The 140,516-nt window shown below is 43.3% G+C and overlaps 11 protein-coding genes across 20 annotated transcripts in view; 8 read left to right on the forward strand and 3 right to left on the reverse strand.

The window, feature by feature from the left end:
* The first annotated feature begins 1,921 nt into the window (after positions 1-1,921).
* On the forward strand, positions 1,922-10,305 carry drd4b (dopamine receptor D4b). Its single transcript, XM_044030404.1, has 4 exons — positions 1,922-2,570; positions 5,026-5,138; positions 5,946-6,553; positions 8,687-10,305. The coding sequence occupies exons 1-4, from the start codon at positions 2,325-2,327 to the stop codon at positions 8,893-8,895; spliced, it is 1,176 nt and encodes a 391-aa protein (XP_043886339.1). The 5' UTR covers positions 1,922-2,324; the 3' UTR covers positions 8,896-10,305.
* sirt3 (sirtuin 3) lies at positions 6,961-16,792 on the reverse strand. Of its 5 annotated transcripts, none has more exons than XM_044030407.1 (10): positions 16,407-16,792; positions 15,726-15,777; positions 15,011-15,202; positions 14,373-14,605; positions 14,191-14,291; positions 13,602-13,763; positions 13,153-13,365; positions 11,545-11,712; positions 10,454-10,520; positions 6,961-8,077 (listed from the first exon to the last, which is right to left on the reverse strand). In XM_044030407.1, the coding sequence occupies exons 1-8, from the start codon at positions 16,465-16,467 to the stop codon at positions 11,689-11,691; spliced, it is 1,038 nt and encodes a 345-aa protein (XP_043886342.1). In that variant the 5' UTR covers positions 16,468-16,792; the 3' UTR covers positions 6,961-8,077; positions 10,454-10,520; positions 11,545-11,688. The 5 variants fall into 5 exon arrangements, with proteins under 5 accessions (XP_043886342.1, XP_043886341.1, XP_043886340.1 ...); XM_044030406.1 differs by having other exon boundaries at positions 6,961-9,205; XM_044030405.1 differs by lacking the exon at positions 6,961-8,077 and having other exon boundaries at positions 10,440-10,520.
* An 81-nt stretch (positions 16,793-16,873) lies between these two features.
* Positions 16,874-22,496, forward strand: psmd13 (proteasome 26S subunit, non-ATPase 13). Its single transcript, XM_044029508.1, has 13 exons — positions 16,874-17,317; positions 18,138-18,216; positions 18,815-18,849; positions 18,946-19,001; positions 19,399-19,442; positions 19,535-19,621; positions 20,024-20,195; positions 20,286-20,365; positions 20,446-20,571; positions 21,077-21,139; positions 21,710-21,790; positions 21,902-22,018; positions 22,248-22,496. Exons 1-13 carry the CDS (start codon positions 17,217-17,219, stop codon positions 22,341-22,343), a joined length of 1,137 nt encoding a protein of 378 aa, XP_043885443.1. The 5' UTR covers positions 16,874-17,216; the 3' UTR covers positions 22,344-22,496.
* A 2,895-nt stretch (positions 22,497-25,391) lies between these two features.
* On the forward strand, positions 25,392-36,078 carry jph3a (junctophilin 3a). Of its 2 annotated transcripts, none has more exons than XM_044030471.1 (5): positions 25,392-26,887; positions 30,335-31,115; positions 31,692-31,843; positions 33,050-34,302; positions 35,754-36,078. In XM_044030471.1, exons 1-5 carry the CDS (start codon positions 26,506-26,508, stop codon positions 35,832-35,834), a joined length of 2,649 nt encoding a protein of 882 aa, XP_043886406.1. In that variant the 5' UTR covers positions 25,392-26,505; the 3' UTR covers positions 35,835-36,078. The 2 variants fall into 2 exon arrangements, with proteins under 2 accessions (XP_043886406.1, XP_043886407.1); XM_044030472.1 differs by having other exon boundaries at positions 25,393-26,887; positions 31,692-31,816.
* Positions 36,079-42,076: 5,998 nt separating this feature from the next.
* Positions 42,077-48,718, forward strand: LOC122772745 (zinc finger protein 319). Its single transcript, XM_044030991.1, has 2 exons — positions 42,077-42,406; positions 45,498-48,718. The coding sequence occupies exon 2, from the start codon at positions 45,623-45,625 to the stop codon at positions 47,396-47,398; it is 1,776 nt and encodes a 591-aa protein (XP_043886926.1). The 5' UTR covers positions 42,077-42,406; positions 45,498-45,622; the 3' UTR covers positions 47,399-48,718.
* Positions 48,719-50,055: 1,337 nt separating this feature from the next.
* On the forward strand, positions 50,056-57,474 carry LOC122772039 (casein kinase II subunit alpha'-like). Of its 2 annotated transcripts, none has more exons than XM_044029674.1 (13): positions 50,056-50,295; positions 52,425-52,789; positions 53,101-53,212; positions 53,516-53,617; positions 53,803-53,853; positions 54,011-54,070; positions 54,352-54,435; positions 54,538-54,648; positions 54,753-54,854; positions 55,620-55,720; positions 55,800-55,948; positions 56,385-56,472; positions 56,935-57,474. In XM_044029674.1, the coding sequence occupies exons 2-12, from the start codon at positions 52,683-52,685 to the stop codon at positions 56,456-56,458; spliced, it is 1,053 nt and encodes a 350-aa protein (XP_043885609.1). In that variant the 5' UTR covers positions 50,056-50,295; positions 52,425-52,682; the 3' UTR covers positions 56,459-56,472; positions 56,935-57,474. The 2 variants fall into 2 exon arrangements, with proteins under 2 accessions (XP_043885609.1, XP_043885608.1); XM_044029673.1 differs by having other exon boundaries at positions 57,088-57,474.
* Positions 57,475-57,529: 55 nt separating this feature from the next.
* LOC122772037 (uncharacterized protein KIAA0895-like) lies at positions 57,530-68,454 on the reverse strand. Of its 4 annotated transcripts, none has more exons than XM_044029669.1 (9): positions 68,254-68,454; positions 66,098-66,283; positions 64,040-64,224; positions 62,516-63,243; positions 62,287-62,430; positions 61,970-62,102; positions 61,403-61,708; positions 60,988-61,085; positions 57,530-59,968 (listed from the first exon to the last, which is right to left on the reverse strand). In XM_044029669.1, the coding sequence occupies exons 4-9, from the start codon at positions 63,230-63,232 to the stop codon at positions 59,741-59,743; spliced, it is 1,626 nt and encodes a 541-aa protein (XP_043885604.1). In that variant the 5' UTR covers positions 63,233-63,243; positions 64,040-64,224; positions 66,098-66,283; positions 68,254-68,454; the 3' UTR covers positions 57,530-59,740. The 4 variants fall into 4 exon arrangements, 3 of the variants coding, with proteins under 3 accessions (XP_043885604.1, XP_043885606.1, XP_043885605.1); XM_044029671.1 differs by having other exon boundaries at positions 57,530-60,853; XR_006360731.1 differs by having other exon boundaries at positions 59,907-59,968; positions 60,776-61,085.
* Positions 68,455-68,475: 21 nt separating this feature from the next.
* Positions 68,476-70,653, forward strand: LOC122772038 (beta-1,3-galactosyltransferase 1-like). The gene is made up of 3 exons (XM_044029672.1): positions 68,476-68,509; positions 68,631-68,710; positions 68,820-70,653. Exons 2-3 carry the CDS (start codon positions 68,631-68,633, stop codon positions 70,117-70,119), a joined length of 1,380 nt encoding a protein of 459 aa, XP_043885607.1. The 5' UTR covers positions 68,476-68,509; the 3' UTR covers positions 70,120-70,653.
* A 1,852-nt stretch (positions 70,654-72,505) lies between these two features.
* ctsd (cathepsin D) lies at positions 72,506-79,070 on the reverse strand. The gene is made up of 9 exons (XM_044030685.1): positions 78,876-79,070; positions 77,636-77,792; positions 76,374-76,497; positions 76,172-76,290; positions 75,887-76,086; positions 74,638-74,760; positions 74,397-74,541; positions 73,657-73,755; positions 72,506-73,072 (listed from the first exon to the last, which is right to left on the reverse strand). The coding sequence occupies exons 1-9, from the start codon at positions 78,938-78,940 to the stop codon at positions 72,911-72,913; spliced, it is 1,194 nt and encodes a 397-aa protein (XP_043886620.1). The 5' UTR covers positions 78,941-79,070; the 3' UTR covers positions 72,506-72,910.
* A 451-nt stretch (positions 79,071-79,521) lies between these two features.
* On the forward strand, positions 79,522-83,447 carry LOC122772540 (MORN repeat-containing protein 3-like). The gene has a single exon (XM_044030686.1). The coding sequence runs from the start codon at positions 81,011-81,013 to the stop codon at positions 81,851-81,853; it is 843 nt and encodes a 280-aa protein (XP_043886621.1). The 5' UTR covers positions 79,522-81,010; the 3' UTR covers positions 81,854-83,447.
* A 7,889-nt stretch (positions 83,448-91,336) lies between these two features.
* Positions 91,337-140,516, forward strand: part of efl1 (elongation factor like GTPase 1) — a 49,935-nt gene continuing 755 nt past the window's right edge. The window contains exons 1-21 of the mRNA XM_044030911.1: positions 91,337-91,759; positions 92,435-92,502; positions 92,580-92,664; positions 92,935-93,068; positions 93,265-93,402; positions 93,747-93,967; positions 95,650-95,773; positions 95,891-95,970; positions 96,223-96,359; positions 96,450-96,572; positions 98,401-98,500; positions 106,102-106,235; positions 106,374-106,537; positions 108,192-108,327; positions 125,790-125,921; positions 126,766-126,913; positions 128,822-128,951; positions 129,715-129,841; positions 130,055-130,259; positions 130,836-131,335; positions 133,985-134,169. Of these exons, the coding sequence (XP_043886846.1) occupies positions 91,669-91,759; positions 92,435-92,502; positions 92,580-92,664; positions 92,935-93,068; positions 93,265-93,402; positions 93,747-93,967; positions 95,650-95,773; positions 95,891-95,970; positions 96,223-96,359; positions 96,450-96,572; positions 98,401-98,500; positions 106,102-106,235; positions 106,374-106,537; positions 108,192-108,327; positions 125,790-125,921; positions 126,766-126,913; positions 128,822-128,951; positions 129,715-129,841; positions 130,055-130,259; positions 130,836-131,335; positions 133,985-134,169 (3,162 nt within the window). The 5' untranslated portion in view covers positions 91,337-91,668. The remainder of the gene's footprint in view (positions 91,760-92,434; positions 92,503-92,579; positions 92,665-92,934; positions 93,069-93,264; positions 93,403-93,746; positions 93,968-95,649; positions 95,774-95,890; positions 95,971-96,222; positions 96,360-96,449; positions 96,573-98,400; positions 98,501-106,101; positions 106,236-106,373; positions 106,538-108,191; positions 108,328-125,789; positions 125,922-126,765; positions 126,914-128,821; positions 128,952-129,714; positions 129,842-130,054; positions 130,260-130,835; positions 131,336-133,984; positions 134,170-140,516) is intronic.

Here is a 140,516-nt window from a genome sequence, read left to right on the forward strand (position 1 = left end):
CGTGGCCGCACCGTTTTGAATCCGTAAAACCTTTTAAAAACCTCTGTTTTAACCTTGGGGAGTGCTGTAGAGCCCTTGAGCACCGCACGGGTCCGGGAACTATGCAAATATCAAATCTTTTTGCCAGACCTGACCTCCATGCAAAGTTTCAAGAGTTTTTATGCACGTTTTGATAATAATCTGAAGGATAACTAATAATAGTTGCATGTTTCAACTGTCAACAAAAGAGATACATAGTGTCCCAGAGAGAGCGAGATTATTGTCTCAGCGACAGATTACTGACCGGAGCTTTAACGTTAACATGTTAGAACATGTTTACACACACTGTGTTGAAGTGTCACACACACACACACACAGCTGCAGCACTGACGCCGACGTCTAAACTGTCCGGCGTCCGCCTCGCCTGCTTCTCGTCTCGCCTCAGTGAGTTTGACGTGGACTTCTCGCTGACCCTCTTCATGTAATCATACATGAAGTGCTGCTGATATAAGTGGCTCGGGGGTTGGTGGGGGTTTAGCAGAGAAGCTAATCTCATTAGCGACCGACTCAGTGGCATTCCTGTGTGGCCTGCTTGTGCAAAAACGTGGATTTTCTGAACTATTTACAATCGTAAAATAAGTTTGAAGGTAGAATAATAAAGTTATATACATATATATATATATATATATATATATATATATATATATATGTATGTATAATGTTGGAGGTGGGCTTGTTCTCTTCTTAACTCACATGTTAAGTTCTCTTTCCACCTCGAGAGAAGGTGTGAAAAGCTAATTGCTGCTAAGTTTACTATAATGATATTCATGCCACTTATGCCACCAGAGCACAAACACTTTCACAGCCAGAGTCCAAAAGTGAGTTTCGCAGGAAAACTTTGCCGTCAAATCTGTGAAGATCACAAGACCTCAGCTGAGAGTGAGAGAGACAGCGCGAGCTAAGATTAGCTTCTGTAAAGAGAATCTAACGTCATTATCACTGGATTCTAATCGCTTTATACAAAAATAATTGTATTAATCCAGTGTCAGACTGCTGAGAATCTGAGAGTCAAACCATTTCATTTGTTTTGTCAACATGCAACTAGCAGTGGGGACATTTTTGTCCCCCTGGGGCTGCAGAGTGAGTGGGTTTGAACCCAAAAATCAAAACAAATGAATATGTCATTAGCGTGGATCAAGGGATCGTTCAAGGTTCACGAAGTACTGCCCCCTGCTGCTCATCCATGCCAAGAAATGAGTCTGATTGTGCATTCCAGTTGTCACCAGAACTCTGAATATCACAGTTAAGACGTTTCAACAGAACGCCCATAGTTCAGACAATCTGTTTGCTGTTGTTTCTTAGCTGCTGGTCCATGTGAATCTTCTGCCTTTTGCCTGCTCTCCATCTTCTTTGAAAACCACAAAACGATAGTCTGTTGCCGAGTTATTTTCGTGAAGGGACATCGCAGCCGACCAAGCAAAAGGTTCTTCCCATGACTAAAACTACCTGGTGTGTTATTATCGTTAGGTCGCTCTCTGCGCAGCTTCTTGGGCATTTGGGACGGCTGCGGTGACGTCACATTGCCAAGCTCTTTAACAGGGAGAGCATCGTTATCTTCTGCTAACGCTAACAAGGGCTCACAGCGGCTAGATACTGGATACAGGGTGAACTCGGGGGTGACGTCACTCACAGTTTCACAGCATGACAGATCACATTAACGATGACTCTGTTCACTTCATGAAAGTTTTTTAAATACCGGCACTCTCATTTGCATACCAGCACCTCCCACAAGAGACCGGTACTTTATAGTTACATTTGTATCAATAATAGTCAAGCACCAGTTACTTCCAGGTGGTGGAAGGGGGGGCCCTAAATTGCATTCAGCTCTGGGCCCCATAAAGGCATGGGCCGGCACTGCTGAGGAAGCTAAATGGAACTCAGCCTTCATTCATTTGATCACTTACACCTGTGAGTTGTCAAAGAGCTGAGCTCACTGGTGAGTTCCTTCCTCCCCGCGGAGTCTGTTCACACTCAGTCTCCGTTAAGCAGATTTCAGCGGATGGATTTAAGCCGTTGCTCTCTGATTCGTGCACTTTCCGAACTTCTTCCTCCTCCGTCATCGCCGCACCTGACTCAGACTCGCTCCACAGACTGGGTCTGCAGGCGCGTGCTGGACGGGATGACACGGGTGAAGCGGGAACGGGTCACCGCGAGCGGCGCGGCTGTGCGTTTGGAGCGCGGAGCGCACGGCGCACAGCGCGGACACCGTCGCTGCTGAGCCCGCGGCTCGTAGATGAGAAGCGCAGCGGGCACGGTCGTTCTCTGCCCGCCAGTCTCCGGAGACCATGCCGGACAACTTCACTCATCCGACCGCCGTCGCACCGGCCGCTGTGGCCACTCACTATAATTTCTCTGCGCTCGTGTTCGGGATTCTGCTGATTGTGGTCGTGATCGGCGGGAACGTGCTGGTGTGTGTGAGCGTGTACCTGGAGAAGGCTTTAAAAACCACCACCAACTACTTCATAGTCAGCCTGGCGTTTGCAGACCTGCTGCTGGCGCTACTGGTGCTGCCGCTCTTCGTTTACGCAGAGGTAAACAAGATGTCCGAGGGGTCAGAGGTCATGGCTGGGTTCGTGTTTGTTTGCACAGTATGGTTTAGTGTTGTCTGATCTTTACACTGAATATGCAGCAGGATGTTGTGTGAGGGAGACACAAAAATCCACAAGGGACACAAAACAGCTGCAAAATGAACTGAAAAACAAGCGGAAAGGGACAAAAAACAACAACAATAAGAGACAAAACAACCAGAAAGAGACAAAATAACCATTAAGCAAGGCAGAACAACTTACACCATACACAGGACCACAATGAGAGACAACCACCAAATGATGGTAAGATAAAACTACATGCAACGAGAGCTGCAACTACCGATTATTTTCATACATGACTATCGATTATTATATCGATCAATTACATTAAGTCTGCTCCAGAAAGTGTGAGATCGGTGTTTGTCAAGCCTGGAAATGCTGACGTTCTCAAATGTCTCATTTTGGTCAACAAACCAAAACGATTTTGTTTGTTTAGAAATTATTCACAGTAAAGAAGCTGAAAAATCAGAAAACTTCTGTACTGCGATTAATTGATCATCAGAATAGTTTGATCGATATCCCATAGTCCCGAGAGTCACACAGACTCGGGTTCTTTGTCATAGATGGGATCCACATTTTAAAATTAAATCCACGTGAAACACCTCAGACGGACACAAAACAGAGGACAGATGTGCTGCAGTGAGCCGTCTGTCTCTCTCTCTCTTTCTCTCCCACCTCTTCATTCAGAATAAATTATATATGAGAGGGCCGTGACTCATTTGATCGTTCGATGATGATGATGATGATGTTAATAATAATAATAATAAAATAACTGTCTTTAATTACAGGCAAATCTTTACAAATTAAAGTACTGAAAAAATAAAATATGTACGTAAACACATGGGTCAAAGGTCACAAATGCTTTAACTTCCTCACTCACTAAGGGACCTTAATTAACGCCAATTCACCTGTCCTCGTCATTTACTCACCTGTCATCATCATTAACTCAACTTTCCTCGTCATTCACTTGTCGTCATCATTCATTCACCTGTCCTCATCATTCACCTGTCCTCGTCATTCCCATGTCATCATCATTAACTCACCTGTCCTCGCCATTTACCTGTCGTCATCATTAACTCAACTGTCGTCATCATTAACTCACCTGTCTTCGCCATTTACTCACCTGTCGTCATCATCATTAACTCAACTTTCCTCGTCATTCACTTGTGGTCATCGTTCATCATCATTCACCTGTCCTCATCATTCCCATGTTATCATCATTAACTCACCTGTCCTCGTCATTCACCTGTCGTCATCTTTCACTCACCTGTCGTCATCTTTCACTCACCTGTCCTCATCGTTCACTCACCTGTCCTCATCATTAACTCTCATGTCCTCGTCATTCACATGTCCTCGTCATTCGCTGCCAAAGTTACCAGTGCAGTGAATAATTATTCTTTTAGATTAATTCAGACCAACATTTCTTGTTACTCAGTAACGGATGTGACATATTTATATGTTTAGGTTCTTTGTCATAAATAGGATCCACATTTTAAATGAGATCCATGAGAGACACTTCAGATGGACAAAAAACAGAGGACGAATGTGCAGCAGTGAGCTGGAGCCGTCTCTCGCTCTCTCTCTCCCCCACCTCTTCATTCAGAATTAATTAAAGATGAGAGGCCTGTGACTCATTTGATGACAATAGTTCCATTCAATAATAATGATAAAAAAAAGGTTTAAAGGCTATAATCTCAGCCTTATTAAAGAGCTCTCTGTGAGCTCAAAGACGCCCCGCAGAGGCTTCCCCTCATGTCCTCCTTCATTAGCGGCGTTTGTGACCTCGTTACCTGGAGCAGCAGCCAGTTAATCTGGGGACTGTCACACGGGTGGTTTGTCCTCGTATGCTCACTGGATTAAAAAAACTGAGAGTTAAAAACCTTAACACCCCCTAAAGAAAAGAGGAGAGAATTGAGGGTTTTCTTTGGTTTTAGGAGGAATGTTTTGTAACAGTTGCAGTGGTGCAAACACAAGAGGATTACACATATTTACACTTTGGGCAGCTAATGAGGTATTTCTGTGTGTTTGTGTGTGTCAAAACAACCAGAAAGAGACAAACTAACCATTAAGCAAGGCAGAACAACTTACACCATACACAGGACCACAATGAGAGACAACCACCAAAACATGCAAAGATGAAACGTGTGTGTGTAGACATACAAACCTATCTTTGAGGGGACAATTTGTCTGGGCCCCACAACTTTAAAGGGCTTTTTCAGGGTTAAGACCTGGTTTTAGGATTTGGGTTAGAATTGGGTTTAGGTCAGGGTAAGGTTAAAGGTTACGGCTAGGCACTTAGTTGTGATGGTTAAGGTAAGGGGCTAGGGAATGCATTACGCCAATGGTGTGTCCTCACTAAGATGAAATAACAAGTTTCTGTGTGTGTTTGTGTGTGCAGTTTCAGGGAGGAATTTGGTCCTTGAACATGCTGTTATGTGACGGCCTGATGACCATGGACGTGATGCTGTGCACTGCGTCCATATTCAACCTGTGCGCCATCAGTGTAGACAGGTATGTGTGCGTTCCAGTACAGCAGCAAAAAAACGTGAATCTAGTAGGGCATTAACAGGAAAAGCAGATTCAATTGAGTCTTGTACCCAGTTGCCGCGTGGAGGGCAATATAATGTAACTGTGGGCCCACATGCTGTAGGTTTAGGCCCGGAGTTACATTCTTTGATTTTCGTCATGCTTTAATGTTTTTAAATGTATGTACTGGATAGAGTTAACCTACTTAGCCTTACAGTTATTAAATCAACAGTTAATATACCATTAATGTAGCTGGTCATGGCAAAAATCGAGCAGTGTTTTCACTGGACAACTTTATACTATTGATGGGCTAACAGTGTTTTGCAGGGACGCAAGCTAACGTTAACATTTATGCTAATGTTAGCTCAAGTTTCCATTGACAAGATGGACAGTAAAACCATTATTTAGATATCTAACTACATATTGAGGGGTTCTGTGTGGACGGAGATATTTCCTGAAACAATGTCGATTGTTTACGTTTCGTGCCGTTTACGTCTGTACGTACGTGGCCTAAGACTGGGTTGGCTTCATGCTAACTGTAGCGTTAGGGTTTGCACATATTATTTAGGTGGCTACCTAAACCGGCTAACTCATGTCTCGTTTATGTGTGGTTATTGATTTTATGAACAGTTCAGGCGACCCCTGGAGGCTCGGTTACACTGGCATGATTAGAGCACCGTAGCTACGAGTACGGTATTGACACTGACGCGCAAATTTGAGTGTGTTGCGCTAAAATGCGCTAGCTAGAACCCTGGTCTGCAATGTTAACTCGACGTACTTTTGTTTTCGCAGGTTTATTGCCGTCTCCATTCCTCTCAATTATAACCGTAAGCACGTGGACCGTCGCCAGCTCGTCCTGCTGTCGGCGACCTGGCTGCTGGCGCTCGCCGTGGCCTCGCCGGTTATTTTTGGCATCAACGCCGTGCCCCACCGCGACCCCAGCGAGTGCAAACTGGAGGACAACAACTACGTCGTCTATTCCTCGGTCTGCTCTTTCTTCATCCCCTGCCCCATCATGGTCTTGCTGTACTTCGGTGTCTTCCGCGGCCTGCAGCGCTGGGAGGAGACTCGACGAGCCAAGCTACGCAGCAGCATCGAGGCCTGCCGGAAGCTGCAGCACGCCGCCGTCGCCACAGCTCTCCCCCCGCTGGCGGGCACCATCCCCGGGCCTCTGCCCATGCCTCTGCCCAGGATCATCGAGAGGGACTTGGCCCAGTCTCGGATGGACAACGATGACGACGACGACGACGACTGCGTGAGGCAGGAGATGCCGTACCCTCGGCAGTACAGAGAGAACTCTGTGCCCACGGTGATGTTCAGTAAACAGCCACAGATGAGGAAGAGAGCCAAGATCAACAGCAGGGAGAGGAAAGCTATGAGGGTGTTACCTGTCGTCGTAGGTGAGTCCTTCCTCTCTTCACAGCTCAGAATTTCTACAGCAGCAGCAACACCAACCTTATTTTCTCAATTAATCCAGTACTTGTTTGGTTCATAAAATATCCAGAAAAGCTTGAAATGATGATGTTCTCAAAATGTTTCAGTTTCATTGATTTATTTGTTGAATGGAGCAATGAATGAAACCAGAAAAGATTCACATTTCACCCTCAAAAACTCCACAGAAACATTTTGTATCAACGGATTTTTTACTTTCATGATTGCCGTCATCAACTTCACTCCTTAATATATACATAATGAATATTAATGCATTTTCAGAATATGGTGATTTTTTTTTATAATCTCTCTCTCTCTCTCTCTCAATTTTGAAAGGTTGTATTTTCATTCATAACAATGTTTTCAATTTGTTTTTGTTTACAATGTGGGACATAAATAAGGTTATTCAAGTTAAACATAACATTTGTTACGTTGTTTCCTCTCACACTAACTGCGTACGACCTCAGCGTGATGATGCACATTTTGCACTTTAGGTTAATTTCTTGTAGACTGTTATATTTTATGACACAATACTTATCATGACCTCTTTGCACCTGGCAAATAATCCATATTACACATTCCACTACATTGCCTGCTAATGTTACATGTTATACATGTGTACTTGTATATGTAGCTAGATCATTTGCTTTACACTTCAGTTTATTACAGTTTACTAAAACTAACACTAAACTAAGCATCTGCAAAACAACATCTAATTAAAACAAACTCATTTTAAAAACAAAAAGTCAAAAATCCCAAACTATTAGAAAATATTAGAAACTGTTGTAGTACAGACGTCACTGTGACGGTGTTTTTGCACTCGCGTCACATACAGTTGCTGCAGTTGCCTGTTGTAGCTCAGGAGGCTGTGACACCCTGCTGACCCCCGCTGACCCCTGCTGACCGGCTGCCTCTCAACGAGAGCTTAAAAACTTCAATCCAATTATTGAGCGGCACGTGATCTTACAGACACGCCCATTGTCTCCCATTCACAGACTTAATTCTGCTCTGATGTCCTTACGGCGACTAGGTTATGGGACTATGTGAAAATGTCAGGTGTTTAAAAATCTGCTTAAAACTCTTAAAATGGCTCTAAAACACAGTGAAATCAAGTTGTGTGTCAGTGTGTGTGTGTGTGTGTGTGTTAGGGCTGTTGTGTTGCGGAAAATAAAAATTGCAAAACATAAAAACGGTGTATGTTCAGTTCCACCTTGACACTTTTTTCTGAATGACATTATTTTGTTTTTTTTTCTTTAGACCAGCCCCCTCTTGATCAGACTAGCTGCTCATTGACCCCAGGTCATTTGAGTTTGACACTCCTGGTCTATATCGTGATATGAATACAAGATGTGGTCTTAGGATCTTTAGGTCTTTGGATAATGGGATATTTGTGTTGAATTTGACCATATTTCCAGTCCATTTTGTTGTTTCCAACACGCGTAAAATTTCCTTAAACTAACGTTAAGAAGCCAAAGAAATGAAGCAGGTAGGCTCTGAAATGAAAGGTAATTATATGTGTATTTTAAAAACAACAACAGATATTTTATTTTACAGTATATCTTCACTCTAACTCTTTGAGAAGCTTGTGCGTGGCACATACTGTATATCAGGATATAGACTGAAAAATTGTGTGTAAAGAAATCTGTTAACGTGTGAGCCTGTGAGGGATGAAGGAGTAAAAGACTGCAGGTGAACTTTATTTTAGGAAAGTTAATTAACAGCTACTTCACAGTTTGGTGTGTGTGATGCATGATGCACTTTGTTTCACAGTGAAGAAGCACCCAGAGACAATTCATGAATCCACTGTCAAGTTTCACCATGTACTTTTTGTTTTTTCTATAAGTTTTGTTATAGATTTTTCTTTGGGGGGAAAAAAAAAAAAAAGATTTTTAATTTTCCAGACATTTTGTTAGAATCCAAATGTGAAAAAGTTTTTGGTGTTTTTGTTTTTTGTTTTTTTAGAGTTATATGACTTAATGAGCATGGATTAAACTCAGCTTCGGTTTAGCTGCTAGCCCGTTTCTTGGCATTTTTCATAATTGGGCATTAGGCAGAGTTGGCGTCAGAGTTGAACGTCTCTCTCTCCTCCTGTCTTCACACAGGCTGCTTCCTGTTCTGCTGGACGCCGTTTTTCGTCGTCCACACGACGCGAGCCATGTGTTTGAGCTGCAGCATCCCCGCCGGCCTGGTGAGCACCGTCACCTGGCTGGGCTACGTCAACAGCGCTCTCAACCCCATCATCTACACCATCTTCAACACGGAGTTCAAGAAGTTCTTCAAGAAATGCTTCCGCCGCTGCTGCTGCTGCTGACGACCACAGGCCTTTTTTTCCCCCCGGGGACAGGATGGTGGTTTAACCCGGAAAAACTGACGCTTTCAGTTGAAGCGACGGTTCAGGTCGTATGAGGCACTCACACGTTGGCAGCAGTGAGACATGCACGACAACATGGCTGCCAGCAAGGATTTTAACCACTTATCACGTGAGAGATTCTGCAGCTGCTTCTACTGCCACCATGTTTCCAGTCAGCTGACGTCCGTGTCTCGGGGTGGTTCTCCACGTGCGTAAACCTGAACTCTCCCTTTAGCCTCTTTACCGCTTGCATCCAAGCTTCCAGGCCAATCTATGAGGGAGGCGAATGAGTGACGGGAGCACAAACCCTGTTCTTTGCTGCCGTTTTACTCATGACATCGGTTTAATTTCCTGGTCTGGATTTTATCATTTGGTGGCAAACATTTCTGATTCCTGAGGATCACTGCCTCCTGGAAAATGGATGATGTTTTCGAGAAAGAGCTGCAAGGACTACACTACAGCCTTGTTTTATAGACAGTCATGAGCCCCACCGCTACTGCTACATAGGCTGAATTAAATCTGGAGCTCAGTTGTGAAGTTAATCTTTGAGAATAACTTTTAAGGCGAGGCAAAAATTGTTCAAATTGTCCAGTACTGGTTGATGTACAACTTGTACACTTGGCCGTACATGATTGAACTAAAAGCTGCAAATCACAAATAATCTACAACTGCAGTAAAACAGTAGATTTCATTTTGATTATCAGATACTATTTGTTTTAAACATGAATGACGTTGAATGCAGTGAAGCATTACTGTCTTTCACTCCGTGGAAAAAAGCTGTTGTGTTTTTTTTTTTATGTTCACGTGCAAGTATGGCTTAAATTTGAGCAGCGCTGCCCTTTAAAGTGATGATAATTCATAATAGTGGTTTTATGAGGTGATCGAACATAGTCAGCTGGGATGTGTGGATGTGAGCTCACGTGAAACATGGCCTACGGTGGGGAACGGAGATTTTTAGCAACAGTACGGAAGCCTTAAAGGGTCATACATACATACCTGCATACATTTTATTTCCCCCGTTTTCCCGTCATAACGAGATAATTAAATGGGGAGAAAATAAAATGTATGTATGTATGTATGACCCTTTAGAGCTTCCGTACAAAAGTGAACACTGAACGTGTCCTGAAGTATTTAATTAGGTGGCTAAAAGAAAAGGGTTTTCCACTCGCAGCTGTGTTTTAGTGACCTCGCAGCCTCCTGCTACGACATGTCGCCGTGTGAAGTACCTCATTTAACCACCTGACCTATCCTTTAAGTCTTAAGTGGCAGTCACCAGCGTGTGTTCGGTCACTGCATGTGCCTACCATGTGCCATGATACGTCCACGTTTTATGTGGAAACATTTATAATAAATGAAGTCGTCTTCCTTAAATATTTACCCTAATATTTCTCTTCTTCTACTTTATCTCACACAGACACAAGATCTACGATAAAAATCTACACTACAACAGGAAAATACACTGTTCTTTTCCCTCCGATTGCCGAGATGTATTTAGAACAAAAAGGTTAATTTCTCTCACGGTTTATTGTTGGTGAAATCTTCCCCTATGTTGAGTTACTGTCGTCCATCCACCGGAGTCGTCCAGTCTAAAATGTGCACAAAAAAAAAACAACAGTCAGAATATAACAAGTGCAGTGATTTCAGGTTCAGGCATCAGCGGTCAAAATGTGGGATGATTTGTGTGGCTTCAGATCCAGGTCTGTTAAATCAGTCTCTTCTTATTACGGAGACTCCAGCGTCACTCGTGCAGTAGATGTAACACATTTCTGCCAGGAGTGAAGATAAAATGAAGAAGTGAAAATTGGAGCGAGGTGCAGAAGCTGGTTTAAAAAAAAAAAACCCAAAAAAAACACAAACTGCTGTGAAGCTGTGAATTCAATCAGATTTACAACATGAGGAGCAGTAAACTGCGAGCTCTCAGATGAGCTAAGATGAGCTCAGTGTCACAGATGACCTCAACTTCACAAAGTCACGGTGACTACAGGTCACACTCTGTGTGAGCTGTGAATCACCTAATGATCCTCATTACCCAGAACCTCTTGACTTAACCATCTTCATATAATCCACATTAAAACTCACAGTAGCACAAAGGTCTTCTATATTTATATACCGGCTCAGCTGGACACAGTTAAGTTGCGCTCCCACTATAGCGAGCTGAGGCAATACTATGCGCCGCCCACTGATTGGTCAGAGTGCCGCCACAGGAAGAGACGAGAATCGAGCTGGACAATGATCAACTGTAGATCAGTTAGAAAGACTTAATAATCCTAATCTCCAGGGTTAATCGCCAACAATTACCAGGGAAATGTCTAAAATCTCAATATTTAACGACGAGGAGGTACAATTTTTGGAGTGGAAAACCAACCTAAACCGTGCCGTGGCGAGCTGGGACCATAGGTGGAAAAGGGGCTTAACATCTGGGCACACAACAGCAGTACAGCAAATAAATAATATTTTGGTCTTCAGTTAAAGAATCTCACAGATTATCCACCTTCCACGAGCCAAATGTGTGTTTATCAGGAATATGGTTGATATTACACAACGTAAACATCGTTATTTGACCGAGGGCCCCGTCACGTGCATTAGTGCTGAATACGTAACTGTACACACCTGTTTTCCACTTATTTGCCATGTCGGCGCGTTCCCTTCACATTATGACGTCCCCTGTGTTTCTGCCGGATCCTCAAATGTGCAGGTCGTGTGTGTGTGTGTGTGTGTGTGAGAGAGTGTGTATGTTGATGCGGTGCGATGACATCATTCCTCCGTCTTTGTCACAGCCTGCAGGTAAGAGAAAGAAACAGACAAAAAACACGGAGGTTTTCAGCATAACCATGACAACCATTCATCGACATCACCTGGCAGATGTGGGGGAAGCTGTTGGCGAAATGACATCGCTTTTCAATCTTCTTCTTTTAGCATAATATCCTTTCTTAACGGATGTTACAGAACTACTGACATTTCAGTCCACCAGATGGCGCCAGAAGTGCTCACTCTCACTACAGCTGTTGTGCGAGTATATTGCATTATATTGGTGCTTTTCCATTATGCAGTTCTAGCACTACCCGACTCAACTCTGGAAGAGTCACTAGAGCGACGTCCGACACAAGAATCAAATTGACAACAATTGCCGAACTCTAGATCAATGGAAAAATCCTGAAAACGTGCATTAGTCTCCAATTTCTGGTGTATTTAGCGAAAGCCAAGAAGTACTGTGAACAAATCTTTTGAACTGATTCTAATGATTCAGTTAGACCGGAAACAACAAGTCACTCGTATGTGTGTTTGTGTCGCGTAGAAAACCTCGTCACGGCGGCTCAGCGCAGACGTGCTATGTTGACCCCGCCAACGCCAAGGAGGTCCTATAGTAATGTAAAACGACTGACACGGAACCGAGTCGAATAAGAGGCGAATGGTGCCCGAACGGAATGGAAAAGTGCAATATGATTTTGCAAATACTCAGTTTATCACAATATTGTGATAAACTGAGTGATTCCCACCCCGACAAAAAACGTCATCCCCAGCCATACAATAGTGACAGCAGGAAAATCAAACAAAATCTACCGTTACGACTTTATTGACGATCCTTTTGTATCAATTCGTCAACTGAAGATTTCAGTATCGAAAAGGAGTGTTGGTTTTCACATCTGATAATTCATCTCAAACCGCCTCCAGATCAAACTAAAGAAGTGGTGGTGGATGTTTTTCCCTCTCCTCCAGCACCAGTGAACATCCAGGGAAATGGACACTGAGATGGTGACATCTCATCAGTACCTGGGCGTTCACATAAGGTCATTTGGAGTGCGGGCAGCACTCACTTAAGGCCTTCTGCTGCTGGGGCAGTAGCATCTCAGCTGTGGACAGGAAGAGGCTGAAGCCAGCTCTGTCCTTGGACGCCCCCTTGTGACCCAGTGGAGGTGGTGGGAGAGAGGAGAATGACTGCAGAGCTAACATCTCTGATTGACAATCTGTCCCACACCATCACAGCACTATAATGTACATGCTATTTTAACATATCTTGAACGTTCACACATGTGGAAATGCATGTTTATAATTTATTACCTTTATCTTTACTGTCTTTGCTGCTGTGACAATGTAAATTAATAATAAAGGACTATCTTATCTTATGTCATCTTCTCTCTGATGATGGCTGAAAGACCAATCATTTATTTTGTTCACTACAAAGTGGATTTCTGTGTGAATAGGAAATCACACACTGACTTCCTCCTCCGCAGCTGCAGCCATCAGAGCTTCCAGCTCCTGCGTCCAGCCGAGGGCGTCGACCAAGGCCCGCACGCCGCTGACCACGTCGCCCAGCTGCACGACGTCCTGGCGCCGCCGTCTCCGGGCAAAAGGCCCCACCAAGTCCCTGTTGATGAGCAGACGGGGAACGGAGCTGCGCACTGCCCCTGCCAGACTGGCGAACGGCTCCACCTGCAGAGCGAAGAGTGGACAGCAACCACTTCAGAAAATCAGAGTGCGAGGAGGCCCATCGGCTGAAATCCGATCCAATCCAACTTTGTTTGCAAAACAATTTAAAACAAACAACCAGAGTGGACCACAGTGCTGTACAGAATATTAGTATATAAAAGGCATAGGAGCTCAGACAAGGTGATAAGATGCATCAAAAACAACTCAAATAAATCAAAAGAGTACATGGTGGCGCTCACCTCCAGTGAAGTGCCCATGACGATGAGCAGGTCAGCGAGCGGGAGGTCGGTCAGGTACTTCATGAAATGCCGCGGAAGCTCCTCCCCGAAAAACACAATGTCAGGCTTCACCACGCCCTTACAGACGGGACATTTGGGGACCGTCCCACTCATGACGTCTGCCTGAGCAAACAGAGAAACACGAGATTTATCAACTTTTAAATATAAAACATTGCAAGTAAATAAATAAATATTACTATGGAATGTTCACACAAGACTGTAAATGTCTGCCTGCCTTGACCAGTCAAGTGAAAAGAAGTCCAACTTTCACAGGAAAAAAACAACAACTGTTCAGTCTGGGTGAAGACTATATCACAATACTCCATTATGATCTCAAACTAATGACCTTTATAACCAAATGTCACAGAATAAGGCATGTGTTTTGATATAGAATGATATAAAGTGCACAATGAAATCAGATTTACGATGCAAAATGGATCTAAAAATATGAAAACCGACAGAAATAACTCATTTGAACTTGATTTTAAGTGGCTGGGCCGCAAGAGACCAATTGGGGCCGTGAATTTGTGACACCTGTGTCATCACTCACTCGTAGGTCATTGTCCTTGTAGTTTCTGAGGCAGACGGTGCAGGTGGCCGTGGCAAACGTGCCGTGGGCCTCAACTAGCATCTCTGGAGGAATTCCTGCTACTACCAACACACACACACACAGAGGAAATGAATGATGAGCTCAAAGTCAGCATTGACGACGTGTAGCGACGTCATACATACGTCTTTCCAGCCCGTCGATGTTCTGCGTGTACATGCGGAGGAGTTGACCCTTCTGGTGAAGCAGACGTACAAAGTAGTGGGCCAGGTTGGGCCGGTAGTTTCCCGGGTACAGCTCTTTGGCAAGGGTAAAGAACGGTTTTGGGTTTTGATGGAAGAAGCCAATCTCGAATATGGCCTCAGCGTAGGGGAGATTGTACTGCTGCAGGTTGTCATAGAGACCGCTGCCAGGAGACCTGAGAGCCAATAATGTCATATTTAGAGAAGACAGAGGCCATTTCCCAATGTCCAACCAACTTTGAGGTATGTTCATGGGAAGTCAGCGCCCTCTAATGGCAATTTTGAGCTCTTTATGGCCACTTTTTCACCTATTTCCTCCCAGCTATTCTAGATCCTTTGTTTGTCACAGTAGCCTAAACAGGTGACATCATATAGATGGATAAACTTCCGCACCATCTTGCCATTTTTAAAAGTGTGTATATAGGCTCTTCTTTGTCATTTTCCTAACTGATTGGACTGCTGACTCAATATTACTCATCTAGGTGTTTTGCATTGAGTGAAAGTGGCCCTTTAGAAGGGACTCTGGGGACGGGGCCTTATAGAACGAAGTAGGAACAGGAAATTATATCGTTCCGTTGTACCTGAAATCCGGAATGCCACTCGGTGTACTGATCCCAGCTCCGGCCATCACCACCACCCTCTTGTGCTGTCGCTCTCTAATGCGTTTGGCGACGTCTTCCAAGGTCATCTGCTTGACCTCTGAACCGCCGCCACGGGAGAAAAGTCCTCGAGCTCCATCCTGCCAGGGAGAGTCTGATTTTCTAGGAAGAGGCCTGCAGAAAGAGCAAAAGTTTAAGTTAGAAGAAGCGAATGGTGTGTTCGGACTGGCTCGCTTTGCCCTTGTTGAACCCATTTTTTGGCTTCTTGTGCTATCATGGGGTTGCATTTGTTTCAAAAATGCGTACTCTACACAACACTACGCAAATTGGGTGCATGTGCCAGTCACAGCTGCTGCTATTCCTCCAAGTTTCCTGGATGCAGTCTGGACGAGTAAAGCTACTAACTTACTATCCATGTACAATTAAAAACAAAAACCTTATGTCTTGCACAACAGTAGGGGAGATCTTTCTCAGTTAAATACTCAGAAGTCCACAGGGGTCAGTAAAAGCTTGTCACTGGATTGTGGAAATCTACAAAACCCCTAAAGTCACAGAAAGTGTTTTGTTTTTTTAATCTTAATATAACCTTCTGAGATTTAACTGGCTATGGTTGACATTTTATGTCATTACATTCACCCCATCTTGTTTTTAATATCCATCACGATGCTGAATGTGGACCTGAACGGAACAAAAGTACCTTGATGAAGCTGCTGCACCTTCAGCTGCAAACAAACGCCTCAGACCGAAGCCTGCAAACAGACAGAGAGAGCAGAAAATGACTTCTTTTTTTTTTTAAATAATATTACTTAAAAGCCTTAAAGTATATGGCATTTACTGTACTTAAGTATCAAAAGTAATTTTCTCATATAAAATGTAACTAAGTTTTAGAAGTACCGAGGACCGAGCCATACCGGCTGAGTGGTAGGGCAAATTGTCTCTCATCTGGAAGGTTGTGGGTTAAATTCCTATTATGTGTCCTTGGGCAAGACATTTCACCCCATGCTGCAGCGTGTGAATGGGTATTAAAGAGGTGTGAGTGGCAAAAGCAGCTCATACAGACCATTATTAACTCATCTTCTTCTGCTTTCATGGAAATGTAGTGGAGTAATTCTTCATTACATTACACCACAGAGAGAGTGTGTGTCACATTCATCAACCATGGAACTGTCAACCTGACCCTAATGAGGAAGAACCTCATTTCTGTTTAAGTCTATGGGTAATCTTTGAATTGTGGGTAGGATATGATAAGGGTTCAGTATCAACTGTTTATGGTTAAGGTTAGAGATAATGGTTTGTTTGTGCTTTCCAAATGAATGGAAGTCAATGCAGTGTCAATAACGTTACCTGTGTGTATGTGTGTGTGTGCGTGCGTACTGACCGTGTGCACAGAGCCTCCTGCTCGTTACTGAGATTAACAATGAGCTCAATAGTGACGTCATAATGAGTCTCGCGCTTTTATGTCTGTTGGAGCCGTGTCTGCCTGGAGCTGTTAAAACGTTTTCTTCATTTTTTAATGAAAATGCGCTCACAAGTGTAGTAGCTGTAGTTCTTCGACCTCTGTGTTGCTAGCGAAACAGCCTGATTTCAGCTACGTTACAACGACCCGGTCGTTCGCCGAATTACAATAGCACATCCTTTTATAGACTACCCGTATTTAGTTGGTCATTAAAACACAATTGACTGGTTTAAATAAAGTCAACAGTGGCTTAAAACTAAACAGTACCCAGCAAAGGTCCAGCTAGCGCCTCCTACATTTCCCGTCAGCCCCCAAAACGTAAAGACGTATTCTTCTTCTGTTTTTTGATAACGGTTGGCTGACAACGTTTGTGCGCATTACTGTCACCTACTGGGAAGGAACAGTATGTCCAGGAAGAAGAGGAACGAAGCGTGTTTTTACATTATAACAAGCATTTACGAACTTTCCGGGAGCACGTGTGCGGATTAACTGACAGAAAACTGCAGCAATGCAGCTTTGCGAATGAAAACCGCCGTTAAACCTAGAGAAAGGAAAATAGTAATTGTTGGTTGTGTTTTGTTTTTTCCTAAAGCGACGGTGGTACGTGAACGCAGCACTGCCCGCCTTCATTTCCCATCATTCTTCGCGGTCAGCGGCAGCAGCAGCAACTCGGTTAGCTAAAATATCCAACATCACTTTTCTAGTCCTGATTAAAAACTATCCTTCGCGGCCATGAAAGATGTCAGCGGTTACCTCAAGCAGCAGCAGAGCAACAGCTCCACTCCGGAGATGGCGGCCGAGTGGCACGGTCTGGAAGAATTGTACAACAAAAGGTAAAGATTTAAAAAGAAAATAAATAAATAATGTACGAGTCACAGAGCTAACGTGCTCTGCTAGTGCTAAGCTAAGCTAAGGGTAGCTCCCTCATTCATTGTCAACGCTCGCTGAGTCATCCGCGGAGCTAGCACTGGAGCTAAACCTGGAGCCAAAGCTTATTCAGAAACATTTTTGTTCTTAGATATTTAATGTGGAAGCTCGGAGGCATTTTTTATCAAGATATTTACAACAGAATAAGCCAAACTTAATCTGCCTGACATCAGTCTTTAGCACCTTGTTAGCCTCTTTACAGGAGTTCACACACTGTACACTGCTGCTCAATTCTGTTTTAATCAGTGTTGCAATGTAACTTAGTACAAATACTGTACTCAAGTACTACATTCACGTATCTGTATTTGACTTTATTTGTTTTTCTAGCTACTTTTCTCATTACATTAAGGTTGGTTACATTAACCAAAACGATCTTTCTTACTCGTTACTGTCAAATACTATCACATGAAAAAGAGTTGGTATTATGGTCTTTTTATATGGAGCTTTTATTGTCTTGATGAGCTGCTTTACACTACAGTTTTGACATTCACATATTTCATACCCACACATTCACATGCTTCAACATGAAGTTAAGTGTTTGAGAAACACTGATCAACACTTTTCAACATTTTCTGACATTTTACCGATCAAACGTGTACTCGATGAAACGAGAATATAATCGCCAGGTTAATCAATTGTGAAAATAACCGTTAGTTGTAGCCCTAAACGTGATGACTGTGGTGATGCAGTGAAGACATCATCACTGACACTTGTCTTTTCCAACAGACTGTGGCATCAGCTGACTCTGAAGCTGACAGACTTTGTTAAAGACCCTTGCTTCAAAACAGGAGATGGCCTCATACAGGTAAATGCACTGTGGTCTCACTGTACTTTAAAATGTTTAGTTGTTTTTTTTCTAAGTGTGTGTGTGTTTATTGATGTGGGCCCTGAGTTTGCAACGAGGGCTGGGCGACATGGCTGAAAAGCATTTACATCTTAGTAACAGTTTGGTTTTTTTGGTGGTCATCTTGCATATTTTGCAGACAACATTGGTCTGAATTATGTATTGCGATATACGTTATTGTATTATCGCCCTGTGTAAACTATCTTAAGAATATGTTTGTGGATTTAATGTCCCGTGCTGGCAGTTGTGTTTTATGTCTCAAGTGGTTGGTAATACAGTATGTGTCACTACCTTTTCCAAATAATCTGACCTACAGTTTTAAATGTGAATACATGTAGAACTCATTTTGTAACAATATGTAAACGCAAAAAAGTTGATTTATCTGGCTGTATAGGTAGATATTGTAATTGTGTAAAACTGAAGGTTAATTTAGTCAGAATGTTTTATGAAGCCCAATACTGGTTAGAAGGATGATCTCCTAAATCAGATATTTATAACAAAAATTTGTTATAGTCTGAAGATTGTTAGCCTAATCTGACTGTTTGTTTTCCTTTCACAGCTCTATGAAAATTTCCTCTGTGACTTCGAACACCGGTGACGTAACATGACTTAACTCGCATTAAGAAATGTCAGTAATTCAGTGTTTTCTGTTGGTTTGATGCTAATTTCTTGTTTATGCTCCTTTAATAGAATCAACCCCTTGTCCCTTGTGGAGATTATCCTGTATGTTGCCAGACAGATGACAGGTAATGACAATTTTTAAATGTATTTTTCTTCTTCCTCCTTTTTTCTTTGCACATCAAAAATGGCACGGAATTGTGGATACCATGGATGGGAATTTTGGTGCTCCCTTAATTTTTCATGTTGCATGATGCGATGACCTGAATCTTGCCATTAAACATAATCTAATATAAACCAGGACTGCAATGATTAATCGGTGACTCAATTGTTCATCAACTATTTTGATAATTGATTAATTGGGTTTAATGTCATGTCATCAAACAAAAACAAAATTTTTTACCTGTTGTAAGCAAAGCTGGGGGGAAAAAAAAGGATTGATAAAAGCGGCCTTGGATGGAAACCAGATTGGATACATGTTTTTAGAAAGGCCTTCAGTGAAGTTTTTTCCTCCTTTGTTTCCAGATCCTAAAGATGCCATCACTTTTCTTGAAAAGACAAAAGAAAAGGTAAGTTGACACGTTCCACTGCGGCCATTAAGAAATATAAATGATGGATTTTCGAAACAGTTTAATGGCAATGCATTTGCATCTGATCCAAGGTGAAAAGCAGCGACGAAGCCGTCATTCTCTGCAAGACGTCGATCGGGAGTCTGAAGCTGGAGATCAACGATCTTCCTGCCACAAAGGTCAGAGCATGTTTCCCCCCCTTTGTACGTATGTGACGCAAATTGCCGCCTCCATCCAGTCTGACTCAGTTTGAGCTGTTTTGCAAAGAAGAATGGCCGAGAGGTTCAGTCTTAAGATGTGCAAAGCTGTTCTGCACTGTTTTGTGTTGGGTCTGCTACATAAAACCCCATTAAAATTGCGTGGTTGTACCGTGACAAATTGTGGAAAAGTTATATTTTAAATACTATTGTGAACACTAATGCAAGTCACTGTACATATTGGGAACAGAGCGTTCCACTGTTATTTGTTGTGTTTCCCGCTTCCAATGCCGTGATTTTGTGACACGTCTGTCTCTGATGTGTTTATGACATCAAACATGACCCACTAGTGAAGTGGATGACCGTGTTCATTTCCCCCCACAGAAACTCATCGAAGATGTTGAAGAGATGTTGAATAACTTGCCCGGTGTGACGTCAGTCCACGGTCGCTTTTACGACCTCTCCAGTAAGTACTATCGTATTATCGGAAACCACGCCTCCTACTACAAAGATGCTCTGCGCTACCTCGGCTGTGTGGATATCAAAGACCTTCCAGGTGAGCAGAGATGAGTTTTTCCTAAATTCGACGTATCATAATGTTGTGTCTTATCAGCAGCTGAACAATTCCATTGTTGTCGCCTCACAGAAACAGAGAAGCAAGAGAGGGCGTTCACTCTCGGACTGGCTGGACTCTTAGGAGAAGGAGTTTACAACTTTGGAGAGCTGGTGGGGTTTTCACTAAAAACACTCCCCTCCACAGCTTTTTCTTCAGCTCAGTTTGATAACATTGACCATTTCCTTTGCAGCTGATGCATCCTGTGCTGGAGACGCTGAGAAACACAGACAAACAGTGGCTCATTGATACACTTTATGCCTTCAATGGTGGCAACGTGGAGAAATTCCAGAGCTTCAAGTCTGCCTGGGGCCAACAGGTAAATAACAAACATTTTCAAATACTCTAGTACTTAATACAGAAGTGAGTTCTAAATAATGTGTCACTTAAAGCAGAAGCTTGAGTAAACCAAACAAGGTCTGAATGAAGCCCTGAAACCATTGAGGTTGTGTTTCAAGATGTGAATTTTACATTGAAAGTCACAGGGTTGGGCTTTTGTGTGGATAAACAGAAACTGAGAATCTTAAATTGTCAAAGACGTCCTCGTGGTGAATCAAAGCGCCGCTAACACCTTCCGTCAGTAACAATGTCACCTTGTCGACTCGTTACTCACACAAAACAAGTCGCTGCTCTCTGTCTTCATTCACCAGATTTCTTTGTTACTAGGCAACCAACGGCCTTTTCTGTTTCTGAAGAACGATTTAAGGTCGTGTTGTCTGAGGTTATTTAGGATCAGTCGGATGTTATGTTTAAGCAAGTTAACCTCACTGTGTTGTATGAATTGATAATTGATGTATTCTTTTTTTTGTCCCCTTTGGTTTTAGCCGGACCTGGCAGCACATGAACCTAAACTGATGCAGAAGATCCAGCTCCTGTGTGTCATGGAGGTGAGACCAGTGACCCACTGTTATTAGAGCTGCCACTATCATGATCGATGAATCTATTGATTATCTTCTCGATGGTCCCTAATATGCAGAAAATGGTGGAAAGAATGAAAGAACAGTTCTATTTTCTATAATGAAGTTTGAAAGACTTCGCCACAGTCATGTTTTCACCCGCTGTGCATGCGGAAGAGGATGATGAGAGACTAAATCTGCCTAGTCTGTAGCTGACTTTGCTCAAGATCAATATTGCGAGCTGGTACTTGGCATAAAAAGAACCACTGGTCTACATGAACGACACCCGTTTTCTCACTTCAACAGCAGACGAGTTTTAAGGAACGTGGTGCGGCTCATTTTTGTTTTTTGCCACAGAAGCAGGACTAATAATAGCATATTTTAAAATGATAGACTAATACAGTGGTTCCCAACCTTTTTTTTCCCCCCTTACTTGTGTCCAGGACAAACCAGGCACCCCCCCCCATGTGATCTCTGGTGCCCCCCTGGTTGGGAACCACTGGTCTAATATGTTTTGTGTGTCCCAGTGTCATTATCTGTTATCTGTTATCCTCCCTCCAGATGACCTTCACTCGCCCTGCGAACCACAGACAGCTGACGTTCACAGAGATCGCTCAGAGCACAAAAATCCCCGTCAATGAGGTCAGTTCAATGACGAGTGTAATAAAAAAAAAAAAACATCAATAAATCCCAGTGACACGTCGTGACGAGTGTTGTGGACTCCGATAACCCGTGACTGTTTGCGTCCTGCAGGTGGAGCTGCTGGTGATGAAGGCTCTGTCTGTGGGTCTGGTCAAAGGCAACATTGATGAGGTGGATCAGAAGGTGCAGATGACCTGGGTGCAGCCCCGAGTCCTGGACCTGCAGCAGGTTGGCGCCACTACTGTTCATAGAATATGTAACTGGAGAATCGGCTCCCTCTACTGTTTGAATCAATGAGCGACTAATAGTTCTCCCATGTTCAGGCCTTATTTTGAAAAGTTGGCTTGGATTTTTGTGTGAATTTAGAGGACGGAAACCAACAGATTTAGTGCCAACGCTGAGTGAAAAAGTGTCCACCTGCGACTCTAACTTTAACTCTCACCTGTGCTGCTTTCAGATCAAAGGTATGAAGGAGCGACTGGACTTCTGGTGCGGTGACGTCAAGAACATGGCAATGTTGGTGGAGCAGCAGGCGCACGACATCCTCACCTAAACAGGTGTACAGGTCCCCGGGGGGAGGAGCCTCCACCCCCGCTATAGATTTCTGTTTTCTGTTATTTCTGCTACTGGATATTTGTTCTTCTGTTGTTGTCGGCGGCGGCAACCTGTAAATTACACATTTTACAAATAAACAACATCCTCACCACACGGAGTGAAAACATCATTCATGCGTAATTATCATCAGTGCCAATTAATAACTGAATATGTGTGATTATTTAACTTCTTTTGAGAGGTGCCATAGATGTTCTGCTATTGCCTTTTGTCTATAGATTTATTATTTTTTATATTAGCAGAATTCTCCCTTGTGATGATGTACTGACACATTGAATGTTGGCGGTGGGAACCGCCCTGTGGTGCGTGCATGAAACACAGCTGCACGGCAGGGATACATGGACAAGTAGATGACTTAGAATAGTTGTTTCAATGTTCTAAAGCGTTTTCTGACTTCAAACTGAAGGTGATAAACATTGTCTTTCCCTGCACAAAGCTACAGCTACAGGAGTTGTTGACCCACAACCACTTCCATCAGTGAGTTCAAATATGTTATTTTGTGAGTTAGGTGTTTGAAATCTTTGCTTGGATTTACCTCAGTGACACAAACCTGCCAAACAAGGCAAGGAGACCAGCAGCTGTCTATGGACGTCAGTGCAGAAGACACACATTTCAGTTTTCTTTCAGAAAATGCTGCCTAATGGTGAGCTGTGCATTTTATTAGCTATTTCCTGATGGCAGCTGTTTTTAGTGAGAGCAAGAAACCTGTGTTCTCGAATGTCCAACAGGGGGCGACGCCACTGCTTTCAAGGTAAATCTGTGAGAAGATGAGGCGCCGCCTTGATTCATGTGAAGCGCCAGTAAACCTACATCAAGTAAGAGATGTTTTGGGGGGTGCGGCTACGTTGTGATTGACAGCTGGTACTGTCCAACAGGTGTTTGATTGCAGGTGGACTTTCTCATTTTCAAATAAACAAAATGGCGCTGGAGCAACGGACCGACGGTGACGCTGCTGTGTACAGGTAGAGCGATTCACCTCCCTTTTCATAGGTAAAAAAGTTTAATATTTCTTGTCTTATTGAATCTCTGATAATTAGAACTATATGTAAACAAGAGCTTCTTTTTTTTTTTTTACGTTTTGAGCCCCTTATAGAACTTAACCTGCTCATCTTATGTTAGACAGAATTTAGTGCTCTGTATTGCATGCAAAATAGAGCTCACATTCGATGTGTTTTGATATATGCAATTGTTTTTTTACACTTGCAGTATGCCCCTTAGAGATGGGGCTTTTATGAAAATGTCATCATTTTGTCACAAAAAATATATGGGCGTATCTGTCAAAGAGAAAGGGGACAAACTTGTGGATTTATGGTAACAGTATGATGAGAGTCCGCCTCTGTGTACAATTAATTGAATAACTGAGAATATCGGCAACAAAATCAAAATTAGAAAGGTTAAAAAGCAACAAACAACATAACACTTATTTTAAATTCTGTTAATTTAAATAATATTCCCTAATTATTTTTGGGCTTTTTCCCAAACATAACATACATTTTAAGACTTTTCCCAAACATAACTGAGAGCTACACAATTTCAACTCATCTCTGAGCCCGTTCCAAAGTTTGACTCCCAACACTGAAGCTCACAATTATCAATTACCCTCTTAAATCACAAGTTCCCTCTCTTAATTTAAATTTATTTTGAATACAGACTGGAAGGTTTCTGTTCACACCTGGGAATGACGTCCCCTGCATTACAGTGGAGAAGCCTGAAACGCAAATGTAACGCGGGTTAGCCATTGTCATCAATACCAGTCGGTAACAACACTACATGACAATAATGGTAGTGGTGAAGTAGTGGTCTTTGGATGAAGGCAGCCATCTTGAAATCGTTCCGAGTGTAAATTGGAAATTCTCAGTACCGACTACAAACACGACACAACATATATTGTGACTTGAGTGTTTGAAATCCTTTGTTCCTACTTACCTAATGACACATGGTACCAGCACAATACCGAACTGTAGATCACTTAAAAACACTTTGAAATCCTATAATTGTGTTAATCGGTGTCGATGTATTTAGCAACAGCACTGCTGAAAGCCTGCGATCACAACCCCAATACCGCTGTATTTCAGCTCAATTACTGTGTCAGACGGAGTCTGTGCTTTGGTCATCGTTTTCTATTTTCGTGCCGAGTCTGACAACTCCCACGACTTGCTCCTGGAGATTGACCAATAGGAGAACAGAGTTCTCTGACACAGTGTAAGATACAGACATAAACACGGTGCTGTTGCTGCAGTTAGGCGCAACAGTGACACCAAAGAACGTTTTGTTGTGCTTTGGCAACAGTAGCCCTGCCTCTTTGACGTCTCCTCAAGGGACGACCGCAACAGAGTCACCCACGACACTTTCGGTAGCCATGATTGACAGCTCCTTGCCTCGCCTCCCAAGATGACCTATGAATTTGCGCAGTGTCGGGAACGATGACTGGTCGGGGTCATGCTTGTGGTGTCGCCAGGTCCTGAACAAGACACGGCAAGAATCTGTGCTACTGTGATTGATAATCTGACATGGTGATCATCACCGTTTGTGATATCTAGAAAATTCAGAGCGTGACCCCGCCTTTTGCCCAATGTCAGCTGAGATTGGCACAGCATCCTGCGACCCTCATGTGGAGAAGGTGGATGAATGGATACCAGAAAGCAGAGAAATTATTTTTATTTTATTTATGTACTTGTCATTACGGTAGTCCCTCAAGACTTCCGCGAGAATGACCGCCCAATCACAGACGAGATTCACCAGCGTGTCCCAAGTCTGTGACGTCAGCTTCTCAGTACTGTCATTCCTAAACGGTTGAATAACTGCCAGATATGAAAATTGAAAGTTATCTTGGGAAAAAGGAGCAGAAGAACTCACTCCGTGAACTTTTTCGGACAATTCTACAGCCATGAAATCAAAATGAATCCAGGCGGGTGACTGCTGCTGATTTTCAGCTTTTTATTTTCTTCCACAAATGAAACAAGTGTGAAAAAGATGAAGAGAGAGAGGGGGAGAGTGGCAGGGGATCAATAACCCCACAGACCTCCAGTTATCAAGAGAAGGGACTGCTGAGTCGAGGAGGAGTGAGGGAGTGGAACGAGGCAGGATAATGAGGAAGAGCAGGTCGAATCTCTGGAGAGAGCGAGAGAGGGCTCTGTGCATGCAGCATCCCTCAGTCTCTATCTCTTTAAGAGCTCAGAAGGAGTGTGTTCACTGTACGTGTGTGTGTGTGTACGTGTGGGGGAAGGGTATTGGCTGGGGTGGAACAGTCCTGTAATGAGCAGATTTTAGAGAGAGAGAGAGAGAGGCAGAAAAACAGGAGAGGGCAGATGACTTGGTGGAATCCGGATACAACAACAATCCACATTACAGCGATCGCAGAAAGGGAAGACGGAGAGAGAGAGAGAAAAAAAAAGAGGAATAATTTATTTTTCATCTTGGCTCGTCCGTAGGTTGCAGAGAGATTTAGAGTGAGCGATTGACAGTGTGTTATGTCTGCTGAGGTGTGTGTGTTTGTGTGTCTCTGAGCGTTAGCCTGATTCCAGGCCATGCTTCTCTGCTCCTCTGATTTTTATTAATGGCGTTGGGGGGTGAAGCAGCAGCAGCAGCAGTGACGGCGGTGTCTGTGTGCCGCTTCCCTCTGTGAGCTGCAGGTGCAGCAGCGATGTTGGAGATGCTGTAATGTCTGACTGAGCTGCTACTGCTGCTGCTCTGAGGGCCTCTGGGACTGCTGCTGGAAAAGCCTAGGCCTCGCTTGTCTGAAGCCAGCACCGGGCTGAGCTCAGCTCCCCGGCTGAGAGTGAGGCAGGAAGGTGGAGGAGGACGAGAGTCGCTCTGCCCATGGGGAGCAGCAAGCGCGGCTGCTGCCACTGTCACTCCAGAGCCGTCACTGAGGCTGGGATTGCTTCTCCATCACGAGGTGATGCTCTTTGTTTTCACAGCGAGGAGCGAGTGTTTTACACCCTGAGCTAACAGCAGAGGGAGAGTCGAGGCCGCGCTCCTCCTCCATGCTGCCTGATTCAGGCGAGGCCTCCTCCCTCCTCCCTCCCTCTGACTGAACCAGGCCCTTGTTTTTTTTCCCTTTTTCTTGACATTCTAAGGATTTGCCTAAACCTGTTTCATGCATGTCCACTGGAGGCAGGTTTGACTTTGATGATGGGGGGTCGTACTGCGGGGGGTGGGAGCAGGGGAAAGCCCACGGCCGGGGCGTCTGCACTGGGCCCCAGGGTCAGGGCGAGTATGCCGGGGCCTGGAGCCACGGCTTCGAGGTCCTGGGCGTATACACATGGCCCAGCGGAAACAGCTACCAGGGCACCTGGGCACAGGGCAAGCGACATGGCATTGGAGTGGAGAGCAAGGGCCGCTGGGAGTACAGAGGAGAGTGGACGCAGGGGTTCAAAGGCCGCTACGGGCAGCTGGAGAGCACGGCCAGTGGGGCCCGGTACGAGGGGACCTGGAGCAACGGGCTGCAGGACGGATATGGCACTGAAACCTATTCTGATGGAGGTAAATCTCACTAGCACCACCAACACACCCCTGTCAGTGCTTTAAGCCAACTAGAGGATAATTGGCCAGATTCTGCTCCCATTGTGACCCTTCCGTCAATGGTGGGTTCCAAATTATCCTGGTGTGAGGAGTTAACAGACACAAGTATTTTCGCAAGTAATAAACATGTTAGATATTTACGACTGAATAACGATTGGGGGGCGTGAGCAGAACCCTACCTAATAACCAATGAGAGCAAGTTGACCGGGAAACGGATGTCGCGTACTTGTTTAGAGCCGTAACTTCTTCAAGCCAAGTCAATTCGGTCTTCTCAACCAAGACTTCATTCACGGGTTTCTGCGTTTCTCAGCATAAAATATTGCGCGCACACAACAGCTATTAACTGACGACGCAGACAGTCCGCCTCCATTTCTGTTGGTATTCTGAAGTCACTTTAAATCACACAAGTGTCTGTGAGATCCCAAATCCCTGGAATCTCCTCCCTGAGATCGATTAAACACCAAGCGTGTGCTCCTGCATCCTGTCTGGATCATCTAGTCTGTGCTTTCTCAGGATTAAAATATTGAAAATCAGTTAAAAAGTTTGTTGTGTCTGTGGTCTCCCACATTTTTAAAATCAAGACAGATTTGAAAATCCTCTGGCTCGGGGCAAACGTAAGGGTTTCCTGAATAAAATAATAAAATAAAATAAAAAAAATCCCCTCCTTGCTTTGCAAACTGATTTCAGGCCTGAAGAAGAAGCGATGTCTTCTGTCACATGACCTGAATGACATGTAGGCCACTTCCACACCACAGACTGTTTATAAAAATGAATGGACACAGTTTTCTGTTTGCAAAAGGGACTCCTGCTCTGAAGCCTCAAGGGTCACGATTTGATCTGTACTATCTGTACTAAGTTTGTAGACGTCACCCGCTGTCAATCACACTGGTGTCCACTCATATGTGTCACATTTTATGATCTATTTTCCTCTAAATGGGAAATTGACATCATGTTCTATCAAGGAAGAGCCGAAACCCGTGAATGAGACCATTAACTCCTCAGGAAAGTGTTTCTCTGACGTTATAAATCAAGTAAGAAGTAGAATTGAAGTTCTGTGTGGTCACCGCTGCTTTTGTCCAACTTTCTGGAAGATTATATTTCCATGCACAGTTGCCGTTTAGTTGGATGACTTGGGTTTTTCAGCTTGTTAGCATAAGTAGGTTTCCAGATTATTTTTTTGCATGTCGAGTGCCATTCCGTGTCTTATTAATTGGGCCAGTATTTCACAATTTCTTGTCACTTTTCTCTTCTACTGTGTATTGGCTTTTATTTCCAGGTATGAGTCGCTGGTACTGTGGCACATGTGCCCAGGCCAGCTTGCCAGCAGTCTTGTCTGACTGAACGTGTCCCACTTTAGTACCATTGCAGCTGGACTAACATGTTAACATGTCTTTCTAAAAGTCCAGTTTTAGTTGGAGTCACTCAATAATTGTGTTTCTAAGGTCAGGTGAAAAGCAGTGTGCGGTCCACAGTCATGGACTGGGGTTGCAGAGGGGTCACAGGGTCACTCGATGTCTTGTCTGAGGAGTGTGGATGTGGGGACCTCCATCATTATTAGATGATTAGAAAACTACAGAATCAGGCCATGAATGTCAAAGGTGAACGCATGTGTGTCCAAAATTAGAAATTAAACCGCTGTCTCATCGTCTGCTGTTTGGAGACACACACACACAGGTTTTCACAGCTACTTTACGGAACACTGCATCGAAACTATCACTAACTATCACCATAACTTTATAACCATAAGACAGTTCAAATCTTTGCCTTAACCTGTTCCTCAAAAATTAGGTTCTACCTCACTAGGACCAGGTTTTGTCTCCATGAGGACTACTGGTCCTGACAAGGTCAGTGTTTATGCCAGAAATAGATCCTTAAGAGGTAACAAATACAAGTACACACACACACACACACAAGTTAATAAAAAATGCCACACACCCCCCACTTCTGCATCCCTCTGTGCTGTCGGGTCTCCATGGTAACAGGAGACAGCAGGTCAGCATGTCGCTGGAGACCTCTCCTGCTCTCTGATTGGCTCTCTGCTTCTGTCACTTTACATTTTTTCCTCCTTAATGACTTTGGGGGTTTGTTATCTAGGCCGTTTGATCACGGACGCCCGAGCTGCGCGTGTGGAGCCCGGATGATGGAGACAGAGAGCAGGTCAATAAGTGATGCAGGTGGAGCGAACATACAGAGTGTGTGTGTGTGTGTTTGTTTGTCTGTTTGTTTGTATGTATGTTTGTGCTGCACTGAAGGTGGAGAAGGAGCGAGAGAGAGAGAGAGAAACATAAAAAAGAGTGCGTCACGCGACAGCTCTGCTCCGCTCCACTCTTCCGCTCACGTGGAGGATCGCCAACAGATGAATATAGCACGCACGAGCTGACACATTTTCCCCAACCCAATAAATGTGCTGTTGTCTCACACACACACACACAGTAATTATAGGCCACGCAAAGCCTCCTGCACATAGGCTGAGTTTCAGCACCACGGACAGCTCCTGTCCCACAGTCAAATCAATATAGAAATGAAAGTAGAAATATTCTGCCATTTTGTCACATGAAAAGTAAAGACAGTTGTACCTAAAGAAATGTTTTTATATTGTTCTTTTTTGGTATTTTTTAAGTATTCATTTTTTTTATTATAATTTGCATAATCTTGCTATTTTGCACCAGCAAAGGTATCCATACCTCGCTATGGATGCCTATTATAGTCTATTATAATAATATATATCGTTTATTATTTATTGACGCAAATACTGAGAAATGAAAACATGCATCTGAGTTTTCTTTTGCAGTGAAGGGGTTGTGAAAATATGAATATGTCCAATATGAAACACGAAAACTTTTTAAAGCCTTTGTAATGAGAAACAAGTTTAATCCATTCAACTGGAACGTTACAACTGCATTGTAAAGAAGTGACATCTTGAAACACATATTTAAGACAAAAGGTAAACTGAATCATGCTTTTACGTGAAATATGTTTAATCAGCACCCGTGTGGCTCTCATTCATTGCTCTTGTTTGGAGCACATGTGACATTAGTGCGCAGTTACGGTGACGTACGATATGGTGGCAACAGACGTCCAAGCATCACATGTCATTCCAATCCCTGTGAGGCTGTGACTTCTGTTTTGGTTTCGCTGTTGAGTGTCGCGATCATCGCTGTGTTGGTGAAATAGTGCCACTGTATCAAGAAAAGCACACACGCCATTCCACACTTGTGCACAAATAATAATGATAAGAGTATCGACTGAATACCTTAACACATAACATAACCAGTGTTATGTGGCTTCAGGGCTGCGTAACATAGTAGCGAGGATGTCGGGATAGTCGTGCAGAGGCTTGGGCTTCAGGGCGTTCAGTAAATCATCCTTGCGGTTCCTCCTCTAACTTGGGTTTTGTCTGTCCTCCAGGAACCTATCAAGGCCAGTGGCTGGGCGGGATGCGTCATGGCTATGGTGTGCGGCAGAGCGTGCCGTACGGCATGGCGGCCGTCATCCTCTTCCCCCTGCGAACATCCATAAACTCTCTGCGCTCCGAGCACAGCCACGGCCCTCCGGCTGTGCTACAGGACAGTGCTGCCACCACACCGACGGACGGGGTCGTGGCCGGACTGGCCGGGAGCCCGGTGGGCAGGGGCGGGTTCGCTCTGACGGCTCCAAGTGAAGCCGAACGCCAGAGGAAGCGAAAAGGCCGTTTCCGGCAGTCCATCCTGAGCGGCCTGAAGCTGCGACGCTCCGAGTCTAAAAGCTCCCTGGCGAGTCAGCTCAGCAAGCAGAGCTCCTTCTGCAGTGAGGCCGGCATGAGCACGGTTAGCTCTGCTGCGTCTGACATCCACTCCAACGCAAGTGAGAGTGAGCAGGGCGCCCCTGTGGATGCCACTGTCACCGAAATGTACGCCGGGGAGTGGCGCAGCGACCAGAGGGCAGGCTGGGGCATGAGTCGGCGCTCAGACGGCCTTCATTACGCAGGTGAATGGGCAGCGAACAAGAGGCATGGGTACGGCTGCACCACCTTCCCCGACGGCACCAAGGAGGAAGGAAAGTACAAACAGAATGTGTTGGTGAGCGGGAAACGCAAGAACCTGATTCCACTGAGGGCCAGTAAGATCAGAGAGAAGGTGGACCGAGCTGTCGAAGCCGCGGAGAAGGCCACAGACTTCGCCAAACAGAAGGCGGAGATCGCCATGTCCAGGTGAGGTTGCTGACTTCCTTTCTTCTGTCAGATGGACACACACAGAGACCCTCCATGTACTCAGCACTTTATTGATGACGTCACAACAGCTGTGGTTTTAGCTCATGAAGGTGTTTTGCAGTCACTGCATCAGGAAAAGTTCTGTTGAAATTCACCTGCGACTTCATTGCAACCACGAGAGCCATGCTCCGTGTAATTGTACCACGATTAACGTGTACAGCAGATACGAAACATACAGAACCACAGCACGATCCATCTCAACGACCATTTGTTTTTCTGTGACGCAAAGGTCAACAGGATCCAATACACACTCGCTTATAGAGAGGTGCAGTGCCCCCTATGGAGGCGGAGTCAAACGTACACAGCCAATAAATAGATTTTCTCCTTCGTATGCATACTTATGCACACTATCTTAGTCAGACTACGGCCTTCGTTCGATTAAACTAGGCATGTAAACGTACTTTACCCTTTAAATGTGACGAATAAATAAAACACTCATTTACTGCTGATGATACGATGAAAATCCCACATGTGGCTCCTGTTTCACCGCAGTATTTCTCCCCATCTCCTGTTCAGGATGAGCCACGCTCGTGGGAAGGCGGAGGCGGCTGAAGGAGTGGCACAGAAGGCCATGGAGGAGTGTCGACTGGCCCGCATCGCTGCAAAAGAGCTCTCCCCCTCCTTTCACATCTACGGCAATGGTGACTCAACACCAGACCACACGAGGGGTCAGAGTTCAGAGCGGAAGACACAGAGAACGTTCCTTTGTCTTTACATAATTTAGTTTGTTTGTTACTTTGTTTCTTATAATTCTTCTTCTAATACTATTGTCATTTAAGTGTTCTGATTATTACAATTAACTGACAATTAACGATTTCTTTCTGGATTAATTAAGCATTTCTCTGGTCCATACAATGTCAGGAAATGTTGAAAAATGTTTTAACTCAAACCAAGAAACGATGAAGATTGCGAATGTCTTGTTTTGTCCACAAACCAAAATTCACATTGAAGAAGCTGAAAAACACCCAATCGATTACTTGATTAGTTCACGGTTAATTTAGTTATGAATTAATAATTGTTGCAGCCCTATTTTAACCATCTAATAGCTGGCAAATCATTTAGTCATGGAATAATCAATTTGTTATTGTAGCCCTGGTTCTTTTAATGATTAAAAAGCTTTTAAAACTTTTTAAAAGATTTTTAAGAGATTTTAGTAAAGTGGCCAAGTTTCCTTATTTTTCCCCTTGTGTTCTTGCAAGCGTGTCCATATCTCAAGTGGTGGGTTGAAGCTCGTACAACCACAATTCTTGCATTAAAGTTGATTTAAGGTCTGGGCTATAATCACCAGGTTCCGTGTGCGCGGAAAGCCGTTTCTCAGTTCTGTTTTTCTTATACAGTAGAACCAGAATCAAAGGCGGACCAGTGCAGACATTCTGCATGCTATTTAAATAGACTGCATAACACAGCTGTGGATTCACAGTGTTTATTCTATGAGATCAGAATGTGTAACACAACGGCGTTGTCAAAATAATCTCTAAACTACTCCGGATTAGCCCGAGAATTCACAATAAATCAAGTGTATTCACTTCCATAATCCGCTCTGAGCCGCAGTGTTTCAGAGTGTGTGCAGCTTCCCTCTCCTCTGTGTGACTCCACATGCTAATAACTCACACACACACACACAAACTTGATTTTATACCGTGGTGAGGACACGACATAGACACAATGCATTCCTTAGCCCCTTACACAAACCTTAACCATCACTACTACTAAGTGCCTTCACCAAATACTAACCATAACCCAACTCTAACCCTAAAACCAGGTCTTAACCTCGAAAATGTCCTCACAAAGATATGAATACAGACACACACGCACACGCACACTCGCTCTGGTGCCAAGTCATTTCATCGGTGTTTGTCTCACACTGTTTTCAGGTCTTGAATGTCAGCGGCCCAAGCAGCAGGACGCCAAGGACAAAGACCACGAGGTCATCTCCACGGAAACGGACAGTCCGGAGCTGTGCACGCCTGACACCACGCCGCCTGTGATCACGCCTGACCTGAGCCCCGTGCTGAGTGTACTCACGTCGCCCCCCCACAGTCCACCAAAGCACGCCCACCGCCCCAGAAATGCTTGCTTCATGCGCCAGAGTGCCGTGGATGATCAGGGTGGCGCCGAGATCCAGGTGCTGGTGGAGGGGCGGGGGTTGGATCTGCCGAAGGGAGGGGCTAACAACTGGAATGACGAAAAGTACTTGGAGCAGGGGGGCAGCAGCCGCTCCACCACGCCGTCCCTCCTGGAGGAGCAGGAGGGCCAAGTCAACGGGCACGAGCAGGCGCCAGTGTCCAACCACAAACCGCCTGAGAAATCCTTCTCCAATCACAAGACCCGGGACCACGCCTCCTCCTACCGAGCGTGGGAGCACTCCTCATCCAACCAAAAGCCCTCCAAGCATGTCTCGTCCAATCACAAGTCAAGGGAGTACTCGTCCTCCAATCACAAAACATGGGATCATTCCTCCACCAATCACAAGCCCTGTGATCACGCCTCTTCCAACTACAAGCCGCAGGTGCACATTTTATCCAATCACAAGGCCTTGGAACATAACATGTCCAATCACAAGACTTCTGAGCATGCTTCCTCCAATCACAAGTCCCAAGATTATATCTACTCCAATCATAATGCAAAGGACCACGTCTCTTCCTCCGCGTATAACCCTCGAGAGCATGTCTACTCCAACCACCATCCAAAGCAGCACAACCCGTCCAACCACAAGCTTTCCAAGCATGCTGTAATCGACCAAAGGCTGGACGGCCTCACCGTGGGCTGGACTGCCGACAGCGCCCTCAGGTGGAGCCCCGCCCATTCGCGCCTCACAGAGCAGGACGAGGAGAGGATGAACGACTACACGGTGGACATGCGGCTTCAGTGTGCGGACTCTCAAACTCCCCGAGGGGGGCCGGGCCCAGAGTCCCCGGCCCAGAAAAACAACAGGCTGCGGTCCCGCGGCCTCCGGCCGGTCCGAGAGGGATCCATGGACTCTGTACAGATGCTGGACAACCTGAATGTGGGGGCGGAGCTGGAGGAGTGGCCACTGCACAGGGACCTCACCCTCTCCCCGCCCCTAAAGTCCCAACCCATCACTCTGGAGCAGGAAGGAGAGCATCTCACCCTCAAATCAAACTCAGTGAGTCCTCATACTCGTGATTTTACAGATTTATTTACACATGTGCACGTTTTCTGTCATTTCTGAGACTGACTAAAGTATCTGTGATGACGTTTCCTGGTTTTACTGATGGAAATCCACAAATTTATATTTACTTAATAGCACTAATAGCAATTTTTAAGCCTAATTATTTGTGTTACAGCAGCAGAATTTGACCATGTTTATAAGAAATAAGATAAGAAAATCAGAAGTGTCTTTTAAAATCATCCTGTGGGAATCAATATTAGATTATAATAATAGATTAAGAATATAATAGATTATTTTCCCGTATCGCCCAGCCTGCAACTCCTGCAGTGTGCAACGTTTGTTGATTCTTGTTGTTGTTGTTATTCAATCAAACTTTATTTATATAGATAGCACTTCCATGCAAGGCAATGCAACTCAAAGTGCTTCCCAGGATAAAAACATAATCAAAGATCTCCTCTCTGGTGACAGAGACACTGATTTGCTGATTTGCTGATTCGCTGGCTTCCTTCAACAGCGCGCGTGAAATTACCGTAATTTTCTAAACTTCTCAGCTCACTGTTGGAATTTTTCCGATAGCGGAAATGTTGCATAATTACGGTAAAGTGAATTTTTGTATCTCCATGTTGACATGAAAACAGTAATGTGTATATGTATACGTGTGTATTTATAAACATATATATATACACACATATATATATATATATATATATATATATATATATATATATATATATATATACACACATATATATGCCCATGTCATCAGGGAAGCAAAAGTGCATTGATGGAATAATCTGGTCATTCATTATATTCAGGTAGTCAGCTGACCTCATTCTTTGGGCACATAATGTTGCTGAACCTTGACCTGACCAACAGATGTTTGGAGTGGGCGTGGTTAATGTGGGAAAAAGCAGAAATGCCACAGTGTTGCCAACTTTCCCGAGGTTCTACCGTAATGACAAGTATATGGGCGCAATTAAAGCTCTATTTCTCTGCTTTCCGGTGTCCGTCCATCCATCTTTTACCACTTTATCCTCCACACGAGGGTCGCGGGTGGCCAATCTAACATAGAGTGAAAGACGGGGGTCACGCAGCCCTGGACAGATCACCAGTCCATAGTTTTTTGAATTTTCTAGACATCACAATTGGTCGAGGAGTCACGGTATTGAGACGTATACATGCCAAACCCTGTCAGTGACGACAGGATGGTAACATTTTACTACTTTTATTTCTAAAGTACAGTAAATGTCAAATACTAAATAAAGAGATTTTTACTCAAGTCATACTTCAACTTCTGCCAAAGTCATTTCCTGCTAAGATACTTGTACTTTTACTGAAGTATCCCTGTGAGGTGCTTTATACAAGGCTGATTACTGTGATGTAATGTGTATCTGTTGCTGCTGTTTGAGGACTAACGGTGTTCTTTCTCTCCTCTTGTCTCTTAGGGCTCCAGCTCTATTCTGGTGGTTATGGTCATTTTACTCAATATTGGAGTAGCCATTCTTTTCATTCACTTCTTTATTTAAGCTTATACAGGTATGATCTTAACGAAGACTTATTGATAACTACGGTATATTATATTATTACTTAACTGGGACGGACATTCTGTCTACTGACCGGAGCCCGCGGCCTGAGTGACGGACACAGCAGAGCCTTTCTACTGTTGCTGCTGCTGTTTCCAGGTTATTCTGTCAACAAAGCCCATTTCAGTTTGAGCAGCGTTTCCTTTTTCATGTGCTTGTTTTCAGCTTGCAACCACAGACAAAAGAAGAAAAAAAAGAGAGAACAAAAACAAAGGCGATCGGTGAGGAGAGTGCAGCGTTAAACTAAATGTGGTGAACCAGGACCACATGCATGGGTATCCAGTGGGCTGGAGATGGCACAGGCACTTGTTTCCTGGTTTGTGTGTGAGAGAGACATGCTTACCAAGAGCATGACACACACACACACACTCACACACTTGCACTCAAACCTCAACTCCACTCACACACACACACACACAAAAACCCTCATTTTGCCTTTTAACCCTTTGCCCTCTCAGTCCAGTCCACCGGTCTCTTACTGACCCTCTTCGCACTATGCTACAAACAGAACTATGCTGCAGAGTAGATCCATTTAAAAGGGCTCCGTCATGATTCTTTTCTTCTGTTTTTTTGTTGGTTCTTTTGTTTTTTTAACCCCCACTATGAACATATACACGCAACCATTGCATGAGGCTGTGTGGGGTTTTTCTATCCCTTTAACATCACCGCTCTGTCTCCATCCTGATCATCACCACCTCACACGCCCGACCACACATCGCCAGAATCTGACCAGATTCACGTTTGATCCTCCGAATCAAACGTCCGCAACTCGCAACTCACACTTCAGGAAACCCCCCGAATCCATCGTGAAGTGAGGTTTTCCGCCGACCCACAGAAACACTCCGCACGCGAAACAAACCTCCACATGAAGACCACATGTAACCGCTGACATACTGACGATTCAGCCTTGCCCCCTTTGTACAGCCTGGAGACTGTTATGTTATAACCACTAATTCTACTATATATGTGTATGTGTCATTATTATTCAAGTTTGTTACTTTTGCAGTTTGCAAGACAGAGAGAATGCCGAGTGCCTCGTATTTAGTCCTTTTTTTTTCTTTTCCTTTTTTAACGTTGCAGATTTATTTAAGACCCTCGATGAAAAGCGCCACGCGATCAGACGAAGGCTACTTTCGGATTACCAGGCGAATCTGATATTTTTCACGGAAATCTGACCAACAGATTGGTGTCACTTCAGAATGGGGTCCTAGATCGGATATTTTTCCAATGTACACTATATGGATTAAAGTATTGGGACGCCTGAACTTCATTCAAACGTGTATCAAGTCCTTTAATATGTCGGGTCCCCCTTTTGCACAGCTTCCACGATAGGTTGAGGTCAAGGCTCTGTGTGGGCCTGTCAAGTTCTTCCACACCAAACTCAAAGTCAAGCCACAGTCTTCACAGTCCTTGCTTTGTGCACTGGGGCACTGTCATGTTGTAATAGTAAAGGACCTTCCCCCAAACTGTTAGCATAGCATTGTCCAAAATGTCTTTTAAAGTGTTTAAAGAAATAGTCGCCAAGGATAGTCACCCAAGCCTCGGGCTGGTGACCCTCAAACCCACTGACACCCCGACTCCCCTGCCCTAGGACCTTTCAGCCGATGAGCCGCTCGAACCAGACGTGTCCGAGGGAGCTGTAGCATCGTTCTCTTCTTCGTTGGTAGGAATGCGTCCTATTCCCTCTTGCGTCCAGACTTGTACCGCCACCCGATGGTGAAGTGGGATATACTTCAGGACCCTGACGCGCAAGTACACCAGGGTCCGCGATATGTGACGCATGTGACATGTGCGCAGAAGTATACCAGGGCCTTTAGATTGTACTTCATTGGAGATACCAAAGCCTGATTGAAACACCTGAATTCAATACTTAGCTTAAAGTGTGGCCAAAAACTTTTGTCTATATAGTGCATGAGGGAGAGAAGTCATATCAGAATCCGCGCAGTTGCCCTGTGCCTGCAACACAGCAAAATGAAACAACAGTGGAGGAGAATGTTGAACCTCGAGAGCTGAATCCCGCCCACAAATTTCGTAGGGATAGCGACTATTTCTAACTTCCCCCTGTGGGGGATCAATAAAGGTTCAAATAATCGTAAAACATATCTCCCACTTCGACATCAAGTGGACTCACAAATATGCACTCTCTGCATGTGAAAATGTGTTTGTGCGCATGCGTGCTGTTTTCTACAGTGCAGAAACGTGCTCGCTGTAAACGCGGACCATCAAATCTGATATGCGGTGAAGTGGATTTTATTGGATTTGGACATTTGAAGAGTGGCTGGTAATCTGAGCGTAGCCTAAAGGCTCACATGTACGACAACGAGTTTGGACGGCAGACCTTTTTTTTAGAAATGCAAAAGAAAAAAAACAATTGTTTCTGGAAAGTTGTGTTTCCGTGTGGATAAGGCCGGAGAAACGAGGGATTAACCCCGCCCCCCACGCCCGCCATTCCTACATGCAAAACTTCCTCTCAACCCTGAAATGGCATGCACTGTTCTCTCTCTCTCTCTCTCTGTCTCTCTCTCTGTCTCTCACTCCCAGCCCCTTCATAAAGGGAACGCCGGGGTGTCTACCAGACACGTTTTTTCGGGCCAGATGAGATATTTTTTCCAGCATGTTTGTTTCGCCTGCTCAGCCTGGTGTCAGTTTGTGAGTTTCTCCCTCTCGTCTCTTTTATCCAGCAACACAAGGCTACACGAGACGCGGAGAGCAGTGTAAAATAAACGCTCGCTTCTAACTCTCAGTGGATACCGAGAATGTCCCGAGTTTATGAATGATATAAAAGAAAAAAAAACAAAAAACTCTACTGCTACTGTATGTTTTATACTTCGCACCCAGTGGCATCATCATGTTGTGACATCATTGCATGCCCGAGCATGCTCTTTCTTACTCTTTGGTTTATGAGGTTGTTTCAAAGTTAATGTGGAGAAAATAATGAAATGTTTGAAATTAACGACGTTTTGGTGTGGTTATTGCTGCTGTCTCAAATTATTCCGACATCAACAAAAACTGCAGCTGACACTTCTACGACTGCGAATGCTGCTACTGCTCATTGACTTTAATTAAAAACGGACATAGTCTTCAGGTTTAAAAGCCCAGGACGTAGGATGGAAGTAGCACTCATCCACCAGGGGGCGACTCCACCCATCAATTCATCCATCGTCTATTTCTATGGTCGTGGTGCCAATCTCAGCTGACAGGGCAAAAGGCGGGGTACACTCTGGACAGATAGCCAGTCCATCACAGGGACACATATGGGTTCATTCACACCAGAACCCTAGTTTGTTTGCTCGGAAGGTCCAGTTTGTTTGAGGAGATGTGAACGTGCAACCGAACTCTGATGTGCACCAAAGAAGCAAACTCTGGTCGGCCTAAAAACCTAGGTCTCGGTTCGCTTCAAGTGAACCAAATGCAGGAAGTGGACTTCAATGCAGGGCATTGTGGGTAAACACAACCAAAACATAGAACAACGGCCGGGAGAAATTAAATTTAAGAAAAACAGGAGTGATGGGATTTGATGCAGCTCAATGTTTTGCACTTATGTGGTGGAAACAGAAGTCGCTCTGTATTAACCAACAGAGGAGCGAGAGGCGACTCCGTTGGTTGCAGAGAAGTCAATTTAAATGGAAGTCTATGGGAAAATGAGCTTCTACGTCGCACTTGATTTATAACATCTGTATACATTTTCCTCAGGAGTTAATGAGGAGTTAAAGGTCTCTATGACTAGTTTCAGCTCTTCTTCAATAGAACGTGATGTTGATTTAGTAAATGATGTTCCCATTTAGAAGAAAATAAAGCGCAACTTGTTGAAAACCAGAGTACTAGCTGGCATGGAGCCTGGTTGTAGGTGACGAATGTGAATTTCTGGCTTCAAAAACTGACATGGCGTCAGTCAATTTGCGGATTTTCAGGCTTCAGAATGGGAGTTTCTTTTGCAACTGAAATACTATGCCCACTTCCATGCTACTGCTACAGCTAAACGTGGGTAGTGTGATAAACTGTATGGCCAGTAGTCGTAGAACTCAGATCATTTCCCAATTAACAATAAAGGCCCATTTATACGTATACATATATATATATATATATATATATATATATATATATATATATATATATATATATATGTATATATATATATATATATACATATATATATGTATATATATATACATGTATATATATATGTTCATGTCTGGATAGCCATTGTTAAATAAAGTTGTTTAGGTGTTGAGTAAAAAACTGTAGTACGTATATAAGCTTCCTCTGGTGGAAAAGGGTCTTGTGATCGTAGTGGAGCTGAGGAATATTGAAGGCAAAGACCCTGGGGCCCCAAGTAGAAGGAGGCCCCTGTAAAAGCTCAGTACCCTAAACTGCTTTTGGATTTAAGAGAACATCCAGGCAGAATGTCGCATACTGCAGCTTTAAATGCACGTGGAAATATGGACATGGACTTCACGGCACTCACCTTTAAGACTGCATTTACGTCCATTCGTTTGTACAGCCTAAACATAGCATTATCACTAACCTTAACCATAACCACTTAATGCCTAATCCTAACCCAGGGTTGCATAGAGACAAACAAGCGCTCACACCTACGGTCGATTTAGAGCACGGGTCTGCAACCTCAAGAATCAGATGAGCCATTTTTGACCCCTCTCCGCCCCAATTATAATTAATTTCGAACCAATAAAATGAAGACGATATCATGTAATAAGGAGAATACGTGTTGGCCTACCTTAAAATAAACCACATAACTTTGTAGATCTATTGAGTCCTTCCATTATTTGTGGAAAACACTTTTATTTATTGCCTTGATCTCTATATAAGAAGTGTCCACTTTAAAGAAAATCATTTAAATAATGTTGTGGATCTCGAGCCACTGATTGCAGACCCCTGATTTAGAGTGTCCAATTTGCCTAATCCAGTTCCTCAGAAATTAGGTTCTGCCTCATTAGGACCAGCTTTTGGTCTCATGAGGACTACTTGTCCTGTCAAGGTCAGTGTTTGAGCCAGAAAAGGTCCTACTGTGGTTTTTCTGAGGTTTACTGTGTAAAAGCAGTGAATGTTAACTGGGCTGTCTCACGAAGGTTGGGTGAGTGGATTATAGTGACATCTAGTGGTGAAGCTGCATATTACAGCTAATTACACCTCTCTTGAGGTGAAGTTAATAACCAAAGACCAGAAAGACAACAATGTTAATACACTGATGAGTTTCGCTAAAAACATAGTATGATGACAATTTGATGGTGAACAAAAAATAAGATGAAATGTCTCCACCTTCCATTTGGCAGTCAAAGTTTGCAGCAAGAATTTCGGAGACGACGAGAGTCAAAGTGACGTTTTCAAATGTCAAATGAGCTAAAATTGTTGATTTTCTTTTTCAATGGACTTTGGTGTGAGAGTGAGTGGTTACCAAGCTTTAGTTTCAAAGTAGAAGGAGGTCTGACAGTGAAATAATGGCAGGGCCAGCCCCAGCCTTATTGGGGCCCTAACCAAAATGATTTATTTTGGGGCCTTTATTTATAAAGCAGTGCATTACATGATGCTTCTGCTGCCTGACACGTTCACCATAAATGGCAGCAAAATCGTGATGGAACTGTGACACAAAATGATTTTAGAACCAAAATATTTATATTTCTAATCCTAGCAACTTTTACGCCACTACATTTCCAATAACTATCTTTGTTACTTGTTACAATCAAATAAAATCAGAAGAAGAGTTGGTATTATGGTCTGTCTTGATGAGCTGCTTTACACTACAGTTTTGTCATTCACCCGTTCACAGGCTTCAACATGGGGGTTAAGTGTCTTGCTCAAGGACACATATAGACTAGCAGAGCCAGAAATTAAACCCACAGCCTTCCAGTTGAAAGACAACTCGCCCTACCACTGAGCCAAACCTAAATGCTCACTTTTTCAATACCTTTTACCTCGAAAACTTAAGTACATTTTTATATCAGAAAATTACTTTTGATACAGTAAAAGACATATTCTTTAAGACTTTTTTTTACTTAAGTAATATTATGAAAAGTTACTTCAAATTCTAACAGTAATCTCTTGTAACATACTTGTACTTTTTACTCTAGTATCCCTTTAATAAGATACTTTATACAAGACTATCTATGGCAGTTTTGTAGGTCAGTGTGTGGGTGAATGTGTGAAACACTGCCCCCTGGTGTCACACTTGAGAAACGCCTATGCTGATATCGGCTCGTATTCTCCTTTATAAAAAAATCTGACGGAATCTTTTGCAGTCGAGCCCTTGGAGCGATTTTATTTCATCCCCGGATTGTTTCGGACTTCTCGGTCAACGTGGTACATGTCGGGGCTGTAACAGCAGCAGCGGCGGCGGCAGATCGCTGCGTGGCGGTTTCCGGTGTCCGTCCGTCTGCAGGAGGATGGCGTCCGGCTTCAACCGCATCCCTTCCACCGCCGGTGCTCCGAGCCCCAGACAAATCGAAAGCTATCGACCTCAGGCTGGCGACGGCAGCGAAAACCGCCCATAATCACCTCAGGTATGTTTGCGTGAATCGTATTTTTGTGTAAATATTGTTGTTGTTGTTTTTTACATATACGAGGAGCTCTGCATCGGGAGGCGGATTTCCCCCTGCAGCTCCGGGGAGGCCTAGTTTGATTCGGGGTCCGTCTGCAGCGGAGCCTCGCTTTACATAAAAACCGCTTCTTAGCTGAGGCGACTCCGCCTGTGAGCTCCCGGTAGAGCCGCCGGCTCACGCCTCCCTGTAGTCCAGTTAGCATGTCGTGCAGCTCGGGAGAGACTGATACCGTAAATGTGGCTTGTGATGTGAGATCGATGGAGATAATGTGAACGGAGGTCCAGCTGTTTGCTTAGCATTAGCTGTTAGCGCCTTAGCTGTTAGCCGTTAGCTCCGCCGCTGTAGCCGACAAACTAGCGTCTGGTAGCAGACGAACCGTTCGTATTTCTGTACGTTAAACATCACCCACACCTGCGTGAAAGTAAACGGTAAATATAAAAAATGTTTGTGAGTGGGACGAAGACACGGTTTAACGTAAAACCCCGCATTTCAATGAGACGTTCTTTTACCACTACGTACCCCTTTTAGCTTTTCAGGAAATAGACCTAGCCCAGTTTTGGGTATTTGCCCTTGTTATATTTTTGTTTTGTAGATTTCCTGTAATTAAACTAGGCCTCGGGAGCAAACATGTATCTGTTAACAGCTCTATTAACACCAGAGTGATTTATACGATAGCAGTGCAGTTAAATTTGTTTTAATCGTAACGCAGGACTCGGATTGCGGCCTTTGTAGCTAAACCGGGGTGTTTTTATTTCAGGACTGACACAAATGATTGCTCTATTATTGGCGTTTTATGATTAAGGGCTGTAATTATTATTACCCGTAATTATTTTTAATGTGATAATGTTATTATTACATGAAGTATAAATATGCATTGGAATTTAGGTTGAGGCTGCAACTAATGATTATTTTAATGTTTGATTGTCTTTCTGTTAGTTTTTCGATTAATTGATAACTTGGTTGGTCCAAACAATGTCAAGAAAAATGGTGGTTAGCGTTTTCCAATCCTCGGAATGATAATATTTTCAGCCAAAAATGAGTTCTTTGTTGTATGGAGCTAAGAAATCAGAAGATATTCACTAGAAAGATGCTGAAAAATCAGAGAACTTTAAAAGACACTCAAGTCGATGATCAAAGTAGTTGATGATGAAATCAGTAGTTGATTAATAACGGATTGTAGCCACATTTTCTAGTTTAATTATCTTTTTTGTATGACTTTAATTCTTTTAAGAAAAATTAATTGGAATTTAGATTAGGGCTGCGACTAATGATTATTTTCATGTTCAATTGGCGTTTTTTTCTCAATTCATCAATAAGTTGGTTGGTTCATAACCAGAAAACGTAAACGAATGGTGCTCGGTGTTCTCAAATATTTGGAATAATAATGTTTTCAAATGTCTTAGTCTGTCCCAAAACAAAAAATATGCTATGTTATGGTTGTTTGTTGTATGGAGCAATGAAATCAGAAAATACTTACTTACACACATTGATTATCAAAAGTAAATGATCATTGTCTTGTTTTGTATCAATAATTCGATGAAATAGATTCAATGATTAATTTCATGTTTGATTGATATCATTTGACTAAGTTGGTTTGTCTGGAAAATTGTGTTCTCAAATGTCTTGTTTTGTCCTTGAACCCAAATCTTTCTTACTGTCTTTTTTTAATTTTATCATATTCACTGTACAAGAAAATATTCACATTTAGGAAGCTGGAACATTTTGATCGTACATAAAAAAAAGCAACTTTGCATGATAGTTTTTCTTTGAAAAATAAAATCACGTGGAACAAGTGTGTCTGTTTCATACAGAACTCATTAAGTCCAGTGGTGGCGGCGGTGGTGGTGGGGGCGGCATCCACATTAAGTGCGGTAGCCCTAACCCTGTGGTAAAACTGTGGAGATAGAGATGCACTGCAGAAATCAGCTGTTTTTCAGCGCCTCTCCGGCTGATTTTGATGGATAGATCATTTTTACATTTTAATATTTACCACTCTGTTAGTGCTGTTGGCGTCTTTGTCCTCAAATTAACATGTATTTAACTAAGTATGAGCAAGAAACTAAGTAACTAAGTATGAGCAAGAGGCAAATACTGACGAATGAGATGGGTTTTTCTTGATTTTTCGGCACTGATTCATAATAAGAGATAATGATGCTTCCAAGTACCAAGTATATTTCCTCAGTAAATAACGTTAAGGGGTCGATTGATATTGGTTTTTCCATATATTTGGCTGATTCTTTCATCCGATGAAATATAAATGTTATAATAATAATGTTAACAAAGATTCCAAAAAAATTCAGGAACCTTGATTGATTGAACAACACTAATTGTCTGTCTCTCTCTCATCTACATTTTATGTCTGTACTGCAGTGCATTTATAGACAGTATTTTCAATAAAGAATTATGTATAAACTATTTAATGCACAAAACAAGTTGCCAAAAAAACATAAATTAACTTTTGGATGTAAAGAAATTGTTAGCATAAAATGCATCATTTGTTATAATTGCCCTATTCATAAATAATAAGTGGCTAATGGCAACATCCGGCTTATTAATTGATCTACCTCTAGTCTAGTTTACAATGTGAAACCTTTATATTGTAAGGTTTCCATCCACGCCTGCAAAATATTCCATGTATAATTGTGTAATGCCACCAGTTCTCACATTTGAGAGACTTAAAATTACGTATTCAAATTCTCGTTACATTAGACTGATCTATGTAATGCAGAAATGTACTAGACTGTAGGGCAAGTTTTCTGATTTTTCAGCTTCTTAAATGTGAATATTTGCTAGTTTCTTCGCTGCATATAAGGAAAAATCATTAACACTGAATCACTGAGAACATTTATCATTTCCAGGTAACGGTTTTTCAACATTTTATGGACCAAACCAGTTATGACATGCAACAGAACAATCAATGATGATGATAATCCTTAGTTGCAGCCCTTCAGGACTGTTATATTAGCGTCCTGTATTAACTTAGAAAAATAATGATGGTGTTCCTTTATGTAGTCATACTGTTCATATTATTGTTCTTTGATTTTCCCTGCAGGTTTTCTTACTTATCTCAGAGGAGGTGTGTAAACGCAGAAATAGCACTTGGCTTCTCTCGGCGTGCCACTCGTATTTCTCCAACCACATCCACCCTCCAGTATCTCCTGAGCACTGAGTCCCTGCATGCGAAGTGGAAGGATGACGGAGGCGTGGCAGCAGCAGCAACACGCAGTGGCTCCACCCTCTGTTGTGCACACGCTGGCCCAGACGGCCGACAACCCCCTGGGCTGCACCGTGTACGGTGTGGTCCTGCAGCCGGATGCCTCCCTGCAGCAGCCGCAACACGGCCAGCAGCACGCGGTTCAAGCCCAGCAGCCGGGCCTACAGGTAGGGGGCGAGAGAGGGCACAAATGTGGAGCCTGCGGTCATGACATCTCTCACTTGGCCAACCCTCACGAGCACCAGTGCATGGTGACCCAGGACCGCTCCTTCCAGTGTACGCAGTGCATGAAGATCTTCAGCCAGGCGACGGACCTGCTCGAGCATCAGTGTGTGCAGGTGGAGCAGAAGCCTTTTGTGTGCGGTGTGTGTAAAATGGGCTTCTCGCTGCTCACGTCCTTGGCTCAGCATCACAACTCGCACGGCAACGGGAACAACCCGATGAAGTGCTCCATCTGTGAGAAGACCTACCGGCCCGGGTCTGGAAACGTCACCCCAACCTCGTCAGCTGCCAACCCTCAGCAACCCTCCACCGGCGAGACATCCGGTGGCGGCGGCGTCATCAGTGCCTCGTCACCGCCTTCGTTTGAAGCCTCTGCCCCGGACAGGCCGTACAAGTGCTCAGTGTGCCACAAGGCATTCAGGCATCTGTCAGAGCTGACCCGCCACGAAAGAGTGCACACGGGTGAAAAGCCATACAAATGTGACACGTGCGATAAAAGCTTCAGCCAGTCTTCACACCTGGCACACCACCAGCGCACTCACAGCTCTGAGCGGCCGTACAAATGTGCCGTCTGCGAGAAGAGCTTTAAGCACCGCTCTCACCTCGTGCGGCACATGTACGCTCATTCGGGCGAGCACCTTTTCAAGTGCAATTTGTGCGAGATGCACTTTAAAGAGTCGTCCGAGCTCCTGCACCATCAATGCCAGCCTGAAGGCGAGAGGCCGTTCCGCTGTGGTTCCTGTGGAAAGAGCTTCAAGCGGCCTTCCGACCTGCGGCAACATGAGCGCACCCACTCTGAGGAGCGACCTTTCCAGTGTGAGGAGTGCCAGATGAGCTTTAAGCAGCAGTACGCTCTCGTACGCCACCGCCGCACTCATAAAAATCCAGCTGATCGCCCTTTTAAGTGTAACCTCTGCGATAAAGGATTCCTTCAGCCGTCTCACCTGCTTTACCACCAGCAGGTTCACGGTATGGAGAGTCTTTTCAAATGTGCGTCCTGCCAGAAGTCTTTCAGCCAGTCGGGAGAACTGCTTAGGCACAAGTGTGGTGGTGAAGTGGAGAAGCCCTACAAGTGCGACGTGTGTGGCAAAGGCTACAAAAAGAATTCGACTCTGCAGCGCCACCAGAACTCTCACTGCACAGAGAAACCGCTGAAATGCTCCCTGTGCGACAAGCGCTTTGTTTCGTCGTCCGAGTTCGTCCAGCACCGTTGCGACCCGACCCGGGAGAAGCCACTGAAATGTCCCGACTGTGAAAAGCGCTTCAGGTACTCGTCTGAGCTGCAGCGCCATCGCCGAGTTCACACCGGGGAGAAGCCTTTCAAGTGCGCCAGCTGCGACAAGAGCTTCAAGCAGCGCGAGCACCTGGCCAAGCACCAGAGCGTGCACTCGCGGGAGACGCAGTTTAAGTGTGTATGGTGTGGGGAGCGTTTTGTTGACCTCACAGCTTTGCAGGAGCACACGGTTCAACACACCGCAGAGGGGGAGAGTTTTTCTGAAGCTCCGTGCATTCCATGAGTTGTGACACTCTCCCGTCCCCGCACTACATTGTAGACTTCTTTCCTCTCAAAGCAACGTGTGCCAGCCTCCACTCACCCATTTGTAGTTAAAAACGTTCACCCATTAATTATCTTTGATAATTTCTAGTAAGACTTGTAAGACTCTGTTCATCCTCATCCCTCACCGAGTAAAAGGCAAAACACAGTAACTCAACAAAGTGGATCAGGATCCCTCTTCTTTCTGAACACGTGCAGGGTGTGAAAACGTTTTTTAACGTCAAATGTGGGATGATCTTGATTATGTCCAGTGCCGAGTGGGACCTTATTCTGTGGTTGCATGTGGTCGTCTGTTTTGTGGCTGTTGATTCTGTTGTTGAGTGAGTTGAGATGAAGTTTCAGGCAGTCGTCGGATAACGGTTGTGCTCATGTCAAGCTCCTTTTTAAAAATCCACGTGCCTTTTTTTTTGTGTTTGTTTTGTTTTTAACCGATCACTCCTCTTGTGTTTTTGTTCATTTCATATCTCGTGTAGACGAAAAAAAACCCTCCCGTCAGTATGCAGCGGCTGGCTTGTGCAGCAGTATATTTTCACATACTAGATCTTAGGTAGTTATCATCTGTTTGTGCATGAATATTTATCACACTTGGATATCACTGTTGTATTATAGTTTTGGTTTATTTAGGAGATCATTGTAAGAAGAAGAAGAAGACGAAGAAAAAAAACAGTGGATTTGTGAACATGTATAGCCTGTGTCCTATGAAATCTGTGTTGTTGCATCTTTGTATTAAAACAATGACATCTAGGTAACTAACCCATACCTATCATGTCATACATACACTTGACATGTGCAATAGAATATGCACAATGTAATATTTATGACTACTGATTCATGGCATAGTCAACTCTGTTATATTATAGATTTGTGTGTATACGCTTATGTAAACATTGAAAAACTGTATAGTGCTTATGTTACATGCTTTTGTATTCACTATGAATGAGCTTGCTGTATTTGGCAAGCACTTTAATTTCAGTTCCCAATCGATTGTCACAACGTTTAACCCGACAAAACGAGCGTTGGCTTGCTAACTTGCCACAAACTAGCTGCATTAGTTACTGTGTGATAGATCTAACAAAAGTATTGTTTTTTTCCTCCAGTTATTACTGCTTTATTTTATTTTATTTTTTTTGGAAGAAGAAGAATTGGCCTTGTAACATCCTCACGGGATTCTAGCCTCTTCCTGGTCCAGACCACAAGTTCAGCAGATGAATATACGTAGCCTCAAAGTTGCGACTTATGTGTTGGTTCAAACCAGGGATAAAGTATAAATGTGTGTACTTTAGTTCAACGTGTGACTTTCTATATTCTGTACAATCTTTGCAGTATATTTAAAAGAAGGCTTCAGAAATCATGGTCAAAGGAAATATCGGCGGCGAGTGACGGGGCTCATTCCCTCAAAAGCCTATTGCGGGAATGACTTAACAGGTGTAGCGATGTTGGATTTACACATATGGATATCATCGATTATAGAGTCCTGTTCATATTATAAACAGAATTAAAATAAACCACCCTTAAGAAAACAAAAGGTGTACATTGTTTACTACACTAGAGCTGCATATTATTTGCATTATTAATTTAAGATTTTGTCCAAAATATCCATAAAGTGTTAACCAGCGTCCAAGATGGCTGTTCACGATAAGAACAAGGGGAAAAGGCAGCATATTGCCAGGCTTAACCCAAAAGTCCATAAAAGTGATTAATGTCGGACTATGAGAGTTTATTATTTATTTTACATAAACTGCAATGCGGTGCAGAGTTTCAAAAATTCCTTTACAAAGGATTACAATCAATGATGCTAGTGAGACAAAAATATGCCTCAGAGGTCCAGTGTGTAATAATTAGTGACATCTACAGCTGGAAATGAAGATTGGAACAAATGCAAGTCGCCTTCCCTCACTCCTCTATTCAAGCATTGTTTGCTTAGTACGTTTCTGGTTCAAAACGCACTCTCGGCCTCGTTTGTCCCTTCAAGCTCCCGTAGAAACATGGCGGTGCAAGACGGCAGCCTTCATAAAGCAAGGCCCTTGCTTAAGTAAGTATGGAAAGGCTGCGTTTATACAAACACTGCTGTCTCATTTGTTTGTTTACTGTTTCACAGTAAATCATTCATACACATAGTAATGTATGTGTTTTATCTGTGGATGTGTTCGTGTAGAGCGTTGTTATCAACTGCTTTTAAACTAATAGTTTTTTTTTTTGGGGCTTCTCTCTGGAACGTATGGAACTCAGGTGGGTCACTCCCAGTTCTGACTTCCAATGTAAATGGAACTCTTGAGGTTGTGAGAACTTTATTATTTTAAAGAAATTATACACTAATACAAACATACTCATGGGCAGTAGAAATATATATATATATGTATATGTATATATTCACATATGAATAAAATAATTATTATTTAATGTAATCAGTGATGAAAAACAATTCTTAGTTATGAACCATGAGGTCATGTGGCACTTCATAAATCACTAGGACTGAACATTTTCAAGTCACTTGCGTGTAATACTAACGGTTAGTTACATTTTTTTTTGTCGATTTCCGATAATATACATGTACATTGTCCCTCCACGGTTGAACCCACCTGCCGGTAATTGATAACCGCTCCTAGTCCCCCCGGGTCACAGAGCTGTTGGTTCACTTCCGGGGGATGTTTACGGCGAAAGGGCAGGTCCTCAAGCTCCTTTTCGGGGACCACCGCCACCTCTCCGGACGTACCACCATCGCATTTCTGGTCCTGCTGATTTTACACCGGTTATCGGCCTTTACAGAGCCGATGGTGCCTCGTCACTGCGCGGAGAGGACGACGTCCCGCCGGTGCTAACGAGCTAACTTCCGTTGAGCTCCGGTGTAGCTACGAAGAGGTTAGCCGGCTAACTGTAGCCTCTTATTGATTCCTACTTTTACTAATGCCGCTGATTCCACTCGTACACAATTCACCCATGCACATTATACAGAATAATGCAATATATCTGCTCATATTGATCAACCTTCTGCACGCGAGGTTGTAATTTTCCTGTTTTTTTAAAAAAATGTATAGCTAAGTTAGCTAGGTCACCGTAAGTGCTAGCTAGTTATGAAATTATATTAATCGATGCTCATGCGCGCAGATTGGGACACACGTTGAGGTGACCTGTTACCTGTAACCAGTAGTATTACGGTTAAACGAGCTTGTTTGTGGTTTCGATAGGTTTGTGGCTGTTGGTAAAGGCCCGTGTGTGTGTGTCGTGACGGGCTACACACACAGTTTTGGGGGGCTGTGATAAAATGGTTTGCAGGTCTTCATTGGTGAGAGGATCCAACTGTTTGAGACAGGGAACACAATTCAACACGACACCTGCAAGTCGTTCATGATCCCCAAGCGATTTTAATGCACGCAAACTAAAAGTATTCAAGGTTTAATAGAGAAGCATCAACAAATGTAGTGAAACTGCCCGTTTATGTTCTACTGAATGATAAAAAATGCACCCACTGGCCACTTGATTAGGTGCAAAGCACACCTAAGGCAATGGTTCCCAAACTTTTTATTCCAAGTACAACTCGAGATTTATTCCCAATATGATAATGTACTCTCTCCTCGTCATCCTCTTCCTCACATAAACTCCTGGCACTTGTATAGAGAAATTAGTTTAAGACGGAGCAAAAGATGAGGTGGCTCTAATTGTTATTATGTAATTTATTGTCATTTTACAGTATCTTTAACAGAATATACATATCTGATCCAGTTCTGATCAGGCTGTATACACAGAGGTATAATGCTGTCCTCCACAGTTTAAAGTACTTTTATCACAGTTCTTCACATCCTCAATCTTTTATTCTCATCCTCATTCCTACTCCTTCTGGATTCTTGCTCTCTTCAAAGTTAAGAATCTCATTAGGTTCAGAATCTTGCATGTTCTGCACTTTTTTCACAATTCAGTGCTCCCCCTTGCAGGCTAAAGTATATTAAAATATATTAAAGAATTCTCAAAATAAAACACAGAATAAAGACTTTTGTCCCAAAATAGAACCCTGAGGAACTCCACATCTTTTTTTCAAATGTTCACCCTTGTGCAGCTGCAGCCACTACTAATGCTTGAAGGCCACAACAATGCCCTGGTTATTGTCATCTTCAGCTCCGGCATAGCAGTCATCAGCAGGAGCAACTGGGAGTATAGTCTTCTTCAGCTGCTCCACTTATTCTGCTAACAAAGTGTTTTTCATCAGCTCAGGCCTTTGTCTGAGTGTCCTTCACAGAGGACAGCTGTAGATCCTCCTCTCATACTCTTGTGTCCCAGTTCATATAGTGGTTGTGTCCACAGGGATAGTCCTTGGCTCCTTCAGTACATCATGACAGTTGGACAGTAGCATATCTTCCCATTGCTCCTCCTTGGAGTCTTCTAATTCTTCTTGCGTTATCTTCTCATGATGAACAGATTTCATACTTTAAAGAATCTCAAAGTCTCTCCAGGTTTTCTCAAAGAATTAGCTTTTTCTCCCTTCTTATTTGAAACTGGTCAGCCTTTTTTTGGCAGCCATCTTTCTGAATGGGTGCCTTGGGTGACTGAATCAAAGTTTTTAGTAACTGAACAGGAGTTTCCTCGACAATGATCCCACTTCTTTCATAATGTAATACTGCTTATTTCTTCTTTTCTTCCTTTAACGTCCGGCAGAATGTCCAATTCTGCACTCCATAGCCCGAAGTTCCCAATCATATTTTTAAGTCCTAAATCACAGTTCAAACTCCTCCCCCATTTCTTAATCCTTTCCTGTCAGTTGGTTCGCTTATCATGTTCAAAGTCATTTAAACCACCTTGCATCCTCATTCTCATGCTCCCTTTGAACTTCCAATGGGTTTCTTTGATGCTATGTGAGAGTGGCACAAGGTGCAATGTTTGACACTTTATTTATTGTTCGTTGTTTCCAGTTTGCCACTTAGTCTGAGAAAATGACTTAACATAGTTTGGTTATTCAGAGACAATTCATCGCTCTCTCTGCTCTTGTCCGTCTGCAGCTGGCAGGTCTTCGTCCCATCCTGCCACGCGTCCTGCTCAGGGGCTTCACACGCTCAGTCCTCATCGCTCTGTCCGTCTGCACGACGACTGCATCGGAACAGCTCGGCGCCATTCACCAGAGGCCACAATCGACCAAAGCCAATGCTAATAAGCACAGCACAACGATCTTAGAGCCGCGTGTTCTGGAGAGTCGCTGCGCAGCCCTCCAGTATCGAGCAGTCAAGTGTTCAGCAGGAGGTGAAGCGTCAGTTTCAGCAATGCCTGGGTCAACGCCGGCCAGCAGCAAGGCTCGGGTGTACACCGATGTCAACACACAGAAGAATAGAGAATACTGGGACTATGATGCACATGTGCCAAACTGGAGGTACAGTTCAGTGTGTTTTTTGTTTTGAACATATTTTATTACTGCTGGATCATTTGATTTCTCGTGTGACTAAACAAGATATAGCAATAATATCATGAATTGCACTTTATAGGGACTGGATAATGTCGTTATTTTTGAGTTTCAGAAACATGCTTCTCCCACCACTTTACAGTAATCTTCAGTGAAACATAAATCACAAGTGGTTATCCATGTTGTTCTCTCAACATAAATGGATTCTTGTTGTTTTGCTCACTTGTTCTTCTGATGAAATTCAAGTCATTATCAAAATGTTACCCTCTGTTTCTCTTCAGCAATCAAGACAACTACCAGCTGGTGCGTAAGCTTGGTCGAGGGAAGTACAGTGAAGTGTTCGAGGCCATAAATGTGACCAACAGTGAGAAGGTGGTGGTGAAGATCCTCAAGGTGAGCGCTGTACATCATTTGCACATTTCCTAATAATAAAACTAGTGATGAGCCGATCTGACGCTCCCTATCTGTATCGGTCCGATACTGGTCAAAATCACAGGATCGGCTATATCGGACAGATAAAATTGTATAATCCAAAAAAAAATGTAAATAAATCAATAAACTGGATTTTAATCATTCAAATTTGGCACATTTTTTCACAAGGTGAAAAGGTCGGAATATTTTTTGTTTTTTTTTAAATCGCTTTACACACAGTTTACATTTCTTTCTCTTCAATGCGGATCATTTCTTTGTTCCCAGCCTGTCAAAAAGAAGAAGATCAAAAGGGAAATCAAAATCCTTGAAAACCTGCGTGGAGGGACCAACATCATCCGCCTGGTCGACACCGTCAAAGACCCTGTGGTGAGTTCAAAACCCACCTTTTTCGCTGCACATCAGCACGTCGACAGTGATAATCCAGTCATGCTTGTGCATCTGTGCTCCTGTGAGTGAGTGTGTCTGTGTGTGATGATGATGATGATGATCGTGAAGATCTCCACCTTCCTGCTGCTCTGCTTAGTTACGTTTGTGTTGTCCTCTCTTCCCAGTCCAGAACACCAGCGCTTGTCTTTGAGTGCATCAATAACACAGATTTTAAGGTACTTTTATGTTTGGCCAACATCAGACATGCAGAACTAGCATCCATGCAAACGCTTTGACACCATAAATAATCACGTGCATAACCCTCAGCTGACGTTGGACACGTGAAAGATGCCTGGACTTTGTATTGATCGACGTCTTTCATCTCTTTGACAGGAACTTTACCAGAAGCTGACAGACTTTGATATCCGTTACTACATGTATGAGCTGCTCAAGGTAAAAAGAATAGGAAAAAGCTACTTAACTTCATTTTACTTCTGCAACTTATAAGTATTTCTGTTGTTAAACCGATCAGGAGTTTGGTCCATAAGATGTTTTCCAAACCTCAAGATGAGGATTATTTTCAAACAAACCAAAGATATTCACGCCGTTAAAAAGCACTGTAATAAGGAGGGAAAAAAGAAAACCAGCTAAGATTTTTATCATTTATTGTTTGTTTTTCGTAGAATAATAATAATTAAGACTATGGTAACCAACAGTTATGTCTTTTCTTCAAGGCTCTGGACTACTGTCACAGTATGGGCATCATGCACAGAGACGTGAAGCCCCACAACGTCATGATCGACCACCAGCTCAGAAAGGTTTATTATTAGGTTTATTAAGCACCAGGCTCCAGCTTTGTTGAAGCCATTTCTAATGCATTGAAATCGTCTGTACCATATGTACACTATTTTTTTTCGCAGCTGCGTCTCATCGACTGGGGTTTGGCAGAGTTTTACCATCCCGCTCAGGAATACAACGTCAGGGTGGCCTCGCGTTACTTCAAAGGCCCAGAGCTGCTAGTGGACTATCAGGTATCTGCTGTTACTGGTCACTCGCACCACACGCGTTAGTTTCAGCTCATCTTCAGCTGAAATCATCGTTGTTGTTGTTGGGTTTTTTTACCCTCTTTTTGTAGATGTACGATTACAGTTTGGACATGTGGAGTCTAGGCTGCATGTTGGCCAGTATGATCTTCCTGAAGGAACCGTTCTTTCATGGTCAGGACAACTACGATCAGGTGAGTGTAAAACCTGAAGTTATTGTTCAGCTTTGAGTCGTTTTACTGAGTTTGTTTAACTTTAGCTGATGGTTAATGTTCTCTCAAGTGTGGCTGCATAAGGTGCTGACACATAGTCGACCTCATTCCCAGAATGTAAACAGTGTCCGCCATCTTTGCTAACCGTTAGGCCAACAGGACCAAGTGTCAACTCAGGTTGACACTCAGAAACTGTGGTTTTGAAGTGCAATTTTCCAAAAATACTACCCCTATTCTAGTAATACAAAGCTAAATGCTAATGGCTGAAGTATTCCTTTAAGTCTCTGATATCTTAAGAACATGTTCATCATGTTGCCATTACACAAAGGTAAAGCCACTCTTGTAAACTCTTCTTTCCTGCACCAAAGTAAATTAACCTATTTTCTCTTGCTCAGACACGAGTTTGAAGTACTTAGTTTTGATTTACCTCTCTGACGCAAACTTATCTGGTAAAATAGTTCGAGGGCAACACGGATGGCGTGGGGTCTCCCAGTGCAGAGCTTTTGAACATTTTAGGGAAGAAGGGGGCATTCTAAGGTTCCCTAAGGGGGAAATTATTGTTTCTTGTATTTACGTTTAAAGGTGAGAGTATTGCCAAATGGTAATATTGTGTAGTGTCATCAATTGGATGTTTTTAAGGGGAAACAAGCAAAGTAACAGCGCCCAGGTTACCTGGTTCAGAAAAAACCCTGTTATAATGTAACTTGTAACTAATGCATTCAAGCCTGCATGTGTTTTGCTCTCCAGCTGGTCCGCATCGCTAAGGTTCTCGGCACTGAGGAGCTTTTTGGTTACTTGCACAAGTATCACATAGAACTGGACACTCGCTTCAAAGACCTGCTGGGACAGTGAGTATCAAGAGATTCATTCAAAGTCGAGCAGAGTCTGCCTTACGTCGCACGTCACAAGTCGATCTCGTGTGTCCAGGCAAACGCGGAAGCGTTGGGAGCAGTTCATCCAGTCGGAGAACCAGCACCTGGTGAGTCCAGAGGCTCTGGACCTGCTGGACAAGCTGCTGCGCTACGACCACCAGCAGAGGCTGACGGCCACCGAGGCCATGCAGCACCCGTACTTCTGTAAGTGGAGCAGGTGGACACAGCAAAGCTGCATGTGAATCAATCTCTCTCTCTCTGTACACAGTTTAGCTACAGTCCTGCTCTCTGTCTCCCTCTGTCTCTTATCAGTGGTACTGCAGCCTCACAGAGTCTCTTCTTCTTTCTGTTCTTTTCTACATCATTTAAAGTTTAAAGTGTCAGTGCTTTTCAGTGTGTTTTTTACATCAAGGTAAAGACATATTTATCAGCTGGTTGGCAAACCACAGACCGCAGCAGTTATTAACGAGTGAATAGTTAAACTCACTGGATTTTCATGTCATTACAGTGTTTTAGGAGTTATATTCTTAACTATGGTTCCTAAAATATATGTCTTCTTACAGAAGAGAAACGGTTTTCAAGTCAGTTATTTTTGCTTCACACACACACACACACACTTTAAAGTGTCTTTGTCCCTCAGATCCTGTGGTGAAGGAACAAGCAAACGCCAACACAGACAGCACAAAGGCAATAAGCAGCTCCAATGCAACATGATGATCACAGAGCAGGTAACACCTTTTTTAATATTTTATTTTTATTTTATACGGACACTTTGGATCAGCTTTTAAAGTGTAACTTCACTCCTAAACCACTTTCTCCAGTGTAAAAATGTGTCTAGTTAATGTCGATGTGCAAATCTTCACATTTTAACTGAAGTATTGAAATTATACACGTTGTATAAAAATAGGTTTATGTAACTACTAACTACTGCGTTCATATTTTGCCAGTGACTATTTTAGTCTAATCTTTCATCACAAGGCTTGTACTACGTACATTTACTACCAGACCACGCCCCCACTCTCCCGCCCTCCTCCTCCCTCCCTCACTCACTCAACTCTCATTCCACTTCAAAATCAGGCATTGGGCAGATTTAGCTGCAGAACAGGGGGTTTAGTTACACTGGAAAATTATATTATACAGTTCTAGCACGGCTCATCTCTACTCGTTTCTTTTTTTTGCTTTTCCATCAGAGATAGTACCTGCTCTGTTGAGGTTCCAAGCGATACCCAAACCGAGATGAGTCGAGCTAGAACTGTATCATGGAGAAGCAGCATCATGCGGTAGAATGAGTTATTAATCTTTTTTTTTTTTCCCCCCCTCCCTCCCCGTTTCCGTTCATTCAGGAAAAATCATTGTTACCTCAACTTGTGACCTTTTCGTGGCAGAAAACTTCATCAGCAGCCAAACTGGAGCGAGACGTTAACACCACAGCAGAATCTCACACACTCACACTCACACACACACACACACACACACACACAGGCGGGAATCTGCGCTACTTTGGTCCGAGTCACAAATAAGTCAGATCCCAGCGTCCCCCTCCACCTGTTAATGAGCAAAGCGACTGTTGGCTCCGTGTCAGGCTGCTGATGTTACTGTAAAGACATTTGTCGGTCGCCATGGCGACTCAGCTCCAGTTCCAGGTTTTAGCACTGAGTGGCGCGGAGGCTCTTTTCTGCTCTGATAGAACAAAAGCTATATTGAAAGAGAATAAACATTTTTATTTAAAACTCATGCATCTGACTTTTTTTTTTTCTCAAATCGATAAACCAGACGTAGACGTTGTTTACTTTGTGCACAATTTAATAAATAAACCAGAGAATTGAAGGTGTTTTCCAGAACATAAAACACTTGTGCAACATTCGTGCGTATCAAACACTGTTGGTGCATTCGTTTTTGTTTTGGCGAGTCTGGGATGAACGATGGCCTGTCGCACACACGGTTTAAACAGGACTGCGTTTTCAGAGAAAATGGGTTTTAAATAGGGCTACAACTAACAATTTTCATCAAGTATTTTCTCGATCAATTAGTAGTTTGGTTCCGATGATCATCTCAGATGTCTTAGAATGATTCACATTTAAGAAGCTGAAAAATCTGAGAGCTTGTTTTAAAAATAATTAGGATTAATTAAGTTATCGAAAATTCTTGCAGCCCTAGTTTAAAATCTGCTACTGATTGGTAAAATGGCAAAATTGATCGTTTAACATGAACCATGTTGCTCTCGTGGACCCCATCTGTCTTGCATATGGAAGCCCAGTTACTAGAGTAAAAGAGAACCTCGTGTCGTACTTGTTTAAGCTCATAATTTACTTACCATGAGATATTTTCAACAATCATGGTTTGTTTTGGGTTTATTCCCTTTAACTGGAGACCTCGACCACTTGACAGAGTAGTGACACTGAAAACAAGGTGGGACGTGACAGACAAGCAAGAGTTCTGAGAATCTTTTTCACATTCAAGCTAACTTATAAGAAAGTGGATCTTTATTGCCTTATCCACACGGAAACAGATCAACACACCATTCCATGTGGATAAAAACTTCACGGATTTCTCTAAACCCAGTGCTAAGTTGTGTGTGTGTGTGTATATGATGTGATAACCTTCAGATCGTTGTATCACACAAGTGTTCACATTTTGTTTTAAGTGCTCGGGTTAAAAACTCGGGACTGTGGTTCTTATAAAGCCCACCACGTCCTCGACGACGAGGCCCACAATCACTTTAGAAATCTGAAGGTTAAAGGTCAACCGCGGTAAAAAGCAGCATACAAACACATGGCGAGCTACAGCTGATAATGCTCTATTAATTTGAAGGCACGCACAACAACAGCCCCGCCTCCTCCTCCTCCTCCTCCTGTGTCAAAAAACCAAACAACAAAAAATAGATGCCACTCTGGCACTTCAGCGCCAGGTTAAAGGAACAGTCAGACATTTTTGGGAAATAAGCGACTCCATTTTCTTTGCTGGAGCTGAAAGTAGAACTTTTTTTTTTTTTTCTCCCCCTACAGTACATTATTGTTATGACGCCACTGTAAACATCCACCTGTCCATTGTATGCTGCCATTTCCGGTCCACGCTGTGTTTTTCAGCCACTCATGTACTCGTGTGTGTGTGGCCCCTCAGTCAGACGGTCGTTTCCTCTTCCTCAATGACGACGTCATTGCTGCCTTCATCGGCTGGGACAATATATGATATGATTGCACATTGCGATAAAAAGTGCTCTTAACCCCCATCAGGCCGTCTGGATTTCTTTTCACACAAATTGTTAAATGAGTGAGTTCTTCTGGCCCTTTTTTGTCTAAGATAACAGTGCGGCTCAAACCTCGTCTTACGAATTTTACAATCGCAGCCTTCCCAAAATGCTTAACTGTTCCTGAAACGGTGCAAAACAAAAAAAGAGTTGGGTTTACTAGGACGGAGGTGGGAGGTCGGGGACACGTCACATGATCACAGTAGCAAACTGATCCAAAGACACCAAGGACACCTTTCAGACAGAAACGGCTGATGATCCGATTTAAACGGGAATATGTGACCGAGTCCAGTGGCACTTGACTTTGTTTTTTTTTTTACAGATTCAGGCCTGAGTTGTTTCTTCCCGTTTTCATTCTCTTTTTTTTTATGTGTGTCCTTGGTGTCCTTTTTTTATAATGCAAATAATCTACGATGTAAAAAAAAATGAAATAAAAGGTATAAAGCTAAAACCAGTGACATTCAGTCTGAAGTAAAAAAACAACAAAAGTACATAAATAAAGCTTTGTGAACACGTTTAAATATGTGTGTGAAATACTAGTCTACAGCTATAACGTCGGGTACATGTTAGCGTAGCAGTGTTGAGGTAACTGTATAGTGGGAGGGGCCTCTGTGACATGCATTAGACAACAGTGAAGCTAAGAGGTGTTTGTGTTTATGTCCCTTTTTGTTCGTGTTGTTCAAGTTTTACAGAAATCGCTGCTCGGAGCAAACTTCGTATCACCGAGTGGTTTTGTTTTGCTTTTTTCTTTACGTCACACATGGCGTCGACGGCGTGCCGGCGTCCTCCGCCTCCGTCCTCTCGGGTTCAGGCGGCCACGGCAGCAGGCGCCGCAGCGTCGAGTCGTCCAATTCGTTCACCGCGACGATGTGGTCCAGGTGCTGCAGGTACCGTTCTGGGTCTCGCATGAAGTGCGGGATTCTGGTCCTGGAGTGCGTCGCCAGAGGACGCAGCCTCGCCACGTCCTTGTACGACACCTGTGTGCGACGAAGAGGGCGGTTAAACTCGTGGACGCAAATGTATCGAGACCGTCTTCCTCTGCTGTTCTGAAAGAGTTTAATAGTTAGATCGTTTAAGCATGGAGCAATTTGCTTGAATCCTTACGTTTCAGGACAATAAATAGGAGTCGTTTCCTTTAAAACAATCAATGAGTTGTAACTCAGACAATGAAAATCCCATTTTTAAAGGATATCGGCTAAATATCACTTCCGTCTAATTTGTTCCACGTTGAATCTCGTTTGTGCGCGACATGTGACGTCACTCCCAGGTTTGACTTCCGATACACGGGAACGCACCGTAAACTAAACTCTCGTCAAAACAAGGACGGACAGTCCACGAACACATCGTAACATGACGTCATCAGGAAACATTTGAAACAGACAATCGTACCAACAACCATCTATAATCGCATCCACGCTAGCACTTGTGCGGTCACATGTCATTTATGAAAGTATATTTTAATGAAGGGTGCAAATAACTTTTATTTTCATAATCAATAAATTTGCTGATGTTTTCTTGAGTCATCAATTCTTTTTGGTCCAGGAATTGTCAGAAAATGTCCATCAGTGTTTCCCAAACCTCATAATGATTTGGCTTCAGGTTTGATTCCTTTGTTATTATTATTTCTTCTTTTGATTTAATGCTGTTTAAAACACGACATCGTCAATAAAGTAGAAACATACCTCGACTGTGTGAGAATAATATTGTTGATACTGTGATAGATCCGTGGGTTAACACACCATCACCATCACCAACATGTTCTGACTGAATGAAAATCCCCTCACCTGGTCAGTAACTGTGGTCACTACTGAGTCTGCCCTGCAGGGGGCAGCAGCTGCTCAGGAAGCTCCTTTACCTCTGATCTGTTAAAACTTTGTTCATGAATTTTAAGCAACAGCCTTGTGAAGTGTTCACTCTTTCATTTGATTATTCACTGAAGACCTGTTTCCTGAACGAGTGAATGAATGAATGAATGAACGAGTAGTGTCCCACTCACTTTTCCTAAAGACGTTAATATCTTGAAGTCGATGGACCTTCGATGGCGGAGAAGTTGCAGGATTCCGTCCAGGTAAACCTGATCTTTACTGAAGCAGCCTGACAACACACACACACACACACACTTAGTCAGTCCCTAAATCATGGGACACACTTCTAGTCTCTCCTCTTCCTGCTGTCTATCTGTCCCAAAAACACCCGTCTGTCTGTCCTAAAAACACCGGAGTGATTTACCCCGACTGACCGCTCCCATTTGTGGTAGTTTTACTGAGGTTTCTTAACCCGTGTGAATTAGCCATTAATATTACAGATGTCCTGAGGAGACGTGACTCTCCGTGTAAAACTGATAGATAACAGATGTAAAACTACGATGGCCATAAAGACCTGTGTGTGTGTGTGTGTGTGTGTTGGTTCACCGGGCTGCGACGTGTCCGTCTGTCCTCTCTTGGCTCTCAGACAGTACTCCCAGCGGACGTCGGGGTTCTGGACGAAGCGTGCGATGTGACTGAAGAGCTGGCTGAAGCTCATGCTGGCAGCGTGGTAGACGGTGTAGTAGAGCAGAGCTGCTCGCCACAGATACGGCTGCTTCCTCAGCAGGACGCTGTGCAGGCTGGCCAGGCCTTCCTCTGTAGGGTTGGCCGGTTTGAGGCCAAACTGCTTCCTGCCGTCTGCGCTGGCCCACGGCTGCAGACTGTTGTTGACACCTCGCAGGTAATGTGTCCCTGAAAGACGACAAACGTCCACAGCTATATTTGACATGAAGACATACAAGGACCACACAATCTGGTCAGTCTGCATGTTCTCCACGTGTGTGCGTCGGTTTACTCTGGGTTCTCCACGTTCCTCCCCCTATCCACCACATGAGGATTTTCTAGATATCAAACAGTCTAGGAGTTACGGTAATGAGACGTGCGCATGCCAAACCCTGTCAGTCACGCCAGGACGGTGCGAAGGGTGCGAAGGGTCTGTGAGCTGCAGCGTACCTATCTCATGCCTCAGCATCCCCTCCAGCCAGTGCTGCCGAGCTCCAGCCAAGTTAATGGTCAGAGTGGGACGACAGCTCTCCACCACCATCACTGCCTGAGACAGCAGCTCATCAGACAGACGCACGACGACCTTCAAAACACACAGGAGCTGGTATTATGGTCTGTATTTGTAAAGGATTGAGCCACCGTGGCTCTTTACTTCTAAAGCTTAAGCACATTTTATATCAGAAAATGACTTTTGATGCAGTAAATGTCATATACTTAAAGACTTTTACATTATAAAAATCATTTTCTGCTAAGATACTTTTACTCACCTCTCCCACGCAGCCTTCTTTCTGCAGATATTTGCGAACCGCAGCCCAGATCTGACTTTTAGAGAGCACGTTTCCACCGGTCACCACCTCAAAGTTCTCATAAGAGCCAAACTTCCTCAGGACGCACTCCATGATTCCAACCGCCTGCGGGGGAAAACACAGAGACACCACCATCACTATCATCTTCATCAGCCGTGACATGGCTTCATCCTGACAGGCCACACCGTACCTGCTCGAGGAACAGGCCTGAGCCCTCGCGGTACTTCTCCAGCACAGACCTCGGCTCAGGTTGAGTGTACTCAAACTGGGGCTCGTACTTGAAATCCGACTGGAAGAAAGCCTGCTTCTCCTGCTCCAGGTTCAGAGGCCTCAGGGCGACGAGCAGGCAGGACCTGACGGGTGCGGGCTGCGACGTAGCCCCCGTCCCTTTAGCGATGTGCGGGAGCGAGGTGGCAGGTCGCATTTGCCCCTTGCTTGCCCGGAGCCCCAGGGAGTAGTTTACCGAGCAGGTGCTCTCACTGCGCCGCATCCATCCACCTGCACCCAGACTGGGGCTGGTCAGGCTGCGAGCTGGAGGTGAGGGAGCAGCAGAGCCGCTGCGCCAAGGAGGCCGCCTGTCCGCCATCTGCTCCTGAGACCCTCGCAGGCTCCTGGGGGTCATCTCCAGGCTGAGGGGACGGCGAAGCGGGGGTCTGGGTGTGGCGCCAACTTTTAACGATGCCCTCTTCTCCACTGGACTGTGGTGGGTCTGGGCTGGGAGCCCGTTGTGGGACACCTTCTCTTTCTTCGCTGCATTGCTCTTCTTGGACGGTGTTCTGGTTGTTGCAGAAGGGCTGGTGGGTTTGAGTGGATCTGCTCTGACATCCGGCTCCAACGGGTCTCTGCAGCTGCCGATGTGTTCGCCCTCGACCCGATCCATGGCGACTTCACCTGAGTCCAGCACCATCACCACAGATGCTTGTGTGTCGGAGAAGGAAAATCAGGGCAATTATCACTCTCCGATTAATTACAACATTACACAAACACCGCCTGGTGCGGCACGTCTCGACTCATCGCGACTCATCGCGGTTTGATTTTCAGCAGTGCTGTCGCTAAATACACCAGACTTTTCATTTTAGACATGTCCTTCCAAACATGTTGATGTTAACACATTTAAGTCTTTTTAACTCATCTACAGTTCGGCATCGTTCGCTTTGATTCTTGTGTCGGACGTCGCACTCATGACTCTTCCAGTGACGACACTCTCTGACCAATCAGTGGCCGGCGGTCTGTTGACGTCAGCTCACTCGGAACCTCGACAGAGCAGGTACTAAAAAAACCACCAGGTACTATCACTGATGGAAAAGCAAAAAAAAAAAACAACCTGTGCCGAGCTGAGCCGTGCCGGTACCATGTAGTGGAAGAAGAAATCCCTGTTTTGACGTGGTATGTGTTATTAAGCACATTTGTTTTTATCTGAAATCTCTGAATCTCTTATGAAATGAAAAGGGGGCCCTAAACACAATGCTCTGCCCCCCCGGTCCACCTCCCGAGGTGTGTCCTGCCGGGAAGTTGAAGCTGAGAGACAATAGAAGGCGGGTCAGGCGGACACATGTCACTTTATGTTAGGTGGAGACTTGAGTCAACAGCACGTGCAAACACTGGTTACAAATGTGTGTGTGTGCGCAGGATGTGAACGCGATAAAGCTAATTCGTGAAATGATTTCACAATCTGTACAACAACAACAAACACAAAAGTCACACGAACACCAACCTGCTGCAGTCCCGGGACCTCCGTACCGCCTCACTCCGCCATGACGCCCAAAGCTCCGCACTCAGGAGCCAGGCAGGAGCCGTGTAGCTGTTTCTTCCGCCGGCGGATGACAGTCATCCGCGGGTAGCGGCTCACGGAGCAGCGGGGGGAGGGAGCTCGGACTCGGCCACACAGCGGCGGCTGAGCTGGAAGATATGACGTCAGACGTTACCTCGTAACGTGCCCTCCTGCGTCATCACGTACAACCGGAAAAGGAAGTTAAAGGAATTTTGGGGGGAGGGGGAAGTGGAAGGTGGGATAAATGGATGATTGATAGATGGATAGATAAATAGAGAGAAAGCCATAGATAGATAGATAGATAGATAGATAGATAGATTTAAGCTAACAGATAGTTAGATAGCTTTCCAGGGCGGTGTTTGTAATCAGCCCAAATGATCTTAAAAGTTGGAGTGTGGTCCATTTGGGAAAGCAGACCAGGATCAGGATCCTGTGTGAACCTGAGTAGCTATTGTGTATGATATTTATTTAACCTTTCTCTATTGTTCCTTATTAGTTCTGACTCCAAGCCCGAGACGACCAACCTGGAACCAAGTCAAAATAAATAAAGTCAATGGTACAAGACTGTTTCCTCTCATAGTCACAGCGACTCCCGACGCTCATTTGCTTTTCCCTTTGATGTTAGTTTAAGCTGGCGTTAGTCTGACTAAAACTGGACAGTTAAAATACATATGAACATGTAAGTCTAAAACTAAAATTATATTCAATCAAATATCGCAAAGTCAGACTAAAACAGCCACATACTGGGATGAGGAGTCGAGCTCCACAGCTAATACCTGATATGATAAAAAGAAGAAGTAAATGTGTCATCCAACTGTGTGGGAGAAGTCCAAAGGTTACACTCTCTGTTTGTAATCAGCAGAAATGTGTTTGAAAATGTTTGGCGCTCAGTTCCCTGTGTTGGGGTGTGGTCCGTATGGGAAAGCAGAGCAGCTGTCGTGTAGGAGATTAAGTCGAGCCAAATAAAACACAATCCTCCCCGTGAGATGGTGACACATGGTTCAGCCCGGTCATCTGGCTGCAGCATTTCAGGTGTCCTCAGCCTCCAGCCACAACTTTGAATGAAGCAGGAAGAGGCCGCCCATGACCCAGGTAACTCAAAACACAAATATTCACCTTACGACAACTCAAGGGTTTCCGTTGGAGGCTTTTGTTCTCCTTACTCGTCCTGTTGACGACACCCATGCATGCTTTCACGATTCATTAGGTTGTGTTGCTGCTCTTGTTTCCATGTGTGTGGATTTTTAAATGCAACTTTCTGCGGCTTAAGGGAGAACATTTTACTAAGAAACCTTGACTTAAAACCTTAAGTGTCTTTTACCTTTTTTAGATGAAGCTGACTATAATTTAACACACACCTTTGTTTGTAATTGTTACTGGTCATAAAAGCTGAAAGTGAGCCGTTATAAGTTAAAACAAATTTAGATTATTTTTCATAAAATTGAATTGTCTTATGCGTGTGTTGTTTTAAAATAAAACGAAGAAAATTGACCCAGAAAATACCTCATGACCAAACACACAAAAAAAAGACGTGGCTTTAGTTTCATTTGTGTTTGTGTTGAGGAAACTTGGCCTCATCAGTGTGTGGGTCCACAGATACACGCAGACTCTCTCCTGTTCTTTAAAACAAGTTTGTCAGGTTTATTTTTTTATCCCGCAGATCAGTTTTCAACTGACTGAGGACATCCATGGTTCCTGTCTCACCCTCCAGGCTTTGTGTCTGTGGTCTGCCATGCTCTTAAACAAGTCCGACTTTCCACGTTTGTCCAGTGAAGACGCACTTGTTGTTTAACCCTTAGAACACCGAGCATTTAGCACCTTTTTTTTCCCCTTTACTGTATGAAAACATAGACAGAGGCTATAAGAATGTGCAGTACAGAGTGTCATGAAACACAAAAGTGAAACTAAAATAAAACAAGTAAAAAGTTAGGATGAAATATAACGCACAAGATTAACACAGTATGTGGAGGTTCAAATCAAACATAGTGGTACTTTACTTACTCTTTGTCGCTGACATTGTTGGGTTCTTTGTCGCGATCAAAGATCCACCAAAGGTTCTGCGGAGCGTCCCAGACACCAAATGTCTTTGGACCTCCAAATCCAAAGCCGTTTAACGAGTGGTTGTATTGTTTGCTGCTACCACTCCCAACAGTCCAGAGGAAATAAAACAATGATGTTTGCTTTGCTCTGGGGAGAGAAAAATTCCATTAAAATGCTGTGAACTAAACAAAGAATCAGGTGATCAGCTCCACATGGTTCTCCCTGTCTGTGCTTCGATCTCGTAAATCCAACGTCGGGTTCTTGTTAAACATCAAGATAAGACATTTTATGAAGGTTATCATAGAAAAGAGAAAGTGCTCCAGGCTCCTCTCGACTTACAGTAGATGACAAATAACAGAAAAGCAGTGCATACATTTCTCAAGAAGGTTTTTTTGCACTTCGAATTATCTTTGTCCTACTAAGATATTCCAGTTTACTATTAAACTTGAATGACATTTCTGCTCCTGGTTTCTGAGTAAGAAATCCTTTAGCTATAAATCAGATCTTTAAAATAAAGGTTTCTTAACATGAAATCATTCCTCTTTAGCTTGTTGTTGGTGTGTTTTTAACTGGTTTGAAGAATTCTGGCCAAGCAACATCAGCACCTAAGCCTCAAAATGTCCGTCTGCACCAGAAAATGTCCTGTAACTAAGTGCTTTGGACCGTTTTTCCAGAATAACTTTCAATATCTGAGAGTTATTTACAATTTACCGCATGTTAAAATAGTGTATTAACAATAAAGTTTTTTTTGTTTTTTTTTTGCGTAATTAACCCTTTAACATCGAGCGTGTTAAAGGGTTCAAACGAAAGGTTATGATAATGGATATTATAATGAACAATGATTAAAATAACTATTGTAAGTAGAACTGCACTCCAGTCGTGAAAGGGCGCAACTTGTCATATCCGATGAAATTTCACGTAGTTCTGTTTACGTTAAAGCTTTTCAAAAAAGGGGAATTTTAAAGTAGTTTTCCTGCCATTGTAACGTCAACTTTGTGGGAGCGTTGAGGCCACGCCTTTTAATCATCAAAATGGCCGACCTCTGGGTGGTAAAAATCCAACTGTGTGCGAATTAGACACGATTAGAAAAGATCAATTAAGGCAGTTTTGGCCACTTTCCCTCGTGTCAAACTTTTCTAAAAGAATTCCACAAGAAACTTTGGAGTAAGCCCGACAAACTCGTCATATTTCACCCCAATCTGAACACTTTTGTCTGACCATGACCCAACGTCTGAGGGCGCTATAGAGCCCTGGGACTATGAACAGGTTTGTGACCTGTGTGTTTTTCTGCCTACCAGACGTCCATGTCAAATTTCAAGAGTTTTTATGCACATTAAAAAAGTACCGGAAAGCCACACATATTATTATTATTATTATTATTATTATTATTATTATTATTATAATAATGTGGAGGATAATGTAGTTCGGTAATGTGACCTTGTTACACCGAAACTTAAAGGGCAGCTTCTAAAACGGACACATCCATCCAACTGCTGGATGTTTTCCAATTCCTTTTTGTCCACCATTGCTGTCAAATATCTAAAAACATAACGTCAGAGAGGCAACGCCCCATTTCTGTCCTTGTGAGAATATTTAATTCAATCAAAGGCTGAAGGCCAACAGTTAACTACTTCAACGGTTAATAAATGACATTGGAGCAAGTGTCAAATCTTGCATCAATCACCCGGCCTAACCCTAACCCTAACCTTAAACCAACTTAACTCAGGTTCCTTGCCAGGGGCCGTTTCAGGCCCTAATGAAAGACGAGGGAATAAAGATGCTCCGGACTCCACTCGAGACGAGATATGAAGTTTGTGATGGGTGTGGTTTTCAAAGTATGAACACAATTTAGAAGCGAAGCGCTGCCTTCTTTAACTTCACCACAAACCTAAGCACAACAAAATCAAACCTCCTCTCAAGGCACCACGACATAAGTCCTGTGTAAACATCACACACACACACACACACACACACTCCTCTGTGGAGAACCTTCATTGGCTGGGAGCCACATAATCCAAAGGGGAGGAGCAAACAAAGGTGTGTCTTCCTGCAAAAATAAACCACCTCACACACACACACACACACACACACACACACACACACAGTGCTATGGTTACCTGAGTGAGGAACTCTCCACACTGCTTCAGTGTCGCGCTGGAACATGTCACAGGGACGTCGGGGACATTTGGACACAAACATGTTCATGCCTCGCGCTGCTTTTTTGACACCTGAGAGAAACTGAATCCTGCCATGAATTTTTCAGAGGAGTAACGTCTGCTCTTCTTCTTCTTCTTCTTCTTCTTCTTCTTCTTCTTCTTCTACAGCAGCACACCTGTCTGGAAGAACACACACACACACACACCCTGGGATTAGGTACGTGAAGGACTTTGACTCTGTGATAAATAATTGTGCGACTGCTGCTGTGGTTCCTCTCTGATTTGTCGCTTGTTGTCATGTGACTCGTGTTTCCCTCTTATTCATTTTCTCACTACAGATGAAAAGCATCAAACCTCCATTTGACAGACAGGGAAGTTCCAACATGCTGGAGAGTGTGAGGACGACAGGGGGACAAAGGTGTGTGTGTGTGTGTGTGTGTGTGTGTGATTCTGGATCCTTTTTTTTTTATTTAGTTTTTTTTTTTAAAAAGCAAAAAACAAACCAGGAAATGAATGTCTGATTTCAGCCAAAGACTGACGGACACAGTGAAGCCAGTGGACGACGACGACAGCAGCAGCAGCAGCAGCAGCAGGAGGTGGTGCTGCAGCTCCCGACGTCGCAGTTTTTTATTTGTTCTGGTGTTTTCGGGCGTCGTTTTCATCATTTACTACACCAACATCATGGGAATGGCGATGGACTGGAACCCTGATTGGTGGCTGCAACATCCGGCAAACTCCACCACTCACAGGTGGTTGGTTCCTTCAGAGACGCTGAACATGGACGAGGCTTTAGCCGAAATGCTAAATTCCAGCATCACAACCACCAGCAGAACCAGTGCTACCACGAGCACCGTCAACAGCAACAGCAACAGCAACAACAACAACAGCAGCAGCAGCAGCAGCAGCAGCAGCGTCAGTGTCACTGTCCCCGCTGAGACCAACCAATCCAACAATGACTCAGTGCCAACAACCCCGCCTCCTTATGTGTCTCCAGGTCCATATTTGGTGGAATATCCCTACCAGTATCACTTCATCATGAATGAGCCGCAGAAATGTGCAGAGCAGAAGCCTTTCGTGGTTCTGATGGTCCCTGTGGCGCCACAGAACAGGGCCGATCGAGACGTCGTCCGTAAAACATGGGGAAGTGAAAGTGTGGTACTGGACAAAGTGGTGACGGTGATCTTCCAGCTGGGGCTGTACACTGGAGAGGGAGGCGAGCAGCTCCGAGAACAGCTGCTGCAGGAGAGCAAAGAGCACCGGGACCTGATCCAGAGCGACTTCGTGGACTGCTACAAGAACCTGACCATCAAGACCATGGTGATGATGGAGTGGCTGGACGCCTACTGCTCCAACGCCTCGTACGCCATGAAGATCGATTCGGACATGTTCCTGAATGTTCCCAGACTCGTCACGATGTTGTCCAACGCTCCAAAATCAAACTACATGACGGGACTTGTGGCGAACGGTGGTCAAGTTCTTAGAGATCCAAATTCAAAATGGTTCCTTCCCCACGAGGTTTTCCCAAGGTCATATTACCCGCGCTATGCTCTGGGTCTTGGCTACGTCCTCACTTTGGACCTCCCGAAAAAGCTGCTGGAGGGAGCCAAACATGTCAAAGCGGTCTACATTGAAGACGTGTATTTGGGCTTGTGCATGGAGCACCTGGGCATCAACCCCACTGACCCCCCAGACTGGAACTATTTTCACGTCTTTGCTGTTCCGTACAATCGCTGCACTTTCTCCAAAATAGTCGCCACAACAACGTTTGCCGACGCCGATCGCGTGGCGATGTGGGCCGACTTTACAAAGCCGGGTCCGTACTGCTGACGCGTGAGAGCTGGACGCGGTGAAGACGTCGGCTCAAAGCTTCTCAGGTCTGTTTACCGAACTCTTCCACCCACACAACAGTTTGTAATAGATCTGCCTCCAGCTCAGGGCATTGTTTGAAGGAGCGTTGTTTTAAATCCAGTATTTTTACAGCACAGAAAGGAAAGGGCTACAATAAAATATGTATTTATGACGAATATAAAGCTGCAGTTTTTTTAGTTTTCAAGAACCTCTGCGTTGGCAGATTGTTGTGCTGTGCGGCCACGGCGGCACACGGAGCCTCAGGTTAGCCAGCACCTCCCGTTGACGATGAAGGACACTGTACAGTAGAATTGGTTGATAGTTAAGACGACGGTTGTGGCGGCAGCCGGAGACGCAGAAGGAAATGAAGCTTTATGTGATGAACTAATGTGACCGTGACTACAGAGAGATGCGTTCTAATGTATGTAAAGTGTACAGTAAGTCTCTCCATGATGTATACATTTCAGAGGTGGTTCTACAGGGGATGTTTAATAAATGGGTCTGTCAAACACACTATGTATTTTCATTCCTTCATTTCAGACGTTCAATAGAATTGAGAATGTGTCGCATTTAAAATGACTTTATTTCTTTCGCTTGTTGATTCACAACGTTTTCAAAAAGTGACGGTGGAGGACGTGACGTTCCATTGTTGACGCGGTCGTCAGCCGTTAGACGAGTTCTGATCTGATCTGTTCTCTCTGTTTTGTATGCGAGGATTTTTAAAGAACTACTGTGACCAAGTCACGATATTTATAACTGTGGCAAATGTATGTGTAAAACATCAATGTCATTTACAACGGATTGGTTTCGGTGGGGGCCCAAAAAAAAATGTCTTGCGACCCATCTGTGGGTCCCGACCCAGTGTTTGAGAATGAAAGGTTATTGATGGGACTTAGAACATGACACGGTAGCTGCTCCAAGTATTTCAGAAACTGCTGATCTTTGGTCGGTCTATTGATCGATCGTAAACTCGGTCATTTCAAATAATTTAACGGGTTAAAAAAAAAAAATAAATAAAATAACGCCGTTAACGTTGTTTGTTTACTCCCGGTGGCGGCGTGGTCACGTGCGCAGGCAAACCGAGCCACGATGGACGCACTTTTAGGCGGAAGGTTTCATTTTAAAAAGTTACCCGGCGCGTGTGTGTCTCCGTCTGTCCCTCTGTCTGTCTCTCTGTCTCACAGCTCTGAACAGAGCATGATGTCCGACCTTGAATCGATCACCCACCACTTATATCTGTGATTGTGTGTTTCTCTGTAAAGATTTACTAACATGTTTAAAACCTCAAGAAGCCTTTTTTGGTGCCAAATTTGTTAGAATTTGGAGAGAAACTGTGTTTAAAGTTTAAAGAAAGCCATTGAATTTAAATGTACTGTGTGTGTATATATTGTGTAAATTCTCCATTCATTCCCATGACTTTATTCCCGTAAATGTACGGCTTTGTGGAAGTTTCAAGAATAAAGGTGTAAATTTACGACTTTGTTAAAACAAGGGCCGTGGAGCATTTTGTGGAATTGTACTTAAGAATAGTTTCACAATCATGGAGATACTTCGTCTTTGGCACATCAGCATCACAGTGTCAGTATCAGGTCTTTCAGTATAGTATAAGTATATGCAAGAAAATATATGCATATGTACACACGTGTGGGTGTGTGTATGTATGTATATACATATACACACACAGTATATGGGTATGTATATATACACAGTGTATATATATATATATATATATGTATGCACGCACACACCTCTCTGTGGAGAACCTTCATTGGCAGGGAGCCACATAAACAAACACAGGTGCATCTTCCATGCAGGTAAAAACACACACACACACACACACACACACACACACACACACACACACACACACACACACACACACACACACACACACACACACACACACACACACACACACACACACACACACACACACACACACACACACACACACACACACACACACACACACACACGGTTCTTGAGTCCGTCCTCAACATGTGACAAAGTAGTTCTGGAGTTGAACTTTAAATATGTTCCAGCCTTAAAAGGAAACACTGAAACAAGATGCTGCTGCTGCGTTTTTTTTTTATGTCTTCCTCTTTAAAGCAGGGGGCGACCGTTCTGTCCCACCAGGCCTGTTCAGACAGACAGACACGTCACCCTGTGTGACCAGCTACAGCCTGACTGCAGGAACGAGAGGTGACATGTCAGTCTGTCTGTCTTTCATACTGAAAAGGGTGTGTGTGTTTTTTGTCATCACTTTTTCACTGATGACATTACGAGTGTGTTTCGGTCACTTAACGAGGAAAACGCACACGATCTGTTTGTAATAAAATCACAGTTTTTACACATCAAGTAAAAACATGTTTTAAAAGGTGTTTATTGAGGCCAATCACATTAAAATACATCACACTCAGTCGTCAAGAACCAAGTTCATTCTGAAATGCAAATTACACTTTTTCTGTTTTAAAACAAATCCCTGAAAAAAGAAAAAAGAAATCACTTCACGAGGCAGTGTTCTATTGATACAATCAGCTGATCCCTGATCAGATCTGAACATCCATCACCCATCATCAGTCTCTTTCACACACTCACACACACACCAGTGTAGATCAGTGCATTTAGGCTCGACACACACAGTCTATTGCTAAATACAGAGTGATTGCAAAGCAACGGAGAAAAAAAATAAACGTGTGCAGCTCGGATGTTTCTGTAGTTTTCCTCTTTGTGCCCGAACGGGACGCTTCGGCACGGCGAGTGCTTAGGTTTAGGCGGACTTGGCGAAGCCCACGCGGTTGTTCTCTCGGTCAAACACGGTGTAGTACTGACCGATGAACACGTCTCCCAGAATCCACAGGGGCCCGGCGGGGGCGGGGATGTCCAGACCCATGAAGCCACTCAGACAGATGGTCTTTCCAGCCTGAGACTCCTGGAGGACAGAGACACAGAGACACAGATGATGCTGCTGCTGCTGCTAAAAAGGTACAGTGTAAAAAGGTACAGTGTGTGGCATATGACGGCGTTGAGGAGGAGCCGTAGTTATGGGCATACCAAACCGAGCCGTGCCGTGCTGGAACTGTAGCACTACACGGACCTGATGTGTCTATTTAATATTCGATGAATCGGTTACTAAATGAATGGTTTTACTTCTCAGCGTCTTAAATGGGATTATTTCGCTGGTTTCGTTGCTCCATATGATGAAGAAATCATAAAAAACAGAATCCTTTCAGTGAGTCAAACAATGCTTAGTTGCAGCCCTTGAGCTTCTTCAAGACACTAAACTTTGAACGTGATATTTGTTTTTACGAGGCAGTAGAACTTGACGACCTTTGAGGTCCTGCAGCACAGTGAAAAGCAAACAAACCGGCTTCCTCCAGGCTGCGACTGATCAAACACAGCCACACGTATGCATATGTGTGTGTGTGTGTGTGTCCTTTAAACCAATCACACAGCGCACAGCCTCTGCACCATCGCCCCCTGCTGGATGACAAACTGCGCTGCACACAGACTCACCTTGAGGATGTACTGCTCTCCAGTCAGACTATAGCTCTGTCCTCCCACGGTGAACGTGATGACGGGCAGTGACGGGACCTTGTCACAGTTCACCATGTACTGAAACACAAGCCACATCAATGGTTAATGGCACCGCCTTTTTTTTAACGCAGGACTCCTCCTGATGCAAAGCCCACCAGGGTCAATCGAGACCAGGCGGGGACTCGAACCGGCAAACGTCCGATTCATTTAGTAATTGATTAATAACTGACTTGCATGATCGCTGCGGGCCTAAATAACGTGTTTGACCTAAAATGGCCACCTTCCTGTTGTTTTTTTTTCATGTACGAGAAACGATCTTAGTGGGAGGAAAATAATTTATAAAAAGAAAAAAGAAACTCCTTCGGTTACAACAGGCTCCTCCTTTCAGAAACACGGAGACTAAACTGAGTTACTGATATGTCCATCGATCTGTTAAAATTATTATTAATTTAGTTTGTTCTATAAAAAGTCTTTAAGTGCATTTACAGTCCAAGTATTTTACACTTTTACAGGTTCTTTGCCATTTAAGCAACAACTCCCTATAATAGCAGCAACATGCAAGAACTTCCCTGTGATTGGTTCATCTCCCATCACAGAGTCTGGAGGACGTTGTCTCATCACCTGGTTAAACTGATTATTGATAACTAAATACAAATATAAAGTATGTTGCCCCTTGGACCTGACTTAAACCCAACGAGGCCCCGCCCCCTCTAACTCACCTCTCCCTGGATGAGTGGAATGGCTCCGATGGCTTTCTGCAGAGCCTTGACCTCGGCAGAGGGGCCGGTGATCAGAGACGTCCCCGTGTCCACGATGGCCTCGCAGCCGCCTTTGCACAGAGTCAGCTGACTGCCCACGACCAACCTGTCGCACACGCACACACATGTTTTTGAAAACTAAATCAATGAATAAAATCCCTTTTAGGTTTGAGTCTAAAAACCAAACGCAACGGCGACTCACTGGTCCATGCGGATCTGCCAGTACGCCTGCCGGGTGATGTTGACGTAGTTGAAGTCACCGGTGTAGTATTTGGGGTCGGTTCCTCCCAGCAGCAGCTCGCCGCCGGGCGCCGTGTCTGGGTTCCTGGCAGAAAAAAGCAAACGCAAAGTCAGGCGCGGCGGCGAGGAACTGTAGTGACGTTGTTTTTAAACTAGCGACGGGCAAAGCGGGTGTTTTTCGGTGCAGCCGAATCATTAGAATTAGCTCATAAAAAAAGGATTTGTTCACCGAATGGTTCGGTACTTCCTGCGTGACCGGAGCACAGACTCCGGCCGTGTCTCCGTGCAGCGACTCTGGCAGTTTGTCAATGCTGATAAAGCGAAAGATGCAGATAATGAAGCAAAATGAACTTTTACTCTGAGAAACGTACCGATTCCTACAGCTGTGAAAACACACTCCGCCTTCACCAGTCGACCCGTTTGAACAGCGGCTTTATCAGAGTCTGTTCACTGCTGCAGGTTCGACCACAGTGTTTAAAACACAACTAAAAACACTTCCGTTAAAGCCACCATCTCTGAACATACTACTCATACATATGTGTATTATCATTTTTGAAATAGAATTAATAAATAGAACGTACTTAAGACAAAAGGGCCTTTCTTTTACAGAGGCAGCCATTTTGTGCCAGAGTGTGCGTTCCACATTTAGGACATCATAGTTTCTGGTTCGTGAAGGCCACCTGATGCTGTCTGCAAATGGACACAATCTGCAGTCTCACCATTAGATGTCACTAATTCTTGGATCGTTCAAGGACTTCTCAGGACCAATTCCCTTTAATTCAAGGGCGGAATGTGCTGACACAGCTTAAGATGAGAGGGGGACTTGTAAGAGCCGCTCTGCATGATTGTGACGAGTGATTGTCCCTGAGGTCGTTTTCATTTTTCTTAAATGACACAGATGTTGGAATTTTCATTTCCCAGGCATCACGTCGTCATTTACTCGCTCATTGGAATCTCACGTCAGCGGCGGAGACACAGAGAGAGACAGTGTCCACAACGCCGCTAGTTATTACAACTTGACATTTGTTCTGCACATCAAACAATGCAGGGCATGAAACAGTAGGTGGCGCCGTAACAAACAAGGGAGACATTCACCTAAATATCAACTTCACTTCCAAATTCACTAACTTTCAAGGATTTCAAGGACCCGTGGGAACCCCGAGAGTGTTTCTGGACCCCTGACTGACTTGGTGCCAAAAACTTGCCCCCACCTGTTCAAATAGAAGGAGAAGACGTTCTTCTCCACTTTCTTCTGTTTCATGATGTTGTCAAAGACCGGCGCCACCCCGTCCACAGATATGCGAGGGTAGGCCATTCCAAGGATCCCGTCAAACTTGGCCGCGATAAACGCGATGCCGGGTTGCTTCGTGGCTTCGCCGAAAACCTGTTTCTCCACTGCCAGGTCTCCGATCTGGAAACGGGAATGATAAAAGTTTACGAACGCCGGTGTTGGCACTCGGTTTACTTTGAGGATTCCGCGTCAGGCGAGAGCATACCATGCACGTGTCCTGACTGAGGTATCCCGACAGGCTCCCAGATCCATACTGGATGGCGAACGCCGTCCCGTTCTTCACGAATGTGCTGGACTTGGCGGAGTTATATTTGTGGTGAAGCACTGTGAAAACAGACGTGTGGTGTGTTTACAGCGGCTCAGACACTGCGTCGCCCCGGTGATGTGTAAACAACGTCAGCACTTACGGCATGCGATGTCTAAAAGGGAGCAGTGAATGGACGGCACCCACAGGTTGGACGAGCCCGTGTCAAACACCACGCTGAAGGTCTGAGGCGGGGTTCCCAGGGCAATGTCGCCGTAGTACTGAGCCTGGTTTGAAAATAACAAGACCACACAGATTTATTAGGATCTTAAACAAACATCTGTGTCTGGACAGCTTGTAGAGGTTTAACTGGAACTTGCCGGTAAATAATCCAACTGAGGAAACGCATGACTGCAGCTAATCTCACGATGACCTCAGCAAAACACTTACTGTAATCTCTCAGGACAAGAAACGGGACATTTGAAACAGACGGAAATGGACGTAAGACAGACGGTATGACAGGTGGAAGGATGGTGAGACAGAGGGAGAAAAAGAAAGAAATAATGAAATAAGAAATAATCATTTGAGTGAAGTCAACTAGAGGTGAACATGCTGGCGTCTATGCTGGAAAAGTTGTGCCATGTGATTTGATTGGCCGATGCTGTGAAATCTGGACATTTCTCAACCTCTGCCACACTTAAGGCAAGCACAGTGAAGCAACGACTTCCTCTTCATGTGAACTACAGCATTTAGCGTCGTTTTTTGGGGGTTTGTATGTGTAAAGACAATTCTTCATTTATGAAAAGCCTTTAAACAACAAAGGAGACTATAAAGGGAGGTGTGGACGAGGCCTAATTGTGATTTTCCTGCCACTTATCATCCTAGCAAATGGGTCGGGGACATTTTTAAACTCAATCTTCAGTTCAATATTCACTGTAAGACATTTAAATATCGATGGGGCAGTGATACACGACGACTTACTGTTTGCTAATGTTAAGATTTTTTCAAGTGGCATAAAATTACTGAATAATCCAAAATAAAACGATCAAACTGCAGATTCGATTTGAAAAATTATGACCTGCTCAGTTGTGGCTGATGTTTTTAGGTCACAGGTCACCACGATCATCGAGTCATGCAGTAAATCAGCTGTTTAACCGGACAAGAACGTTTTTTTTAAAAAACCTGAAGCGAACTTTGGCTTCATGTGACTCTGGTCAGATTTTCTGTCAAGTCATACTGTACGCACTTCCTGTTTGTAAAGGATTTGGAAAGGCTGAGAGTAATTCAATGGGAAAAACATGTAAACGTATATTGGAATAATGTGAAAATTTGCTTCTGTGTTATGACAAAGGGGAGAAACGGTTATTGTATCAGGCTGGAGACAAGAGACCTGCAAACATGGAGGAAACACAGCCAACGACTCACGTCGAGGTAGTTCTTCAGTGTCTCTGGAGTGGGTCCATTACTGGAAGGGAAGCCAAGGTTGTATTTCAAGGAGTGTTTGTCGGCCAAAAGCTCCTTCACACTTTTCCCCGAGTCTGTCATCTCGCGTCTGATGGAGCGGAACTTCGTTAGAGGAATTCTGGACAGGAAAACAAAAACCATGACAGCTATTTAGTAATAATAATAATAATAATATTATCATAGACATGCATTTCAAAATCCAGTCCGACCGGGTATTTAGTCATGAGGACATGGTTACGACAAGCCGCTGACGGTCAAATAGGGAGCAACAGAACGAGGGGGAAACTGTGATTTAAACGGGTTTGAACACGGTGTGGTTGTTGTAACTACGGGTTCTGGTCCGAGTATCACAGAAACTACTGCTAATCTACTGGGATTTTCACACCAACCAGCTCTAGAATGGTCCTGAAAAGAGTAAATATCCAGTCAGGGCAGCTCTCTGAGGTGAAATGCCCTGAAGATACTTTAACGACAAAAGGAAATGGCAGATTTTAGCCTTAGGCAAAAACAACAGGGTGTTTCACATGTTTTTATTGTTTTCTGTCCAAATCGATCAAATATTGACTGGTCTGAAAGTTGTTTGTTTGTTTTTTTAAATCAGAACATTATGGCCATTTTGCCCAGACTTAAACCAAGGGGTGCAAGAGTGCAACTGTGAACCCACAACATGTCAGAGGAGCAACAGCAGCAAAAGACCACACTTCTGCCGTGTTATTATTACTTATTAAGTACATATACCTAATGTAAAGACTGGCCATAGTGTATCTAAACAACCAGCAGCGACTGTGGGGGCTTTGGGGATAACATCTGACCCAGTTCTACTTCATTGATTACAGATAATAACAATAACGATGATGATAATAAAGTCCTTATGTGCGAGCAGAGCAGATTCAGAGATCAGCATTGACGAATCAAAGTCACAAGATCAGACAACGGAGACAGATCGCTCACACAAGCACGCGCACACGTACACACACACGAAACAAAGCCTTATCCCCAACCTTAACCATAACCGACCAATTCCTAACATTAACTTAACCACGGTTCAAATCTTAACCAGTCCCTCATATATGTTATGGGACCAGGTTTTGGTCTCAAAGAGGACTGCTGGAGCTGCAGAACAACAAAAAACAGTTGTGAAACACACACACACACACAGAGTTAACAGTGTACTACTAGCTTAACGAGTTTCTCTCCTTACCTAACCAGCGCGTCGACGTTCAGCGCTAAAACCGCGAACACGAACAGTGGGCAGAGATTCGTCATCGTGTCCGGAGCAAAAACAACTGTTAAACTCGACGGTGACCGAGCTCTTCGTGCTGCGGACGAAACAACGAACGAAGGACTTTATCAGCTGACTGAAGCCGAGTCACCGTCACGTGAGCCACAAGCTAATATCTCCTTCTTCTGATGTACTTATTGGCGGTCAGCAGCCGGCTTACAGGCGCATTACCGCCACCTACTGGGCTGGGTGTCAATCAGAGGATTTGACAAGTGAATACAACTATGCCTGCTATTACTACGGCTGTTATTACTGAATTCATTGCAGCGATAACATTATTTTTACATATTGAAAACAAAGCTTTGAAACCTTATCATTATTACTACTACTACTACAACTACTATCACTACTAATTCTGCTGGTACTTCTACTATGACTACTACTATTGCTCCTATTACCGATTCGAGTACTGCTGTTACTATACTTCTAATACTTGTACTCGTAATACTAGTAATTAGTAGAGTAGCAGAGTAGCACTACTACTACTATTGCTACTACTATTACTCTTACTACTACTACCTACTATTTTTTACTATCGCTCTTACGATTACTGCAAGTACTGTGTTAAAATGTTATTACTGAATTTCATTGAAGGGATAACATATTATTTTTTACTAATTGACTATTTACGAATTAGTTGTAGCGCTACTACTATTACTAATTCTGCTGCTCATACTACTACGATTACTATTGCTCCAACAATTACAACTAGTACTTCTGTTTTTACTATTGCTGCTACTGCTATCACTACTACGATTCTGCTGGTACTTCAACTACGACTACTACTATTGCTTCTACTACTAGTACTACTGTTACAGCTTCTAATACTATGACTACTAATTCTGCTGCTATTACTACTACTATTACAATACTTAGCCTACTTTGATTACTGATTCTGATGCTATTACTCCTACTACTGCTGCTGCTACTGCTAATAATAGTACTATACTATTGCTACATATTTAGCTGGTACCACTATTTCACAGATATTACAGCTTTAATAGTTGGGCATTATTAAGCACAAATTTTGCTAATACAAATTGACTAGAAACTCTCACAACTCTCACTACTTATCCAAAAGCTTGCTCGAACATTATACGTTATGAACTCTGCGTCGTGTTGTATGAGAAGCGAGGACCGGACCATGGACGTTTTTTTGTGGTAGTGTCTGTTTGATTTCTTCCATGGATGTTGTGATGGAAGACATGAGGGGGACACCAGGAAGAGGGCAAGAGGGCGACACCTAGAGGTAGAAACCGAAATTCTTCTTCTCAGCTGCCCGAAAGAAGAGAGTCGCAGCAACCTCACCAACCCTGACATGGAATTCCAAGACAGCTTTCGTTTGCGTCACATTAAGTCAGCCGTACACGTACAGTAGGACTGTTAGATTGGTATCAGTAGACATGTTGATACACTGTTTGTATGCAAAATACCATTTAGACCGTTGTTATTGCCAGGTATTGCTAACAGTGGGCAGCCAGGCATACGTTTGCATCCATGTTTTTTCCAACTTCTCAAGTGGAAAACGATCAACTCTGAGGGTACAGTTGCTATTGGCGCATTCCAGGTGTAGTTGGAAGGCGGACTTTCCGAGTTCCTAGTTGGATTACCAACTCGGAAAGTCAAAGTAAGGAAAGGAAGGAAAGGCTGCCAATTGTTTAGTAGTAAAAAAGTAGTAAAAACGTGAAAATGTGTTTCACATGAAGTCAGTTGTACACTATCAGAACCAGCATGTCTCCATTCCCAATGGTTCCGCTGGAGAAGGCGGGTGCCCAAAGTGCGTGGGTCTCAAGTGCTCAACCCAAAACAAACTCATTCGAAGGCCGTGCCAGACCAAACAAGCCTAAAGTTCTATCTGCGGCCATGTTGCTGTGCTGCGTGGGTGCCCAAAATTGGCACAGACACATGGTGCTGCCCCCTGGATGACCCGGGCCTGGACGAGGGCATGAAGATGGAGACAGCCGGTATGATGATGTCATGTTGCCTTTTAAGTGTTGAACATAAATATCATAAAGGTTACATACTCCACATTAGATCAGACGGCATTGGTAGCCATGCCTTTACGGAAAAACAATTTCCTTCGATGTCCATCAAAAGTGGTGGAAAGAAGGTCACAGAGACATGGACCGCGGAGCACAATTTACGAGCTCAATGGAGATCAATACAAAGGAGAGTGGAAGAACGACATGAAGCACGGGATGGGACAACAGGTTTGGAAGTCTGGTGCCAACTACATAGGAGACTGGAAATATGGGAAATGTGATGGCTATGGCACATACACCAAGGGGAATCAGTTGTACATTGGGGAGTGGAGAAATGGCAAGAAGCATGGGCATGGTAAATATGCTTACAGTGATTTAGCATATTACCATGGGGAGTGGAGGAAGGGCCACCGCAGTGGCTGGGGAGAGATGCACTATGAGAATGGTGACGTGTTTATGGGGGAGTGGCTGTTGGATAAGCGTCACGGAAGGGGCATTATCCGATATATAGGTGGTGACTGGTATGAAGGCGAATGGCAATATGACGAGAAGCATGGCAAAGGAAAGTTGTACTTTGCCGAAAAAGGCAAACAGTATGTGGGGATGTGGGTAAATGGAGAGGCAAAATGTGGAACCCTTACTGACTGTGAGGGAGTGGAAGTGGAAAATGAAATAGGAGCGGGAACCAGTAATGAAAAATTAGTGATTCCAACTGCCAAAACACAAGAAAACAGAAACAAACAGAGGGACGAAGAGCCAAAGGAAACAGTAGAGGACGGCGGTAGTGCCACATTAGAGTTACCAAGTGCCGAAACATGTCAAGAAGAAACAAATGAACAGATGGATGAAGAGGCAAAAGAAGGCAGTAGTGAAACATTAGCCGAAACGCTCCAAAAAGATCAAAGTGAGGAGTAAGACGAAGAAATGTGCGTCGATTACCCGCAGCTGTGGCGAAACCTGAAGATAGAACAGTTTCAGCTCTTTGCAACTAGAGTTGCACTGTGATGCTGGGGCATTTACGTGCCTTGCAACCATCACAAAATGAATCTAGCCCAAGAAAAAGTTTACCATCTTTCAAAATGTCAAACCCAACAGGCTACAGTGGAATAGTCTGAAAGTTGCTTAGAAAGGTTCTAACTGGTCCTGTTCTAGCTGAGGTTGGCTCGAGCTCTCTCCCATGACACTCAAAAGATTTTCCACATACATGATAGATGGACGGATGTTATGACCAAGAAGTATTTCAGTGGCAAGGCAAGCATCATAAGAGCCGGTCCCCGTTAGGACTCGAACACTGAACCTTCACGGACTCAATGCCCATCAGCTGCGATTGAGTGTGAGAAACAACAAGGGCTCAAAGTAGTTTAAATAGGAATAGGCCAGAACTTGACGCACTATATTACCATAAATTGATGTGGCATAAATTAACAAGTTTAGAGTTCCAATGTGTAACATTTTGGAGGGTTTATTGGCAGAGATTGCATATATTGCAAGCTGCAGCTCCACGTGACTCCCGGTCTTTCTTGGTAAAGTGGTGTTTTGCGTTGCTACGTCTCCCAACGACATTCCTGCACTGCAAACAGGAAGAGATGCTTTTTACATCACGACTGACTTTGAAAGTCAAAGCAGAAGCACCATAGCTGCAATGTGCTCCTACTAGTACTAGCTATAGAGTTCGTAGTGGTTGGTGAAAGAAAGTTAATTCTGCTGCAAAAAAAGAAACGGCTGTCAGCGGATCGACGGGATAATGGAGTGGTCAGTGCGGTGTAGTGTAGCATCACCCAGACATTGGTTGTGCGGAGATGCAGGCACTGTTTTTCAGAATTACTCAGAGTTACTTAATGGGGCTTTTACGTGAACTGTAGTCAAGAATCTTGCTTTACAGAGATCTAGAGTTCTATTGTCGGTGAACAACATACTTTCTGGTATGTGAAGGCCACTGTAGTCCTCAAACTTGTTACAGTCAGCAGTCTCACCATGAGAACTCACTCATTCTTACACTGGACCTTAATAATAATTTAGATTTATAAAGTTATTAACAATTTAGATTTATAAACACTTTTTAACTTTTTAAATTACCCAGTGCCAAATAACAAAAGAGAAAGAACAATGCAATTCATTTTCTAAAAATCATGATGTATCAATGAAAACAAATAGGCAAAATCTATTATAGCACATTCTTACATTCCTTTGGTCGGATGAGAATGAATTTGAACTGTGAACAGTGATTATGAGAAAATAAACACCTGTCAAAAAGAAACCCGTAGCTTACATTGTATCCTCTGTAGAGAGAAATAAACAGCAAATAAAAGATGTGAGGGTTGATGGTAATTTCATTAGGCTTAGACTCAGTTTCACGAAAGCCTTTAGCCTGCTCCAGACCAGTTAGGCTTAAGTAATCCTGCCAATGGTGTTAAACAGCAGTTGGGTTTCATAATGTTGCATTACTGCCTTCTTCTGCTTAGTCAGCAAACTCTGCGATCACAAACTAATGTGTTCTAAAATGTGTTCTTCTTTCAGCTGATCCTGATTAGTGGTCGCCACAACAGATTTACCACCATTTATCTGGACTTGGAACTTACACTGATACACAGCCAGTGACTGGCTTACTGGCTTTGTGCACAAACCTGGAACTGTTTTTGTTCGCATGTGTACAACAATAAAGTCTATCTAAAGTAGATTGGATTGCGTTTTTGTGCGTGCTATCATCAGTGTCGCCAGTGAAGTGCACTTCTGCAACCGACTCTCTTACGACTTCTAATATTTCTAGTTAACTGGTGTTTGATTTCATCAAATCTTTGCCGCGATGTCGTATAATTTTGTGTCAGATGTACATGAAAATATTTTAAACGTTATAGTTGCTCCGTCCTGGATGGAACCAATAGCTTTTGTTGTTTGCCAGAACAACCACCTGTGTGACAGTCACATTTATTTATAAAACAACCGTGACTGACCATCATGTGGTGCCAATTATCCGCAGGATAATTCCAGGGAAATTGAAGTATCTTCTGCTTAGGGAGGGGTACTGTTCACATTTAAACCTGTTTGGTATGTGTACCTTGAAGGTTAAAGATGGTTCTAGATTCAACAAGTCTTTATTAATCCCAAGGGTTTGGGTTGAGTCAACAACACATTAAGATCAAAACAAGACAATAAAAAATACAGCAACATACTGTATGTAATTTAAAAGGCTGACAGCAAATTACTTGTTGAAACACATTTTCGTAAAAGTGACTTCCTCTTCTTTTGGCTTCTCCCTTTAGGGGTCACCACAGCAGTAGCAGTGTGTATTAATAACCCTCCTGCTCCTTCAACCTCCAGTGTGTTATACTTTGTCACCAGCTCACATACCAAAGCAGTCCCTAACCTGCGACATTGACATTGCTAGCGCCTCAGCGAGGTGGCGACATGTTCTTTGCCAGGCAGGGTGAAGGTTGTACGCCGGGCTGCTCCCACTGTGACCCGAGAACAGTTACACCTGTCGGTGAAAACATAGTGAAGGCATTTTGCGCTAATGGTATTGCTACCATAACACCATTTATGTTAGTGGTGTAATCGTGTAATACTTGGCTTCACAGAATACACACAAACTGTTAAAGTTTCAGCGCGCTAAAACAGCATGTCGCTTAGTTCTTTCAAATGCAGCTAGCGGTGGCTAATGGTGCGGAACTGGGAGTGACACTTTAAAAACAGAAAAAAATGGAGGCAAAAGTATCACAGGCTAGCTATAGTTAGCCATTGTTAGCGATATCAGTTGGTAACAATGCTCTCCACTGTATTTTGTGCACTAAAAAAACACCCACGTATCTTCAACAATAACTTATCCAACTAGCTGGTTAATTACCTGAATATGTTGAACAAGTTGAGGATGATTCATCTTCTACTCTCTTCTACTGGCACATTAGCTGCAGCGGACTTTTCTTTCAGGCTCTGGAACATGCTGCAAGCTTAAGCCTCCAGATATATTTGGCGTTGCGTCGACTATTTCCCCAGGTTGGAGTTGCTTTGGCACTTGTGCTTTTGTCCATTGTCCACACCTGCCTCTGACATCATCACACTCTGAGGTCACAGGACCTTCTTCATGTGACCCTCAAGTTGCGGCTTCTGTTACCAAACTTTGGCCCCGGGGGGCTCAACGCTGCTGAAGAAATTCAGTCAAATATCTCCCTACATCTTCCTTATCCCGCAACCAATGTGCTTATGCAAGGCTGCTTTTTGGAGTTTGATTTTCAGGTCAGTTATTTCATTGTCCTGTTTGTTGACTATTTTGAATAAATTGCTTATCTCCTTGTTGAATTTTATTGCCTGGAACTCCAGCCTCTGCTCCACACGTTCTTTGGCTCTGCGGATGTTCTGAATAATCAATTCATTTTGCTGAACCTTCTGAATCAAGACAGCACTTTCGTCCTGTTGTACTTGGTTAAAACTGACAGTGCAGTTTGTCTTCAGCTTCATCACTGCTTTTCTTAATTTCCTGGGATCTTCGATATCAACCATGCAGGACTCGACATCAAACATGATGCGTCTCAGTTGCTTCTCCAGCCTTCTCATCTCAACCCTCTGTTTGTTATGTTGTTGCTCACTAACCTTCAATCTCGTGCCGAGGCTTTCAATGTCTCTGTTCAGCTCGTCGTTGTCACCCTTGAGTTCAACATTTGCTTGCTCCATTTTGAACTTGTTCTGTTTTTCATTCTCGAAAAGTGCGATCTTCTTCTGCAGTTCTTTGACTTGCACACGTAGAATAATTATGGTCTCCATTTTGTTGTGCACTTGACCTTGCAGGTTTCTCACTGCTTGTTGTAAATGAGTATATTTCATATTTTTGTTTTCGAAAATGATGTTTTTCTCTACCAGAGTGTGATGTAGGTCAGTCAGCGTGGCCAAGTCCTTTTGTAAAACTTTGATTTTCTCAGCCTTCTCGTTAATGTTTTTTTGCCGGCCAATGTTTTTTTCCAGAAGCGAGGCGACAACAGCCTTTTTCTTCTGTAGCTCTTTTTCGGCCTTGATCATTTCTTGCTTGAACTTCTCATTCTCGAGGTCAGTCTCCTTAAGCATCTCCCCCACCATACTGTTCTGTTCCTTAAGGTTTGCCACTTCAATTTCCTTCTTTTCTTTCATCTCAGTGTAAGATTTCTGTGTTGCGGATGCTTTCGTTCTCCATTTTTCCACATCTTTTTCAAGGCCTTCAACCAAAAGTTTGAGTTTTTCCTTTTCGGTTAACTCCACTTTGTGCTGGTCACAGGCGTTCTGTAACTGTTGTTTTGTGGCCTTGTTCTCCTCCATTTGTCTAAGAACGTTTCTCTCCCAAGCATCTACCTTCCGAACAAGTCTTTGAATTTCCTGTTTGTTTTCATGCAGTTCCTCTCTGAGTACATCCTCCCTTGTATTGCTTTGTTTCACCTCTCTCTGCAGAGCCTTAATCTTTTCGTCTTTACTCTTTATAATTTTTCGCAGAGCAGAAACTTTATTTCCCCAGACCTCGGTGCTGTACTCATACTGATACCTTACTTGGTCAAGCTGCCACTTGAGGTAGGGAAGAGAGTTTTCCATCTTCTTATTCTGCATTGTGGACCATAGAGTGGACCACTTTCCTTGTTTAGACAATAGAATTAAATTCTGCTGTGGTGTTTTATGTCAGTTGGCATTCGTAATGTCTGAGTAATGCCCTCTTTTTTACCTTTCCCCTTTTTTTCACATTCCAGACTCGATGGAATAGTTGCTTTGGCATCTGTAATGTTGAATTAATGTCGCATTGCCCTCTTCTAGATTCTTCTTCCCTCTTGATTCTCCTTTATCCTCTTTCCCTCTTCTAGAATCTTCCTCATATTCTTGGTCTTTATACTGCTCTTCTATGGGCTTTAATGGCAGCTTTCGTCCAGGATGCTCCTCGTCTTCTTCTTCTTTATGAAATCCTTTTCCAGCAGGTTGGACACTGCGCTGAGAGGTGTTATGCTGCCTTATACAATCCGAAGTTCTTAATCACAGTTTTTCTAATGAATTCTTCAGGCACAGAAGTTCAAAGCAGATCGCAGATCAAAGTCATTCTTTTAAAAAGGTTTCTGTCACCATATACGTTTGCATAAACAACAGTTGCATGACACGGCAAGATGATTTTTCACCACCTTGAAAACATGAAAGCCCTGTGTCCGCCAGGTCAATAAACAAATGTTGTTGTTGTTTACCACTTGCCCCCTCCACAGATCCAAGTTCATATGCACATTTCCTCATGGTGGTTCCTCAGAAGTTCAAAGTCTCCCATTGCAGATCAAAGTCATTCTTCCTCCAACAAATTTCTGTCGCTGCACATAGACCAGTTGCATGAACGGCAAGGCGACGACTCGTCTCAATGCCACAAACGTGACATCCCCAACACACCTCCAAAGTTCTTAGTCACAGCTTTGAGAGGACGAAAGAACGAAGAGCCCGAGGAGACGAGAGGATGGGAATAACTGCGACAAAGAACCCTGAATCGCGACCAACCCCCAGGGCGTGGTTTGATTACCTGTGCGCTAGGCTGCATGCCAATGTGTCGAAGATAGGCGAGACATTTAACCCCACGTTGTAGCTGAACAAGTATGATAGATGAAGTGTGATAGAAAAACCAAATGGTGAATGGGCGATTGTAGTGTAAAGCAGCTTTGAGAATAAATCAGAAAAATAAAAAATATATTGTGGCTCCAACAATCAACATTGTTTAGATTTTTTTATTGATTCTGAATCTATGAACTCCATAATATAATCTAAAAATATATCGACTCCAAGTCATTTAAGTGTGGGCCATTGTTTCTTTGTCAATAACCTCCTGCCAACCAGCACCTGCAGTGTTTGGGGTTGATTGGAAACTCTATGGCCGTGAATGGTTGTTCATCTCTGCGATGGACTGGCGACCTGTCCAGAGTGTACCCCGACTTTTGCCCTGTCAGCTGGGACTAGCTCCAGCACCCCGTGACCTCACGTGGAGGAGGATAAAGCAGTAGACAATGAGGATTGCAGTATCCTTTTTTTCAGATGCTAATGCGAGTTTTACATATTTTACATGTAGCCCCTTTAAAGGACTGGATTGCCTCTTTCAAAATTGCGATCTCATGTTTCAGCCTTTCATTCTCCAAAGTCTTTTTCTCCTCCAGATTGATGTAATTATTCTTCTCCTGCAGTAAATTTTGATTGATGCTACATAAAGACTTGTATTTTTTGTACAACTCGTAGTACTTCTGTGATCCGTACTTGGTGGACGGCGTGTCGTCAATCACAGTGCTCACACTTCTGGGTTTGTTGAAGGACTGGGTTGCCTCTTTCAGGTGTGAGAACTCATGTCTCAGCCTTTCATTTTCCTTTATGTATTCACTCTTGTCCTGCAGTATGTTTTGACTGATGCCACGTAAGAAGTCATTGTCTCTGTCCCAGAACTCCTTTGTTGGCTGCTTCGACGATATCGCTTCATCAATAGCGGAGTTCAGGTCTTTGGATTTGGTAATAGACTGGATTGCTTTCTTCAGATCACAGATCTCATGTTTCAGCCTTTCATTCTCCTTGATATAATTATTCTCCTGCAGTAGATTGTGGTTGACGCCACGTAAAAAGTCGTTGTCTCTGTACAGCTCCCAGTACTCCTCGTGAGTTGGCTGCTTGGACGATGACGTCGCGTCACTCTTGCAGGTGTGCATCGTTTTCTGCGCTTCCGCGGGGTAATTGCGTGGATTTTGAATGACCGTGTTCCTTATCTCGTTGCTTATGTGCGTGGGCTTGGTTGCATTTTGGAGTCGGATTTTCAAGTCGGCTATCTCCTCGTTCTGCTCGTTGACTTTTCTGTTTAAATTGCTCATCTCCCGATTGAACTGAAGAGCCTGGTTCTCCAGCCTCTGCTCCACACACTCGCGGGTACTCTGCAGGATGCCTTCATTGTGATGGACCTTCTTCAAAGAGGTGTTCTCGTTGTCACTCGGCTGTACTTTCTTACGATTGTCGGCGCAGTTTGTCTTCAGCTTCATCACCGTGCTTCTTAATTTCCTGGGATCCTCAATAACAACCATGCAGGACTCCACATCCGACACAAAACGCCTTATTTGCATCTCCTGCTTTCTGATCTCATCCTTCTGCTTGCTACGATGTTGCTCACTCACCCTCAATCTAGTGTTGAGGCTTTCAACGTCTCGCGTCAGTTTTAGATTTTTGCCCTTAAATTCAGCGTTTACTTTGTTAATTTTGCACTCGTTCTGTTTGTCATTCTCCAAACGTGCAACCTTGTTCTGCAGTTCTTTAATCTGCACACGTAGGATATTCATATTCTCTGTTTTGCTGCGCACTTGATCTTGCAGGTTTCTCACCGTTTGTTTTAAATGGACATTCTCCTTACTTTTGTTTTGGAAAGTTGTGTTCTTTTCTACAACAGAGAGGTATTGTTCCGACAACTTGTTATAGTCCTTTTTTATACTTTTAATCATCTTCACCTGGTCCTCAATGTTTTTTTGCAGGGAAAGGTTTTTTTCCACAAGTGTGGTGCACACACCTTTATCTTTCTGGACACTTTTCTGTTTCTTGAGCATTTCTTGCTGTAGGTTCTTATTTAAAATTTCCGTCTTCTTTATTGCCTCCTTCAGCATAGTGTTCTCTTCTTTGACGTATGACACTTCAGTTTCCCTCTTAGTTTTTATGTCAATGTAGGACTTGTGTGTCTTGGAAACCTCAATTTTCCATTTATCCACATCGACTTCAAGGCTTTCGACCAGATGTTTTAGCTTTTCGTTTTCTGTTAACATTGCTTTATTCTGTACACGGGTGTCGTCCAACTCTTGTTTGAAGCCCTTGTTATCCTCCATTTGTCTGAGAACGTTTCTCTCCCAAGCGGCTACTTTCCGTACAAGTCTTTGAATTTCCTGCTTGCTTTCATTTAATTTCTCACTCAATCCCTCCTCGCTTGACTTGAGTTCGGTCACCTCTTTCAGCAGAGTCTTAATCTTTTCGTCTTTACTCTTAATAGTCTTGACCTGAGCAGAGACTCGATCTCCCCAGACCTCTGTACTGTACTCATACTGATACTTTACTTGGTCAAGCTGCCATTTTAGGTAGGGCAGAGAGTTTTCCATCTGCTTAGTCTCCTGCATTGTGGATGAGCTCGTTAGTCAGAATAACAAAACTGCCTCCTTTAGACTTAACCTCTCCCTTACCACCACATTTCAAGCTCAGCGTTGTGCTTGTCTGTATGTTCTCGGTGTTTCACAGTCCAAGAACAGCAGTTGGAATCCGTAATGTTGCATTACTGCCTTCATATGGATTCAATAATTTCCAGATGTCTATTTCAGTTTCTTCTTCTTCTTATAATGATAATAATAATAATAATAATAATAAATATAATGATGTCCGGCAGGCTGTTGACTCTTCCTCTGCTTCTTCCTTATTTGTGCAGAGTACAGAGTGATGCACACCCAGTCCATGCGTCCTTTGATGTTATAGAGACGTCATCATGTAGGCATGTCATACTTGATGAATTGATTACATCATCATTGAGGACATTGGCGTAAGATTAAAAGCGTAACTGCTTTAGGGATTCGTGGTGATGGGGAGATGAGGCCATCCAGCCAATTGGTTTGCAAAAGTGTTGATTTCTCGAGGCTTCATGTGCAAACCATGTGTTTTTGAGTGTCTTGGCCGATACATGTTCTGTGGTAGTAGTACACATACCAAAATTAATCTCCTCTAAATCAATGTGAGGTTTGGAAACGCCTACTGAACTGCTCCATGTAGACACCACTACATTTTCCCTAACTATCTTTGTTACTTGTTACTTCCAAATAAAATCAGAAGAAGAAGAGTTGGTATGGTCTGTATTTACATAAAACTTTTCTAGTCTTGATGAGCTGCTTTAGACTAGCTAACCCTATATGAAGGAAGGACGAAGGAACTTTCAAAACATCAACATTTATTTGTTAAATAAATTGTGAGAAGAAACTTTGGTGGTTATTCCTCAATGTATATTTATATCCACTTTGCATTGATTCATCATATTGGAAGGACGTTTAGGCTCAATATGACAAGTTTATTTTATGTGATATTGCACAATTCATATACGCTAGTAAATACAGTACTCGTGACGCCCGGCCTACGACCTTTAAAAGCGTTTAATTACAATAAATAATATGTTATTACAATTCTTCAACATCTTAAAACAGTGTTTCTGACACGTCATAATTGTACAATAAAGGTTTTTATTTTTTATTGTTTGAACGGCAATTACTGTTGTAAGTTTATTTGTCTAAATAAAGTAAAAAAAATAAAATCTAAAATAAATGTGTTATTCTCCGGGGCTGCAGCTGGATACTATTGTTTTTTTTAATTATTATTATTCGTACCACGCTCCCTGAACGCAGCACCAATGTGAGCAAGCGGGCGTGGCTAATGTGCCTCGTGAACTTCCGGGAAAACAACGCGTGTGTGTCGCGAACGTTGTCCTCCGTCAGATGCTCGTGTTTTCTGTCACTGACGTCGCATTTAACTCCGCCACAGCAGTGACGTGCTTCGCGGCGGAGTCGTGGACGGACGCCGTGGACGACTTTTAGCTCCGGACGTGTTCCAGTCACCAGTAAGCAGTTTAAAAACTGTCTCGTCACTTTAGTTGACAGTGACACCGTTTTTGCGACATCGGAGCGCGCGGCGTTAGCTAACGGTAGCTGCTGCCGCTGTTGTCCCGGTACCGGCGTGACTTCACCTGTGGCAGTCTTCGCTAATCCTCCGTCGTCATGGGCCACAGCAGCCTGGAGAAGATCATTGCGCTGCAGAGAAACCCCGCAAACATCAGAAACCTGTGCATTCTGGCACATGTCGACCATGGTGAGTTCACGTGCTCTAACTTGACATGTCTTTGAATTGAACAGTTAATTGGGGAAAATTGGACTGAGCAATTTCCTCCTAACACACATTGAGACGTTATAACACTCATTAACTGCTGCAACTAAATATTATTTTCATAAATGGGTAACGTTTTGATTGTTTCCACCCGATTTTTTAGTTGTTTGGTCCACAGAATGTTGAATAATATTAGTTGGTGTTCCCTAAACCTGGAAATGAAGAAATCTAATGTCTTGTCTTGTCCTCAAACACTCATTGAAGTGTTATTGGAGGATAGAACTATATAATTTTCATGTAGAAAATCAAGGTCCATGAAGTTATCATATATGGGTCCACTATACAGTTTCAGCACAACTCAGCTCTATGTAGTTTGGTATCATTTTCTACGACTATAGTACCCTTGAAACTGCCGCAACGTCATGTTATATGCGACACAAACACACAAACTAGTGACTGAATCGTTCACAGAATTGTTCAGTACTTCCTGCATGACTGGAGCACACACTCCGTCTGACACAGTCACTGAACCGAAATTGTGATTCGGCTCACGATCGCCAGCTTTCGGCTTTAGGAAGCAGGTATCCCGTCCTGTGTCGTGTCATGCTGGAACTGTGTGCTACAAGTAAAGTCTCCTGGAACCATCTGTGTGTTTGGCAGGCAAAACTACCCTGGCTGACTGTTTAGTGGCAAGTAATGGCATCATATCCAGTCGACTGGCTGGAAAGGTACGTGACTCTCACATGTTTTGCTGTTTTTTTTCTTTTTTTTTGCGTGCTCATTTGTGACGGCGTTGATTTTTCAGCTGCGGTATCTGGACAGCAGAGAGGACGAACAGGTCAGAGGAATCACCATGAAGTCCAGTGCCATCTCTCTGCACTACGCAAACGGTAAGGCCTCTGCTTCAGATGCGTCGTTTTGGTACAGTACGGTACGGTTTGGAATGGTGAAGCCCTGGGCCAGGCTTGACTGAAAACAGCACATTATATTATAGTTTATTATTATAGTCATAACTGTCTACCTGTGACCCCCTTTTGCTGCCGTGAACAAGTGAATTCCCCTGGCGTGAGATTGAGAAAGTCTAATCGAAGCTCATCGTGGTACGTTTTTCGCTTTACCAAACTAAACTAAAGTGTTTGTGTGTCTTTCGTCCCCTTCAGGAGGTCAGGAGTATTTATTAAATCTGATCGACTCTCCCGGTCACGTGGACTTCTCCTCCGAGGTCTCCACTGCCGTCAGGTTGTGTGACGGTGCCATTGTCGTCATAGATGCTGTGGAGGGAGTGTGTCCACAGGTAAATCTCACCGCCTCCCTCTCTGTCTGTTGCCTTTTTGAGATAAAAAACACTATATGCACATGTTATTTCTGATCTTGATTCCACTACGTTTTCTGTTCTGCAAAAGCAAATATTGATATATTAAATGTATAAATTAGCCTTCTTTTCCACGTATTTATTGTTTGACTGTGCGTATTGTGTGTGTATTGTGTAGACCCAGGTTGTGTTGCGTCAGGCGTGGCTGGAAAACATCCGGCCAGTTCTCGTCATCAATAAGATCGACAGACTCATCATGGAGCTGAAGCTGTCTTCACAGGAGGCCTACACTCACCTGCAGAAGATTCTGGAACAGGTGAGGGGCCCAGTTCTCGTCCTGCACAGTCAACGACACATTCATGCTCGCCTGACTTTATTCTCTCTAAAATTTGATTTGATTTTGTTTTAGCGACATCCCAACTCAGCTTTTATTTTGTAGAAACGTGTAACGAAGATGATGTTAAGGGAATTGTATCGGCGTTAAAGTGCACATTTTATTTAGGAAATGTAGGGGAGTGAGTAAAATTTGTCAGAAATATAAATAACAAAGTAAAGTACAGATATGTGAACATTCTACTTAAGTATTTGTACTTGGTTACATTACAACACTGCCTGTGACTGTATTAAAATCATTTCTCTATCGCATATTCTTCCCCGTAGGTGAACGCAGTGACGGGAAGTTTGTTCACATCTAAAGTTCTCGAGGAGCGAGCGGAGAAAAACAAGGAGGAGGAGGAGAAAGAGGGTGAGGCGGCGCCAGACGGTGACCAGGTTTACGACTGGAGCGCTGGACTGGAGGAGGCCGACGACTCCCACCTCTACTTTTCACCTGACCAGGGGAACGTGGTGTTTGCCAGCGCCATCGACGGATGGGGCTTCAGGTGAGACTGGTCTTGTCCTCACCTCATCACCGATGACGTCAGGCATTCGTATGTTTTACAGATTTCTTATTTTAGGGGGGCCCAACGCGGTCAGTGTGGTGCAGGGATCAGCAAGTCAATGTGGCTGAGGGCCAATTTTGTTGTGCAAGCAACTGAATATTTGGGCCAAAGCGTCGTATCTTCATCAGGCAAACGTCTGCTGCCGTTAAAGGCAATAATGTAACAGTAATGTGGGTGTTGTCTTTAATCAGCAGCTTGTTACGAAGACGAATGTTTGTGTGTTTACTCCCCAAACCTGGCTGTCTCCATGGCAACATTTATTCTTTTAGAATAAAATCTCTGAACTCTTTTTTTTCCACTTTTTTTTTTTGAAGATAAGCAAATAATTTTAAGATCCTATTTTTAAAGTCATCTGTCGGGTCAGATACAGTTTGTTTATTTATTTATTTATTTTTTCCTCCCACAGTCCCAAAACATGCAGATTCGGGGATGAGGCAAATTTGACTCTCTAAATTGACCCGGTTTTAAAAAGTCTAACGTGCCCAAGCCAAATATGTTGAGCCATTTACTCCTCCACCTTTAGCAGAAAACAAGAATGTTTGCAGTTACATTCACGCACACACAAAGTTGTATACCCTGAAACTGAAATACTGCCCAGTACTTCGTCAAAGTCAAAGCCTGCATGATGATATTTATAGGACGGCTCTTCACTTCTGATCTGGGACCCTAACAGAGACTTAAATCCTCATTTGTCCACTAGATGGTGCTGTCTGCTCAGATACATGACCCTCAGCACGAGGAGGCCGTCATCTGCTCCACTACCTTAACACAACTCGTGCTTTTGTCCAGTCAAGCTTGAAAATAAACTTTTGTCAGTTAACAGATCAGTCGGTTCACAACATGCAAGAGGGTGAAGTGTGGAGTTCTTGGTCCACAGCAGTCGACCTGCAACCGAATAATTACTTTCACAATTAATGAATTTGTTGATTCTTTTCTGGATGAAGTGATTAGTTTGTTTGATCCGTGAAATGTCCCGTAACGGTTTTTCTGCGGCGCGACGGAACCAGAACATCATTCACGTTTAAGACGCTGAAAAATCAAGAAAACTGGGTTTAATTAAAGTCAAAACGGTTGGCAATTAATTCAGTAATCGATGAATCTGTGCAGCCAGTGATTAAAAACACCAGGGTCTAGTTCTGAGGGCTGCGGTGTCCTAGCGCAGCGATCATTATCTGCTATTAAATGAGCCAATTAAATTCCAGCAGTGAGCTCAGAGCCTTCACCTCCTCTGAACCCGAGACTTCCTTTTATCGGCCGCTGCAAACGAGGAAGAAGCCGAGGTTCAGACGAGTACGCGGTCTCATTTAACCCGATTTCACGTTTTTGGTTTTAATTGTGCATTGCAGTTACGCTGGAAGTCGAACGTTTGAGCGCAGCAGCTGGTGTTTGACCACAGAGGGCGGCAGATACGATCTTTTCAATACTGGGATCAGCAAATAACATTAAACTAGATACAAATATACACTGGTTTACACTTGAGAAAAGTGGTTTAGGGTTTTATTTCCACTTTAAATGTTGACATTTCCTTTCCACTTGAGTCACTGGCAGTCCACCTGTGTCTGATCCTGTGTCTGGGTCCGTCAGGATGGATGTTAATAGAGTGTGGTTTTGTTATTTTCTAGTATCCAGCAGTTTGTCCACATCTACAGTCAGAGGATGGGTATTAAAGCCGAGGTGCTGCTCAAAACCCTGTGGGGAGATTTCTACCTCAACGCCAAAGCCAAAAAGATCATGAAAGGAGCTCAGGTGAAGTGATCATTTATTTATAATCCTTCTAATCTCAGTGTGTGTTCTTGCTTTTCCTTTTTTCATCTGATCCGTTTGTTTATTGCTGTGTTTTCTTCGTCTCCCGCTTTGATTTAGGCCAAAGGAAAGAAGCCACTGTTTGTGCAGCTTGTGCTGGATAATATCTGGAGTTTATATGACGCCGTTGTTACGAGGAGGTGAGAGGAAATATTAAAGTGATAATTCAGATGTATTCACGGACAACCTTTTTAAGAACCAAAGAGAAAAAGGTCGTACAGGGAGAGTTCTGATTCTGTGAGGATGAGGCTGTGTAATTAGCTTCTAAAACTGTCCCTTTTAAGACCTTTAACTGCTGTTGGCACATTGTCACGTGTCCTGTGTGTCGTTAGCGGCGATGCTCACCCAGGCTCCGCCTGTTTAGAAGTGGTCTGTTGTGTTCCTGTTTCCAGAGACAAGGAGAAGGTGGAGAAGGTGATGACATCACTCGGGGTAAAGGTGATGGCCAGGGACTCGCGACACTCGGACCCCAAAGTCCTCCTATCTGCCATCTGCAGCCAGTGGTTACCGGTCTCTCGCGCCGTCCTGTGTATCCTGGAACAGATCCTGAGTCTGTCTGTCTGTTTGTTTTTGTTTGTGCATTTGTTTTTTTTATAGTTTTCTTTAACGCAGACTCTAGCGATGGTGTGCGAGAAGCTTCCCAGTCCTTTGGACATGGCAGCCGAGCGCGTGGAGAAACTGATGAGTGTTGGAGCAAGACGATTTGATTCGTTACCCGAAAAGACTCAAGAACTTAAAAAAGGTACACACACACACACACACACATTCTTAATGATAGATATAATGATTCCCTAACCTTACCCATCACAACTAAACTAACCCTATGTGGTTTAACTCTGAAAAAGCCCTGAAATTCTGAGGACCAGCCAAAATGTCCCCACTTTCCCAGAATGTCCCGACTCCCAGTGGCTTTTATGTTTTGTATTTTATTTATCCATTTATTTAAACAGCCTAACCACAGAGTTTTCCCTAACCCTAACCTAGTAAACAATTCACACCTCAGCCCCAAACTTAACCAGTTCCTCAGATATGAGCTTCTGCCTCATTGGGGCTAGTTTTTGGTCCACATGAGGTCTACTGGTCCTGACGAGAAGTGGTAACAAATACACAGATATACACTGGATTTATCGAACAATTGTATACATTGAAGGCGTCGTATGGCAGCAACATTTAACGGTTAGAAGTGTTACTGCGGTCGGCGCTTGGCAAACGTTCCCTGAAATGCAAAACATACGGAAATGCACATTTATCCGGCGCTCTACTGTGTTCACGCTCACACGCATACTTTACACACAGTTCCACTCATACTAGTTCAGTACTCGAGTAAGATTTAGGGACATCTAGTGGTGAAAGTGTAGATTGCAACAATCTAAGATTGTCCGATCAAGTTGCCGGAGGAAGATTAGCGGCCTCTGTGAATCGAAGTACATAAAAAAGGCTCATTCCAAGGCTATGAAAACCCAACGATTTAGCGGTTTAAAGTAGTAACAAACATGTTTAGTTAGTGGGTTTTAAATTTTGTCATTATATGTTTACACTCTGGACCCAAACGGTCAATCTCTGTCTCTTGAAAGTAAATATTGTGCGTTATATTCCTATTATAACTTAAAGTACAAACTAAAACTATTGAAATACTCAATACTAATGCTTTTTGTTTTTGATTAATGGTAAATGTATTAGACAGTGCTTGACAATCTCTACTGAAAACAAAGCTGAGTGCAAAGCATGTGTTTTTCTCTCGGGCAGCCCTGTGAGAGTGTTCCACAGTGGTTTCACAGGTACAGACGGCCCTGAAATTAAACCACCACTACCCCCAGAGGGGAAGTTTGTTCTGGAAACACGGTGTGGGCCTCCCATCCTTGATGTAGTCCCTAATCGTGTGATTAGAGGATGATCAGATCTCGCCCACCGACTGCTCTCATCTGTCTGACTCAAAACATCAGAGATCTCCCAGCACCAGAATGTCAGGCCTTCACACGAGGAAGGAAGTGTCTGATCTTCTCTAATCGCAACCAAAATCACCCACAAGTCAGCAAATGAAGGCCTTTTTTTGCACATATCCCGTATGCAAGTGGTCAGCCACTGGCATTAATATCTGGCCCGGGCAGATTAATTCAAAATTGTAATTTCTGCACAAAATAACATAGTCATACAGAATTCAGAGCCTTTATTCTGAAAAAATTAAAAAGATGAATTAAGTCAAAGAGCAGTTTTAAGACACGAGTAGCAGTCTGTGGCAAATTGAAGCTACTTTACTTAAATTTCCTTTACATTTTTTGGACAAAATGGTTTATATGAGAAGAAAAACAGACGTGTTGTTGTTTTGGCCAGTTATTCGATTGCTGAGAGAAAAAAAAAACAAATTACTTGCCGATTTTAAATATAAATGTGTCATTTATAAAGATTTGCCAGTTAATAAAAAAATAATTGGTCAATGCTGATTATTAAAAATGGCAAATACCACTATTCTGTATTCTACAGTTAATCAACTGTGTGAACGTCAGGCTTGAATGAAGTGTTTCGTTGCCTGGAAGCAGGTGTTTGATGAGGTGACTCTGTCTCCGCTGCAGCGTTCCTTCAGTGTTCCAGTGAGGAAAACGCTCCCGTCATCATCTTCGTGTCCAAGATGTTCGCTGTGGACGTCAAGGCCCTGCCTCAGAACAGACAGAGGTAACTCGCCGTGTGTTTAGACCGTGTTTTCAGTGCAGTTCTTCCCTCATCTTCCTGTTTTTTTATGAACAGAAAATAAATGTCTCAGGTCTCTGTGTGTGAGGGAATCCTTTTAAAATCCGGCGCCACTTTTCACTTTGATTTGAGGACAAACAGATTTGAGTTTGGTGGTCAAATCTTACCATTGTAAAATAAAAATATCTTGGGAACACGAGGGCAAGCCTAAATGTGTTAGTAATAGGACATTATGTAATCATTGCTTTATTAAATGTATTACACTCAACATGAAATTACATATATTTAAGCTGTTTTAATCACAATTATCCTCATTATTTGCTAAATTTTCAATTTAATTCTCTGTTTTTGTGCGTCATGTTTTTATTGTGAATGATTTTATATCAAAACAAGCACTTTTATGTTGCAGTTCTGTCTAATATCATAATGAATATCTTATATTGCGCACCGGCTACTAAATAGTTGTTTTTTTTCCCTCTATGTCGACCCCCCTCATTGGCCCTCAGGTCATTTGAGTTTGACACCCCTGCTTTAAAGAATAATGGTACAGGTTTTCACTTTTACAGGTCTTTGTGGCTGTCAACGGTTCCTGGTACATGAAATTCCTGTTAAGTCTGCCTAGCTTGACAGAATTCCTGTTGAGTTCTGGTTCGGGCTTGGTTTGTAATACCTTGGAACCTCTGTAACTCGCAATCGGAGGTGGATCAGTTAACTAGTTTATTACTTCTTTTCACTGGCATAGTACCTGCTACCAGGTCCTTTTTTTACTACCTAAAGACTTAAAAAACGTGGGTTGATCAGATGGAGCCTGTGCTCCGGTCATGGAGGAAGTACTGAACAATTACTTTGAATTAACGATGATTAATGATTCAGTAACGCTGAAAACAACTGCTTTACAAGTTTACTAGTCACTCGTTTGTGTTGTGTTGGAAAACCAACTTAAATGGTGCGGTGCTAAGGCGAGGCGAGCTCGGACCAGAGGTGGAAGAGGGGGTTCAGATGCGTCCATGTACCCAAATATGACAGGAGTTGATTGGTCGGATTCTTAGCTGTAGGCAAGTGGACCTGATTGAGTAAAGTTGGAGATGTTTCACTTCACTTTTCAGGTCACAAGTTCAGTTTATCAGTTCCACAACTGGGGGATTGATAACCTTCACAGACACGTCCTTTGCCTTTTTAAAGTGCAGACTTCTCGGTGTCCCTGGTGCACCTTTTTTCTTTCTAGTGTGATACAGTTATTAGATCTTTCCTGTTGCTGTGTCCTTGTGGGAGGTTAACGGAGGTTAAACCACATGTCCCCGACTCCTCCACAGTAGGGGACAGATGGAGTTGGCCTCGTCTGCCCCAACCTGCTTGTCTGGCTTCAGGATGTGTTTGCACTCAAACATAACACACACACACACACACACACACACACACACACACACACACACCTCCCTGCCTCAGCATCTGGCCCATTAATCGAAGTCGGGTGTGACAGACTCTGTCTTAAGGCCCTTTTTTGAAGTTGCGAGAGCAGAGAGCTGCGACTTATTCCGGTGAGATGAATAGCGAAGCCGTCTTCACATTAAAAAGGCGGGGATGACATGTTGCAGCAAAGAGAGGACAGCTGCCATTTCTCTCTGGAAACAGATGCGTACAGGAGACGAAGATTGATGTTGGGAAGTCGTCACAGGGTTGGTTTCAGTTTTGCTTTGATGGCCTGATCTGTGAGGCATGTGTGCAGGCCGTGGATGGGTCAGAGAGAGCTCATCATCGCCTTTGCTCTTCTAATGTGGGACAACAGATGAACTGCCATGGCATGAAAAGTGTGGAAATGATACTTGCATTACAACCAGTGGCAATTTGCAGTTAGTATTTTAATTTGCTATACTTTATGCTGCCATAATTATTTTGATCAAGAATCACCAATTCTTTGCGCCCCCTAGTGGTAGATTTGCCAAACGTTCTGAAGATACTGACCAAGATTTATAATGATGGAGCAAGTAGTTTATACGTTGTGGCCCTATTTGTTGCTAGACTCCATCTGGTGTTGGTCAATAACTTGAAAACCAAAGACGATGTACGTACAAATAGAATCGATGAACACATTTCAACTCTATTGGAGTAATGGTTTGAGGGACGTAGCCTTGCTAAAATAGCATTTTTGAATTTGGAATTATAGCGCCGCCGTCTGTAATTTGGGCTAAATTGTTTTTTGTATTGATTCATTTAGTCAGTCAACAACTGTGTCATCCTTGGCCACCCATAGAAACAATGGGCATTCAAGCTTGAACCTTTAGAACCCGTTTAACGTCAAAGTATACAGCCTAGAAGCACATCACCCTGTATGAAGTAATACGAGGGCGATTATGTCGTTTTGCTGTGAATATGAAGGACACAAACATGCTAAAGTGTCCTCCCGCCATGATGCCAAACCTTTTGGTTTTACACCATAGATGACATAACAAACAAAGCTGCAGACTTGACTGTTAGCTGCACTCAGGTTTGTTTAAGCATTCATGCAGCCTGTTGGATTTTAGGTAGGCTAACATATAACTGTGCTTCCCACATTGAAACCTTTTGTTAAAAAGACTTTTGAATTGGCAGCGATGACTGCTTCCTGTTCCTTCAAGACAGCTTTACTGTGATTATGGCAAACGTATTATACATATTTTTAAATATTGAATTCAGGTGTTTCAACCAGGCTTTGGGCTCTAGGCCCCTGATCTCCAATGAAGGACAGTGTTAGCATACCAAGGCGTTTTGGACTATGCAGTTTGCGGAATGTCCTTTTCCTATTCCAACACGACTGTGTGTCCCTGTGCGCAAAGAAAGCAAGGACGATAAAGACATGGTTTGGCTTTGAGTTTGGTGAGGAAGAACTTGACCGGCCCACACAGAGCCCTGACCCTCAACCCCAGCGAGCAACTTTGGGATGAACTGGAACAGAGCAAGGCCTTCTCGTCCAACATCAGTGCCTGACCTCATCCATGCTCTACAGAATGAAGCTGTTTTTGCTGCAACGTCATGGTCAGGCGTCGAAATACCTTTGTCCATATCGTGTAGATTATCATCTCGTCCTCATTATTCGCGTCCATATTATGTTCTGTTGCTGACGCTGCCAAAAACATCTCTGCTTTACTTGTTGATGCCATTTCCATGAATGAGTATTAGGAAGCATGTGCAACCCTGTATGGTAATACTGGGGTATTAATTATGCTGACGAGATTCTCCTCCTCATGCACACGCACACGCACACAGATGGCATTCACCATGTGTACTTGTGTCATTGACACACTTTCCTGAAGTCTGATGTAAGCACAAATGTTCCTGCATGAGGCACGATGTCTGCTCTCCTTCCCCCTCTTGTGACACCACTGGATCCTAATTGCAGTCTCTGCTGATGCACTAAGAGGGAGTGCAGTGTCGAGCCGAGGAGAGGCCAGTATAGACAGGCTGTCAAGGCTGAGTAAGTAGATGGGGAGGTGGACATGCAGCGATGTGAAAGAGAAAGAAAGAAAGGTCATTTCTGACTGAGCCAGGAAGGAAAAAGCCTGTCCAAAATCTGGATAATGAGCCTGCAAGAGCTCCCATTCTTTTTGGCCTCCACCCACAGCAGGCAAGCTCACTTTCCCACTGCTGACATTTCTCTGGCAGCCCATGGCTACAGCTGCCTACTGAGGAGTGGGTCATCACTGCATTCAGCCTGCAATCTCCAGGACACGTTATCTCTTAACCATTATTTGACTATTTATCACTGAACCATGTCTATTTCACACGATACAATTTTCAGCGCGCGGCCAGTGTGATATATTCAGAGATCACATCCTGTTCTGACTCATGAGCTTTGTGTAAATGGCTGAAAGGGTGACACTGGATATAAGTGGCCAAAATGAGTTTTCTCCACAGGGTGTCTGGCTTTAAAAGTCTTAAATTACATGGCATTCACTGTACCTCGGTCACTTCCTGATATAAAATGCACTCAAGTTTTAGAAGCAAAAGTATTAAAGAAAAAAGCGTGGAGTTGGGATTGAGCCATGGTGGCTCAGTGGTAGGGCGAGTTGTCTTTCAACTGGAAGGCTGTGGGTTCAATTTCTGGCCCTGCTAGTCTAGTATATGTGTCCTTGCACAAAGACACTTAACCTCATGATGGAAACTGGTGTGTAAAGCAGCTCATCATAATACCAACTCTTCTTCTTTGGATTTTATTTGGTAGTAACGAGTAACAAAGCTAGTTAAAGTGATAGTGATGGTCGTGCATCCCTAGTATACATCTTTGTACCTCTCCTAAGTACTGAGAGCCTTCACAAAACTCTTGCAGTTAATTAAGTGAAGTATATTCTTCAGACGGCTTTAATATCTGTGTAATACCGTTTTATTTTCCTGCCTTTTTACAACGTAGAATGTAGGTCTGTTTGTGGTTCGCGATCGTCCGGCTCCAGTGTTTGGAAGGCATTACTTCATAACCACAGTGGGTGAGGCCAGAAACCAAGTCCTGGCATTCCCATTATTACCAATGAGCGAATGGTTCACCCTCGTGACTTTACTGTGGTCTGATGGGAGTTCAGGAAACCTTTTTTATGTGAGCGTTTATTTAGTTAGCGTCACATAAATAACTCACTTAAACACGCAGAGGGCAGGATTGTTTTGGTATTATTGAACAATCGTGACCTTCGTCATGACCATGACCTGCTCATCAGAAGAAAACACAACTGGGATTTCTCGTTGTATTGCGGTAACAGTAGAGGACGCCAACTCTTGAGCTGACAGTTGAGTCACCAAAGCATATGAAAGCGGCGTGCGGAATGGGTAAAGTTTTATTTCTAGTTGTATAATGTATTGTTCATGGAAAAAACTCACAAGTATATAGAGCCGCAACTAAAACTTAATCTGTCGATTATTTTCTCGATTAATCGTTTGGTCCATAAAATAATAGAAAACCTTAAAAAATGTTGATCGGTGTTCGTCCAACCTGGAAATGATGATGTTCTCAAATGTCTTGTTTTGTCCACAAACCAAAATGATTCACTTTGAATGATTTCTTTGTTATTCAGAGCAAAGAAATGAAGAAAATATTCACGTTTAAGAAGCTTAAACAATCGGAAATCTTGTTTCCGATTGTTTCAAACCGAGTAATCGATTATCAAAATAGTTGTCGATTAATTTAGTATTCGATTAATAATCCATTAATAATCCATTAAATGTTTCAGCTCTACAAGTACATACTCTGCAAGTCAAGCAGACCTTTCTGGTATAGACGACCATATCAGATTTTTTTTATCAGCTTCTTGTGAATGAAGCGTGAGTATTTTCTGGTTTCTTTGAGATTTATGAAACACCAAATCTTTATTGTCCAAGAATATTTGTTTCACAGTCAGAGTACAAACGTTTAGAAAGTAGTTTAAGTGGCGTAAAATGACTGTATCAGACTGATATTGGTATTGGTAGATACTTGAGTTTATGATGTACGATAGTTCTTCACCTCCTCCAGGCTCTGGTCAGAGCCTTCACATAATTTTTCCCCCCACCACCAGAGACTTCGACCAGTATTAGCTGCTCTATATCTGAGAGAGAGCTACAATCCCAGATCACAAGTATTTCAACAACCTCCAGATGAAACTCGATAGTGAACTAGTTTTCTTGCCGTTTTTGCCTGCTGAGATTCAAAGATCAGTCTGTTTTTCACTCTGTTTGTCTTGCTGGATTTAGAGGACCTCATGTGAGGAGAGTGGGATTCAGTATGTGAGCTGACTGGTGTAGTTTGAAGCTGCGAGCCTGTGAGGAGTTATTTGTTCTTAAGGCCAGGTCGTCATTCAGCTGGTTTCGCTCTTCTGCGGTTTCCTGCCGAGGTTCTGAATCCAGCCTGTGACTGCGATTACATCCAATTTATGCAAAAGAAAAAGTGCAGTCAGTCCATGTGCGTCTGCAGGGCCCGCTGCTGTTGTCGGGGGCAAATTATGGGCTGCTTTAAGTGGTTTGTCATCGCGCGGCTGAACTCTGCGTTGAATGCTGTCACTCAGGTCTGCAGGGAGCAGCTGTGTTGCTAAAGTCACTGTGGTCTTTTTGAAGAGGCTGTGCACACAGACGTACACACACTCGCACTCTGACCACACTGCACATGGATAAACAGGCCACACCGGGTTCACATCATCTTAAAGAACATGTGGTGAAAGTCATGTATGGATAGTTGTGCTTTATTTTTTACAACTTGCCTCTCTGGTACCGATCAGGGAAATCGCAGGTTTCGAGCTGTTTTCATACATGAACTTTGAATATTATCCAGAAAAATTGGGTCGGACCCTTCCACGTTTTTTTTGTATGATTGGGAGACGGCAGCAGACAAATCTATGGAGAGGATTATCACTCTGGATTTGTCTTCTGTTCTCGCATGACTAGGAAATAATCTGGATCTGTCAGGAGAAGATGTTGGAAATGTTTGGAAGAGGTCGGGAGGATAAGTTTCGTTTGCCAAGATGAAGTGAAACGTGAATGTCGAGATGACCTGTCCAGAAGCTAAATTAAAGTATTCTCAGCAGGTCATGAAGATTCTTGTGTTGTTGAGTTGAGATTGACCTCAGTTGTGGTTTAATCTGTTCTCCATCATCAGAAAGGAGGTATAAACATGAGAAGATAAGACGGAGAGTAATTATGCTCGATTGCTTTACGTAACCTGCACCTTCAGAGTAGAAATTTGCGAGACAGTTCAGCTAAGCAAGGCGAAATGCCCTGAATCACTTTGGTTGTGATTTGAATTCTCAAATACGGCCCCTCGGAACAAACTTGAGAGAGTCGGTAAGAGAGTCGAGGTTGAGGTGGTTTGGTCTCGAACAGAGGAGGGACAGCGGTTATATTGGACAAAGGATGTTGAAGATGGAGCTGCCGGGCAGAAGGAAAAGAGGGGAGACCACAGAGAAGGTTCATGGATGTTGTGAAGGAGGACATGAGGACTGTTGGTGTCACAGAGAAGGACACAATGGAGGCAGATCATCTGCTGTTAGCGACCCCTAAAGAGCTTAAAGTGGAAGAAGAAAGAAATTTGGGGACAGTCATTCATTCGTTCATTGTCTCCCACTTTATCCTCCACATGGAGGTCGCGGGGACCTGCAGCCAGTCCTAGCCGTGATAGGGCATAAGGCGGGGGTCACACCCTCGACAGGTCACCAGTCCATCACAGGGCAATCAACTGTTCAGTTCGGTGTTTGATTAACCTCTGCTTGCATGTTTTTGGACTTTGGGGGGGGGCTGTGCAGGGGAGAACATGCAAACCCCACACAGAAAGGCCTTTGGTCCAACTGGGATCTGAACCGGAGATCTTCTTGCTGTGAGACAACAATGCAAGCCACCACCACCACCAACCACGGTTTTGCCCTGTGGGCAGTCAATTATGCTCAAATTTAATTTAACGAATGACTGACCATTTTTAAAAGGGATTTGCGTGTTTGCCCACGAATTCCCCAAAATGATAATGATCTAAAGTAATTAAATTAACCTTCAACCTTCATGGAGACACTGACAAAACCCTGGATAGCAAACTGAAAGCGGAAGAACATTATTCTTGCATTTGCTACAAAGACTCTGACCTCTGCGTGTGTGTGTGTGTTTAGGCCGTTAACCCAGGAGGAGATCAGTCAGCGTAGAGAACTCGCTCGACAGAGACACGCTGAAAAGCTGGCAGCCGATCAGATGGCAGCAACAGAGGGCAACAAAGACCACGGCCAACCTGCCGGACTCGGCACAGGTACGTTATCCCATGGGTGTGACGTCACTTTCTGCTCGTATTCACACACAGGTTGTGTTTGTGTTGTGCTGTCCTGTGACGCAGACTGTTGTGAATTCCACCTTTTTAATGAAAGAGAAAAACTATTCTCTCCATCAGCTAAAATGGAGAGTCTGACATTGAAGGAGTCGAAGCCGGAGGAGGAAGAGGAGCAGAGGGAGACCTTTGTCGCGTTTGCCCGCGTCTACAGCGGCGTGGTCAAGAAAGGACAACGGGTCTTTGTGCTGGGACCAAAGTACGACCCCGCCCAGGGCCTGAGCACGGTAAGTCTACACACCTGTCAATCAAAAATAAGAAATATTAGTTTAACCTTCACGTGAATACGTCTGAGTCTCTGTACGAAAAGACTCATAAAGAGATAGAAGATGTTGAAGTTCTTCTGTCCTATATTTGTCCTTTTTAGCCTCCCAAACAAATTCACTCTCAAAGTGTCCTCACACCTCCTGAGGACTGTAATGTCCTTATTATGTCCAAATTTAAACTTTCTTAAGGAAAAATAAAGTGTAGTTGTGATTAACTAATATGGGTGCGCGTAGTCAGCGACACTGCGATACGATACCATAGTGGTATTTAAGTCACGATACGATACCATTGTGATATTTAAGTCACAATACGATACCATCACGATATTTAAGTCACAATACGATATCATCACGATATTTAAGTCACAATACGATACCATCGTGATATTTAAGTCACAATACGATACCATCCTGATATTTTAGTCACAATACGATACCATCCTGATATTTAAGTTACGTCACGATATTTCCGTCCATACCATCCTGATATTTAAGTCACGATACCATCCTGATATTTAAGTCAATCAATACCATCCTGATATTTAAGTCACCATCCTGATATTTAAGTCATGATATGACACCATCCTGATATTTAAGTCACGATACGATACCATCCTTATATTTAAGTCATAATACGATACCATCCTGATATTTAAGTCACCTATACCATCCTTATATTTAACTACCATCCTGATATTTAAACACGATACCATCCTTATATTTAAGTCATAATATGATACCATCCTGATATTTAAGTCACGATATGACACCATCCTGATATTTAAGTCACAATACGATATCATCACGATATTGCAAATATACTGGTTATTTGCAAATCCATAAATTGCGATGCACTCTTGCAACAGCTCTAGTCAGAGTGAGCACTTGGCACCGCCTAGTGGACGGAATCATCTAATACAGGTTTAATGTTTATTTGTAACATCAGTAAAAAAAAAATATATATATACGGATTAGCTCTCGGACTGCAGCGATTATACGATTAAGATTAGCTTCTTAAATGTGAAGTAAAAAGAAGTCATCTCTTGTTGTGCAAATAAGTGTACATCAGGCTTTACTCGCCTAACAGACTCGTCTGCTAGAATGGCTCCATTCAGAAAATTACAATCTATAAATTATCAGGGATATTTTAGGTCTGCTACTTGAGAGGCACTAAAGACTTTTATGGTCGGTTTCCCTTTTCTGCGGCGAGCTAATAAAAGAGGAAGTAATCAGAGCCACTCGTTCTTTCAGAGGCTCTCATTTCATAGTGTTGTGTGCAGTTTATGCCGGAGCTTCGGAAATAAACAATTTCAAGGTTAAATGATCACAAAGTGGTTCAGCGCGGGGATTTAAGGAAGAGCGAGTCCACTCGTGAGACGAGCGACATGATTCACAGCGGCCACACAAAGAATCACGACCCTGACCCGCTCTGTGTTGTAACGTTAACTTTAGACGCACGCAAAAACCCTTTCCTGTCTGGGTTCACACTAAATATTACGTCATGATGCATTGAGTTCAAATGTTTGTTTCCCGTGTTTTTATCAAGTCTGTTTTTTCACATGTAGCTCTCTGTCTGTGCGTGTTTGTGTCATGTGTCATGTGTCATCTCTACCAGTTGCCGGAAAATTGCACTGCTTCAGACTGTGCGACTGAGGTGCCTTATCTGTCCCGTTGTTCCATGGAGAGCATCTATCTGCTGATGGGTCGAGAGCTGGAGGAGCTGGAGGAGGTGCCTGCGGGGAACGTCCTGGGTAAATGTGCTGGTTTTTCTTCTCCTCGAGTGGCTTTTAATCACTGTGTCATTGGACTAAGTTTGGGGGTCACATGATTATACAGATACAGATGTGATGTGCTACTTGTATGAGGTTCTGACAGAGTTGGCGCTGCCTGAGTTTCTTGGTCCTCTTCTTGGTCTTCTTCTTGGTCGTCTTCTTGGTCGTCTTCTTGGTCATCTTCTTCTTGGTCTTCTTCTTGGTTGTCTTCTTGGTCCTCTTCTTGGTTGTCTTCTTGGTCTTCTTCTTGGTCCTCTTCTTGGTCCTCTTCTTCATTTCCCGCAACTAGAAAACTTCCACACTACATAGTCTGTCACATTCTTTCTTGTCTCTTCAGTCTCATTGTCTCAAATACTTTTATCTTAGTGATAATTCAGTATAAATTTACAGGCAGAGGTTTTGAATTGTGCTTTTACGGATAGGACAATAGAGACGACACTGCGCGACAAAATACGATGAAGCCGTATGAGTTGAAGACAATTCTATGTTTTTAAGACTTGAGAGGAAAGTGTCGAGCAGCATTTTTATCCGCCCCAAAAAAGCGTCATTTATATCACTTGACACATTTTAAAAAGTGTCGCTACATAAATGCCACCGTCAGCTTGTTTCCCCGGGACTCTAAGTGAATTCCACTAAGAAGCTTGATGACAAAGCAGAAAGCTTGAGCTAGTGGCAGGCAGTGTGGAAACAATTTCCACTCAGCGCAGACCCACAAAATCACACTCGGTCTGTCTCTGTGTCTGGGCCATGTGGGAGCCATCATTCCTCCGCTGTTAGTACTGCGGGCAGAGAGGAAGTTGCCAGGAGAGCACCAGCGAATAAACCCCCACCAGGCTTGGCCTTGATTAGACCCCCATTATTATATCTGACAGTTGGAGTAAGTAATTGGACGGGGGCTACACACACACACACACACTGTTCTCTCACAGATGTATACACAAGGCAACATTTTGATGTGGGAAACAATCTTCTCGTTAATCTCATGACAGCACAAGGCACGGACTGCATGGAAAAGTGCTATGTTTGTCTTGGTGTGTGTGTGTTAGTGTGTGTTGACAGTGCATGTGTAAGTGGACCCCATTATGAATAACAGAAACATGCACACATGTACACAGAGAGAGAGAAGAACAAAGGAAATGCAGCTGCTGTACTGTATCCACTGTACTGTCTTCCCTCCTCTGTTTCCTGTCAGCTGCTGGAAACGGCACCTCAGGAAATGAAGGCCTCACATCAAGCTCTGGACCCACGCCAACTGACATATGGCTAAGCCCCGCCCTCAAACACTCCTCAAACAACCCTTGGATATCCTGAGCTGAGCGCTCCGTAGAAAAGCTTGGGCGTTTCTGTAGGAGTGTGTGTGGGCTGATGGGATTACGCCGCATCGGTATTTTGGTCCGATCCTGGAAAGGAATCTCTGGATTGGAAATTTAGGGGGGGAAAAAAAAAGGAAATTGTAAAATCAAATATGATCCTACGTAGAGGTGGGCGATGGTTCTGAAACAGTACAACCAAATTCTCCAATTTCTCCTTGTAAAAACATTCTGAGGATTTTTGGCCAAAGAACATTTCTGAACACATTTTAGTCAGTTTGTGCAATTTTGTCACGTTTAACAAGCATGTGAGACTTGACGTGCACTCGGTCTCAATCAAAAATGTTATTTTAAACCTTAGAGCACAGAGCATTTATGCTGCCCCCACTATTTTAAAACATATGCATATATATATATATACAGAGGCTATAAGAATGTGCAATATACAGTGCATTATATCCTTTCTTTTTTTAGCACAACCTATAAGCTTTCTCTTTTTAATTTGTGAAATGTGGAAATCCGTTCAGTGTTTGCTTGGCTCGTCTATTTTAAGACCCGGTCCTAATCTAACAGACTTTGTAACTACAGTACCAACATTACACGCTCGAGTATCTACCAATATAAGTCCGATAAAGTCCTTTTCGTCCTTTTAAGCCACAGCCACACTTTCACACATACCCAGATCCACTAGTGTTTCTGGTATGGATCAGGTATCCATCATCGGCTCTACCAGGACCTGTACCAGGACTGCCACTTTGGCCCGCGTCAGACAAACTGAACATCTTTTGAGTCTCGAATGCTAACTAAAGGCTACGCAGGTTCAACAACAGGCTTGGAAGGAAAGAGTGCGAGTGAGGATTCAGCTGCAGCATGCAACTTCAACCAATTAAATTTAACACACTGTAACTTTGCAAAATCATCAGTAGATGAGCAGATCTTTAAACAGCTGCTGTAATATTAGCCCATTAGAGGCAGACTGGTGTATATTTAGTCTCACAAACACAGAGCTGTGGAAACTCTGAGTACCTTAACAAAAGTCCTTTGTTTAATGCTGCTCACTGTTTTCGATTAGTACCATACACCCAGCCGGGGGATTTATCTGTGATTGCAGCACAGGGAAAACACACAGGCAGCTCAGTTGGTGTTTGATGGTGAGCTTAGTACGGCCAGCAGTTTGTCACAGGGGTTACAGATGTGGGCAGCGTCAAACTCTCATCATCAGGATCTAATGTGAAGCAGCTGTGTGAAGAGACGCAGCCGCAGCCCGAGTCATCCAAGTCGGTCCTCAGGGGAGGTGGGGGGTGGTCTGAGTGAAACGAATGATGCTGATTCAACACTGGGCGACTGTATGAAAACATTTGTTTTGCATTAGGCTTCTCTCTCAGCATGCATGCCAGTGGTGACTAGCGACCCAGATCTTTAGCAGAACACACCAACTGAATAACTTCACTCATGTCAACCACACCAGGGCGACGGCAGAGGCGAGCTGGGTTCATCTCAGTGCAGATCAGACCACGACAATGTCTCTGTGAAGCACGCACACCAACACACACGCACGCACACACACCGCTTGTACTCGCTGCGCTGCAACCTGGAGTTTTGCTTTGTGGCAATTGATGATAAAATTGACTTTTATTTCATTTTCAAGTGTCTCCCTCATGGCAGGAGGAGTGATGGCACTTTCCTCTCAGTGCTGAAGAGCTGCATGAGAATCCCAGGCCACGTTCAGACGAGTGCTGCGATGATGAATCCGTTGTTAATCGATGACTAGCTTCTTAAATGTGGATATTTTCAGGTTTCTTTGCTCCGTGTACTTGAATCACTGAGACTGAATCTTTTTGGTTGGTGGACAGAAATCACCATCATTATTTCGAGGTTTGGGAAAGGATGATCAAACGTTTTCTGACGTCTCATGGACCAAACGACTCGGCGATTAATCTGCGATGATGAATAGAATGGATACTTGCAGCCCTTGTTCAGACGCGCTATTAACGCTGTCATTAGTGACCCTACTGCATGTGGATCGAGCCAAGGACGACCGTCCGCAGCTTTAAAGATGCGTGTCCTGTGACCACATGAGGTTGGATTTGGCCTCTTCCTCAAAACACACTGATGTCACGTCTGTGCACGTTAACTTCATTATGATTTGATTGAATCGGACTCGGGATGCACATTACCGGACTTTCTGCCAATATTCGATATGCTGATATATCAGTCGTGCTTGGGGCTGATACCAGTACCTGCGTCCAACTGCAGACGTCATTCAGGCTCTTCGATGATGAAATTAACATGACATTTTGCATACTCGTGTTGCAGCAGATGTAGATAAAAAAACAAACAAAACTTCATTGTGCAAAACTCCTAGTTGGAGAGGCAAGAAAATATCGAGCATCCCTAAATCGACGTCTTTACCTGTGTGTCTGCGCGAGGGAGAAAATATGGTTAAGAGAGACGGAGTGAAACAAAGCTCCACCTGCGCTGCTGTAACGTGACATATGACATTTAACTATGACAAAAAAAAGGAATTATCTGATGAGCAGAGTTAATGTTGTATCAGCGGCTATAAATGACATCAGCTCAAGAGGCGGTCTCTAATTGCTTTATTTTAATTTCTGAGGTCTAGATATCAGATCCAGTGGATCAAAATGTAAAAAATTCAGGTGTAAAACACAGATGACAACGTGTCTGTGCCCTCTAAAGGCTTTTGTTTTTCTTATTTTTCTTTGTTGTTTTTTTTTAGGTTAGCTTTACAGTTTTTTATTAATGCTGGCATAGTGATTTTTTTTTACACTGTAGGTATGTGGATATGCAGCTACTAATAGAACAGCCAATAGGAGGCGCCCTCTCCCTCTAAACAGCCCTGTAATTGTCAAAGTCTCCCACCACAGGCTACATTTCCCCAAGGTTGGAAACAGAGTCTCAGAGAGGAGCAGATGTCAAGTTCTCTCCCATGTATTTTGATTTAAAATGTGATGAATGGTTGCTATGGAATTACTATATATATATCTATATATATATAGATATATATATATATACATATATATATATATATATGTATATATATATATATATATATATATATATATATACATATATATGTATGTATATATGTATATATATATATATATATATATACACACATATATGTGTGTGTATATATATTTACGTATATTGCCTACCCCAGCTTTAAGTCTTGTCTGAAGGACATGTTGCATTTGTTGTCTCACACACTGACTCGTGTTAGTTGAGTAAAAATGCTGCTAGTGACAGATAGATTTTTCTAAACCAGTCATGAAGTGACTTTGAGAGCAGAAATTGAGTCGAGCCTTTGGAGGTTATGTCTGATGGGATTCTGACCTGTGTGTGTGTGTGTGTGTTCATGTGTAGCAGTAAGTTTTCTGACGCTCGCGACTCATCCGTCTGTTTCTCAGTCGTCCTTGACACAGTTTCCAGTCCTGGCCCGAGCCCTACTGGGATCCCACAGCCATGAAGCATTCTCCACCTCATCAGTTCTCCTCTCTCCCCTCGGAAATTTATTGACCACCTCCTCCCTGGTGTCTCGTGCTCTTGCTTCCCTTCTTTTTTTTTCCTCCTCCTTCACTCTCTCTCTCTGACTCGGTCTATCTACTCTCGCTGATCTAGATTTGTCTGCATCTGCTCTTAGTCTCCTGAAATGTTGACTTTGTTCTTTGGCACTGGCAGGAAACACGGCGCTGGTTGTGTGTTTGGCACAGCTGGCTTGAAAGATGGGCAGCAGGAAGTAAAATAGTTATTATTATTATTGCAAATCTTGTATATCTGTGGGTGCCTGTGTGTTCATGAATTGTTAATGGGCAGATAACTTTTGTCCTTTTTGCCGTAGTCATAATCTGATGTAAAATCCAGGACGTGGCTTGGGTCGATATTCTCTCTATTTTTTTGCTTAGAATTGAGATCACGATTCTCTGGCCCGATATTTTCACAAATCGAAATGTTTATTGCACACATTCAATTAGGCGTTCAAGTAAAGTGCTTGAACATGGCCCTGCATAATGGGCTTATTGTTATTATTATTGTATTGTATTATTATTATTGACTTGTGACATCACAGGAAGAGGCGCAAGAATCCAACCGAAGTGTAGATTCGTTAAAAAGACTGAACAATCCTGAAAACGTCCGTTAATCTCCAGCATTTAGCAAAGGAAATGTCTATAATCTCATCATTTAACAGAGGATTGTGGATTCTCTCCACTAAAACCTGGGTTTTCATCACCATCCATTTTGTATTTATTTCCCCTTAGCGCACACTTTCTCCCGCGTTCTGTGCCGCACTCACTCGGCGCCACCGCTGCTCGTAAACTCTCGTTTAGAAATGAGATCACGTGCAGTTGTGAATCGAGATTTTCTTTAACCATTTATCGCGCGGCCCCAGTTCAGACAGAGAAGATGCGAGTGCTGTTTCCTCAACAGTGGAGGGAAACTGCCGGAGAGAGCTGTAGGTGGGTCAACCCTGAGCTGTGTAAAGTTAGAAAGTCACTGGCCTATATAGACGTTGAAGAGAGAGAGACCGAGCACAGGAAAAAGGGCAGAGGGGAAGACATCTTCATCTGGCTGTTGACTCTCAGCAGGTGTTTATAGAGCGTGGCGGCACAGTCCTTCAGCGTTTGACCGCCAACCTACTTTTCCAGCACACCGCCGCCGTTTTACCCCCGCGTTCAGCAGTCGCCTCCTCCTTTAGCAGTGATTCAGGGTGTGCATGACCTCCTCGTCCCACGGCATCACACTCCTCAGAGCGACAGGCCATAATAAGCGTCTTCATGGCACCCTCTCCCTCTTTGTTCTCTACTGTCGAGTGTGAGCACCGCTGGCCGGCTGCCACGGCTCTTTGTCTGAGCCGCGTGGTGCAGGCAGCCTGGCGGCCCTCTCGCAGCCAATAGATGGCGTGAGTAGGGAGTGAAACTGTGTGTTTGCTGCTCTCACTCGTTCTGGAGAGGGAGACTGTAACTGATACAGACTCCAGTCACACAGAGCAGGGAATTCTGTGCTAGTTAAATAATGAAACTGCCTCCAATAAACACTTTGACACAGTTGCCAACGGAAAGACGGCACACGAGGAGGACAGGAGACATTTCTGTGGAGGACAGTGGAATTCATTCACTTATGATAACGACTGCCAGTAAAATCAAATCTTATTTCGTTGTAGCTTCTCCCACAGTGTCATTTATTTCCCATTTATGCCACTAAAGTGTGATCCAGAGAGGATATAAAGTACAATTCTGGTTTTATCTATAATGTGAGCTTGTGTTGGGCCACACAGAGGATTAGTGGCTACATAGAATCCCGGTTTGACCTGCGTGGGGTGTGCATGTTCTCTCCAGGTACTTCAGTGTCCAATAACATTGAATGTTTTTAACCCCGACGGCTAGCATCAGCTCGTCGTCCTGCAAGTCGCGCTTTCGACATCAGGTGACTCGGTTTGTTTGTGCCGCCATGTTGGCCGTGTGCTTTAAATCCAAGACTGTTGAGAAATATATCGCAGAACCCGACAAACCTGAATATATCTGACCCTTAAATCCCACGGTTTTCCCTCACCCACCGTTCCCGAGCTGCAGGATTCCACCTCAGAAGAATGCCTTACAAACTTAGTAGTGGTAATAATAGTCCTTTATTAGCTAAGCAAGATATTAAAGTTAACAGGGAACTTTACCTGAGGTCGTCTCTCTGCTTTTTCACTTCTAAAGTTTTACAGTCCTTAATTATCACATCAGTGGTTATTCCCCAAACATCAACCAAAAAGATGAAATGTTTATAAAAAACACTAAAAACTAAACACTTTTAAACACTAAAGGCCACTGTTGTACATATTTAACATCTACCACCCTGAAGGTGTTAAGTCTGGTGTGTTGAGTCAGAACAGCTCATGACAGACGAATGGCAAATAGCCAATTTTTTTTAGCTTTATAAACAGTTTTGGGTCGGGTTGGCTGGCCCTTTTCTTATATCTATGTATTAAATAGTCATTTACTCGTGTACACACCTGTAATCAGGGGCTTCTTTCCAGCGAGCATGCAGCGACATGTCAACAGAAACTCGGTGCAGCTCTTATTAACTGCATGATGGTTATTGCTGCAGAGCCTTGTAGGACCTGGAAAAAACAAAACGTGTTAAACATTTGTAACAAGTGTCTAAATTACTGCACTCTATGTGACATAATGCAGTCGCATAGATTATGATGTAGTTTTCGCCAATAACACCCCAGCAGTAATAGTATATGTGGTTTACCCGTGCAATTCACAGTATGCTCACATCTAGGCTGCATGTACACACACACACACACACACACACACACACACAATGCTCTCTCAGGCTTAACTGCTTAACTGGGACTTTCCAGTGCTGGGGAAATTCCATAGGACATTAAAAGGGAGCAGATTTCCAAGAGTCTGGCCTTGTACCTAATAAAACACGATCCAAAAAAGAACATTTAACAATTTCCAGCCCCGCACTATATTTATTGCTTTTCAATCTGCTTTGTTTCCACCACTGCAGCACGTTTTTGTTTTATTTTATTATTTTGATAAAATGACAGAAAGCACAGGGTAATTCTTGCCATACATTTGGCTCGGCGACGCTTCCTGTATGTGACAGTCAGACATCCTCGATTACATCCACCAATGAGGCACAAAGTCAGCCCGGCTTCCTGAATCTCTGATTTAGTGGAAACAATATGACCAGATTTCTCGTTCAGAACAGAACTCCCTTTCATACGCGGGGCTGGGCCGCGTATATAAACACGCCGCTGGTTGCAGCTGCCATAACTGAATGGTTGCCATTCACTTTTAAGAGATCAAAGGTCGAACATGTAACTCTCAGATGAGCAAACTGTCAGGAAAGGCATATTACCAATGTAAATATACATGAGAGTGCTGAGGTTACATCACAGTCCTTCACTGTGTATTCACACGGAAACGGCACATGTGAGCGCTGCATACTTTTTTTTTTTCTTTTTCAGACTTAAAAAGTTTTCCGTAAACATGGCATCGTTTTCAAAGAAAATGTTTCATCCACACCAAACCTGCCAGAATGACACGATACATGGCTCATAAATACACCAAAAAATGGAGAAGACTACTTGGAGCACTCGCGTAAAACTGACATCCCAAAATTGCGTATTCGTTGTGCACACTAAAAAGAAAGTGTGGTGTTGTGAGGTTTTTTTTTTACACTGGGTTTTGTTAGTATTGTTGTATGCCTCTCAAAACGCCGGTTCCTTGTGGATCAAAAGCAGATGCGATACAAAACTCCTAAATTCAGGTTCACCTTAAAACATCCTCGAGTTTATAGGCCCTTGTAGTATAAAGTCCCGTCAGAACCACTTGACCCTCTATAAGAATATGGTACGATCAAACGTGGTCCTTTACCGTGTTCATGAGAGGAGCACTTCCGCGACATATTCGCGACCCGTTAACTCAGAGACTCCCCGTGTTGTTCACGCCCAGATAGCAACATTTTTGTGGCCCACATCCAGGCCCATCTGGTCCACACATACCACATGGAATGATGGCACTTGGGCGGTCTGCTCCTGTTTGCCAGATCCGGGCCTCAAGCTGGCCACTGCATCACCACACGTCAGTCAAAAGTGAGCTTGAAAAGACTTGAGCCTCACATCCACATTAGCCAGTGTCAATTGTGCCCCAATTTATTCTTTCAAAAGTCAACAAAAATCTGCCTCTTTAGGCTCATTTCTTAACCAAAGATGGCCCAAGTTTGTTTGAAGGTATTTGGGCCATATTTGTTATTTATGACACGGCCCATTTTAAAGTGTCATCCCGATTATGCACATTCTAAAGAGAACCAGATATTTGCCAAAAACGGTCACATTTGCACTTCACGTGTCTGCGCGACCTCATCCGGAAGCTTGCAAGTTTTACTTGAATGCATCCATAGAATAGATTTCCCAAGAAGTAATGCAAGTAAGCAAAATGTCATACCGCCAGTGGCATCTCCCCACAGTTTGAATACAAGCTCTCTTAAAGGGTAACTTTAAAAACCCCAAAACCACTTTTTTTAGGCGCAAACCAGTATAAATTGTCCAAAAAGGTCCAAATCTTGGCCATTTTAAGTATTTGAATCACACATATTTTGTTAAAAAAATGTGTATTTGATGTCTCTGTGGCCTTTTGTTACTCGTATGCTCTTTCATCGTTACCTGTCCTCTTCTGGTCGACCCCTCCGCCATCTGTAATATAAAAACATTTCAAAATGGTGGAGAAAAGTCATTGACGTCAAACAATTAAGGCACACATTGTGTGCGTCGCCTCTGCTTCTCCACCCCTCGTACTCTCTTGCTCCCTGCCCACTCTTGACATTTTCTCAGAATCAGGTTTTGGGTGGAGTTGGCCTCCGATCATGGGGGTTGAAAGTGAAAGTTATCTTGGAAAAAGCGTCAGAAGAAACTCACTCGCTGAACATTTTTTTGACAATTCTACAGCCATCAAATCTAAATGAATCATAAGGGGGTTAATAATTTAAATCATTCTATTTAACAATAAAAGTCCTTGGTCCAGTTCTCAGTTGTAGTGGAAACCTACAGTATGTACATGCACCGCTGTTCCAATTGAAATGTGGCGGCTTGAGAAAACTTGGTGGTAATGCGAGAGCTATTATGCTAACAATCTTGGCGCTTCGCCGAGAAAGTGTGGTGAGATGTCAGCGAGTGGACAACATAAATGACCGCGAGGAACATTTTGTTTCAAAGAATCCGGTTTCAAAGTCCAAAACACCTAAATTGGCGATGAGTCGATACATCAGCACTGACCAGAGGTTTTTCCATCACGTTGTGGAGTAAACACGCTAACTGCTTTAACATGTGTGTTTCTGTGCAAGGTAAAGGGGAGAGAGATGGAGAGATGATCAGGCTGAGAGGAGAAACTTCCTGTTTTTCCTCTATGAAAGCTACACAGAGCCAATGCAATTAATCTCAATGCCTTAAAATGCCCGTATTTTCCACTTCAGCTCCACTATCAACCTCTTGTTGATCTCTTGGCTATTGTACCATTGGGATTTGGGGCTATTTTAAGACTTGAGGAAAAAAACACTTCACAGCGATCTCCTACGTCTACCATTTTATTGCCAGACTACAGATTTCCTTTCAGACCTGGCAAGACTGACGACTGTGTGTCTCACAAAATGTATTCTTAAAGGTACAGTAGGCGGAATTTTATTTGCTTTACTGATCAATACTAGTTGAAGTTCTTTGAGAGGGAACAATGCGTCTTAATTAGACTTAATAGCACTTTTCATGCAGAAAACTGCAGCACAACGTCAACTAAATCAACTCCCCTCATAGACAAAGACTCACACACACACACGGGTGGGGGTGGGGCAAATCAATTGGTGAATTGTTGTCATCCGTCCTCGTGCAATATGATAACCGATACGCTTAAGTAAACACTTCCTACTTAGTTTCAATCACATGCGACAAGTTAATGAGGGAAACTTTGGTGGAAGTTACTCGGCTGAAGAAGCGGTGATAATGGTGTAGAAAGCTACGCTAGCAGATGCACGTTCAATACATAGACTTTACGCTCTTTGTTCTCTGTGTTGTGAGTCAATAGAGAAGGTCTGCACTTTTAACTTTTCACAGACACAGTTTTGTTTTCTTCAGTTCGACAGATATGGAGACATATTGCTATATGATTGGTATCGTGGGCCATTTATTGTATCGTATCGAGCCAATAAAATTACATTAAATGGGACAAAACTGTCTGGAAACATCGTCGTCGATGAAAGAAACACTGAAGTCGACTAAAAGTAGCTAAAATTACACTAAAAGAGTAGAATTAAGCATTAAAGGAAGATAAGATTATCTGGAATAAGTGAAATAAGCAGACAAAAATAAAGTGAGTGTGTCTACAAAAGCTCCCAAAATGTTAGTATTTTAATAACATGCAAATTAAATTTAAAAAAAGGTAGCCATTCTGCAGGCATCAGCTTCAAAAGAGTTCAATGTTGCTCAAATTTAATTTAAAATGTTTCTTTAAAATTTACCCAAAGCTAGAAGGAAACATCTCTTCTCTACCCTCTAATGGCATCTATATGTATGTATATATATGTATATGTATGTATGTATATATATATATATGTGTGTGTGTGTGTGTATATATGTATGTGTGTATATGTATGTATATATATACGTGTATATATATACATATACACACACGTATATATATATATACGTGTATATATATATATACGTGTATATATACACACACACACACACACACACACAGTTTGTGTTTATGGTGCAGAGGTTTTCTTATATTGAGTAAAATATGGATATGATGCACACATAAAGAGCAGACGTTGCTTTTTGGTGCTGGAAAACTTTATACAGTTGATGCTGAAGAAGCAGGTCAGTTCAGCAGGAGTAAAAAAGGAGGAGGAGGAGGAGTAGGAGGAGGAATAACAGCTAAAGTCCACACTCGCAACAAGCTGCCACCTGTCCCCCATCATCTCATCATGGTCGATGAGTGACCGGCCTTTTACCGTCTCAGACTCACCTGCCACCTGCTCAGGTTACCGTATGTTCGCAGAGCTTTGAAACAACACAGGACAACAAACATTCAGTTCAGTCATAAAAGACTCATCTGACGACCTGTCCGTGTATTCAGAAGAGGGAAGATACCACTCTTTTGTGTCAAATATCAAAAACTGGAGTATCGATATTATTCCGATACCGTCATTTTAGACCGTTTATGAACATATGAAGCTATTGACGACACATCTGTGCGGAGTCATTTCAAAGACAAAGAAAAACAATATTTGTTAAGCAGTAGAACAAATGAAAAGCCCAAACATGACTCGGCTAAAAATGGTTTTCGACATTTTTACAGTGGAAATCACCTGCGATTTATATTGGATTTTTGGATCGTATACCGATACCGATACTAGCCGATGCTGATTCCCCTCCCTAGTCCCCAAACAAATTTGACTAATTTTGACAATCTTTTATTTTCAAATGCATGTTTAAAATGTAATATGTGTGTAATGTAAGTGTAGTGTGTAGCAGAAGTGCAAACCCAGGAAGAAGAGGGGACTGGGGGCATAAAGAAAAAAAAAAATCTTTATATAACCAGAGTCACAGCCAACTGTACTTGTGGTTGGAGGAAATGTCTTCAGGCTTGAGTCATTTCTTAGCTCTGCAGTCGGACATAACCAGGTTTGGTCCCTGGTGTGTGTGTGTGTGTGTCCTTGTATTTGTTACTTCTTCAGTGTTATAAGTATTATAGTATAACTATTGACCTTCTCAGGACCAGCAGTCCTCATGGACACCAAAACCTGTCTCCTTATCTACCTTTTGTTTGCTCCACGTAACTCGTTAAATCACAACCATTTAGCCAAATTTGAATGATTACTATGTGCAGTCTTCTCTGCTTCGAAAGGAGGGGGTCCTTGAAGTCCTTGAAAGTTTGTAAATACAAACTGTGTTTAAGCTTCTTAAATGTGAATCTGTTTTCCAGGTTTGTTGCTCCATATCACAAAGAAATCATTAAAACTGAAACAACTAAAATAATAATTGTAAGACGTTCAGTCACTGCTGTTTTTCGTCACGATACATTTCTTAGTTCACATTTTCTTGTTGTTTTTTTTTTAACAGATTGAGTCATACGATACATTGCATCCTGTGTCAGTTTCTCGCTGCCCTTCATCTTGGCCTCCCTCATTATAGTTCTATATTCAGCAGAACATGTTAATTTGTGAGGATTCTTTCTTTATTCTAAACTTTTTCCCTTGAATTTAAATTCCACCGGGGTTGGTTGTGATAACACATGTTAACGTGTTAGAAAACTCTCTGTGCAGCTAATTAGTGGACATTCTTAGACTGTAACTTCGCCCTGGTTCATATTTTCTGTCCGAGGTTTCTTAAGAGTGAGAAACCTTGTTGCTCCGATGTTCCCTCCACCAAGGGGGCCATGGTTCAGCAAGTTGTTTTGCAGTGAAGTGAATAGAAGAGACGCATGGAGTAACCTGCAAATTCACTCTTGCCTTTGTTTTCAGACCAAATTTAATATAAAAATCAAACATGTGAACGTAGCCCCTTGGGGTTTTTTTGGGCGGGTGTAATTTAGCCTCCAGACAGTGAAGCAGATGTGAATACAGTTGAGATGATCTGCGAAAACTATCAGGAACGACGTCTAATTGAGTCAAATATTCCTTTTGTGCTGGAGTCATTGCATGTCTGCCTCTGGCCATGATTTCCTGCAGGTTAGCCAGGCATGGATGAGAGCATGTGTGCGTGTGTTCTCGTTTCAAAGGATGATGTGTTAATATCTGCAGAGAGTTCAGATGAAGTCTGTTCTGCGTCTGTGTGCGGCACTCGCGGCCTCCTCCGAGTTCCTCCCAGTTCACGTTTCCCTTCCTCGGGTTTCACCGCTCTCTGTCGGATCCGAGGGCCCCCGGGGATCGAATCACCTTCGAGTAATTACAGCGTCGAGTTACACGCATCTGCTCCGACAGTCGACCGGGCCCTGAGCCCCCGCGTGTGTGTTTGTGCGATCCCGGTTTGCAAACTGTGCGCGAGATGAAGTGATATCAGTCAAACAAAGATGGAAAAATGTGCTTTTCCAACTCTGTCATGAGAACTGTGGAGTTTGTAAAGGATGAAGAAGCCCAGTGGGATTGAATAAAGATCAGCGTTTCAGCCCCTTATGGGTTGAGCAACTTAATCTTTTCATCACATCAGAACTAATTGATGTTTGAGACAAAGTTAGAGGAAAGGATAGGAGTGATTAGTGGTGGTGTGATGAGAGGGAGTTTCACAACTGATTAATCTGTCGATTGTTTTCTCGATGCATTGACTAATGGTTTGGTCCTTAAAACGACGATGTTCCTCCTGTTTTTGATCCGGATTTGTCCACCAACCAAAATGCCTCCGTTTCAGGGACTGAAAAATAAAACCGCTTGTTTTGATAATAAAAAACAAAGATTCATTTAGTAATCGATCAATAGTCAATCATTCTGGACACTTCAGCTACCAGCTTCAGGCAGATCCCAACGCATTTTAGCTGGATGGACACAGGAGCTGCTGGTCCGGTCCACAGCTGCACCATTTGTGTCATTTAGAAGTTATTCTCTCTTCTGTAGTAAAAGGCTGACAAGTGCTCACTCTCCACACCAAAGCCCATAGAGGAAAGTCGGCGTTTTTAGCTCACTGGGCACTGGTGCTGCTGCTCCACATCTGCCTCATCTGATAAATATTTATCACTCAGGGAGATTCAAACAAAGTATTTCACACATCAAAGTCTCAAAATAACACATTCAGACTCCCTGATGGAGGCAGCAGTGGGTCAACAGCTCCTGTGTACTGCCATTTGTTTTTTCTTTCAAGCAACTCAAATGTATGTGCTCTGTTGGAAAAGGCTGAAAACCAAAGTCCAAAGAGAAAGTCTGTGTTTTAGCTCGCAAAGACACTGGAGCAGTTGATCTAATACTGCCTTATTTGGTAAGTTTGTGTCGCCGAGTTAAATCCAAATACGTAACACATTTTAACTCTGTGATGGAGGCAGTGGTGGGTGAACAACTCCTGTGTGCTATGATGTGGAATTGTTAATTAACCCTGTGGACTTTGGTGTGGGGAATGAGCGGTTTCAGTGTGCGGTTACATGACCTCATACAAACAAACCTTGAACTATCCCTTTAAACCCACAGTAGGTCTCTGACAAACAGCATGGCTTCTTCTCGGCAGCAAATGTAAACTGCTGACTAACCGCAAACTTGCAGCAGTACCTATCATTTACACAGCTGGCCCAAGAAACAGAGCAGTCCTTGCAGTTGAGTCATTGTTTCACCATAGTCATGATGGTACAAACAAGCCTGAGGCTCATCTCTGTTGTGGTTCCACAGGCAGAGCACGGGAATGGAAAATAAACATGCAGTAACAAGAAATCCTCCAAAAACCAACACAGTTATACTATTTCAACATGGGCAACATCACCCTATACATGAAAACACACTTTAAAGCAGATCAGCGATGCAGCCTCCTTCCACTGAACCCACATCCTACTCCAGCACACGTCCAAACTCATTATTCAGTGTGAACTGCAGTGTTGCTACGATTTGAAAGTCACATAGTGTGAACTGTAGTGTTGCTACGATTTTGAAAGTCACGTAGTGTGAACTGTAGTGTTGCTATGATTTAGAAAGTCACGTAGTGTGAACTGTAGTGTTGCTATGATTTAGAAAGTCACGTAGTGTGAACTGCAGTGTTGCTACAATTTAGAAAGTCACATAGTTTGAACTGCACAGGGTTGATACAATTTAAAAAGTCATGTAGTGTGAACTGTAGTGTCGCTATGATTTAGAAAGTCATGTAGTGTGAACTGCAGTGTTGCTAAGATTTAGAAAGTTAGTGTGAACTGCAGTGTATACGATTTAGAAAATCACGTAGTGTGAACTGAAGCTGTATGATTGTGAAAGTGGTTGCTAAGGATTTAGAAAGTCACGTAGTGTGAACTGTAGTGTTGCTATGATTTAGAAAGTCACGTAGTGTGAACTGTAGTGTTGCTATGATTTAGAAAGTCACGTAGTGTGAACTGCAGTGTTGCTACAATTTAGAAAGTCACATAGTTTGAACTGCACAGGGTTGATACAATTTAAAAAGTCATGTAGTGTGAACTGTAGTGTCGCTATGATTTAGAAAGTCATGTAGTGTGAACTGCAGTGTTGCTAAGATTTAGAAAGTCACATAGTGTGAACTGAAGTCTTGCTACGATTTAGAAAGTCACGTAGTGTGAACTGAAGTCTTGCTACGATTTAGAAAGTCACGTAGTGTGAACTGAAGTCTTGCTACGATTTAGAAAGTCACGTAGTGGGAACTACACAACATTGTTACAACTTAGAAAGTTGTGGTGTGAACTGTACACTGTTGATGGATTTAAAAAGTTGCGTAGTGTGAAACCAAATGAAGGTAAATTGAGAAAAGAAAGCTCCACCCCTTTATGTTTAGGAATCTTAAAAGTTTCAGTTTGCTGTACTGAGTAAAACAGTGAAAAAAAAGAAAAAGTACATGATCTTATAAGGAAAAAATCTGCCTTCTGTGAAATGTTTGTTTTCCAGAGCTCAGTATTTGCTCAGGTGGTTTGTATAAAACCTTTGACAACATGTTGCTCCTCTTCTTGCCTTCATTATGAACTTGCTTTGAATTCGGCGACATGTCGTGGCGTTGTCGTGTGAGAACGTTCCACCGCGTGGAGATGCATTGTGCAGTAACTGCAGCGTGGATGTAAACACACCCCCGGTTCTGTAAACTCTGTAAAAATCCACAAGGACTATTCTAGCAGATGTAATGTATTCATTCATGGCTCTGCCTCTGGGCAGTGAGACCTCCCTCTCTGTCAAAGCCACAGCTCCACTAACTTCGTCTTATCAGTAACTTCAAAATCCAATTGAAAAAGTCTCTAACAAGCTCTTCAGCTCCGTCTGTGTCACTGCTTAGTCAATGTTATTTCACTTAACTCTGTATTTAGATTCATTAGATTCTTTGTTTGGTATTTTAGTGTCCATCCTTTTACTGTGAGTTAATAAACCACTCACTCTCCCAAACCAAAGTCCATGGAGAAAATCAGCAATTCTACATCACAGCACATGTGCTGATCCACTTCTGCCTCAGTCAATAAGTTCACACCGTTGATTTTGTGACTCCGGTGTTTGGAATCCTTTGTTTCACCTTAGTGACTCAAACTTGCCAAACAAGGCAGCGTTGGACCAGCAGCTCCTGTGTCCCTGGGAGGTAAAACCACTGATTTTCTCCATGGAATTTGGTGTGGGAGAGTGGGCATGTAATAAAGTGACACATTGCTGTCGGGAAAAGGTGAGATAACAGTGAAATAAAGTGGCAGCCGTGTTGTTAAAAAGATATCGTAGAACTGGGTGGTTTTTCCTTTTGTAAAGCGGATAAAATCTGTCCCTGGTTGCAGTTAGAGCTGCAGCTTGTTTCGTGTGACTACCTGTCACTGTAACTGTCTTGATACCAGCCGGAGATGCTTGTATGGCGCTGGTGTGGTGTGGTGTGGTATACGGGAATAACGGGACTCAAACTCCTCTGGTCCCAGAGGAATTCATTATCCGTTGTTCTCTTGTGTTTTCCCGCAGGTCTTGGAGGTCTGGAGGACTTTGTCTTGAAGTCGGCCACTCTCTCTACGTCCGCTGCCTGCCCGTCCTTCGCTCCGCTCAACTTTGAGGCCACGCCCATCGTACGGGTCGCCATAGAACCCAAACATCCAAGTGGGTCGAGGAGTTGTTTTTAATGCTGTAAAGTTCCACTAATGTTTTAACTACCGCTACTCGACTGTCACAGAGTAGAACTTATTCCCTCCAAGTCTTTAGATTTGTCCAAATCCATCGATCCGCCACGTGATGTCCCTCTGCTCAAAGCTTCTCAACTAAAACAATGAAAGTCTTGTTTATTTGCAGCACCAGTGACATGTTTTTGTCATTTTAACCTTTGTTTTGCTAACGTATGTAATGTTCGTCTGTTTTTGGCTCCGTTAGCGGTGACTCACAGCAACAAATCAGTGAAACAAAACTGTAATTAAAATAAAACGTCAAGGTCCAAATTTCAAAAACCTGACCGCAGCAGAGCACACATGTCAAACCCCAGAAAAAAACGAAAAGCGATGACTTTGACGGCTAATGCAAGTTGGCTATGATACAGATTCTAGCCAGTCACCAACGAAAACAGACATCGAGTCCAAGAAGGGCTGCGGACTACTTGTACTACTCTACTTCTACTGACGAGGTTCTGTGAACGACTGTGAACGAATCTTTTTTTAATCGACTGATTCTAATGATTCATTTACACCCAAAAACAGCTGCTTTACAAGTCACTAGTTTGTGTTTGTGTTGTGTAGCTATGAAGTCATGTGACTGATACCAAACGGAGTGGAGTAGACCCGAGTAGTGCCGCAAGAGGATCAGTCACTTAATCAGGAAGTGAGCTGAAGCTCATTATCCCACGCTGCTCCTCGACGTCGTTGAGCTAGGGTTTTTTTGTTATTGTTTTGGACGAGAGAGAGGGAGAGATCGACCCCTAGTGGCAGGAATGACCTCCTGTGCATTTCATGACCAGGTGAGATGCCAAAGCTGGTGCGTGGGATGCGTTTGTTGAACCAGGCCGACCCCTGTGCCGAGGTTCTGATCCAGGAAACAGGAGAACACGTCCTGGTCACTGCCGGTGAGGTTCATCTACAACGCTGCCTGGACGACCTCCGAGAGAGGTCAGTGTGTGTGTGTGTGAGACGTCTGCGTGTGTGTTTTACCCTTCCTTCGTCTACAGGTGGAAATAACAATGTCTACGTGCCTCAGTACGCTGAAGTGCTGCTGTGTGATTGGCTGATGACGTTGTGATCAGTTGTGTGTGTGTGTGTGTGTGTTGGTTGCATAAATTGTTTGCTCCTAAATTGAGCGGCTCAGATCTGCGCGTGAAGTGATTTGTTTGCGTTCGCAGCGGCATCATTATCTGGCTTATCATCACATATTGACTGCTGTCTCGCTCTGTCGGTGTAACTGTTGCCCTTCTCAGAAGCACAACATGAGCTCACTGACAGACATCGATTGATACAGAATTATCACAAGGACAGATTTGTTTTCATCGTCCTGACAAATTAAGTGGAGACTCAGAAGATGGATGACCTTTTTGTCAGCTTTTTCCACAACAACAACATCAATGGGGCTTCATTCAGGACACTTTTATTAAACAGCAGCCTGTCTGGCAGCTTTAAATGAAAGCACTGCCCAGTAAATACGCTCAGCATTGGGTGTTAAAGCTGATGTCGGCAACATATATAACCTGTCAGCATAATCTAAGTCAAGTGAAGTGAGAGAGAACCGGACATCTGTATATCCTCTAGACCTGACAGAAGAATTTGACCAATCACAGGGCAGTTTAGAGCGAAAGGGTGACTCTTATCGGCTCTTTCACGCACACGTCCTGTCAGTTAAAAGGTCACTGGGGCTGCAAGGATTCATCGATGAATCAAATCTATTTGAGTGAAAGAAACCCTGATTTTACAGCTTCTTAAATGTGAATATTCTCTGGTTTGTTTGCTCCAAAGAATCATTAAAACTGATTAGTTTTGCTCTGTGGACAACGTTTAAGAGCACCCATCATAATTTTATTTTTGGACCAAAATCAGCTGTGCTGCCAGCAGGCGGCGCTTGACTTACTTTGGCCTGACACTCCAGTATGACGTCATGCTGCGCTTTCACGATGTAATAGTTAATAGTTTGATTCTTGCAGTCATGATCGCTGGAATTATTATATCTTATGTTTCAGGTTTTGTTTTTTTTAGGCCAAACAGTGCAAGAAAAATGACCCCCTGTGGGGCAATTAACAGAGGCTTCAAATCCTTGAAAGAGTTTGAATTTCAATAGGTTTTACGTGTTAAAAACTGGTTTGAAAAACAGGATTATGATGATAATGATAAAGTCCAGATAAGAATAGTTTTTGTTGTTAAATTTGCATGTGGTCGTCGTCGTCTTCACTAAAACAGGAAATTCCTTTTATCTGCGGTGCCCTGTGTCTCTTAACTGTGCCGTTACTATGTCACAAAAAGGAAAATTGTGTTGGTTTTATGAAGGTAGTAAAGTGTCTGTGTGATTTCACTCTATTATTCACTGATAGAGACAGTTCTCTGTCCTGTTGTCCTCGAGCCAGATCAGACGAGCGCGCACACACTCTCCCAACAAACGTAAACACAGACGTTCTTTTTTTAGACCCAGTGACCCAGTGAACCCGGGGTCACTGGGTCACTCGAGAGACGAGAAGCGTCTGTGTCTGTGTCGCGGAGCAAAGCCTTTAATTCAGACTAATCAATATGGAGGTGATGTCCTTACGAGTAGGAATCAGACAACTGAAGCCAGTCACAGTGAACAATAACAATTAAAGCTGCAATAAGCAAGATTTGTATTTAATCAAGCTTTGTCATTTTATTCATATCACAAACAAACCTAAAATCCACCGTAGATTTAGTATCTACAATAAATCCAGTTGCCCTTCCCGTCTCAAGCTGTGTCGGCACATTCGGTCCTTGAATTGGAGGAAATTGTTCCTGGAAAGTCCTTGACAAGTCACTGTCACCAGCATCAGTGAGTAACGAGAGTTTGTTTTGCTCGCCCTCTCACAGGTTTGCCAAAATTAAAATCGCCGCGTCCGAGCCCATCATTCCATTCAGAGAGACGGTGGTGCGTCCTCCTAAAGTGGACATGGTGAACGAAGAGCTGGGCAGGCAGCAGAAGGTAGCCATCATTCACCAGGTGAGTCGCTGAGACATGTGTCATTCCAGAAACAGGCCAATCAAATCATTTCATTAGGGGTCGAGAATTCTGGAATTCTGGTATTTTTTTAGAGCTGAAATTACTAAATTAATCTACAACTATTTTGATAATCGATGAATCGGTTTGAAGCTTTACTTTTCAATTGTTTAAGCTTCTTAAATATGAATATTTTCTTAATTTTTTTTGCTCTGGATAACAAAGAAGTCATTAAAAGTCAATCATTTTGGTTTGTGGACAAAACAAGACATTATTTATTTTAATTAAGGTTTTCTGATATTTTATGGACCAAACGATTAATCGAAAAAATAATCGACAGATTAATCGATTATGAAAATAATCGTTAGCTGCAGCTCTAGTATTTTTCATGTGTTTTTCTGAGTTATCGCCATAAAAAAGTGCTTGTTTTCGCCAAATAAATGGCTCTTACTCTCTCTTTAATTTCAAACAGTACAGCATCCTTGTTACCTCCACCGAGGCGTTTATCTCTAAGTTTTGTCTCAGTTTTTTGTATGATCGGTAGGTGATCACCAGAGTTCAGATGTGAATATCTCAGCGACATGTTTACAGATCAGGATGAATTCTGTCATGTTTTTGTCGGATGGTTATACTGTATCTATAAGCAGCTAAAGTTCTATACAGATCCTGACAGTTCTTCTAGGTCCAGTGGATCAAAGTGTTAAAAAACGCAGGTCTAAGCCTTCTGTGCTCTCTGAGTGATCTTTTCTTGCGTACGCTCTCTCAGGTGAAAGAAGAGGCCTCACAGAGCCGTTTATCAGACAACCTACATGTGGACCCCAACGGTCTGGTGACCCTCACCACCCCTAACAGACTTGCCACTGTCGGCGTCCGGGCAATTCCGCTGCCACAAGGTAAGACCTAACTCATCATTATATCATAAGTGGTGTTCAACCATCTTAGCTAATTAAAGTGTCTTCCTCTGTTGTTTGTCGCTTGGGGTCAAATCTCTAATCATGAACAATTAACAATAACAAACCACAAAAATGAAACGCAGCAATCCAAAAATAGACGTTTCTATTTTCCTTAAGCGGATCCGCGTTGATGATTTGGTTTTGTTCTGACAGAGGTGACCAGTCTGTTGGAGAGGAGCTCAGAGCTGATTCGGACCCTGGAGCAGATGAACTTGTCCCTGAGGGAGGGGAAGAATCTGGACATCAGTGTCGGCACCATGGACGCCATCGCCGGACTGAAGGCCCAGCTGGAGAACCTGCTGCAGGGGAGGAGGTGGAGGAGCGCTGTGGAGCGAATCTGGGCTTTTGGTCCTCGCAGGTCTGATGACACTCACCTCAGAGACGTGGACATGGTTCTCGTGCAACATACAGAGTGCAGAGTCATGTGACCTTTGTAAATCTCTTACTCTCCCACACCGGCGTCCATAGAGAAAACCAGCATTTTTAGTTTGGTTTCCTTTTCGGAACAGGCTGACAAACGGGTTCATTAAACAGCATAAAATTAAGGTGTTGTGCATTTAATGAGCATTTTAATGAAGCTTTCAAGTATTTACATTCACTTTAGATTATACACAGAGGTGGAAGTGTATTAGGTACGCCAAGCTCCAACTGATACAGTCCTGTAATGGATATTCTTACGTCAAGGTCATAATATTCACTTTTTATTTAAAATAACAATGTTGTATAGTGATAATTGTTACCCAAATCATGTTTCTTTATTCTTTACACTGAAGGTTCAGTGTCAATGATTCAGAGGGTGCATCCAGCAGCAGAAACTTAATAAAATTGTTATAAAACATCAGGTGCACTTCTAGGCTGTATGTGATACCCAGTTCTGATGCTTTCGAGTGACACTGCTCAGTCTTCATGTTGTTGTTGTTGTACTTATTTTCAGGTATGGTCCAAACATACTGCTGAACAGTGTTGAGGGCTACCAGAGACCCTCAGTGTGGCAGTGTCTGAACCGGGGTGGTGAAGTTGGCGAGGCCGGAGCTCCGGCTGCAGGTCTGCGAGACTTTGACAGCAGCATCATCAGCGGCTTCCAGCTGGCAACGCTGTCGGGGCCCATGTGTGAGGAGCCACTGATGGGGGTTTGCTTCTCCATCGAGAGATGGGACATCCAGTCCTCAGCCCCATCTCAGAATCAGGACTCGCCACTGGACATATCTAATGAGGGTTTAGCAGAAGTTCATGAGGCATCTCCAGCAGCAGCAGCAGGTCTGAACCAGGCCAGACGGAGGGCAGACGCTGCCTTGGCCGACTGCTACGGTCCAGTTTCCGGTCAGCTGATCGCTGCCACGAAGGACGCCTGCCGTCACGCCTTCCAGGCTCAGCCCCAGAGACTCATGGCTGCCATGTACACCTGTGAGATCATGGCCACCGCTGAGGTGCTGGGTAAGAAAAACATGGCTGAAGAAGCATAAAGTCTATGTATTGATTGATGTTGTTAATTAAAATATCAATATCACACCTTATGTGTTTAAATAAAAATAACTCTGGATTTCAAACGCTAACTCTACAGCCTAGAAACACATCTGACATTGTAAAGTCATTAGTGAGTTCTCCAGCAGACGGTGCTGTGCAAACTCAAAGTCTATTAACTCAGGTTATATTTATTTATATAAGTCTGTTGCATTTAAATCATTTTAACGACTAAAAACAAGTATAAGATGGGTCTGCAGAGCTCAGTATTTACAAATGCCCCACAACTCTCCCTAAATTGTTGTCCTCTGAAAGTCATTAGGATGAAAATGAGGCTTGAAATTCCATTTAACATGTGGGTAAACAATATCTCCAGGCTTGTTAGTAGCCCCGGCAGCTCGTTACACAAAGAACTGCTTTGTCAGTTAGATCAGAGCCGGCTGACTAAGTGAGGCATTCACTGGAGAAATATCAAAACTTTCCTGACTTTTGCGTCCGTCTGACCCGCGTCGCCGTTAATGTTGACTCTCGTCTCGAGCTGTGGAGATTTGGGCCATTAGTTTGGGTTCAGTGGAGGAAACAACTAAGAAAAGCAATTTTGTCTGGGACAATGTGCCACGAGGGGGTCGTTACTGTGAGGAAAGACCAGACTAAAAATAGTTTAATACTTAATATTTGACAAAAAGATATTGATTCTGAAATGTTAATGGTGTAGAAACGTTTGTATTGCTGATGCAATTGTGTTTACATACATGTGTTCATTTTTCAAAAAAACAGAACACAAACAAGAACAAATTTAAAAGACAAAGCAGAAACTGAAGCAAAATTCACGGCCAAACATAGGATTGAAAGTGAAATAATCTCACGATAAAAAATCTTCATTTTTGAAATTCAAGGACCTTGAAAGTTTTTGAAAATTCCCCAAAATACACATGGGTCATTGAAAGTGCTTGGATTTTGTGCTTCAAGGTTCCCCCGGGTCCTTGGAATTTTGTGAATATGACAAAAGAAAATTCAAGGACCTTGAAAGTTTTGGAATATCACATATGTGTTGCTCAAGGGCTCTATCGCGCCCCCTAAGGTGAAAACGTGGGCAAAATTTAGTTCCACCGACTTTCCTGAAACTTGGTGGGAAGATATTATAGACCAAGACAAACAGAAAAGTCGGGATTTGCACCCTAAGTAATTGAGCGAACTGGTCCAAGCGCGTTTGGAATCTTGGCGTCCCTACAAAAATTAGCTAGATGCATCAAAAGCAAGACATTTTCGAAAGGTTTTGCGGATTCAAAAGTGAGGTCAGGTTTTTGTTAATAACGTATTTGTATGCTGATGTTTGTACTGTAGTGGTTACATTAGAATAGATTCAGACAGTCACTCCTCTCATCTACACACTTTAGGTTTGTTTTCACACCTCAGCACATCTAATAAGCTAAATTAAAGCGGTAATAGAGACGTGTGATAGATGTGGGAAGTCTCTGTGTCTCAAACTGTGTGAGATAGTGTAGGTAGTGTTGGTGTTAGTGTTCCCCGTGTTGTTTTGTTAATTATAATGCCATTAGAACTTCTCTCTCCAAACGCGTGTAAACACAAACTTGTCCCAAGGTTATTATAGTTAACGAAAACTAACGAAATAATGAAAACTGAAATTGGGAAATACTATTATTGTTAACTGAAATAAAAAAAAAAACAGATATCTAAAACGGTAAGGTGTTTTGACCTTTTTGAATCTTGCACCTGGCGAATACTCCATATTACAAAAGAACTAGCACTAAAACTAATAAAAACAAAACTAAAACTAAGCATTTACAAAAAATAAAAACTAGCAAACCCGCTCTAAAAACTGATGAAAACTAAGTCTTTTTTAAAAAAAAAGTCAAAATGGAATAAAAACTGAAACTAGTGCATAACCCCTATTATAGCCTTGCTCTGCACACAGTTAGCAAAATCCACTGGTCGTGTAAACAGGGATCACGCAGCAGGTCCTTGAAATCCTTGAAAATTTTTGAATTTGAAAAAACAAAAAAAAGTTGTGGGGGATTACTTTTTTTTTAAATAAACATGGGTCATTGAAAGTGCTTAAATTGTGTGCTTCCTCCAGGTCCTTGAAATTTTGTGAATATGACAAGAAAATAATATTCAAGGACCTTGAAAGTTTTTGAAAATTGCCCTAAATACACATGGCTCATTGAAAGTGCTTGAATTGTGTGCCTCAAGGTTCCCCCAGGTCCTTGAAATTTTATGAATATAACAAAAGAAAATTCAAGGTCCTTGGAAGTTTTTGAAAATCGGCCTAAATACTCATCGTTCATTGAAAGTGTTTGAATTTTGTGCAGAGTTGAGTTCCCCTGGAAAAATGATTTTGAAGCTCTTTGAAGGAAAAAAAAGGTAATATGTCTTAATGTTTTACACCCACGGTTCTCAAACTGTGGTACGTGAGCTTCCTCTTGTAGCTCTGTAGCATTGCTCGGCCTATTTACACATTACTGAGAGAGATCAATATTTTCTCAGGTGGTATAAAAAGTTTGAAAACCACCGTTTTAGAACATGATCCACGTCGGTCAGGCTACAATTTTGAGTCCACTACTGTACGTCGCTCACCATGTGTGTTTCTTCCTGTCTTAGGCCGAGTGTACGGTGTTCTGGGGAAGCGCGAGGGCCGCGTCCTCAATGAAGAGATGAAGGAAGGGACGGAGATGTTCATCATCAAGGCCGTTCTGCCCGTGGCTGAGAGTTTCGGGTTTGCCGACGAGATCCGCAAGAGGACGAGTGGACTGGCCAGTCCACAGCTGGTCTTCAGCCACTGGGAGGTAACTGTGAAAAGTGAATTATACGGCGATTCTGTGATAGTCAATATACTGCAGGACGATCCGTTATGTGGGAATCGGTGTAAACCAAATGTAAAAACTGATAAAACCTTTGACCTTCTCAGACATGGAAACAAAGTCACCGGAAAGTTTCAAACTTGGGCTTTTATTGTAAAACAATCACAGTCAATAATCATCAAAGTAAGCCAGTGAATAAAAGTGAAATGAAGGAAGTGTTCTGTGAGCACTCAGAGCTCCGTGTTCACTTACACCTGTGTTTTTTTAGGTTTTTATTTTTATCTTAATGCAGTACAACAAATCCAGATGCAGACTGTATGTTAAAACCAGATGGAAGTGACGTCCATGTCTCATAACAATCAATTTCCTGCAGAGATTTTATGTAGCGCAGCCACAGTACTTGTCTCGCTGTGTCAGCGTTTTTTTTTTCCCCTCCTCAAGTGTTTAATATTCTCAACATCTGTTCAGTGTTATGTCTTCCTCCTCCTCCTCCTCCTCCATAGATTTGCCCACTTTCTTACATGAAATAGTGGACACATGAAACTGCCAGGCCTGTTATAAATATATCAAACGAGGAGTTTGTGGTGCAAAGTTGCCAGGATTTCTTTTTTCAGTGGTTTTTCACGGCATGGCTCTGCAGCATAATCCCCGCACGGTCAACTTTAAAAGAGTGGGCTTCGTTCAAGAACGTCTCGTCTTGAATTGTTCTCTCTGTGCTGTTTGTTTATGTTTTTAATTTTGGGGTCTTGGCGTGAACAGCTGCGTATGACTCGGTGTTAAAGGAATGAGGAAAGTCATCGTCTGTGTGTGTTATCCACGCGGAAACGTACTCATTTACAATCTTTTCGTCTCTAAACGCTGCCACTCACATAAACCAAAAACAGAAGAAGACTTAAAGCGTACGCATAAAATTAGCAGGGTGTTTTAAGGTCTTTTAAGTCTCCCAGTTCAATCAGTTCATTAAAAAGATGTGTTCAGTACTTCCTCTACTCTCTGACCAATCAGTGACCGGCAGTCTGTTGACATCACATTTTAGTATTGGAACCTCGTGAGAGCAGGAACTAAAGAAAGCACCAGGTACTATCGCTAATGGAAAAGCAAAATAACCGCGGTGAGGCGAGTCACGCCGGGACCATGTAGTGGAAATTGTGCACCATTATTTTTATATCTTAGTGAGGACACATCAAAGACATAATGCTAACCTTAACCGTCACCACTAAATGCCTTAACCTAACCCTGAAAAAGCCTTTTAAAATTGTGGGGCAAAGGTTAAAAATGTCATCACCAATATATGAATACAAATACACACACACAGACAGACACACACACAGCTTCTGTGTGACAGATCTTGTTAAATGGGGTTGTGAGTCCGTCTGGTTAATGAGACGGTTTCCTCAAGGGAGTTGAGTCACAGCTGCAATAGACAACATGTGTCTTTGACCGTTATACGTGCTGCTCAAGCTGCAGTGTACACACACACACACACACACACTGTGGACCAGATGGACATCTGTCAGCTGGGGTAATGGGTCAGATTTTGTTTAAGCCTAGTTCACACTTGACAGTTTTCTGCCCAATAATCCAGAAAAATGACACAATGAGACACAACCTGCGGGGACTCACTGATGCAGACCACAATCTCATTTCCATGTTCCAGGTCTCCACCACCAGTCAGAGACCAGGACTTTCTAACGTTTTCTAAAGTCTTTCTAAGTCCATAAGTGAAATGAAAACACAGTTTCCAACTTATCTGTATTTGTGGTCCAGAAAAGAGCTGAGGTCACAAATGTATTCCTTTTGAAAAGAAAAACCGAGCTCGTGTGGATGTAGCCTAAGGGCCGGGTCATACTTTCCACTTCCACCTGTGTGCAGACGGCTGCCAGAGTCCGCGTGAGGTTCATTCCGTCATCCGCCAGTTTCCGACCCTACACGACAAATACAGTCTCTGAATGCACATGCCTCCTTGTTTTGTTGTTGTTTTAACGAAGAAGACGGTAACCATGGACACTTGCTTGAGATTAGATGAAGAAGACTTCCAGTACCCTCGCATGTACAATGTAATAATGAAACGAGGGCGATGTGAGTGGAACGCTCGACCGAGACTGGAGAGATGAGATGCGTGGGCCTGATGAGGAGTATCTTCTCACATACACAAGCCAAACTGCTGCAGCTGAGCAAAGAGAGGAGATCCAAACACTGCGGAGTGTAATTCTGTTCCAATTACACTCGCAAAACCAGCCAGGTAACTTGATTTACTGTTCACATTCTACACGGAATAACCCGTGGAGCCCAAACTATGAAAATATTGGAGCTTTTTTACGTTGACTGGGATCTTTTAAAGGAACGTACTTCAGCATCAACGTCACCTTCACGTCTTGCAGTCATGTCGCATTTTGCGTACTTCGTAGCTCAGGATGGGAATTGCGGGGTTACCTTGCGACATATTTGGTCCGCGATATCAATAATATCACGATACAACCGCAAGGTAGTCAGGAACAGGAACTGTTTACTTTAGAGCGCTTTCATTTAGGAATTTATGAATTATAAATATGGATATTTAGCCTGGCCGTATCGATTATCGTATCGCATGTCACATGTTTGGTTTGTGTATCAGGATTATTTTTATTCCCAAAATCCCCCTTTTTTTTGGTACTTTTTTATGATCAGTGATGATATTTCCTTTCACTGCTTTCAGATTTTTAAAGTCTCCTTCACTCTTGTTGTGACTGGCAGAGTCAAACCTCTCATGTGGGTTTTTAACACAAGTGCCCACAGTGGAAGACGAGCACTGGTCCAGGCACACATTTCATCTTAATGTCGAAACCCAACATTTAGCCCTTATTTCCATTTATGGTCATGTAAATGATCGTTCTCCAAACCACAGTTGTCCCAAAATCATCCAGGAATCAAATCCTAGAGAAAACACTGCTTTTTTTTTTTTCCAATACAAATTATTTTGTCCGTTGTGCCGTCGGGTATTATGACACTCAATAAACATGACAAGTCATGAACAAGCCAACACTCGAACCCGATTATCTACAGTTTTCTCCGGCGTTCGGAGGCCAAACTGAAACTGAGAGTAGCTAAAACAATTGTTGGTTAAGGAGGAATGAACTCGCACGACGATTGCCAGGACAGTAGGTCAAAGTCAACAAGGACTTTTTCTCTAAGCTTGTTTCTAATCCGTCTGATTGTCTGACCGTCTCGTGTTTCTTACCACATTCACAGTGAAATGCAATCAGAAGTGAATAGGAATAGAAGTGTGAGTGTTTATACGCCTTTATTACATGTGCAAGCGCACGTTTAACAGCACACTGTAACAACATCAGTGACAAAGAGCGAGGAGGGAAATGTGACCCAGACACAAGAGAGCGTTCTTTGAACGGGACACAGACGCTTCAGCGCGGCCTTTGTGTACGTGAGAAAGAGAGCCTGACTCTGGACGTGCGATATATTAAGTCTCACCATCGTCCACGTCTCTGCTCGTCTCGTGATTCCTGTTACCGTACAGTCCACTATGAGATACTCAACGTTCTCCTGAAACCGTCCAGAGAGGCTGGATGTAAGAAGGACGACGTCCACAGAAGTTGGTCCAGATGTTCTCCGGGAACTTCGACCGCCAGACCCCTTTGTCAAATCTCTGGATTATTTTAGGGAACACAGTAGTAGAGGCTCAGGATAAGGCTGGATTCATACATGCAATTCATGTATACGATGGTGCGTGCGGTCCCGATGTGGGCGTTCAGGAGCACCCCCAGCATTTTGTGCTTGTAGAAGGCGGCAACTAAGAGGACAAAAGTCAGAAAAACGAGATTTGACGGTACCTGTGCAACCCATTACTTCAAGGATACAAGAATCTACAAGTTTTCCAAGCCTGGAAAGGGTTTGGAATTATGTGAAAGGAAAGGGTTTTAATTTAGGGATGAGGTCTAAGACTCCAAGCTGCATAAACGTCACTCACCAGTGTCACATGAGGCACCCACCACCACGTGATGCACATAGTACACAGTACAGGCACTAACCGGATGCCAGGAAAGTGCGTTTTTAAATAATGTAAAGACTTGAAGTTAGAGCCTCTTGTAGCCAAGAGCGTCTGCAAGACCTTTTGTTTGTGTGCCGTGACCTTCAGGGTCATCACTTTAACCCTCCGCGTCTTTCAGCACCTGATGACACACCACCAGCTCAAGCGCAAAATCCCCTCTCTGCTGCAGCCATTGTCTTCAAGTCATTGTCTTTAGCTCATTAAAATGTGTCTGTCTCATGTCATTTGAGTGCAGATGTCTCCTCACAAAGAGTTCACGGCGAGGCCCCTCCCACAGACCCCAGCCTTCTCGGCTTTAGGACTCGACTCCTGCTCAGCTCTGCTGTCAGCGTTCCTCCTGACAGCGATTTGATATGGCCAGAATATTGGATTAACATATGAATGAGCGCTCAGGCAGAGAGAGCACATTTGGAGCGTTGCATTGTTGTGTAACTGGAGGGTTACTGGATCCTATAGAGACGTTTACATTAGATTTCCATCAGAATGGGGCTTTTGTTCAGTTGCAGACTTGAGATTTGTGTGAATAGAACCAGGTTTTCACCTAAAGGCCCAAGATCTTTAAGTTCCAGGAACACACGTGCGTTTGGGGTAACGCAAAAGATGTCAGGACTAGATGGATGGATGGAGATAGATAGATAGATAGATAGATAGATAGATAGATAGATAGATAGATAGATAGTCAGCTCGCTATTTCATGTTTTATATTTAATGAAGTATCTTTTCACAGAACATTTAGTCACAGGTATCTGGAACTGGAAAATATTTCACTTATTATATTCTAATCATACTGCGAAACTGTCACAAATTCATCCTGCGGGCCGGTGTGGACCCTCTGGTGGGCAGGTTCTGGCCCTCGCGCCATACATTTGACACCCCTGGTATATAGTATTACAATAAATAGTAAATTAAAGGTTTTTAGAGGTATAGAATAGAAAGAGTCAAGGTCAGAGTTGTGTTTAAAGGAGAGTTTTGATTTAGAGGTGACGTGTGGTTTTGAAGTGTTGTTTCGTTTTTTTCAGAAAGTTGTAAACTGACGTAAATGAGATGAAATGTAATCTGCAGCCACGCGTCACACGCGTCTGCGCGCAGCAGGTTGTGACACAAACTGCTTACTTTTGGCGTCGCGGCACAACTCCTCCACGGCGTCGGCATTAATTCACTGAGCCAGTCAAGCACTTGACTGTTGCAGGGATGCCACGTCCCTCCTCCTCCTCCTCCTCTTCCTAACTGGATCCCATTGTTCTCCTGCATATGCCGCTCACGTGTGTGTGTGTGCGCGTGTGCGCCCTCTAATCCACCCGTTGTTGTCGCTTGCTCCCCCACCATCTGTCCCAGTGTAACTGAAGCCAGGTGCAGAGCCCCGCTGCCTGTCGCTGCTGCCACTGTAATCGTTACTAATGTGTGTCACACATCGGTTCGCGGCACTTGACGCCGCCTTTGTTTGAATTCACGCAGCTGAGCTTGTGCGTTTGTGCGCGCGGCGTCCCCTCGTCACTTCAGGCCATCATCGGCATATTCCTGACGATGATTAAATGGCTGATGTAAGTGGGTCCAAACTGTGACTTTTCTTCTTTGGCTGAATCTGTTTGCAGCTCTTTATTTAAAGCACTTAAAACCAAAGTCTATTGAGAAAATCTGTCTTTTTTTCCTTTTTTTTTTTTTACTTGCGGGCACCAAGGAGTTGCTACGGTGGCCTGGAAGTGCAAACCAGTATTACATGATGTGAAACAAATTTACATTTACAGTTTTCCCCGATTTAAAAACAACCCTGTCCTGTACAAGCTTTTTTGCGTTCTCACTCCCGTTGGGTTTCTTCATCTTTTCTTCATCTCTCCTGAAAGACCCGCCCACCCGAGAGCTGTGCGTTTGATTGAGTAAGTTGTTTTTTTTCATTCTCAGATTCTCCGATTTGTGTTCACATTGGTCCTTTTGACGCAAATCTGATTCCGTATGTGTGGAACAGTGCTCTGACTGGAGCAGGATTGTGCACGTCAGTGGTCCAAAACTGGCGGCCCGTGGGCCAAAACTGTCCCGCCAGCATCAGTCTCTGGCCCGGCAGACGATTTAACAAATCTGATCTTACATTATTTGCTTTTATTCTGAAATTCTGAAACTCATTCAAATAGATTCTGTTGCTAGAAATGACAGTTAACCTAAACTACATGTTTGGTTTGCTGTTGTCATGGAGACAGCCAGGTTTGGGGAGTAAATTCTTAAAAATCACATTAATGTTAACTTAAGGCAGCAAACGTGTTTGTTTTTTTTCTGACTGAAGACATTTGAAGGCACT

Source organism: Solea senegalensis, linkage group LG7, assembly GCF_019176455.1.
Source record: "Solea senegalensis isolate Sse05_10M linkage group LG7, IFAPA_SoseM_1, whole genome shotgun sequence".
NCBI classification, from domain to species: domain Eukaryota; kingdom Metazoa; phylum Chordata; class Actinopteri; order Pleuronectiformes; family Soleidae; genus Solea; species Solea senegalensis.

Bases quoted from the DNA above. Each gene is read 5' to 3' on its own strand.
- drd4b (XM_044030404.1), top strand. From the start codon at position 2,325: ATGCCGGACAACTTCACTCATCCGACCGCCGTCGCACCGGCCGCTGTG. The intron at 2,571-5,025 runs GTAAACAAGATG...TTGTGTGTGCAG, and splicing joins CGCTCTTCGTTTACGCAGAG to TTTCAGGGAGGAATTTGGTC. The intron at 6,554-8,686 runs GTGAGTCCTTCC...GTCTTCACACAG, and splicing joins GGTGTTACCTGTCGTCGTAG to GCTGCTTCCTGTTCTGCTGG.
- LOC122772745 (XM_044030991.1), top strand. From the start codon at position 45,623: ATGCGAAGTGGAAGGATGACGGAGGCGTGGCAGCAGCAGCAACACGCA.
- jph3a (XM_044030471.1), top strand. From the start codon at position 26,506: ATGTCCACTGGAGGCAGGTTTGACTTTGATGATGGGGGGTCGTACTGC. The intron at 31,116-31,691 runs GTGAGGTTGCTG...TCTCCTGTTCAG, and splicing joins GCGGAGATCGCCATGTCCAG to GATGAGCCACGCTCGTGGGA. The intron at 34,303-35,753 runs GTGAGTCCTCAT...CTTGTCTCTTAG, and splicing joins TCACCCTCAAATCAAACTCA to GGCTCCAGCTCTATTCTGGT.
- sirt3 (XM_044030407.1), bottom strand. From the start codon at position 16,467: ATGACGTCACTATTGAGCTCATTGTTAATCTCAGTAACGAGCAGGAGG. The intron at 14,292-14,372 runs GTATGTATGACG...GTGTGTTGGTAG, and splicing joins CATCGACGGGCTGGAAAGAC to TAGCAGGAATTCCTCCAGAG. The intron at 13,764-14,190 runs GTGAGTGATGAC...CTGTTTGCTCAG, and splicing joins ACAAGGACAATGACCTACGA to GCAGACGTCATGAGTGGGAC.
- LOC122772037 (XM_044029669.1), bottom strand. From the start codon at position 63,232: ATGGTGCTGGACTCAGGTGAAGTCGCCATGGATCGGGTCGAGGGCGAA. The intron at 62,103-62,286 runs GTGAGTAAAAGT...TGTGTTTTGAAG, and splicing joins AAGAAGGCTGCGTGGGAGAG to GTCGTCGTGCGTCTGTCTGA. The intron at 61,709-61,969 runs GTACGCTGCAGC...GTCGTCTTTCAG, and splicing joins GATGCTGAGGCATGAGATAG to GGACACATTACCTGCGAGGT.
- LOC122772038 (XM_044029672.1), top strand. From the start codon at position 68,631: ATGAAAAGCATCAAACCTCCATTTGACAGACAGGGAAGTTCCAACATG. The intron at 68,711-68,819 runs GTGTGTGTGTGT...GTCTGATTTCAG, and splicing joins AGGACGACAGGGGGACAAAG to CCAAAGACTGACGGACACAG.
- ctsd (XM_044030685.1), bottom strand. From the start codon at position 78,940: ATGACGAATCTCTGCCCACTGTTCGTGTTCGCGGTTTTAGCGCTGAAC. The intron at 77,793-78,875 runs GTAAGGAGAGAA...TTTCCTGTCCAG, and splicing joins AACGTCGACGCGCTGGTTAG to AATTCCTCTAACGAAGTTCC. The intron at 73,756-74,396 runs GTGAGTTAGAGG...CTTGTGTTTCAG, and splicing joins TTCCACTCATCCAGGGAGAG to TACATGGTGAACTGTGACAA.
- LOC122772039 (XM_044029674.1), top strand. From the start codon at position 52,683: ATGCCTGGGTCAACGCCGGCCAGCAGCAAGGCTCGGGTGTACACCGAT. The intron at 54,855-55,619 runs GTGAGTGTAAAA...TTTGCTCTCCAG, and splicing joins GTCAGGACAACTACGATCAG to CTGGTCCGCATCGCTAAGGT. The intron at 55,949-56,384 runs GTAAGTGGAGCA...TTTGTCCCTCAG, and splicing joins CATGCAGCACCCGTACTTCT to ATCCTGTGGTGAAGGAACAA.
- LOC122772540 (XM_044030686.1), top strand. From the start codon at position 81,011: ATGCCTTTACGGAAAAACAATTTCCTTCGATGTCCATCAAAAGTGGTG.
- psmd13 (XM_044029508.1), top strand. From the start codon at position 17,217: ATGAAAGATGTCAGCGGTTACCTCAAGCAGCAGCAGAGCAACAGCTCC. The intron at 18,850-18,945 runs GTGACGTAACAT...CTCCTTTAATAG, and splicing joins CTCTGTGACTTCGAACACCG to AATCAACCCCTTGTCCCTTG. The intron at 21,140-21,709 runs GTGAGACCAGTG...TCCTCCCTCCAG, and splicing joins AGCTCCTGTGTGTCATGGAG to ATGACCTTCACTCGCCCTGC.